Genomic DNA, 144,179 nt, shown 5'->3' with positions numbered 1-144,179 from the left:
GGGAGCAGGACAGGCTGGGGGCAGCCCTAGATCTAGGCTTCAGGCACCTCCCTGGGGATGGGCCAAGGCTAGGTTAGGACATCAGTCCACAGGCCAGGATCAAGAACATCTATGGCCAAGCAAGAGTGTAACAGACTCCTGTATTGCAGCTCAGGCAAGACTGAAGGCCCAGGGCTGAACCGAAATGGAGCTCCTGGGTCATAGGCAGAGGGTGGCCCCAGGTGAAGCTGGTCAAGGCCATTAGGGCTTATTTGTGGCCCCAGGACCCCAATAAGTACTGTCTGTATGGGACAAAACAAGTCTTATGATAAGGGAATCATAATCCTGCAGCCTGGGGCCTATTTCAGAAGTTAAAGCCACATAAAGGCACCTGACGTAAATGTCATATTCAAAGCTCCTTTTGAGCCTCCGGGAGAAAGTTAGTAAGAGCTTTTTCTTCTCCATCTTCATGTGTTCTTATTTCAAGTAAAAGGCCAACCAGATAACATTTACATTATTAAGTTCTGTAACTTACATGGAAATTTCTGTAGGAGAAGGATACATTTGTAATTAAATATGACCCCGGATGGATATATTTCAAACACCTTGGTTTTCACTGGATGGTATAAAGACTGGACAAGCATCTACTCTACTTGCAGTGCTCAATAGCAACTTCTCTGTCTCTGAGAATTAGCACCTTTATGCTGAGTTTCGGGACTTTACTGAGCTTGCAGAGGCCTTAACCCCAATTTCAGCGGTCTAAGCATATTTAGTAGTTCCCTTCCATCAAGATACCAAACCAAATTACTTCTTCTCCTTTTTGTCTATCAAATATATATTTAGCAATACTTTTTGTTCAGCTGTAAGAAGTTCACTAGCCTGTACTTATCTTTCCAAAGAAAAGCTTCCTTCAAAGTCTGGAAGTTTAGGACATGCCAGAGGAAGACAGAAATCATAGCTTCTAAGTTTTATGCCACATTAGCCATAAGGAAAAAAGAATCATTACAGCTATTTCATACAGACCAGCTGGAAAGGCAGCAGCCACAGCACTTACTACCACATGGCTATTTCAGGACTGCGGATGCTTGGCTCTACCAGCCTCAAGAACCAGCTGCAAAAAAAAAAGATCCCTAGGAAAACATTTTCTTTCTCTTCCCAGTGAGAAACCCTGTAATACAAAGACCTGGGAGCAACCAAAAAGTTAGCAGTGATGTTCTGCAGAAAGATACTGTTTTCCCTAAACTTCAAAGGACTCTGGGTTTATACTACACCAGCAACTGGATAGTATTCATTTCACAGAGTCCGGCATTTTAAACAGAAAGTGGTGGGGCAGACTTTCTGTAAGAAAGGGTTAAAGAGCACTGACCCAGCCTAAAGACAATGCACTTGAAAGGCCCAGGTGGTGTGATGGCTGGGGCTATAAAAAGCTTCAGCCACATGGCAGAAGGGTAAAGGAAAAACGTTTAAAAGCTTAATTTTTCCTTTCCTCACTGCTAGAGAGGGTGGGAGGGAACTAAAGAAGTCTCTCCTAGGTTATGAAAGGCTACTGTGTTACTTTGTTATGCAGAAAACCAAATTGTGGGGATACTGTGAGAGAACTTGAATCCAACTGTCTAAAGATGAGGGGTCTACTGGGTTATGGTGGTATTTCAATGCTCTATGTGGAGCGGAAAAATGAAGGAAATAAAAGTAGAAGAAAGGTAGCAATGAGTGTGTACTTAAAGTGTCTAGAAAGTGGGGAAGAGAGGAGGGGAGAGAAACCTCTGGCAGTTTCACTAGAAGGCAATTCCCACCAAAAGTCTCTCTCCTTGAAGGAAGTTGCCATCACCCTAGCAGGATTTATTTTACTGAGACCAATTAAAAACTTGCCCTTCAAGGCTTCAGCACTGCTTTTGACAGCTCATTAGGATCAAAATGCAACCTGTACACTTCGTTCCCTTGATCATGTAAGGTCACAACAATGTTACCTACTGGATTTGAAAATGACAATCCAGCAAGAAATCTAAACTTAAATAAAAGTGACTCAAGACTTTGTTTTACCTGTGCTGGAATCTAGGTAGTTTTGCATAATAATGCAAAACTTGGTTTTGTTAATTATAAAACCTTTTTCATATTCAGAGCTTGTCAAAAATCACATTTGTTTTAATGACAGGGTTTTTCCACTTGCTTCAAATTGCAATGAAGAAAGGAGTTAAGGATTTTTTTAAAGGGAGAAAGAATAAAACACTAGCTATATATTTATGGTATTTAGCTGTGAGACCCAGATTCATTTCAACACAAATTTAATTGATTTAATTTGAGCTCACATGTCCCACATGCTACATAAGTACGTCTCCCTTCTGTGACAGGACTGGAGCGTCTAATATCTTATTCCCCACTGAGGATAAGAAAATCTTCACACCGTACATTTGTAAAATATCTTCTTTACAGGTATAACAAGTTTCTCTAGAAGCAAAAATAATCTGACAAATTCCTTGACCATTTGATGAATACTGAAGCATACTGTATGTGCATTGGTTTTATCTTAATGCCAAGCTACAAAGATTAGTTTGTGCCTGTGTTACTGAGCCACTGGGCTGTAGATTTACATTTGTAAAATATCTTCTTTACAGGTATAACAAGTTTCTCTAGAAGCAAAAATAATCTGACAAATTCCTTGACCATTTGATGAATACTGAAGCATATTGTATGTGCATTGGTTTTATCTTAATGCCAAGCTACAAAGATTAGTTTGTGCCTGTGTTACTGAGCCACTGGGCTGTAGATTATATCTACTGCTGCAGTCTTCAAGGAGGAGTGTTACAGTAGTGCTGAGCTTTGAAGCTGAATACTCACTATTCAGGCAACAGATAGTCTGACATTTAAAATCACAGCTGCTACCAAATATACCTAGGCTGCAGGGTAAAGGACCAGTCTTCACAGATGGGTGCCCCTGTACAGAGATTGCATGAATTTAACTTAGAACCTTACCAAAAATTTTATTACTTAGTGAGCCTGGCTATGCCTGCAAGACAAAGAGGTTGCATTCAAATATGTTAAGCTATTTTCTTGACAGATGAGAAAATGTGAAGTTTTGGAAGGACTCCTTGATTGACATTGTGACTGTGTGGCTCTGTGGGGTTCTGGTAAGTAAGTTGTGTATATATACACATGTATATAATTATATATATACACATTCATATACAGAATTGGGTGGACAGAAAGAGCAGAAACAGGTTATCTAATTGAAGGTAATCCTAGGGGCACACTTGTACACCTTGCCTACTGCAAAGCAGTGGATATTGCTTGGATTACTGAAAGAAGAAAATAATTATCTGTACATCTGCTATGATTATTTGCTTTAAAGGCTGCATTTTAAGTTAAAAGGGAGCTGGCAGGGACAGAGAATGGTGAATTATACCACTCGTTATTTCTCCAACAGGAAGCCAACACAAAATACCTTGTACATGTGCTAATTCAATAGCAGACGTGCCAAATCATCACTTAGGTTTACTGGCGATTGCTCTTACCTGGGGTCTCTAATACATGTCACCCACTTTAGGAAAGACCACCTGACAACACAAGGTTGAGGGGCAGAAGACAGGGAGCGTCCCACTGGCTAAACATGGACCTGTCCTGGTGCCTGCCACTGACAGTGGCCAAAAGCCACACACCCAGGGAAAAGCATACAGCCAGAGCGAATGGGGAGCGATCCTTACCTGTAACACTCATACGCTCTCCAATGAGTTTTAGCTCAGACACACGTCCTCAGCAACAGATAACTAGTATTTAATAACAGAGGATAGACTTCTCTTCCACAAATTTGTCCAATCTCCCCTTGAACCCAAATAAAACACCTAGCTTCAATAACATCCTGTGGCAGGGGTTTATACCTCTTAACAAGCAGTTTTGAACCTGAGCGCTGCCGGTTTCATCCAGTGTCCCCTATTTCTGCTTTGGAGGGATCACTAAGCAATCAAACCCCACTCACATTGTCTGTGACATTTGAAATATTACATGTGAGGTCTGCTTCTTATGAGCTCTCTCGCTTCCAGCCTTAAGTGGTGAAGCCTATTAGACGATTTCTCATATAGAAGTCATTACATACTTCTGACCTTTCTTTCTTCAATTTTATTATCTCTTTTAGAGGTAGACTTGGGGGAGGATTAAGTGGAAAAGAGGAGTATAGAGGGAGAAGCAATACCATAACAGTACACAATGTGCCAGATATAGGCATACTGTGGATTTATGCAGTAGTCCAGTGCTGTCTGTTCTGGATTCTGACCATTATTGTGCATTGAGCTGACAATAACACAGGTGATTACAACTGCATCTATATGCCATCCCTCAGAAATATGGGAAGACAAACACCGCCGTTTGTGCAAGATGGGAGTCGTTTCCTTCACCTGCTCCTTCAGCATCACTTGATAACTTTCTACACGGAATTTCAACAGCTGTTCAGTACTGTGGAGCTCTTCTGCAACTCTTTACAGCCTGCTTCGGTTATTACACCTTGAAGGGTAGCTTTTCTGTAATACTGGTACCAGTGAACAGTCTGGGTGTCAAACTAATTACCGTCAAGTATGCTCGACCCTAGACATATACAAGAAGCCTAATTAAACAGTTCTAGTCTCCTGACCACTTGTAAGTTTTTAAGTACATTGAAGGATAAGAAATGCTGTGCCCACTTCTGCTCATGCTGGAAGTTGAGTGTTCCTATATAAACACAGCAACAAAGAGGCTTTGACTCAAGGCTTTCATTCCTCTTTAAGTGAAAAAGCAGACAGTACTTTACATGCTGAGTAATTTTTTTCCAATCAAAACACCCCCTCTTGTATGTATCACAGAGATCACAGAGGTATGAATAGAGCCATACAGTGATTGTTAATACATTAACTTCTCCAAGTTGAGCTTGTAAGATTGCCGATTTATGGTTATCAGATCATGGCACAATTGTTAAGTTCTGGTTCTGTCTGCCTTAGAAAGCCACAGAGCCAATGAAACCGGATTTTTAAATATGAGTTGTCAACCTGTAATAAAAGATCATTAGTTTAAGATCCTAATGAATGTATGTGACCCCTGCAAATGCAAAACTAACATCCTGCACAGTGGAGTCCTGGTGGGACAGAACCAGCCCTGGAAGCCACTTGAAATGTGCTGCAAAAACTCAAGAATTTTATCTTTACATCACAAAGAGAAATTACAGACGGTAGATATGCACTGTGAGTTAATGAACTGATTTAAAATATCTAATCCTCACACAGGAAACATTCAGTTCTTGTATCTCAGTCCAACATAGTCTTCACTGTTACGTAGTAAGCCTTAAATTGGCAGGTAGTTTTTTGACCACCCCAATGACAGGTTTCAATTTTCACACCTTGATAGCTTCGAAAACATTTTCTTAAACCACTTGATGGCAAATCTCATGCACACTTCTTCAGGTGTAAGACAGGTGTATATTAACATCTCTAGATATACACCAGATGGAATGAACTCTTCTCTGCCTAATCTGTTACAGGTTAATAACAACAAATGTTATGACAATGATGCTGCCTTCCCATGTATTTTCTGAAAAGCACAGTATCACATAGTATCAAAGGCATCTTCATGCATACTCTGACTGTACTTTTGACTCTTGCAAAAGTGCAACTGAAGTTGAGCACAATATTAATGCTCTAACATATTGAAAGGTTTTTGTAAAAATGGGGTATCATCACTTGGGAAAGTCAACAATTACATTGTCATTGCATCATTTACTAACCAGTATGCTGGGGTTTTTACTCCCCCATTTTTAGCAGCCTACTGTTTGGTTTGATTTTATTTCTCTGCACCATTGCAAAAACAAGGGTACAGCAGAATTTTATGCAGAAGATCTTGCTGAACAAATTAAACTGTTCCTTGTAGGCAGGAAGCAGGAGAAAATGGTGCTACCTACCTGAATCAAGACAACTGTAGCCATAGGCGACTTAGGTGACTTTACTGCCATGTGGCACACACTAGAGATGGCTTTACAGATGACCATTAAATAAATTAGCATTGAGTCCTGGGGGCTTCGAACAGCAAATTTTCCAGCCTAAGGAAGCAAAACTGAACATCATCTTAATGAATGTGGACACCAATAGGAAATACCGATTTAACTCTTCTTCATACCTCTTCTTTAAGAGGTCAGATGTAAAGGAGTCAAAGTTACTCCATTCATCAGATATAAGAGAATAACCCACAATCAGAATTTAAGGCAATAGCTTTTGACCATTTAACTGCATGATTAAAGCAGTAGCATTGAAACTGCTGTTTCTTAGATCCTAGCTGCACTGTCACACTCAGATATATTGAACTGAAGCAATTTCTCAGCATTTCTGTCTTCCCAAGTGAGAGCAGCAGAGATGATGCTTATAATTTGATTCCACAGTACAGGTTATTCCTAATACGCAGGTCAAAGATCAACTCACCTAAAGAAATATGGTGAAAATAGGCACTCTTGTCTCTGCAATAGAAGTAGTGTACATCACTTGTCCTCCAAATCAAAAGACAGATAAGCCAAGCACTACCTTTCCCATTACAGTCACCTTCAGAGATTCCTCCTCTTGTGACACAGTTCTGCAGGCAGTTGCCTAAAGAATAAATCACTCAGTCCATAGGACGAGTGAGGGGAAAAGCACTGCTTCCTTATTTCCCTCAGTCTCAGCAACAAAAGGACTGTTTTATCAAGACTTTATCAACTATTTATGTAGCTGCTGTTTCATCTGCTGCTCTTTATTGCCCAGATTCAAATACCTCTCTCTCTGGACCAAACTCCATCTTCATTTATTCATTCAATTGAGAAATTTCTTCCCTTCTTCTTCTTTTATTTTTTTTTTTTTTAATGGCTTGAACTGTTTGAACCGCAGCTATCTGTAGATTAGATATTACTGAATTGGAAGTTAGCCAAGAGCTACAGGTTGACCTACAAAGTAAATCATCCAGACTTGGCAAGTGGGATGGAAAAAAGAATACCGCCATGACTGTCATAGGCTTTGCATCATTTCATAATCATGCTAGCTGGATCCATGTGAGTAGTGGCACTCAAAATAACTGGATAAGTAGCACAACCAATGTACCTGTGCAATTTGCAGATTCATAACTTACAGTGACCTCTGTATATCTGTCGCAGCGTATAAACCCCAGATAACCACACAAGCAAGAAGTGGAACATCCAAATATATGTGCCAGTCAGCTTCCTGGGCTAACTCCAGGCAACACATTTGGCTTATTGTGCAATGGTTAGTTATGGAGGTAACAGTTGTGGCATCATGCCTGAAGCTGAATCAAGTATTTAGCCTCAAAAGTGTGGATTTTTTACACAAAGTTTCTGAAAATTTAATATTTATTTAATTTACAAGCAAGCTTTGCTCACACTGAAAATATAAAGTGGAATCTGTATGGAATTCTCACTGTCTTTCTTAGAATATTTTTTAGTGTTGACTTCTCTCTTGGTGGATAGAGAGCAAAGCACATTTTCTCTGCATCCTGCTCCCTTCTGCATCATCTTACTCTACTAAGCAGAAGTTGTTTTGCCATCAGACAGGCAACAGGGTCCTATGGTAAGGTACTAGAAGAACTTAAACCCTTTCTTATGATGATGAACTGTACCTCTACCTTGGATCCACTGCACCCTGAGAACATGCATTTTCCAATGCTAAACACTTAGATAAATTGGCCAGATAATACTTACTTACTAGCAATACTCAGATGACACACAGCTTCTGTTGACAGAGCATTACTACTACACCCAGTGATTCAACATTTAGAGAAGACCAATGACAAGATGAGAGACGGCTGTTTGAAACCGAACCTGAGGTAAGTAAAATAGTAGTCACACCACAGCTCAGCAGCCTTATTTTAAAAGACCATCTGCAACTTCTGGCTGACAGCTGGAGTAGGTCACTCTTCCTTTCTGACTTTGTGGGTATCTCCTGGGGAGGAGAAGAAGAGGGGCCAGGGAGGAAGAAGTGTTGGCAGTGTAGGAGACAAAAAGTCTCACATTCAGTCCATTAAATGAATATCCGACACAAAACTCATCCCTATTTCTTTGATTTGTCTCTTCCAGAAAACTGCATGTAATAATTAAAAGTAAATGAAAAAAACACCCACAGGGCAATCCACTGCATTTCCGCCTCCACAGGGTGGGAGAAAAAAACATGACAGATGTTAGGTAGCCTTGTAGAAGGTGATGAACAGACTGTAGAAATGTAGGGAGACAAACCAATTCTAATGCTCACTAAGTGGTCCAGATTAAAATAAAAATGATTCAATCATTAATTCTAAAACAAGGCAACATTAGCCAGAAATTAAACACAGAGGGAATTTTAGGTCAGTAACAATCTGTTACAGAGAATGAGTAAAGCCAAAACAGACATGTGTTTTAAATTCAGATCTGTTAAATAACTTCTACTTCACACAGGTTTGGTTCAAATAGACCTGTTTCTAACTTGTACCCCAGACATTGTTTTTTATAAATTTCAAGGTATTATTATTATGTCTGCTACTTCTAAGTTACTTTTGTCATTAATATCACATTTAACTAAAACTAGAAAAAGCCAATGCTTCTACAAAAGATTCAATTGGAGCATCAGAACATACTGAATACTACAGACTAAGTGTACAGCTATCAGCCTTCATCCCCACGTAGCTTAGAGAAGTATTAAAAATACTCCAAATGAAAGTAGGCTCACTTCAAATACTAAAGCTCAGCAGGCCTCTGTACATCTTGAGAGGACGGATGTATTTTCTGACATTCTTTGAGTATAACTTAGACACTAGATTAGTCACTGCAACTTGGACGTTTTTGTTAAGGAGCTCTAAAGGTCTCGTTCATGTAACTATTATAGTATCTTTCGCCCCCAGGCACTTTACCCAGTGGCATAGCTAAAACATCAGCAAAATACAGTCCAGCCTTATTTGATGATAGCAGCACTCAGCTTTCATACATAAGGAGAGAGAAAAAACAGACACAATTTACTCTAAACACTCAGTAAAACAGTGGGTATTTCTGAAACTGCCAGCAAAGGGCTGTGACTGCAGTGCATCTATTTAGTTTCATTTGGTTTGCAGTTCTGTCCTTTCTTCTTGCATAGAGGAAGCGGGAGCTCATGGACTAACTTCTTGGAGATGCTAACTCTAAGGCAGACGAGAATAACAGCTCTGGCTGCTCAGTGTCTCAAGGAAACCGTCTATTTAATTTTGAGACTTACTCCACAAGCAGTCTCGAAGCATGTTGTACAACTGTCAGTACATGTCCCCCTCCCCAAACAGCCAAAGTCACGGCAATTCTACTAGAGCTCAAGAGTAGCTGATTATTTCAAGTCTGCTACTTATGCCAACTTCACAAGACCATGATGATCTGAATTAGGAAGGTCTCGTCTCGTCTCGTCTCGTCTCGTCTCTTCTCTTCTCGTCTCTTCTCTTCTCTTCTCTTCTCTTCTCTTCTCTTCTCTTCTCTTCTCTTCTCTTTTCTCCTCTCCTCTCCTCTCCTCTCCTCTCCTCTCCTCTCCTCTCCTCTCCTCTCCTATTCTCCAGTTTCCCTCTCCCAGTTATTCCTTCCTACAGAGAGAGAAGGGTGTTGGACCAAGCTAGCACGCCCATGAAATCTCACTACAGGAAACACTTCAAGTTCTGCTTGTTCTGAAGTCTACCAATGGACATTCCATCTTGAGGAGAGAATGCTTTGTATTAATTGCATTGCCATCAATTAACCATTACTATGACTTCAGTGGATTTGTGCTCAGGACCTATTTGCCTGTGAGGCCTTTCGGTGCTGTGGCTTCAGCTGTCCATTAGAACACCAGTCCCTTGGGAAACCCTCAAAAAACAGTCTCTTCTTCCCTTTTTAATTTCATTCTGTAAATTTAATTCCAGTTATTATGAGCATTGACAATCGCCTTTCTATGCTGTTTGTTTATAGAAAGTGACATCATTTCCTTTGAAAAAACAAGAGGAGGAATCTGTGGAAATAAATGTGCCATGGTAGGGGACCACTTTGGAGCAAGGCTCCTTCACACAGGGCGAGCAGCTGCACAGGGAATCACTAAGGGACCGAGTCCTTTGCAACTGCAAACCACAAGCAGGAAGCAGCCTCTGTGTAAGGAGGTGATTAGGTATTTATATCCTTCACTGTGGCCAGTAAACAGAATTAGTGTGACTTGGACCAAGTTTTAATTATACAGAGGCTTAATGATCTAAGCTGTTGTGGGAGGAGAGCGTGGGGGAAGAGAATGAAGGGTCAACAAAGTGCATCTGTCTGTTTTCTCTCCTTCTCTCTTCAGAAATGGCATTCACAGAGCTATTTTTATTGGGTTTTTCAAGGTGTTTTTTTCCCCTCTTAGTCCAAGAAATATTAGATTCATGACTGGCTCTTGAAGAAGTGAAAAGCAAGGAGATGCTGGGTCGTATTTCTAACTCCTTACCAGCATGTAAGTCACTAAGCTTAAAACACCAGCGACCTCATTTCTCAGCATATGTCTTCAAACTTGCTAGGCAGGTATGAAAAATCCTCTCTGAATGGCACCCGCTCACACTCCGTCAGCTGAAAAAGTTACTCTGCTGGCTTGACCAACAGCACAACTTGAGGTTCTTCGTGAAGAACCAGCATTGATTCCATAACTGGTTGCTCTAGTTAGAAATCCGGTGAGACTGTGCCAGTTCCTAGTTGTCTGAAAGGAAACTAATCTCCATACTTCAGGAATTGTTGTCAGGTTTGCATTTGACTCCTTATTTTTCCTACAGTCTCCCAAATTGGAATCCACCCTTAGCAAACTGTATTGAATATTACTGCTTCGTTTCAGCTACCAAAAAAGATCTGAAAAACATACGGGTTCAGCCAGTTGTTTTGAACATTTTTATCCTTTCCAATTTTCTTTTGCACAGAGGGAGCGCTCCTTGAAAATGTCCAACACTTATCTTGCCGAGGAATTCTCCTCAGCACAGATGTTGCAGCTAGCATGGCAGGGAAAGAACACTTGCACTATACAACTCATGGTTTGCATTTCTAAATGCACGTTAAGTCACAGCTAAGGCCTTGGCTGGTCTGCCTAGGCAAATGGAGGGTCCATACAGGTTCATGTCTTACTAAAGCCTACTTGCAGGGATTTCATTAACCTCTGCCATTCATTTTTAGGCTGGAAATAAGTATAGAGAAGTGGCATGTATGCTAAAATAGGTAAACTCAGAGACTTCTGGGTTTAGTTCAGAGTACTGCTGTTTCACTTTTTTGTCTTTCAAGTGTTGATTGCTACACCAGCCTCTCAACATGATTCTGAAGTGACTGAATAGACATCACTATCACAAACAAAAAATAGGGTCACTGCCTTAAAAAAATAGGCCCTGGTAGACACTACTTCTACGAAAACAGAAATGTTTTAATGCAAGTAGTTTGCAATTCCCTGGAAAAAAAGGCAAAGGCGATCAGCATTATTATCCTTCTAATGATGCTGAAAAGCACCGTAATAGTAACAGTAATCTGAAATGAAGCTTTCAGACAAAGAACCTATTTCCTTGTGCACATGGACTGAGTATTCAGATGACTTCCAGATAGAAAAGTACAGCACAAGAAATTATGATTTACTGCCATCCTCTTCCTCCAGTGGAGCTCATTATGATTTTGACTAACAAGCCTCCCTAACAGCAGGGGCAAACCACTGCTTCATCAGCTCAAATGCCACTCACCGAACCAGTGCACGATCGGGATCCAATCAATCAACTCCATCAGGACAGAGGCACCAAGTTAACAGATGGAGGGGAATTTGAGTTGTATCAATTTGCCCCATGGATGCTCAATTAGAGAAATCTCAAGCCAGAAGTGAATGAGAGGCTCCTACACTGGTCAGCTGTGCTTGTGCTGAGCAGACACACAGTTAAGTACTTGCAAGCAATATGTAGAGTACAGGTATGTAGGCGAGACATTGATGCATAGCTCAGGCAAAGGTTACGCAGCTTTGAACAGCTGCAGATAACAAAGCAGCTATTCAAGCAATTAAGTGCTTGTCACCCTGTGCTGAGACTGCAGAACACAACTTCATGGTTCCTATACTGATCCTGAAATCAATTTATCAAATGTTTGATTTTCTTTTCAAAATGGCTACTACTAGTTTGCAGCTTAACTAGGACTATCAACCAATGTGGTCAAAGCAATGTCAAAACTGAAGTTACCTTTTTTTAGCACAAAGAGGTTGATAATAAGACAAAATAAGCCATTCATGCTATCAAGCAGATAGTATTAAGTGGATAATTCTGTACTTTCATTTAAAGGATGATCAGCTGGATCCAAGTGCCAAGTGAAGCAAAAATCAAGTTACCACACATAAAATCTCAGTCCGATACATCACCATTTGTGAGCCAGCTACCATAGAAACCCATGTTTTTTTCAGTGTGATAACGTTTGGCACAGCAAAAACCTGTCTGTCTATGCCCAAAGATAAAAACATGAAATATCTAAAATGAATCAGAGAGAAGTTTATTCTGCAAGAAGGTATCTATCGTTTTCAGCCAAACTTCTGCAGTTTCTCATTCTGAACTAGACATCTACTGCAATTAAATTGGCTTTCTTTAGGCTGTACTGTTGATAAATACAATTTGTAAATGTGTCAAGTACTGTTTCTACAGATTCCAATTTCTTCACAGTGACGGTAATTGAAGGGATCATCAATTATTCACCTAGAATAAATGTCACACCAAGAAGTAACTAATCCTTTAGTTTTTCAAGGAAAATAAATTCTTTTAAAAGCACACGATTTACAGGTTACCTCCTTTCATGATGCACAGAAATGTACCTTCTTAAAGATGCTGTTATGTATATTTACAGAGAAGCCACAAAAGAGAAAAGTGTTGTTGATTCCAAATGTCAATTATCCTCTTAACATCACAGTAAAAAATAAAAAAATCCCAAACTGAAATTCTTCACTTCCCAACAAGCTCGTGCAAGACCATGCACTGGCAAATGCACAGGGGTTACGTGCTATCTAACTCTATTGTGCTGTTCAACCACATGCATCTAGGGCAGGGGTTTCAGAGTTTTCATTCTTACACGTAAAGCTGCTATTTCAGATCTTGAGGGCAATGCTTCAACACAAAGCAGTCAGCAATAGGTACATCTGGGTTTTACTGTATTTTGTGACTCCCGTTCGAGTTCAGTGAATGGCAGTTTAAAAGGTTGCAGTCACAGGGTAAAACACTACAATGAGGCAGCTAGAGAGCTACAAAACGGATTGCTCCCCAACATGGAGTTTTTACAAACAGAAAATCCCGAAGTGAGTTATTTAACTCTGCAATAATAAGGAACTGTTGACCAATATTTCCAAAATATCAGAATGAAGCCTTTAACCAAGACATTTGTAAAGTTCTAGTCCTTCATTCAAATGCAAACAACATGCATTGAACATGTGTAAAATAAAACATATTTGTGTGTTCTGTGGCTTCTGGCTAGAATACTTGTACATGTACCTACTTCACAGTCCAGCAGTGTGACTGGAACATAGACAGCTTTACTTTAAATTAAATTTAAAATAATAGTTAGGAGGAGGGGAGAAAGTTTAATCAGTAGAAAACAGCATTTACCTACACATAATTTTTTTAAATATGCAAAGCTTTTCAAGAAGCTTAAAAAATAGCCAAGAGATTCACTCAACTCTGAGTGTTAAATAAGGAAGAAAACCCAAAGGTCATTCCAAGTGAGCACCTCTGCCATTTCCCACTCCAATTATGCTATTTGCAATGAAGTGGAATATTCTGCAGTACATAATAAGATGGGAGACTTAGAAAATGAGTCTCTGCTTTCAGAATCCAAATCAGAATTATTTTAGGCAGCATTTTTAAAACAAGAAATAGAGATTAAAAGTAGGCCATTGTAAAGATTATGAATTTTTTTGACTTCTCATTCTATGTATGTGATTTGCAGAATGAAATAATTTCTCTAGTTTCAAGAGCTTGATTATGACACTTAAAGCAAAAGCTATCACTGCTTTTCAGCAGAACAGATCTGAGAACATTAAGTACTTGACTTCTTTACAGAAACTATTCACCAAGCTGAAAATTCACTCTCCTAAACTGTTTGCTCCCAACAACGTAGAAGAAGATACTTTATCTCTCCGCTAAGACCAGCTGATGTGCAGGGCCAGATGCCCATAGCCAAAAGGAACAAAGGAAGGTGGCACAGATTAAAACACAAAACAGAGAAAGAGGGCAGCATGAAAAACAAGACACCACCAGGAACAGGGCTCGTTTCTGGAGAAGGAGCACCCAGTCAGATCACCTCAAGATAAAAGCCAGTAAAACATTGACACAAGCTACCATTACATTGACACTGTCAATGCCACTGCACTGTTTATCGCATTACGTGGGATTCACAGGATCAGGAAGCTTGCCCTGCACACGAAGCGTTTTACACTGCAGGTTTTTTCCATTACTGTCTCATTAAGCTGAGGGAGATCTGGAAACTACTAGAGTCAAGTCAGGAGGACAGAAATCACCATGAGTACTACCCTCATAACCCAGGCCTTTTGATGTCAATGGAACAGTATTTTCCAAGGAAGGAGTTTCAGACAGTTAGTCATTGGTGATAGTGCAGGATAACAAGCTAATTACAGCACTATTTCTGGACAGCAACTTTCCAGTTCCATTGAACACTAATGAGAAAACTGTCATAATTTTTAAGGTACCCAAGGTGACAGAAGATAGCTGTTATGTGTCGTACAAACAAGCACAACAAATATCACTGAAGCCTTGGAAACCCCAGTTTAAAAAGGAACTGAATAAATTTATGTTCAGATGATAAATTACAATCTCAAAATGTTTTAAAGAGAGTTTAATGATTGGTGATCCATGTTCCCAGCATGAATCCCTGCTTTTGACAATTATGCTTTTGAGAATTTCAGAATATAAGGGAGAAAAAAGGGAAGGTGGAAAAAAAACAAGCACAATAGGCTTTGCAACTCATTGCCAAGTTAGGTACTCATCCAACTGTACAGTAAACTTGCTCAAAGTAATAAACCATCGAAACTTTAGAGATAAAAACATGAATCATTGTATTTTAACACTTAGCAGCATGGAAACAGTGACTTTCATTTGGTTAAAGAATCCAGGAATTCGTGTAGGCTCTCCATTAACCCCAAGAACATTAATTATTATGCAGGATATGCACTGAAGTGCCTCACTGAATCAGAAACGTAACCCCTGATAATGTGCTAAAACTTATTTCTCTTCCCCGGGAGCTGCTCAGTGCTTCTTGGAACCCCTTTTTTGCCAACTCCACGGTGGTTTTTTAAACCAGTTCTCCACCGAGTGCTTACTCACAGGTTTCTATCATGTTCATGATCGTACAGCATCCTGAAGGTAGGGTGTAAACTGAAGTATGTGTTTATCAGTCAAACACCAATGCTATTTAAACACACTGTACAGCTATTACCAAACAAGGATAAGCAGATCAGCCAGCAAAAGATAAAAAAAAAAATGTCACATGGGGTTTCAATTTCAAGCACAAAAAAATTCCATAAAACTGCTTGGCTCACATCTACAGAAATGTGAACCTATTTACAGAAGGCTTGACCTAACTCATGGAGAGCATTCATGCACCAATAAACCCAGGTTTTTCCATTTCAGCTGCTCATGATTCAACTTGAAGCTTCTTATCAAGAGAAAAAAAGAGTTTCTTCTATTCCCTCTATGACACATTTCATCAGCAGCTCAAGGCCATGGCTCATATCTTAGCTTTATAGAATGAAACAGTCTCCCTTTCAGTCTTCTAGGACATCTTCAGATATAGGACTCAAGACTCTTAATTTCCTTCCTCCCACCAACCCACTGTAAGATGGCAGTAATTCTTTTATCCCTCCAGATACATCTCCCTCATGCATTTTAAGAGGCCCTTAAGAAAAAATAAGCATCCAAACTAAATAAAAAGTTTTGTATCTGCTCTGCTGATGTTCTGCAGACTGTAGAAGGTGGCTTTCTGAAGCCATCTTCAACTCATAATGAAACACCTTATCTACATCTGTTTTTTCTGCTTGTGGAGTTTAAGGAATATGTTAGCTGCATGGCAAAAGGAGACTTTAATGAATAAGCACCACAAAGATCTCTAAAATGAAGCAGTTACATGTCTTTGGGGAGCAGGTGCTTTATTAAAAAGTCAGTATATTAAGAGAAGAATGCCTTATCTGTGCTTTTTTCATATACTGGTGGCTCCATTATGGAGCAAGGGGCACACAGGACAAAGCAATTTTATTTAATATTCTGGAGCACATCACAGAATAGTCCCAGTCTGTCAGGGCCTTGGGTGCACTAATCCATCTTTCTAGCTGTGACCAGCCTCATCTGAGGCTGCTCACACAACCTTGGGCCCAGGAGCTCCCCTTCAAGCTTGGCCCTGGGCCTTCACTCATTGCCTGGATTATGTTAGTGGAGTGCTGGTCTCCATGGGCAGATCTGACAATGGAAGCTCCTTTATCTAGGCACTGATCCACAGACTGGCCTCCTGGCTTGACCTCAGCCTAGCCTTACTGCTATGGACCCTGGTGATCACTGTCCCTGATCCTAACCCTGACCTAGCTTGACCTTCAATCTGCCTCATGGCCATGATATTTTCTCATGAACCGAACTCTTGGTAGAACTTGGTCACCACCTCCCAATCTGTGCTGCTTGGTTGATATGGGCACTGCAGGATGGGCCCTGGCCAGTGAGGCCCCTGTCAGTCTGGAGATCCCCCCTTGGCTTCCAGCTCCCTAACCCGTAGGGAACAGCCCTGATCTTGATATAGTCTGTGTGCACAACACAGGCTGATCTGTAGGTGGAAAGCCTACTTTCAGAAAGGCAATCAAAAGATTATTTCCTGCCAGAATACTTTATTTTGGGAGAGAAAAAGACAGGGATTAAGAGGCCTTTGCCTGCACACTTCCATTGATTGTTTCTGCTGTTTTCTTCTTGTGCCTAGAGAGAATATTGTCAAGCTTAGCATTCACCTCATACATCACAGCTAATCTTTGTGTATATCAGACATATTAGGCTTAATGTTTTTAAAACAGCCACCATTTGAAATACTAAGTAAAATAAACTTTAGAAGCTCATGACACTGAAAGTCATACTTGTTCATGTTGAGTTTGATGCCGAAACCCTGGTTCAGTCAGAGACCATTTCCCATGGTGCAATAATGTTAACTCACTATAGATTGTCTAGCATATCCCTGGCTGACCCAGTCCTGGGATTAGGTCTTTCTGCCCTGCACGGGGATTAAAACAAATCATTTTACTAACCACTTCACTGGAACAGAGAGTCAACAGATGATAATTACCCAGAATTTAACTTAATCTGGAGAAGCTGAAGAAAAGTAACAGATATACAGCTGGTTTTAGATGAAGCTATGATAGTAGTTGTTCTGTACTTCTGTTGTTGGAAAAATGTACAAAAAATTAGGGAGAGACATCTCACAAGTGAAGAGGATAGCATCATGAGAATGGAAATAAATAGAAGTCAAATGCAAATAATAGTTTTCTCACTCCAGAGGAGAATTAGTAAACAATTTATTCTAAAGATCACAAAACACTGAAGGGACGATTATTTCGCCACTTCAAGGATCATTTGCTAAAATCAGAAATAAGATTTTTATAATTTTTATAATCATCACTCACTGCCTTATTAGTAAAACTGTCAAATACTTTGACTTGTACAAAACATTATTATGGGAGTTTTATGTAAATGACATATGATAACTAATTTAACCCTAAAATAAGGAAATTTTTTTCATAAATTTAAAGCTCTAATGAAAAACAACAAATCCTTGTCTTTGGAAGTACTTTTCAAGTTGCATTCAAGAAGTTGACTGACTTGTGGTGCAGTCACATGAAAGCAACTCCAACACCTTGAATTTTTTTACCCTTTCCTAAGAGCAGATTGGAATGCCTGCCTGGTTAGGGAGTTTCTAGCGGTCCTTGTTAGACAACTTCAGAAAGTGCTTTCCAGCCCTTGAATGACAGTTGAACAAATATAATTTATTATTCACTACAAACACTATTATTCACTAAAACAAAGGCCTTTTTTGGGGGGTGGGGAAACCCCAAATCTTCTTCCTAGATGAAGTATGCAAACATAGATCTGTTCACAACATACTTTGAACTACACTGCAAGAGAATGAACATTAGTTCGCTAAAAAACGCTATAAGCAGTCATTCTACATACCAAACTATGAATTTTAAGGTAAAGAGACTTCATTTTTCTAAAGCAGTTATGTAGATCGTTTCGCAAATATACTGCCTTTTAGACTGATGACCTCTATTTCTTTTTACCCTTGAGTTATGAAGCTTATTACAGGAATAAAAAAATGTTATTTTGTACAATATTTTCCTGCACTAATTTAAACTTTATTACACAATATGATGAAGTCACAGTCCTGTTTTCCAAAAGGAGGCAGGAAAGGCCTGACCACAGCAGAACGAATCTTGGGACCTAAAGGGGACAGGGGCAGCATAATTACCAATTGCTTAAATACTGCAAGAAAAACAGGAGTAGTGAAGAGCATGCTGAGTGAAAGAAACAAGGCTTGTGTTTACTGATGAAGGAGAGGATCATCTTCTGTTTCTTGTGTAATCTGTCAAGCAAGAAATGTTTGATTTGGGCAAGAACAAGCAGTAAAAGAAAAAATACCACTATTGCTCAGTGTCAAATCACCTTTTAGACCCAGAGTAAACTTAGAAGGAGATTTCTTGCACAAAAAAATATCGGAAAACAAAGGACCATATGTCTCTAAACATCGAAACACTGATGTTTTGTTCATCATACTGCCAAAGGAACTTAAAGTAATTAATCTGCAAGAGGCACACCTTTAGAACATACTTAATGCAATTTATCCTTACTACAAGCCTGGAGCTTTTGTTCAGACTGTATTTTGATCCCTGTAAGTTTTTAGTGTCCTTCTGTTCTCCTATCACTTAATTCTGTTTTTTCATACTGCTGCTGGAGCAGTATGAGAAATATTCTTTGATGTTCTTGGCTTGACTCCACCATTTTCTAGATTCTAAATAGGGACAATGTTTTTTTCTGGTACTGTTAGGCAAATAGCTATACTACATACTTAGTAAATTAGGCAACATCTCTTCCTTTTAACACACTTTTCTCAGTTGTCAAAAGACTTAAGCTACATCTTTCATATTGAGTTCTTCCTCAACCTGCATATTTTTGCAGTTTAGATTGATTCAGAAACAATCTTGTCATTTCTAAGAAGCAATAAGAGTCTTTGTTCCTGATTTAAAAAGAAAAATAAAACTATTCTGTTTCGAAAATCACACTCAGTGCTTTCCAGCAATATTTTAAGTCTGCTGGGATAGGACTACAGTCATAGGGGTAAAAGGAATGCACCTTTTACAATCACTGTGAAATCCAGACAAAATACGAGTCTTTGTATTAGTCATAATCTATGCATTCAGAGCAGACTGCCTAAGTGTAAAACTCCTGTCTCCCCAAAAATGTTATCTGTACTATGTACAATGAACTTTTCACAGATATATCTAGTGATTCTACTTGTTCCCTGGAAATAAGAATGGTGAGCAGTCAGAAGATGAAGTTGAAGGGAAAATCACGCTGAAGTTGAGTGTTCTCGCTTCAGACAACTGAATACTGGTGCTGGAAAAGGAAATAATGTGCCTATCTCTGACACAGCCCCCATGGGATGCAGGACATTCACCCAATAGAAATTTCAAAAGTGTAAATTCTAGGCATTCACAGGAGACCGTTTAGTCTGGCTTTCAAATTCTCAGCACACAGAGCTACACATGAAGTTGTAGGGGGGCACCCATGCTTTAAACATACCACAGAGTATATATGGGCTTTTTAACATCCAAGCTTTAGACACTTCAGGCCAGGTACTCCAAGTCACCAAAGAGCTTTGACTTTAATTTCTCTGTGTTGTGTTTATCACCTTTAAAGTTAGGGCAATGCCCTTTGTACAGCTCATCCAAGTATCTGTGAGAATTAATATTTGTGGAACAGACACTGTTCAAAGTATACAACCGAAATGTTCACAAAGATCCTGCCAACAGATGTGGCACCGTCTGTGTAAATAGGGCCTAGCCTAATGAAGGGAATGGGAATAAGACAAGCTCAGGCAGCTCTGCAACAGCTTCCAACCGCCAAAATGCACCTCATCAACTTGCTGGACACCCAAGACCCTCCTATGTGGTAATGGCCACTGGGAGACACAGCTGTGTCCCCCCCACCTCACAGTGCCAGTTCCCCACTCAGGCCCCATGGGAACGTGGAGAGAGGAGATTGCAAAGTCTGTCAATACACCCAGATACCTTACAGGGTCATGTTCCACAACTTGTCTGGCTATTGAAGAACTCCTTGCCTCAATGAGGGATTTAATTTTTTTGATGAATCACTCACATTTTTCTGGGTGAAAAGTGTTTTACTGTGGACATTATGTATCAATATGTATGAACAAAATATGTGATTCAGTCAGGATAAATGCATGCAGTTTTCATTACTATCTCAGACACTACAGTATTTAACCACTTGGGGATCACGGCAGTCTTGGGAGGGCTGATCCTCAGTCTGTCCTCAGAAAGAAAAATAGGCTCTAGTGGTCTAATTAAAGACTGCATCAATGCACTCAATCAAGGAACCAAGCTAGAACTGTAGACAGGAAAGGAAAAAGAGTGTTTGAACTGTCCCCACACCTCTATTCCTGCCCAAAGGACTTCACTGACTGTAATATTTCAAACAGTTTAACTGCCATACACTTCCACACAAAAAATCATAAGGGTCAGAGGAATCAAAAGTTACAAATAATAGATTAGGCTGGAGGTTTTCACTTTGTTATCGCACAGACTCAAGACTATGAGTCTTCTCTTAGTGACAAATTCATCTTTTAATCCATGGGGCTCAATTTGATTAAATATAAAGCACTGCATTTTCAAACAGTTTTAAACTCATGCTAGGCTGCCTTAACTTCCCCCATCAGTGCTTGCCCCAGCTGGGGACTCTCAAAGAAGTAGGACCCTGTCATTTCTCCTTTGCAGAACTGACATCCCCTCAGACTAATCAGTATCAGGCCTATGGCCAGGGCACGTCACAGAAAGAGCTGAGTCACTGCCAACATGCTCTGAGTAAATATCTTCCCAAGGGATGAAAGTCTGGCCCAGAAAAGGTAACAGGGGGGAACTTTATGTAGTGAAGCTCCAGGTTCAGTCATCTCAGTCTCCCTTTCTAGTAAGGAATCAGTTTTCTTTTGACATATGTCTCCAGGTTTGAGGACTCTCAGATTGCTATTACAACCTGATCATCGGGTTAAAAGCCAAACGCGCACCCCACACAAGTGGAATCACAAGAAAAAGCTTTTCCCAGACAGTGAACAGCTTTCCCTAGCCAGTGTTTTGGTGTACTTTTAGATATAGTTAATAAAAATATTTTAGTACAGTTGCAAAAGTGACACAAAAAAATTCACAGAGTAAAAAAAAAAAGGAAATTGTTGCATGTTTCTAAAGCACAAAGAGCTCAGTGTATTATGTTTCCATAGACTTTATGTGTACTAGTCTTAAAATCTTCCCTTCATACAGGAGATTCCAGTTCCACAGTCTTACCACTACTGTTTGAACGGAAGCCCCAGTCTTACTCAGCATGAGGTGTTTGCTTGTGTTCAGAGGAATAAATCTAACAGGATAACATGCTTGTTGTAGACTGTAGTAACATTACTGTATATAAACATCTGGATTTACTTTGTATTTTTAATAAAATTACACATTTTCTTTCTGATTCATTCGATAGTAAAATACAATGAAAACAGAGCTCATTGCTCCATTTTTAAAATCCTTACTCTAATATGAAATACACTTCATGTCTCTTCCTTTCCTACCAACTACTTTGTTGTAGTTGACATTTCTACAACAAACATAGGCAAAATCAAAGAATTCCAATTTTTTTCATTATAAAGTAATATCAGACTGACAAGTTTTAAGCCTGAAGGCATTTGTTTTTAAGCCAGTGGAAGGGCTCTGTTCATCAAGGTGTATTAGACACGTGTCTCAAGTCAGCAGTAGGGGGTCTGTAACATCTCTTCTGCCTCATAAGCAAACATGGTTTCACTGCAGGCTTGTGTAAAGAAGAGAAAAAAAGCTGTTGAGGGCTTAAATCCCCTTATATAACTCAGGTTCTGACAAGGACTAGCCAGGTAACAATACACAAGAAAGAAACTATAGAACTACAGAATTAATTGTGGACTAGTTTTGGCAGCAAACTATACACGGTGGTACAGCCTCCTCTTCAGCTTTTCTGCCATGTCAGGTGAAACGTCAGGCCTATACTTAAGCTACCTATTCATCTGCAAGGAAACCAAACCCAGCAGCCTAGAATCAATCCTACTTTGAAATTACTCGTAAAGACAGCTATTTTGTGAAATTCTGTAGCTGTAGGTACTCTGCTGTCCATAAATTCTCCTCAGGGCCTAAGATCAGTGTTTCTGGACAATGTCTGCAGAGCACTCAAGTACAGTGTTCCCTATGTCTTGGGTAACACAAGCCTTTCAATTTGATGAAGTTAGCTTTCTTACAGATGGAGACATTTATAATTTGTTATTGTTATTGTTAAAACAACTGAGGTTTGGAAGGCAGGAAAAACCCTTATGGAATGAGGTTTCTGAAACATGACTGAGCCAAAGCCACCAAAAATAAGTCTGGCCTGTCTGCAAAACAAAATTTTTAGTCTGTCTCGGTCCTTTCCCTGTATTGCAGATATGCTTCTGGCAATGAAAACTCACCTTGCCACTTAATCACAAAAGGAAAAACAACCTAGCCAACCCCAGGTCAGTAGTTGAACCCCAAGTCTTAATATCACTCACACAACAGACTGGAAAACATTAGAAGAATGAGTTTTTAATCTCATTGTGTTCCTCTTCAAAGCAAATATAAACAGAAAACAGGATTTAGAATGAATCTAAATGGCACAAACTGCACAAAGATGCACTGACTTAAGTGACCGTACTTCAGGTTTATGTCAGCAGAAGTGGAGGAAATCATGTGGTCATCTGACACTCTCCAGATGTCCTCAGGGGATCAGAACACAAGAGATGACTAAGATAGCCACTCAAAAATTAATGAAAGTTCAGACTATTGTGGATTCTTTCAAATAGTTAAAAGCAATCTTTCATGGAAATGTCTGGATAGAATATCATCAACAAAATAATTGAACTACATAACATAGTAATAATTATGTTAGGGGATCTCAGAGTGGCACCTGAAGGAAAGTCTGAACAAAAAACATTGTTCCCTTTTTCTCTTACATCAAAACCATGGTAAAGAGAAAGAAAAGAAACCATGGTAAAGAGAAAAGGAAGAGATCTTGAGTTTTTCTGTGAAGGATCCCACACAGGATATTTACTCAGCCAGTTGATGACTATGGAGAGAGAATTCCAGACGTGGGTCTCAGCTAGGAAAGCCTTCCCTTCCCCTAGACACCTACACATATCCACTTTGTGCTACTCTTAAGCAAGCTTCAGGATGAAAAAATAAGAATTATGGGTGAAATATTTGACATGAACATACACTCCTTGGCTTGTACCAGCCTCTTGATGGATTGTCTTGAGAGTAAATGTGTACCATACAATTTTCCTTGAATAGAAGGAAATGCCAGACATTTACACAATTATCAAGTTACCACTGAACTTTGCTGCCTCTACTAAAGACAGCTGTGTATTTGATCCTTCTAGAAGAGGTGTGGTTGTCAAAGAGGCCACAGGTTTTGAGCTTAAGTAGATTGTATGATAGTAACCATTAAGAACTCAAGACGTATCAAGCAGATCTTATCAGACATACTGCCCTTATTTCTTCTTCCAAACACTGGGAACTGCTGAAGTACTGTCGCACATGATGGCTTCTTGATGTCTGTTTTATATTGGTATATGAGTGTTGACTATGACCATCTTGTAACATGCATGGATACCAAATTGTCATATCAGGCTTCCTCCATTTTCTTCAAGTTAGCAACCAGAACATAACCAAAAGCACTAAATCATTATCATGTCTATGCTAATAAAAGAAAACTAAATACCTCCATGCTAGTCACAGCAGATAAAATATATTTGCCTTCAAAGTATTGAGAGACCACGTGAGGTATACAGTTGTGCAAAGAGACATGACTGCAATAGTTTTTTACTCTGTATTGAGCTTAAGCATCTTGTGAAGCTAGTGGCCTTTAAGTTGAAAACACTCTGTTTATTCTTTTTGGTCTCAGAATCCAACATTCATAGCAATTCTCAAGCCATATGACCTTCAGGAGAATAAAGAGCTGATATTTGCACTTCATCATAAGTCAGGAAGGATGACTCCACTTCCTGATTGCTAAATTTACCGTAAATCCCAAAAACTGACTTTGAAAGAAGAAGTTCCAGGAGCCCAGGTCTTCCCGAAAATTTATCACAACGGAAAAACAAAGTAGTTTACCCTTCTTCCACGCCTACACCCCAAAGGAAAATAATATTCTACCTACTGATTACAGAGCTCTACCAGCTGCTCCAGCCAGTCTATTGTTCTGGCCTGGGTTGCTTTCCTTGCTGGTTTTTAGTCTCAGAGAAAATTCACCACTGAAAACAATAAAAAAAATAAAATAACACCTCTTTCACTGATTTTCAGAGAACATATATGCTTAAGCCAATAGTAAGTTTAGACCCACGATTATAATTAAAAAAAGGAAAAAAAAAAACCTTCTCAAATGTCAAGCTCAGGAAAGGCTACTCTGTCCCACTTGTTCCCCTGGTTATGCACCTTATACAATTATCCTGTCATCACTATTGCAAGTTATGGAGCTCTTGGATATGGAGCATTCATCCACAGGCACCAAGTATCTCATTTTCTCACAGACTTCATTGGATGGATACCACACTTATTTTTAATTTTAAAAAACCTTTATTGAATATAGCAACAAGACAAAAATCACTTCCTCTGTAAGAAACTAATCAATTTAAGATACAAGCTTTGCTTTTTCAGCTTAAATACTCCAATCCCTGAAAGTCAATGTCATTGAAAATTGCTGTGTCTAGCCACTGTGGGAGAGAAAGTGAAGCATGCATGTTTAGTGCTTGCCTGTTTTATCTGCCATAAGATTTCTACAATTATTTGCATCTTGTAATAGCCACGTATCAATCCAGATTCTGTCCTTGGTTACATGGTTGAAGCTTCTTGAAGCCTGGTTGAAGCCACCCATCAATTCTGATGAAACAAACAACTAATTGCAGCCTTGATGATGAGTGACAGACTTTTAAAGGAAGTTTTTTGTTAAAAAAAAAAAAAAAAAGAAAAAAAAAAGTGGAGAAATAAATGTTCAGATTCACTGAGAAAGCATTCAGTTCTACTGCAAGAGGTTAACCCAGTATTTCAGTGTTGTACATTAATGGCACGTGTAGATAACAATCATAACAAATAAATTGATCTGTTAGGATCTATAAATGCTTTTTTAAAAAAAATATTGAAACAACAAAACAAAATTTGCAGCTTGTTTTGAAAGTGGCCCATTATGTCTTACTGGTTGTTGATCTTCATGACAGTTACTTCACTGACTTGGCTGAGGCAGGAGGACACAGTCGTATTGTGTTTTGAAATGTATCAGTACAGAAACCAAGCTTGTCAAGAGAGTAGCATCTGTCACCCAGATTTTAACCTCTGCCTGCCTGTTTCCTTCCTGAAAAATGTTGTTAGGTAACAACACAAGGACTTCCTGTGTTTTAAAATTAGTATTTGCACAGTCTGATGGAAATATAATGATGGGTCTTTGCTTCTGGTAATTGTGGGTTACACTGTCACAGCAGTTTTGCAAGGGACGAAGGCGGTGGGGGGTAAATGGGGAGGATGTGGCCACCCCATTAAAAAACAAAGCAGTGGGAAGCTGTCTACTTGACTGAGGATGCTTCCCAGAAGCAGCACCAAGCTGCTGAGATTCACCATCGAGCCCAGTTTACTTCCCTCATGGAACCAGCAGGTATGCAGTGGCTTTTTCACCTTCGTCCCAACCAGTATGCCTCCCATGGTAGAGTAAGAACTTGCTGATTAAGAATAGAAATAAAAAGAAAGAAAGTCCCAGTTTTGAATGTAGGTGTAATGCCCTACTACAAACAAAAAGGTGTGACTGTATCCATGATGATCCACAGCTAGACTCCCTTATCTCTAAATAATCATCAGGGTGAAGCACAAACATCAAAAAGTGATTCAGCCCCTCTCAGTCATATCTTGGAACTGCGCCTCTCTTTCCATCACCTGAGGAGAAGGCTAGAACAATTTTCATCTGAACACAGGCATCTCACTTAGGAGGATGGAAGATGATCTACCATGTTGATGCCACAGCCAGGCCCTGGCTCTTAAATGTGCATGCCAGTGATGGCACATATGCCCCCTGGAACAGTGCTGTTCCAAAAAACACCTTGATAATACTGAAGATTTTTGACCAGAGTATTTGAAGGATACTGAGAGCTAAGGACCCAACTTTCAATGACTCCTCCTATGATGTTAGCACGGCATTTAGCTGCCTATGTGTTTCCTGCCACTGGAATAAAGGGAAAGAAGTTAAAACATACAAGACACCCTAAAATCGACATTACCTGCATCAAGGTATTTTGTCAAGGAATAACCCCTTGGGCTTACAGTATCAAAGAGCCTTTGTTGGCAGCATACATAAAATCCAGATTTCACAACTGTAAAATGACATATCTGATTTTAGCTGCAGATAAAAGCACAACACAATTCTTCCACAATTCAGCTAATGGTGATTATTAGTATAAGCTACTTTTCAGACTTCTAAAGAAAATGAATAAATTATCCCATTCAAGCAGATTTGTACTACATCCTCTGTCTATAAAAAAGGCATTTCTACATATTTTTTTATTTTGATGAGAGATAAGTAACATACAGTGTAAACTTTATAATGTTACAACTGCTTTTATAATTACTGCCATGTATTTGCCATCTCTTGTGGTGTTGTTGAGTATTTCAATGAATGCTGTCTTTAGTCAGTATCTGAGGTGGAAAGTGAAAAATTACTCAGCTTCATAGGTGAGAATTTTCCTACAGACATTATCATCCATCTATCTATCTATCTATCTATCTATCTATCTATCTATCTATCATCTCATTCCTTGAGCTGGTGGGATCTCCAGAGAGATGGCGCAAAGCATTGTGAATATGAAGGTGTTTGTCTTGAGCCGCTTGCCAAGCAGTTTGGCAGTTATGAAATAAATGGTCAGCATATTATTTTTGTTAGAAATGGTAACTGGCAGACAGATGAGCACCTTAACTATATTCATTGACACTGCTTCAGCCCAAATTTCATATGTAATTTCATAGAATTAGAGATAAGCACTCTGACATGCTTCATTGATTGTTTTGAAGAACAGGTTTCCTCTGTATCATCAGAAGTGATACAGGAAACGATGTGTGATCATCACAGTTCAATCACATTTCACAGGTCTCCATGCATTCATGGCTTTGCCACAAGAGTAGGAGACATTAAGTAAAGACAGCTGATAGAGTCCTTAAACCTTACAGCTTGGTCAAAATCTTCAAAAGTTTTAAATAGCATCTATATTGTCAGCACCAACTAATAAAGCAAAATCAAATATAAAGCCTTCATATTGCTTTTCCAAAAGTTCATTCTCATGTGTTCATAAAATCCACCAGCTAGAGCACAAACGATTTCTTTTTTGAGCACTTTTTACTACTGGCAGGATGTCATCATGGAGGTGAATTGCGAAACAAAACATAACTAATTAACTTTGACAGCACATTTATTCGATGAAGTATCATCTTGCAAAGCACAGAGTCAGTTACAGACACCTGCTGCCAGACTGAAGAAAAGAAATCACTGTTAATCTGCTTAACTGCAAGGCTTCTCTATTTCCCAGATGCCTCCCGACACAGGCTCATGGGCTCCCAGAGGCGGTATTCCTATGCATAAAGCATGCAGGAAGCAAATCCTTGCTTCTTTCCTAGGTAAACCAGCAAATTGGTGTATTGATTAATAAGAACTGTTTCTCCTTAGAGTGTGGAAGCATAAATAGGATGGATTAACAGCAATCTGCGAAAGATGAAAAATTAGCATCATATTTAAATCTCTGTTCAATTAAATGATGTTCACAGAGCATGTCCAGTAACTAGTGAATCTCAGATTATTCATCTTTGAATAAAGAGGTGTCAAGGGGACAATCCTGTGCTGGGAGTCCTCCTGGAGGGCTGGCTCCCCAGATTCAGGGTCAGCACAGCCACAGGCTGTCCATCACGCATGGACACACTGCACCCAGAAAAAAATGAAGATTTTCACTTATTTGGAGATATGAAATTAAAAAATGACTCTCAGTGGATGCCACATTGCAACAAGGGATCTGCCAAACTACAACTACGTGCCCCTGTGTGTGGTGGGTGACTGGGGGAGGGCTGCCTGGCCACCTGCTCCAACAGGGGTAGCCCCCCTGAAAAAGTTCTCAGGCAGCCTAATATCCTCACAGGTCAAATAAGAAACCTAAAATGCTGCTGCACAAACTACAGCCAGCAGAAAAACGTTACGTCTGACTGGCTGAAGCTCCCTGCATGCAAGAGGGACCTCAGGCTGAAATTAAACTGGCAGCAAAATATGTGGCTGCACTCATCCACTTACCACCTGAATTTAGCTGCTTCAATTCCTTTGCTGTGTATCTGTGGCTCTATTGCACATATTTACATTAAACCCAAGATGAGTATTGCATTTTCTTCCCCAAATCCTGTACCTGTTTGCTCTGGAAGCATGACAAGCTTGCCCTAAGAAACACTGGGTAACCAAACTGATGGACCCTCTTTGTACAGCACAAAATGGTTACAGACCTTGCTTGGACCAAGTTTCCACTAACTCGGCAGTTTTAGGGGCCACTTTTGTGATGATGAAGAAGGATCTCCATTCTCAGAAACTAGAGAGGACCCCACCTTGGGGGAACACTCCTGTGACCTATCCACTGGATTCCACCAACTTTAAGCAAAAAGTATTGCCTGCTCTGCTGCAAAAGTGGCCAAAAGATGCAGCTCTTTCTGGCACTTTGCCAAAAACAACCCCACGGACGAAAAATTAGGAGGAGCTTCAGCACTTCAGGGACAACTCCAGGTCAAATGTCCTCATGGCAGTTTTAAGAGCTCGTGGTGTTTTCTGGTTGAATGAACATTTTCATGGACTAGAAGAACCACACCTCTTGTGTTCACCCATGTCCTGGAAAGATTACCATCTTTGGTCCAGACAGCCACAAGAGGTCTAGTCTCCAGTCGTAGCTGAGGTTGCAACCAAAATTGGAAGATTGCAACCAAGTGAAGTGGGAGAACAGCTATCACAGAATTTCCCATATGCCACATTAGCAAACTGAATCCTTTAAACCAAAGAAGTTTATCCTATTGTAGATGTGATGCAAAAGGAATAATGAAACAAGACATTCATTTTAGAATATTGTGTATCTGATTATGCTGTTAAAACACTGACACAATCAAGGTAACTGCTGATCACAGCAGAATCAAACCTTTACTTAATGTTAATAAAGCCAAAGCATCCCTCAGGGGAAAACATGTAAATATCTTCATCTGTATTTTGTCATTTAAGAACTGAACAAAAAGCAGTTACTCTGTGCTATTGCTTAAATACCAGAAGTACCAGAAGGAATTCAATTCAATACATATGTAATAATAATAAAAAAATATTCTGGGTTTTGCTTGTTTACTCCTGCATGTCAGGGGTGTCTAAATGTGCATGACGAATAAGAAAACATTAAGAAAAAAATACCAAGATTTGTTCAATGAACTGTGGTAGACCTAGAACTGTCAGAAGTATTGAAAAATATACACAAAAGGTTTAGTGAAGTTTCACATGGAACATTAATAAAGAATCTTTCAACACTCCTTCATGAAACCTGGTGACCCTGAATGACCTAACCAGTTCTGTATCCACATCTGGAAGAAGAAGGAATCTCATCAGATGGAGTGGCTTGATACATGTTAATAAACACTTCTGTACTTAAAACAAAATCAAGAATTTACAGTCAGTTAATAGAGAACTGGTTATCAGCTTCAATAGATTTGCTCTTGAAAAGGAAATGTTAAATACATGTTAGTTTTTTACAAAAACAAAAAAAAATGCTTGATAGAATGACAAAATAAAGATCCATTTCTGAAAATTATTTAGTTAGGGTGGTAAGGGAAGCTGTAAGAGGCAAAATCTCATAAAATAGATCTTAACTCTTTTTCTTCAGAGCACTTGTATACCCACATCTCCAGTGACCTCGGTGGTAATCTGTTCTGTTCATAACCAGTTCAGGATCAATCAGTTTAAGTGTCTAATATTTGATCTGTCCTCAAAAGGCAAGTTCCACAATCAAGCAGCAAGTCTGCCTGAGAATTACCTATATGCTCACAAATACAATGCTTCACAACGATGGATTTCTCTCACAATAGCTAAACTAGTCTGCAGTGAACTGTATCATCAGCCAGAATCTGAACGTGCATTCTGGACATGTGACTACTATGAGCATGTGATCAGCCTCATATTTAACATCGCACATAACTGCTTCTCATCAACTTAAAAGCTCAGCACAATGCTATGAGAGGGATTTTTCTGTCACATTAGAGTTATCAAACATAGCAAGGAACTGCTGTTTCATAGTGCAGAACACCCCTTGTCTGGCTTAGTCCTTATTTTCATGCCCAGGAGAAATGCTCGAAGCCTAGAAAATCTGTGCAAAATTGCACCAGAAGAAACACTCACTCTGCTCATCCTGTCTTCCCCTGATGCCACAGAACCCACCAGCAGTGGGACACTAACACACAGGGATAAGAGGAATCTCACAGCACCTCATTTCTTTCCTCCACTCATGCTAATTCGCACACACAGAAGCAACTGGAACATCACAGAATCACAGAATGTTAAGGATTGGAAGGGACCTCAAAAGATCATCCAGTCCAATCCCCCAGCTGGAGCAGGAACACCAAGATGAGGCTACACAGGAATGTGTCCAGGTGGGTCTTGAATGTCTCCAGCGTAGGAGACTCCAGTAAATATTAACTGAAAAAAAGAAGTCGCATGCATTACAAATGCATGACAAAAAGAGTGTTTTTTCTATGTTAAAACTTATGAGTATAAAAACGAAGATACCACCCAGCGGAAACAAGCAGCAATTGCTACCTTGCTGGTGACAGGTTTTCATTTGTCACAGAGACCTACTGACAGCACAATTATGTGATTGCTCTCATAGTACAAAAGTAATTATTTTGGAAAAAAAAAAAAAGAAGCACTTTACATTCAGGAACCATATAAATAATTAAGATTCAACAAAATTTGTCAAGACATATAAGCATGACACTCTAGAACATTAAAGACCGTGCTTTATTCACGCAGTTTCAGTTCAGTGCATGTAACAGAAACTCCTCACCTTGCCCAAAGGGTATGTGAACCTCCAGGAGCTCTGCCCAGAGCTGGAAGATCACACGACAAGAACCCAGGGCTAGCAAATTACTGCACAGAATTTGTAACATCTTCCACAAACAAATCCTCGAGTTAAAAGAAATGGTGTGGGCAGCTGGAATGCTGTGAATCCAACAATGCTTGCACTTAACATGGAGATTAATCTTTAGGCAAATAGCACTGATTCTAACTTTGTATTTCCAGGAATTCATGTCAGCCAAACAATGTTTATGTTTTTTTTTTTCCTACATGCTTTTTATCTGCACTAATACGTCTAAAGGACATGCCTTTTATCTGTACTAATAGGTCATTACACCTTTATAAAAAACTAACCTAAATTTTCCAACGGTTTTTGCATAAGTTAGTAAGTAGGCATAAAGTATCTGATAAAAATGAAAAATAGATCCTTTATATATATGTATATATATATTTCAATTTTATGGACCAATAAAACTTTCAGGCTCAAGAAACAGTTGCTACAGGTCATATTTAGCCTGAACAAGTGTTTCCTAAGCACATAAGCCAGTCTGCAGCTATACTGTTTGCTGGTCCATCCAATTGTCCTTGCCTGACACTCTTTGAGCCATCTGACCACCTTCAACTCGTTTTTGCCAGAGGAGAAAAAGTCTCGGAAAATCTTCTGAGCTCTCCAAGGACAAGCAGTTAGGCACCTGAGGATTGTAAGAGCATCTGATAAGCCAAATTTTATTGTCTGGGCATTCAAGAATGACAAATAGCTTCCTGTTTGCAAGACAATCAAACTTTATTGGGAAAACACAAATATGGAAAAACCTGGAAAAATAACAGCAGGTGAGACTGACATCCTTCAGAGTACATTGGCAAAAGTCCTGAACTAGTCTGCCTCTGTCTGCAGTGAGCAGCTAGAAAGGTATTCCCCCTGAGGGAGATCAGTGGATCTCAGGTGAAGGGGTGGTAAATGTGTTGCCTTTGAGGGATATTTGGTTTTGAGGATTCCACCACCTACTCCATCTGCTTAAGAGAGGCCTCTGTTTGATTCAGGCACTAAATTGCAGTGCCTGGGACGTCTGCTACCTGTATAGCTCAAGAGAATCACAGAATGTTAGGGATTAGAAGGGACCTTGAAAGATCATCTAGTCCAATCCCCCTGCCGGAGCAGGAACACCTAGATGAGGTTACACAGGAATGTGTCCAGGCAGGTTTTGAATGTCTCCAGAGAAGGAGACTCCACAACCTCCCTGGGCAGCCTGTTCCAGTGCTCTGTCACCCTCACTGAGAAGTTTCTTCTCAAATTTAAGTGGAACCTCCTGTGTTCCAGTTTGTACCCATTGCCCCTTGCCCTATCATGGGTTATCACCGAGAAGAGCCTGGCTCCATCCTCCTGACACTCACCCTTTACATATTTATAAACATTAATAAGGTCACCCCTCAGTCTCCTCCAAGCTAAAGAGCCCCAGCTCCCTCAGCCTTTCCTCATATGGGAGATGCTCCACTCCCTTAATCATCTTTGTTGCCCTACGCTGGACCCTCTCCAGCAGTTCCCTGTCCTTCTTGAACTGAGGGGCCCAGAACTGGACACAATATTCCAGATGCGGTCTCAAACAGCCATCCTTGCTGGCTGCATTCACTGCTGGCTGTTCCTTACAGCAACCACTGTGCCGTGCCATACAGCTCTTTCATCAAGAAACTGAGGGCAAATAACATCCTCACAGAATCTGTACTTCCAACCAGGTAACCTTTTACGTGAAGTCTTTTTCTGTCCTTTAACAAACAAGGAAAAATACTTCCCATGACCAACAAACCCCTACCATTTTAAACTGCGGACTACAATAAGCACCGCACCTTTCTCAACAAATTAACATCTATTCTTCTCATATGTAGCGCAGCACAGTCTCAAACCATTGCCCACCACCAAAGCAAGTGTGACCCACTGCACATGCTTTCACATGTTCTTGGACAGATGCCCACAAATTACTGTCTTCCCCTACATCCCTGTTGCTGCTCCCCTGCCCTGTTAGCCTTTCAAGGTCTCATGCCTTAAGCTTCATCACCTACTCAGGTTCAGGTTCAGGCCCTCGAGGGCAGCTCCATTACATCCAGTAAAGGACAGAGCGGACAGAGCCTTCAGGGAAAATCAAAGATTTACCCTGGCGTCATGCCATAAATTCACAGCCCATGAGACCAATACCTCCTAAAGTAGAAGCAAGGAAGCACAGCAAACGCTTCTTTCACCACCGAGCTCCACCCACACAGGCAGAAGTTGAGGTCATCCCTCTATTGTCATTGCCACTGACCCAACAAGTCCTGCTTCAAGTGTGAGGTTCACTTTGACTCCCTCTCTGCTCCCCCTACACCATTTCCAGCAGATTCCAGTTCCCCCATACCCAGAGCAGGGTGCCTGTTCTTGCTGCAGCTCTCTGGTGTTACGGTGTGGGACGCATCTGGTCAGCTTGATCCAGCTCCCAAACTGAAAGAGAGGTCCACCCCCAGCCCCTTTCCATAACCAAAGTTTCCCAAACATGCCAAGCCCACTCCAACATGTGTGGTTTCTCTATAACCTCCTTTCAGATGCTTTTCAAACCGATCCATCATAGGTGTTGGATGGAGGATAGAGAAAAATCCGTGCTTCACTTTCTCAGGTGAAAGCCCTGTCCATTTTCCTAAAAGATGTTGAGATGTCAGAAAGAACGGTGCATGACCAACACAGAACAACAGGTCTCCCCCTCTTTCTTCCGCCCTCATACCAGCCGGAATATGGCAACTTGAAACACGCTCTTCCAGATTGGGCCTCGGCAGCTCAAACTTGTTATTTCTGGTTGGAGGAGCACTGATTCACAGAGTTCACGTCATATTGCGGTACTTTAAACAGCGGCTGTGATGTTCTTTGGATGTCAGGGAGATTGATTACTGCTCTGGGATTTTATTCATCAAACCAGTCTTTGTTCAAGACTGCCCTATGTCTAATGCAGTTCTTCTCTTATTTTTTATTTATTGCTGGAAGGCTCTTCTCTAGGAAAAAAAAAAAAATACAGGAAAATGTGATGATCAGCTGCTGAATACATTGGTGGGTCTGGACCTTGTCTACACCAAACTCCTTGTGGTTCATCAGCAGCTGAGGCAACACCCTTGTTAGACAATTTTAGTAAGGGATCCATTCAGCACATGATTTTTACTTTCAGTGGTAACTGAGTAGATCAATTCTGGTTTATTTCATCAGCTATGACACATCTTTCTTGTAATTTAAGATAATAACATGTTAATCTGAATTCCCACAGGCAGAAAAGACTATGCCATAGTGCTCCTTTTTTAGGCTTATCTTAGCACAATGTGGTTCGGCTAACACAGTCTCATTCTGCCTGCATGAAGGAAACAATTATTTGACTATATCCAGATACAAATACCTCTGGTTTAGACAATGAGTATAAATCTGGAGTCTGAGGGGATTATCAAAGAGATTGCACAGCACCTGAAAACTAAGCAAACTATTGAAACATTTGATAATCTAACTACAAATATGTCCTTGGAAGAATGTAAATCCTGTTAATGCAACCTCCAGAAAGCAGCAGGATTCTGAGAGATTCCCACCTAAGGTACTTGATGTCCACATGCAAAAGGCACCCAGTAATCTCTTCTGTCCCTTCATAATACTGTTTTGAAACTAGAGAAAAAAAATGATGGCAAAAATTTTGGGAGAAGGAAAAATGCCAATAGTTATGTTATTCAACAGCCTTTGTGAAATAAAAGAAGATTTCTATACTCCTTTAACAGGCTTACAGGTGTTCTCAAACTGGATTTGAATTTAAGTGCCAGAAAGTACTTGAGATTTTTTTAAATCTCAAACTCATCTTTATATGTGGGAATGCATTTGATCCAAATAATAAAATTTATCACTGTGAGATCGTCTATTTAAATTTATCAGCTCCCATGTAATTCTAATATTAAAAGGTCATGCAAATTGAATTTTATTTCATCTTTCCATCACTACTTCCTTTTTTGCAGGACCTGACCATTCTGCCTTTTTGGGTAGTTATAAATAGCATAAAAAGAGGAATTTTTCTTTTGCTGGAGTTGAATTGCTTTTAGATTTTTACCACTTATTTTTCATCAGTCTGCCAATGGCCTTCATTTGGATAGGCCAATATTGACTTTGTCTGTTTAACGAGGGAATGAAATTGAACAGACTTTCTTCAATTATCCAGTATCTATCCTTCTCTTATAAAAAGAGATAAACATCTGGCAGGGACAGAGAGAGAGATGAACAAGGGCCAAATAATTTGTCAGGGGTAAGCATTTTGAAAAGTCATGTAACATACTACTTAGGTTGTGAGAGCAGCTTATATTCTTCCATCAATTACACATGCTTTGTTTTTTTTAAGAATTCAAAATATCCAGGCCTTGAAGGAAACATTTTCAACTTTCAGATGAAGCTGATTCTTTTTTTCTTCTTTTAGTTCTTTGTAAGAGAAGACAATGATACAACTTTATCTATAAAAGAACAATAAATGTCTGAGACCTCGGATAAAGATGTTACCCACATACAAATAACAGACTATACTTGGCTTTAATGCTCTGCTTGTTCTCTAAATACTTATAAACTAACTGACCAGATTAAACTCCTTCTCTGTAAATCTGTAAACCAATTATTTTTCTTTTTTGATTTGTTTAGGTTCAGGAGAAAAAATTGAATAAATCAGAAGATGCAAGAGGGTCAGTTACAGGTCTGGGATACACATCCCCCTGCCCAACCTCCACACGCCATCCATCTCCCTCTGTTTTGCCCATCTATAAAAAAGGGGCATTTCTGCAGCATGTATAATGAGAATGACACAGATTTCTACAGCACTTTGGGTCTGGCAGGCAGCAAGGGCAATGAAAGCATTGAAAAGTGGTCTTGTATTGTTTTATAAATTGGCTGCCCTGACATCTTAACATTTCCTTGTATCCTCTTGAATGACTTCCTTATCATAAAAGTACAGAATGCTCACTCCAAAATACAAATATTTCTTAAAAGCTCCCAGTGGGTAAAAAGAAGTTAGGGGCAAAATCTGAATTCTCTAAAATGAGCAAATTTTATCAAATATTATAGCTAGATGGCCAGACAGTAGCAGTGTCTTAAGATGTCAAAGAGAAGTACTGTATGTTTTAAACTTACTACTAAAGTTGTAGAGTACTCTGTGAATACTGGCTTTAGGCATGTATATGCTGTAACATTTTCAGTCATACAAGCACTAATAAATAATGTTTATGTGTTTGCACACTACTATTTTTTCACAAATACATTAGATTTCTCATTACTATAGGTGCTGTGCAGAAGCTATTTTTATGATGGCTTCAGTAACAGAGAAGCCATATTTGGCAACAGATATGGCTGACACCCTTCTAAAGAAAACTAGAGAGAATGAAGTATTGCAAGCTGATAAATGCATATTTCTGAAACATCTAAGCATATTCTCAACAATTAATCTAATTATTATGCTCAACACCATAAAAGGACATAGAATATGAGAGCTTGGAACATAAATTCACCGTCACCTCCCACAGGTTTTAGTGAAATGGTGTTCAACTACGCCCATTATCTCTGCAGACAGTTAAAGCCTAATATTGATCACTGTTTTAATGATACAAAAAGCCATGAAGATAGACCTTTGCAACTTTACGCTATTGGTAAGATTGTGTGCTTTTTGCATTTCACATGTAGCACAGCAAATGATATTACATGTAAATGTTTTAGTAAGAACCAAACAGGCTGCAAAAAGTCCAAATAGGTCCTAATGCTTGGAACAAAGATGCCAAATGTACATAATAATGGATTCTGAATTCCAGACAAATCTGAGCTTCTTAAGACTATAAATGCATTTTAATTTATTAACTGGAAATGAGTTTTGGAAAGCATTTTAAATTATTACTTGCATTTCTTTCAAGATATTTCAATATGTATATCATTAAATAAACTGAAATCTAGAAATCAGGGGGGTAAAACCCTACAGACAATACACAAACCCCCTATGTTTAAAGACTTGATTTCTCCCATGCTGAAGAAATGCAACATGCATATATGATTGCTTTGATGATGAGAAAGCTTCTTTCCCTCTGATCACAAAACAACCCCAGAGCCTCAGGCCTGATGTGAGGACAATGCAATCCTGCCTGAAGTACACAAGGTTCATAAGCACCACAGTCCCTCAGGATGCCACACTACGAGCACTTGAAAGAGAGATCTCATTAACTCGAGCAGAGCCTGGTCCAGTTAGCCTCCTGCAGAACGTTTATGCAACTCCAACACTGAGGAAGGGATTAATCAGCTAAGAAATGGTGCAGCGTTGCAAATGGAGCTGCAGTTGGGCATCACTACGTACCCCCGCCGGCAGCTGCAGCTTCAGACTGGCTGCTCCCACCATCTCCCACATTGTGGAGCTGCTGCAGACTCACGAGCCCCAGGTCACCTCAGAAGAAGAAGATACAGTTTTGGACTCCGGACACAAGCCCAAAAGACACAGAATGCTATTAAGTCCAGAACCACAAATCGCGCATACAGCTGGGATTACCCCAGGCTGTCAGCTTGAGTGAGAAATGGAGCAGACACTGATGTGAAGACGGGAGCGTAAAGAGCCAACAACACTCCCGGGTGCCCTGTGGCAGAAGGCATCTTCTGGACTGGCCCCCTGCTGCGGGTGACCGGAGACAGCACTTTGATTCTCACCTGAAAAATGAGTCAGGCATTTCTGACTCACCCTGGTCTCCTTGCGCCACTGAAATCTGACATTCTTTCTATCTTGGTCTATTAAGCATTAATAGTAAGCTTCTCCTGCTTCATCAGCTGGGAAACAGTTTTGCCTCAAGCTGCCAGTGCACTTGTGCCAGCCAAAAAAGACAGACATGGGCTTCCTGCAGGGGCATCATCCTTATCATCTAACTTGACAAGCCAGCTGCGGCCAGAGCAGACTGGCCTTAGGGAGGGGACACAGGTTGATTGTAAAGACCACTTTTATTCTTCACACAGAGCTGTAGCTAAATTGGAATTGGATTAGTCGGATGCTTGTCTGACTGATAACCCAAATTCCTTTGGCTATTTTCTGATCTTTCAGTTCAGCTCTACCCATTCATGGAATAAAGCATTATATAAATATACAGACTTTTCCTGCAGGATTTCTGTAGTCTTTCCAGTTACGGATTGCAACAACCTAGAAGTCGCAGCCAGGCACACAGCCCCAGAACACAGTGTCCCTGGATCCTAACACTGGTGCATGAGGAGTAAGACAAGAAGAGTTCCAGAACCTTTTGAGTTTAAGGCTTTCTGCATGACTCACAGTAATTGTAATGACATAGGCTTAGTTTACATCTACAAAAAGGATGTGCGTACAGGTGTCCTTTGCCCTGCAGGAAAAGAAGAGGCTAAGCATACATTTTTTCCTAGGGATGGACTTTCTGCAGAACTGGGGTTCCATGAGAAGAAGGGGACCTTCAGCTGGGTCATGAAGATTCCTTAAAACCAAGCTTTGTGTCTGGCCACTCCCCTAAAATAGTGAATAAAAGATTCTTGCTTTTTATTCCTCAGTGCTAAGTAGGAATGGGTATTTTTCCACTAAGTGCACAAGACCCACATTCTGAGCATTCCTGCAGTAACATTCAGTCACAGTTTGACAACATTTCCAAACTACAATCTTATTGTTTTAATTATTGTTGTATAAAGAGCTGGAAATATGCATCAGCCTCAGTTTCAACCCAAAAGTTGTGCCTGCAAGAGGTAGCTGTTGCAGGGAGAGCAATAGCTTAAGACAGAAGCTGAATACCCTGTTTCTCCAAAAATAAGACCTACCCTAAAAATAAGCACTAGCATGATTTTTTTCAAGATTTTTGAAGATGCTTGAAACATAAGCCCTATTCCAAAAAAAGCCGTAGTTACAGTTCGTAAAAAAAAGTCAATTTAAATAGTATCCAGGCAGCTATACGTGTAAAAATGTAATACGTTTTGGAGCAAAAATTAATATAAGACCCTGTCTTATTTTTGGGGAAACAGGGTATGACTGTGGAGAGGTCCTTCCACTTTGTCAGATAACAGACAGGAAAAGACAGTCGTCATTTGCTCTCTCCCAGCCCAAGGCTGTTCAGAGACCAGAATTATTGGCCGTCCTGTGGGCTTGGAAACCCAGTTAACCTGTCCTCTTATGGAATGACTGGCTCACAAATTTTGTTGTCCACTAGTCTGAATTCCTTATACAATGAGTTCTTCTGAATTGATACACTATGGAAAAACAAAACAAAACAAAACAAAAGGTAGAAGATAAGATTTGGAAGAGAGCCAGTAGCTCAAAAAAGCAGTGGTGACAGCTACATAGCCAACTGGGGATGGAAAATTGAAGCACAGTGATTTAAAAAAATAAAATCAGTAGGTAATTAGCAGTAGCCTCAAGAAGTAAATAGAGGCATATTTCCGAAGCAAAACAATACCACAGCAGGGTCTTCTTCTCAAGATTCCCGTTGTGTAGTTGTGGCAAGGGGCCTGTCTCAAGTTCAGCAAAGGACTGGGACTCTAACACATGTTAAAGCTCATGTGCTGATTGGCATGTTGCATTTCTGACTGCATGGGTAAAGCTAATGTGCACTGCTCTGATATGATCTGCTACTGGGAACACCTTCAGACTTCGACCCTGTCACTGAAGCAGCAATTGAAGACACATTTTGTTATCAGGCACAAGGGAGTTTTCTGATATGTTTCATCATTTATACTGTAACACATTACAGCACTGTACTTGATCCACATGGACTTCACCAGTGAGATGCCTCCACTTGAGATACTCCTGGACCCGATCATTTTTCTGTCAAAAGCAGAGAGATTATGTCTAATTATTTCCTGCTGTCCTCTCTGTGTCTTTTTTATTCCATTAAACAAACAGACAGTGTTTGGTATATGAGTAAGAAATGTAGTGTAACAGAAAATATGCTAGAAAGGAAATGATTACTAATCACTGCTTTTTGCCCAAGACAGCTAAAATGACTTATTTCCTCAGCTCATCAGCTGAGCAAACTACTGACTTCAAGATGTGAGAAACCATCCTTGTTCTTTGGTTCCAAGCACAACTTTGTTCCTGTAATGAATTTGAGGAGCAAATAGGACCTGGGCTGAAAGAGAAGCACACAAGAACTACAGTCATCCCATAAACAGAAGACAGGAATGGGAAGCAGAGAAACCTAAAACAGCCTAACATCTATCAAATAAGTTTGATAATTTTAATATGCAGGACTCAAGAGAGCATCAGTTAGGTTAACATTTTTCCAGGACATTCCAGGACATGTCATGAAGTAAAATGTAAACTACTCTTAAAATAAGATTGTACTATTGCTTTGGGCAGCAGGAAGATAAGTCAATGAGAGCTCTCAAGGGACCCTGATCCATTATCTAGTGGAGTAAAAAATGTCAGCTACCTTATGGATATATAACAAACCCCCCAAAGGATGCTTCTCTTATATTCCATCAAGCTGCTTGACTGTCTCAGTATTTCCAGGACTTAACATAATTTTGTGACTAAGTAATTAGTCACTATGTGAGCCACATGTTCAGTGTCTCAATGTTTTGATTTAGGAAGCTTTAATTTCATCGTGGTTTGGTTTTGCCAGGAATGAAAGGAGGTAGTCTTCAAATATCTGCTCACCTGAAAAGTTCAAATGGCAAGTTAAAATCATATATTTACAAGAGGCTTTGGGGCTTCCCTTTCATTTTTCTCTGACTCAAGAACAGCACTAAAGGTTTCTTTTCCCTAAAAAAAAAAAAAAAAGCCCTCTAAACTGAAACAGAATAGGGACACTTTATTGAAAAAATAGGTAAAAATACGGAGCTATAAAGAATATTCTTCCATAATCAGCTTCAGTTCTCAGACCCATGGCAAGGAGGAATAACCTCACTCCCAACAAAATCTAGTGCTATCAGGAAGAAATTAGTTATTGGCAATACGGTTATCTAAAACCAAATCAGCTTCAGGAAGACAGAATTAAATATTAATGCTTTGAAATATATCCAGCCTTGTCTTCAAAAGCCATGAGACTTGCTTCAAAGAAAGGGACCTACTACGCAGATCTTCTACAACTTGCACATAAGCATATGCTCAGGCTATGTCTAATTTGGCAGGTAATCCAACTCGATGCAAGCAAACAAGTAGAACAAGGCAGCTGGTGTAAGGCTCCTGCATCTACATGAGACTTTCAACTTCAGTCCAACTTTAGTCTGGTTGGTTGGAGACTGAATGTTCCCCACTGTGGACACAGTTCGAAGCTGTTAGATGGATCAACAACTGGTGTATGTGGAGACGATTTGATCTTCCTTAGAATGATGATTTGGTGCTGTTAATTCAAAGACACGCCTAGGCAATCACAAACAACTCCCGCTCCCCTTTTCTCAGTTTATTGTCCTCTCCTGCTTCGCACTGCTCCACTCTATCATCCACCCCATTATCCCCAGGACACCATGTTCATGGCATTTTAAGTGATCTGCAGGACAAAGGCAGGGTTGCATTCTCATAAGTGTTTGAGTTTGCTCCTGCATGCCACAGGGAAGGCTGTAACAGCTTAAGGGCTGCTTGGTGAGACAAACTCCAGTTGCAGGGGGAAAAGCCTGCAGCTACAGATGAGGCTGACTTTGCCAAGCCACCCCAGGAACCCCACTACAACTCTACCCTACAGCCTGTCATCTGCATGTCAAGGATTTTCAGAGCTCACCTCCTCTTGACTCTTCAAAATACATGGAATGGCTTCTTGGCTACAGGCACCTTTTAATACAGGAGGGTTTGGGTAAGGAAGGTTGTCCACCACTCCTATGCTGGCCACAGCTCCTCTGAGTACCAGATACAGACACCTGACTCTTCATAGGGGTTCCACCTTCTCAAAATATCTGCCAGCCCTCCTTGAAGGTGGCAAGGTGAAGGTGACACCACAAAGCTAAATGCCCCAGAAAAACTCAGTTACAATGAAACCCTGAAACAACCCTGAGAGTTTGAGAAAATTCCACAATGTGTTAAGAAGAGGTTTTGCTTTTTCTTGTTTCCCCACCCCTTAAGCTCACAGAGCCTCTGCACTTGTCAAGGCTGGGACTCCGAAGGCTGCCTGTGCTCCCAGCCAGCAAGGGCCCTCCTGTGAGCTGCCATGGGGCCACCAACACATTCCCTTGTCCCGGACTTGGGCCGAGGCTTTGAAAAACGAAGTGGTTGCATTGGCAAACGTTCACCGTTTATTTATTTTGGTGTTCGACCAGAGGAAAAGCTGTGGTTCAGACATCTTAGTTAATGCCTCGTTACGGACCCCCACCTTCCTTGCAGCCCCCCAGGTGCCCCTCCACGAGGCCCGAAGCCTGTCACCACAAACACCCTTCCTCTGCCCCCGGCTGCGTGAGGCGGGCGCGGGTCACGCACACGGGGGGAACCCGCTGCGCCCAGCGGGCCCCAGCGTGGGGGGTGTATGTTCGGGCAGGTGCCCGGCGCGGCCGCTGCCCCTCGTCCCCGCGGCGGGCGGGGGGCGCAGCACGGCCGCTCGGGCGGCGGGAGGAGCCGCTCGGTGCCGCTCTTTCCCCCGCCGCCGCCCGGCCCGTCTGCCGAGCGTGTGTCAAACCCACGTGCTCCGGCAGCCCGCGCCGGGGAGCGGCGCTGAGCGCCCGGGCCCCGCCGCACGCCTCGCCCCGCCGCCGGACCCGCACCGCGCCTCGCCCGCCCGCACAGGCACCTCCGCCGGCGGCGGCAGCAGCGCCCGGACCCGCACCGCGGCCCCGCGGCCTGCGCCCACCCCGCGGCGGCGGCGGGGAGGAGGGCGGAGGTTTTCCTGCGCGGCGCCGGCGAGCGTCAGGCTGGGGGGAGGCCCCGGCCCGGCCCTTCCCCTGCACCCCGCGCCCCGAGGATGGCAGCGCTGCCCGCACGAGTGGCTGGCGGCGGTGTCCCTCCTCTTTTTTTTTCCGGCAGCGGCGGCGGCGGCGGCAGCGGCGGCGGCGGATCATTGTTGTGTGGGAGGAGGGCGGCGGGGATGGACTTGATCTCGCGGGTCTCCTGCTAAGGCGGCAGCACAGCGCGCCCCGCCGCCCAGCCAGCACCCACCAGGGCCGAGCCGCGCCGGGCAGGGAGGGACCGGACACCCGCCCGCTCCCCTGGCTGCTTTATTTTTAGGGGGCCCTGCTGCTCCTCTCCCTCGCCCTTGTCCCCCCCCCCCCCCCCACCAGCTCGCACACACGCACAGGGACACGCACGCACCCTCCTCCTTTGCCCTTTCATCCTTTCCCCCCGCCGTCCACCCGCGCCGTCTCCTGCTGCGGCAGATGCGCTGGGGGTCACCGCGCAGCTGGGACTATGGTGAAATTTCCAGCGCTCACTAACTACTGGCCCCTCATCCGGTTCCTCGTCCCCCTCGGCATCACCAACATCGCCATCGACTTCGGGGAGCAGGTAAGGCAGCGCCTCCCCCGGGGGCGACCTTCGCCCGCCCTCAGGGCCTCGGCGGGGAAGGGAAGGGAAGGGATGGCGGGCCGGGCCCTGCCGGTCGTGCCGGGCCCCGCCGTCCTTTCCCGGCGCATCGCGGCGGGCGGGGACAGCGGCCGCTGCGCTGTTGGGGGCGGCGGGCGGGCGGCCGGTGCCGCCGTGCATGCCCCGGCGGCGGCCCGGGAGCGCGGGCTGCTCCGCACCCCCGATAGATGCGCGGGGAAGGACGCCGGCTTTTGAGTGTTGTTGTTTTTGTTGTTTTTAGTTAATTCATTTTTTTTCCCTTGCATTTTAAGATTATATAATCCGAAATTACATAATGCATTCGCCGTGTCTTGGTCTTGGTTTATTCTCCCCGCTGGCAGGGCTCGCTCAGGTGCAGCAGCCCCTAGCGCAGTGCAGCGCAGCTCGGTGGTGGAGCCAGCGAGCCCGGCGGCGGCCGGCTCAGCCCGGGGACCCGGCGTGCTGGAGCGGGGCGCCGGGACGGAGGCCCGGCTGCCGCCGCCCGCTGCCGAGGGGCTCCGCCGTCCCCACCCCGTCCCGCGGAGCTGCCGCAACGGCCCCCGCCCCAGCACCGCCACCGGCAGCCCCGCCGCGGCATCCCGGGAGGAGGGCGGCAGCCCGGCAGGGCTCCGGGCAGGTGAGCCGCTGCCTGCGCCCCTTCCTCCGCCGGCGTGTTGTGAGCCCGGAGTCCGCGGTGTTGGACATCGGGCAGGAGCCTGGGAAGATCAGGTGACAGCTGCAGGAGCTGCTGCCACCGTGCTTCAGCCCTGCTGAAATTCCCTGGCGGTGCTGGTGACCTAAGACTGTCCCCTGTCTTGGTCACCAGGAAAATATCCCGGTGTACCCTGACACACAGTCAGTCTCCCTTTCGTGCAGCCCTCCTGCTTCATCCTCCTAATCCCCGCTTGCTGCATTTGCACTGAAAACGTATTTTGTGCTTGACATACCCACTCGTTCGCCTGAGCTTTCCACGCACGGTGCTTGTTGGCTACGGTACTGTGGTGTGAGGAAATCTCTGCTCTCTTGTTTTGGTATTTATAACAGTTAAGGCCCCAGTCTTGCATCAAGCTGCGCTATATAGGGCCTATCTTTACATTTTTAGTAGGTTGCTATGCACTAATAGTTATTCACAAATATTCATATGGGCAGTCACAGTGAATATTGCATCTCAAATAGCTTTTATCCTTGTCCTAAGTCACTCAGCTTTGCTGAGAAGGTCTTGTTTTCTAAGCAGAATAGGCACTTGTTCCTATGCTTCTTGGGCAAAAATACCAGAAAATTACTGGGTACTTTTACCTGTTTGTAAAGAAGAAAGTGAAAGGAAAAATATTACAGGGGGAAAAATAGCTAACATTAATCATATGTTTGTCATTGCTGTGTTAATCACATTTTGTTTCCTAGTCCTTTAATATTGAATAAGCCATGATATTTAAAAATGCAATTCCATACTTGTCTGACAACTACAGACTTTCCTACCAAGTCAGTCTTCTCTAAATCATAGTCAGGGTTGGGAGGGAAGGGAAAACTAAATGTAGCGATGACAAGGGAAAGGGTGATTTAAGTGCTAATAACTGTGCCACATTAATAACATACAGCAGAAGTTAAATTGAAAGCAGTTCACTCAGCAAACTGAATATGACAGGTGTGTGTATACAGTTTGCTTCATATGAGATGAGCTTGATTCAAAATCTGTGTCAGCCCGTAAAAAACATGCCCTTGGCTTCGGTGTGCTTTGGACCAGGATTTCAAAAACTAGCAATCAAGAGATTACAATTTTATAAGGGAAGGGTCTTCTGTCTGGCCTGTTACCAGTGACACGGGAGGAATGTTAACAGGCAGACAATACATGTAAGCACTTATCTAGCCAACTTTGACAGCGTTAGGGACAAAATATCTCAGAAAATGTGTTTTATTTGACAGCCAAGTCGTAGGATTTGCCCTCCAGGAGAGCTGCAGTTATCCTGTGTCTCAGATGGCAGCCTGGGGAGGCGCTTAATTGAAAAGGGAGAAATCTAGCAAGTGGGGAGACTCCTGCAGAAAACCCCAGCTGAGGAGCAGGAGCTGGGAAGATGCTTTCTGTACCAGTCTAGTGGGAGATTTACCTACATGGAAATCAGGAAAACAAGACAGGGACAAAGTTGCTCTGGGTCTGAAGAGACCCTCTTACAGACAAAAGGACAAGGATTTTATTTTCCTGTACATAATGCATGGAGTTATTTTTTACACTTGTGAGGCACTATTGTTTGACTTAGGTTGCTGAAAATATACTGACTTTCTGAGTCTGTCACCTTTCTGCTCTCTGAAATTGTAATAATTTAATAACAGGCTGAATGAAAGCAACAAAGCAGAATGGGTGTGCCAACAGATAGCTCTGAAAAGGCTGCCGTACCTCCGTCTGTGAATGTATGCTACAGATAAAAAAGATTTCTAAGAACGATAAGGGAAGTAAAATTTGCATGAAGTAATGTTACTCAAAGTAATACATGAAGTAATGTTACATTACTGTAAAAGAGACAGGAGAACTATAGGTCAGAAATAAGAGAGAACTGTAAAAAATTAGGGAGAGAATGGACCTTGCTTGACCAGGGAAGAAGTGTTTAAGAAATCTGTTGGTCATAAACCCTTTTGATGCATCGTATTCATGCATTGCTCTCTCAAGCAGGGAGAGTATTTGGAAGCAGGGTGTTTAAAGCAAAGCCTTTTAAACAAAACCTATTACTTTTAGGTACCTGAGACTGAAAAGTAAGAAATAAAGAGAATGTCACCTTTTTTTCCCCTTCAGAGACTTTTCTGGGTGTTGAATAGTTTTACTGAATAGGAAACATCACTAGGAAATTGCTGGTGCCTTGACATGCAGCTGTTTCTAGATTTCTTGCTAGTTTAGGGGAAATTTACAGTAAGGCTAGAGAATATTTGCAGAATATAGTTTATGTCTGTCACCATGGCCACATATGAAGTATTTGCTATAGCAAGTCTGTTTAGTTTGTAGGAAGTAAAAAAATGCTGGAACAATGCTCATAAGAACTAACAAACTCAGCTCCTCCCGTCACTTCCAGAACCGCCGTGGCCAGTGAAGAGCCTCCTGTTGACCCTTGGACCCTAGTCCAATAACGCTTTTAGGACAAGACTGTATTACGAAGTTGTTCCAATCTGGTCAGCCAGCCTCACCTGTTGACCTCATAAATTCTTCTTAGACAAATACCCGATTTTCCTTTTTCTTTTTCACTGCTACGAAAGGTAGTCTTGATACATGACCAGGTAAATTACCACAAGATTAGAGAAATAAACCTTTTCTAACCTATTTCAATGAATTCCTTCTGCAGCTAATTTCCCTTACAATTTATTTACAGTGCTACATAGCATTCATGAAATTTTCCTCTTCAGGAAAATAGTCCCAAATATTTTGACTCACTGTTCCTTCTTCACACAAATATATCTGTATGTGAGTGTGGGCCTGCATGCATGTATTTGTTTATTTTTTTATCTCTAGGTACACATACACACACAAAATACACACAAGAGAGTGTTTTCATCCCAAGAGCTTAGTACCTGCCACTGGAAGAGAGATTCTCCCTTTCATTCTGCTGCTGAGAGCATTAGACTCTCAACTTCTTATCCTGAGATGCACAGCAATTAGTGTTTTATTTAAAGCTCAGCTATCAGAGAACAGAGTTTGCATTAAAAATCCTGGCTCCGTGAAAAATGTTGTTGGATGTACTTACTTGTAAATAAATAAATGAACTTCTTCCCATAAGATGGAGCACAACACACCCTCAAACAACTCACCCTGTAAATAATGCCACTGTTAGCCTGTGCTCTCAAAAATCCATCACCACTCACATCAGTTTTCTTTTTAACACCGTTTCAGAGCTGCTCACATGTATTATGGCGGCCTAATTTGTAACATGTGTCTACATTTGCATTAGCGTTATTATAAAGAGGGGAAACTGAGGCATTCATTAGTTCACCGACTTTCTCCCAAGTGCAGAATCAGCCCTAGGCAGCCTTAAATACAACTCGCAAATGTGGCTGGTAACTCTCTTTGCTGCTCATGGGGGTGGGAAAGGCCAGGCAGAGAGCAGTATTTTGAACTCAGGGCCTGCCTGCAGTAGTCTTTTAATTATCAACAGGAACAGTAGAAGGTTGGTTTTTTTTTTTCCTTTCTAGCTATCATATGGCCAGGCCCTGAATCATTAGTTTCAATTGCTGTCACTAGCTGTTGGTTGGGCAGTTTTATTTGCCAACATAACTGTTAGGTGTGCACATATGATGATGTTCGGTGGCTTGTGGATCCTGGGAAAGTAACACTGAGGAAGCAGAGTTCTGCTCTCGCCTTCTCAGAGGTCACTCGGGTGCTCCTGTCCTGCAGAGAAATTGCCATACATTGCACACAGTGTAGCGGCTGGAATCAAACAGTCGAAGTAAAAGAGGTGCTAAACGTTTTGGATTCTTAAATATTTTGCAATAATGGATTGAAAATCAAACTGCTTTTTTCTTGTTTTGGAATGTGTTTTGGTTTGTTTGGGTTTTTTTTTCCCTAAGAAAAAAAGTCTTGCCAGAAAAGGAGAACAAGTCATGAATAATGCATCAAAAAGAATTAGTGAGCTTATTGTCTGCCCATGCCATTTGCAAACTTAGTAGGGGGTTAAACATTTTGATTAATGTGTTATGAAGCTCATTTTGGGGGTAAGTGTTATTGTCTGGACGTTCAGAACAAGCAATAGGAGAGTTCCCATTTCCAGCTGTTCCCTGGGGATTTGGGCCAAGTTGTGTAACTTTTCTGTGGCACGGTTCCCTTGCCTTTGAAGTGCGCCTGCATGCCTACCTGTGCGTCACAGGGATGTAATGAAAATTCACATGTCAGAAGCACCCCACAGGATGAAAGGTGCTGGATGAGTGCAGAGTACTCCTGTTATTGCTGTTGTTAGACATTATGGACTCATTTAATCATGTAGGACTTTAGTACCATTTAAACAAAAAAGCTAACAAAGTCTTATAATTGGTGTAAACCATGACTATATGTTATTACCACCACCACGTTATTAGTAGGGTATGCTGACGGAAATGACCTATTTGTTTTAAATTAATGTGAACTGTACAGCATTTTGAATTAAATTTAGATGAAATTGTGTTGAAGAAACAAACATCTTCAGAGTATACTGTCAACAGAAGTTTGTTGTTTGTTTGTTTAATTTTCTGTGGTAATATTTTGAGGAATTAATTTCTCCTGCAAGAGTCACAAGCCAAATAGCCAGGGAAGCAGCCAGGCAAGACTAGTGAAATACATCTGACGTCCCTGTTTGGACTGAGAAAATCCAAGTGAAACCTTATACGGAGGGTCAAAACCCAAACCACACACTTCTGAAGTAGTAATTTTCAGGATTTGTACCTCAGTACTGACTCCAGAGACGTTCTTCTTCTGAGGAACGCAGCTTCTTTTTACTCTCCAGCCTGAACCCTACATACAGCCTCAGCTCCTGAATAGTCGTCTGCCAAGCACTGGGGTTTTTTCAAGCCGGTGCTAAGTGGCCTGTAGACCACATGGGCAATTCTTGAGGCTACACAAATGATTAATTCGGCTTATATGTCTATGTTAGTTGAATTGGGCATTAGATACCAGGCATTGCATTTACCAGTCAGGCAGAGCATTTGCTGAAGTTTCACAGCAAGCGACGCACACTGAGCTCAGGGAAGGAGTCAAAGATCTCATGAAACATTTGTAGATAAAAGCCAAATCTCACCAATGCCTTAATGTTCTTAAAGGTAACAAAGACACATACCCATGGCAGCTAAACCAATATTTATTTCCATTTTATAGAGCATAAGGTACAAGATAAACAGGTTATGAGGAGCAATGGGGCTATCACCACTGAAAATTTCACATGATGCTATAACACAAATTATGAGAATGAACATGCAAATGAGGAGTTCATCCCCCGCAGTGCTCCGTGTTGCCGTAATGTAAAATATGTAATCTAGAGCTAGGATCCGTGCCGTGCCTCATCTGTCAGTACCTTCTCTTTTTTTCATCCTACCCTCTCCTCCCTTCACAAAACCCTCCTGCTCCCCACTCCCATTGCCTCCCACCCCCCACAGTTTTGTACTTGATGATACCCATTAAACATGTCTGAAGTAGTTGGGTAGCTATATAGCTGCAGAGATAACCTATTTCCAGGAAGGGATGGAAAGAGGGAGAAACAATGCCACACAGCACCAACCAACCACTTATTTATTTCTGAAGCAGTTTAATTAATCTCAGAACTGTGAGTTGAGAGGTATTTGCCCACCAGGTTGCTGGAAAATAAAACTTTTAGGTCTGTGGGTTAGAAACAATTCTCCCTACCAGTAGTAACCAATGCGGTGGTAGACCTGGTGCATTTTCCACTTTTCCAAGCAGTTGTGAGTCCCAGTCTCTAGGGCAGGGGGCCCTCTCTGAAGATACTCCAGTCATAATATCACTTGATATTCACTGCAAAAGTGTCGTGGGGTAGCCAAATACCTCTGGTGCTTATTTCAGAGATAGGGGAATTGGCTTCTCCTCCCTACGTCAGTGAAAATCTGGTAGCCTAAGAAAGCATGAGGAAGAAAAGATGAAAATACTCCCAGCCTAATTTTAAAACATGGGCTCAAAACTGAAATTTTGAAAGGGGTTTGAACCACCGTATTCTGTGTCATGGAGAGAAATCTCCAAGGTAGAACTTGTGGTTTTGAGTTGAGCTGACCATTTGATTTGTTTCAGGCATTTTCTTGTGCATTTCTTTGGTTGCATTTTCACAAAACCGAGAAGACTGATTTATCATCTCATATGATTTGGTCTGAACTGATTTCTTTTTAATCGTCACTCATTTTGCTGCTTCATGGAGAACTTGGTTGTGTACAAAGGCTTATATGACATGACCAATCTTATGACTGTTTGAAGATAAGTGGCTTTTTATATGCAAAGAAGGCACATGCACAAGGCTCCTGCTCTGAAAGTGCAGATTCTAGCAATTAATTGACTTCCTATCTTGATCCTAGACAAGACATTTATCTCTCTCTTTGTGTGAGTTTTGTCAGTTCTGAAATAGTGATGTGTTTCACAAGGCAGTTACAAAGTTCATTCTTTCATGTTTGTAAAACATGGATGTAAGTTGCTGTATAAATAGAAAATGTAAATATATCTGCCAGCTCATGCAGAAACCTCCGTGCATAAAACTGAGCAATTCCAAACAGATTTTGCTCTGTAGCTACTTTCAGAAATCTGTGATGTTTTTAAATAACATATATATGACTGATGAGCTCAATTCCAGTTTAAATGGCATATCAGAACATGCATTTCTTAAAAAAATATGTAAAATTTGTAATGATCTTAGATTTCAAGAAGCTAATCTAACTAGCTGTTGATACTTCATCCTATTTGTATTTGGAAACCTGGAGATTTTGCGGGGAGGGAAACAGGAGTGTTAATAAGCAATTAGATCATCAAATTGCACTTCCTTCTGCTTTCTTGATTTGCTACTGACATGATATTGCTGTAGCTATGGTTTTAGATGCCATCACTGCCTTTTCAGATAGGCATTAGCTGGAGAATTAAAATAGAACCACCATAAGAACAAGTGACCTGAGTGACCCATGAACTTCAGTGTCTGCAACAGCAAAGCTCTGCAGTTCTCCTGTCTTCTGTGTCCTGTATGGTGTTGCTTCTCATTCAGAGTTTTGACAGAACTTTGCTACCTTGCTTTAGAGTTTGTCTGCTTATGCATTTTTTTCTGTATTATTTCCTTTCTTATGTAGTGCATAATAAAAGTACCTGCATGAAACACTGACTAAGAATAATTCCAGGTGTAAACATGCATTTGGTTCCAAAGCAGGCTGAAGTACAGTGTAGTTATTTGCAAAAACACAACTGGTTTCTGTAGCTTTTTCAAGAGCATTCTAGGAAAGGACAAATAAAAAAAACTGGAGAGTTAAGAGGGCAGTTTGTAAAAACGTGTTACAACGGCATGAAATCTCAAGTGCCAATTTAATTGTTTTCCCTAAGATGATGCAAAAAAATCTACTGTTTCTGATTTGTCAGGAGTGTTACTGTTGTCATCACTGTTGTCCAGCATACCCAGTTTGCTTTACTGATGTGGTGGTTCAGCAAGAGTGCAGCTTTTAGTACATGAAGCAAATAAACTGCAAGACACAACTTATTTTTAAGCTATTTGCTTCACATAGATTTTTGTATTGCTATGGGATTGATAAGGCAATTGTTTCCAACCTTTTTCAGTTTTCAGAGCCCAGAAAATTTTCCAGTGGAGACGCTGAGAAAGTTCACATCCATACAGTCTGGAGAGCATATTTGTGTTTACATGTTTTTAAGTTGCCCGTCTCTGACTCCTGGCAAACACTCCCTAAGGTACAGGGTTCTGTGAGGCTGAAAACTCACCACACCAAAGCACATGCTGGTCCGTTTGCCGACAAATACATTTGAAAGGCTTTTGGCATGGAGATGATTTGTCTTCATGCCTTCTTACCTGTGTTTCGTACATAAAAGTATTGAACGAAGTCAGATGCAGGTCATACCTGAGCTTTCATGTGCTGCCCTTCCATCAATGCGGCTGCATGACTTTGACCTTCACTGGCCGAAGAAAGCGGTGACATGGACCGGCTGGGACTGATGCTCTTCCTTCATCGAGTCAGATGGGCACTCTGTGTGGGTATAAAGGGACCAACTGCACTGCACCTACTGTTCTTCCCCGTTTTTTTTAATGACAGTGAGAGGTTGTGGAGTCTCCTTTTCTGGAGATACTCAAAACCCACCTGGACTCATTCCTGTGTGATCTGCTCTAGGTGAACCTACTTTAGCAGGTGAGTTGGACTAGATGATCTCCAGAGGTCTCTTCCAACCCTATTCTGTGATCTACTAATACTTCTCTGAAAATATAGGATTTATATTTAGATTTTATGGGGCTCTTTTTCCTGTTCACTTAATACTCACACCGTGTTATCTGTCCTTCATTCTGTTGCATAGCGATGAGCAGGATCTTATTTGTGTAACCTGTCTGTCAGCGAGCAGCAGCTGCTGTTCCCGTGGCCACAGCCAGCTAAGGTAGCTGTGATCACCTCTAGCAGCTCCCTCTTCATTTCGAAGACTTCCCTTGCTGCAGCATACCAGCGTGTTCCAGCCTTTAATCTGGAATCTGCCATCCTGCCGATGAAAGACAGACTCTCACACAAGTCCATCAGTCCCATTTCCTCCATCAGCACCATTTCCTCCAAGAGCATCTTACCAATTAAAAAGCGCTTAGCCCATTTGAGAAGAAAACCAATAGTTAGCATTACTGGGCAGGAAGACACTTCACATTTTTGGTTCTGGTGAGAGGGGAAAAGAAATGTCAGTTACATAAGAGGCAAGTTTATAGAAATGAAGCATTTATAGCTTGGACAAAAGAGGGAATTTGATAACCATCTGCAGTTTTATGAGCTGCAGCGTGGTCACGAAGGAGAGGAGATGGGATGAGCTGGGTCACTGCTGTGGAGGGTTGTGTGGCCAGAAGCAATGAGAGACACTGGGATGCTTAAACACAATTTAGACTGAAAAGATTTCCAGATGATTTTCCAAGGAAAAAGCAGGAATCCTTCACTCGCAGACATTATTTCCTTCTAAAATGCGGCATGAAGAGTGCTGTACTTTAGGCAGCATTACGTGGTGGTGGAGGCATTTTACGTAGGCTCAAATTCAGCGAGTCACCGAAAGCAAAGAGTGTTGTCATCACTGTACAGGGCTGTACATGGTGGGTGTCAGGTGCTATGCATGGTGGGTGTCAAACCTGAAGACCATGTCTTCTGGTGAGGGACACAGACAGCTTGGGAACCCCATATCCTCAGAGACACTCAGAGCAATCTTGAATGGTAATGTAGTTATGGGCTGTTAGCATGGCCTCTTCCTGTTAAATTGTCCACACTAAAGTAGAATATACAGAATCTGCAGCTTGGAGGTGCAGTATTTCTATTATTAATGATTAGTGATCATGATACAGTTTTCTTACAGCACTCTGTTTTTCACACGACAGCTCTCAGGTCTAGTGTAGAGAGAACACTTGCTGGGGAGAGAAACCAGAGTTACCTCACTAATAGAAGTATTGACTGTCTTGTTCATTATAGAAGTGTGTAATGGAAGTGGCGTGCCCTTAGCTTCCTGGGTGAGCAATATGCAGCTCTGGGGTCTTAAAAAAAAGAGTAACAAAATGAGCTTATTAAAGTGCAGGGACCTTTCCAGTCTGAGAGGAATGGAGCGTTGAGATGTCCTCAGTGTGGAAGTGAAGGAGGTTTTAACTCTGCTTTTAAGCTGGAGGCTTGCTGAGTCTTTTAAAGAATGTGAAGACATAGATCCTGTGAGATGAGACACAGCAAGCACGGGGGACATTTCGGGCCCTGCGATGCCATGAAGCATACACCCAGCCCCACACCCTTATTGCCTTTTAGTTCAGTTCTGCGAGTCCTTTGCTTGGGTGTCCCATGGGTGCTGGAGCACCTTAGTTACACAGACACCTGCATGGCTTTGTCACCAGGCTGGGCCTGCACTGCAGCTCCTCACCCTAATTGCTAACAGGGAGCCATCCATTTCGCTCTTGTGCTGTTACCAGCTTTGTTAACTGACTCCATCAGTCCATCCCACTCCCTCTCCCACTGTGGCACTTTGGAGATGACTTTGAATGCTAAGATTTTTTGCAACCCACAGAGCTCAGGAGACCAGCTGAGGAGATGAGTTCAAACTGGCCACCAGCTCTGCTCGGCAGAAGTGAACATGCCAGCTCATGTACGTGGAACGGTAGCTGGTTTTCCCCATTTGCATAGCCTGTGGTGGTGGGGAATGAATCTTCCAATCTGAATATTTGGATCATCTTCTTCATTAAATTTTAATTTTTGCCCTCTCTTGCTGATAGATTTTTGAAGCCTGTCAAAAAAAACCCAGTTGTCCTTGGTTTTGCACATTCACGGGGACATCCCTTGTCATTTTTCTCTGCACTTCCATAGTATAAAACAACTGGTAATGTGGGGCTCCAAATTTAGTATGACAGAACTGTCAGCTTCCCTTGTGTTTATGTTGGGGTGTAACGATTTCGCAATCTTAAGCCTTTACATTAAAAGAAAAAGGAAGTCCAAACCACAAAACATGTTTCGCAAACTTAAGACATAGAAGTTGGCCATCCATAAAAAGCTTTCTGTTTGCCACAGGTAAATACATTTTTCAAGTACTTGCGTAATGCAAATGTGCACATACACACATGCACGTGTACGTAGTGTGTTGTGAGCAGGAGCCTGCCTTTACAGGAGAATAATACATTGAGTGGTGCTAAAGTACTGTCTTGATTAATTACTGACTTATACACAATGCAAAATGGTTAAGGAAATAAGGACAAGAGCTGTGCATGGGGCTGCTTAGGTAATTGCACATGCACCTGATGTGTCCTTTGTATTAATAGTCTGAGCTGCCTCTGGTTACATGTAATTATGGCGGTTGCGTATGCGAATGCTTTTTAAATTTTGAGTCAATAGTTTTGTACATGGATTTCATCTTTTCAAAATGTGACCTTGAGAGCACTCCTGACCACTGCACCACTGTTCTTTATATACTTGTGGGCAGTCACTTTGCTTCGAAGTGTTCTATTTCAAAGCATGAAAGCATGACGACCTTTCAGCATTCACCGTCTTGTTCTTATATGAGCTTTCTGAGATGCAGTCAACGGTCTACTGGTTAGGACATGCTCCAGCATTGTAGTAGTCTTGGGAAGAGCTTTCGTCAGCAGTGCCTTCTGGATCTAATATATAAGTAGCGTGCTTTTTTCTGCTGTTACTGTGCAGAGGCCAATGTTTCTCTCTTTAATAAATTTATGAGAGATCACAGCAGGTAGCCTGCTTGTCATTTTCTTACTGAAGGCTTGACCTGTTGGTGGGCTTTGAATTGCTGTCCAGAAAAGGCTGGTATAGTTGGGGACTAGCTTTTGCAAATCATGGCATGCCTGTTTTTGTCAGCTGCAAGCTCCTTCCGCCTTGTGGGTGATTGCATCACTGAGGAGAAAATAGCTACCAAAGGGACAATCCTTGCCTCGGGACTTCAGCAAGGAAACCTCATATTCAGTTGCATATTTGTGACTTGAGCTCCAAGGGTTGGGTTGTGCTTGCAGCAATCTGCAGATGTGGATGGAGCCTGTTGTATTCTGTGTGCGTCCACTGATTTGAAAGGGGAAATGAGTGATAAGAGAGAAAAGGTTTAGATCAAGGGGGAAGCTGCCTGAAAGAAAAAAGCCTGACAATTTTGGCTTCGGAAGGACTGGCACATCCCAGAGGTCCCAATGTCCAACAAATGCCTGTCATGAAAGCTTTCCACCACACCAGGAAGGCTGAGATACTTACAGATGAAGCAGCTGTGGGGCCGTAATTTCCTCGCTGATACCTTGTTGAATAATGAACTAGATATTTTTTCCTCCCTCATCCTACTGGAAGTCTCAAGTAGACAAAGGAGGCATGCCAGTGTAAATTTAGCTTAACAAGAAGGCAATCAGGTTCTCTATGACCAGCACCAAGAAGAATGTCAAAGCAATACTCGTCCAGCTGGCGATACAGGATGACCTGCACTGAACTGTAGAAATAAATGGAGAAAAAACATGACTCATTATTATCCCCAACCTTTTTTCAAGAGCAAATAGGAATAGTAGCAGCACCTGAAATCATTAGATATGAATGCAGTGATTTCTAGATGAGTTTGCCTTATCTCTTGAGAACATTGAGTATGGAGTGTTATGGCAAGAAATAATCAAATTGGCTGGACAGGGAAGTGGTTATGTCCACAATCAGAAGAACAAAGGGTATTTTATTTTTTTTTAACTCTTAACACACTTAACAGCATTAGGGACCCTAAGTACTGTTTCACTTTGCTGTTGACACAGTGTAGAGGGTGAGGGATGCATAGACAGCTTGGAAGGGTTCCAAAAAAGGATTAGAAGCTGTATTGCAAAAGGTTATTATTGCAGCTTCTAGGAGTTGGTTTCAAAGGCAACTACAAGCATGAGCATCTCTCATTTGCTCTCTGTAAAGAATAGTGCCTCTATAGTCTCATGACATTTAGCATCAAATATCTCTACACTTTTCTTTCTGTTTTGGCCAGATAAGATTCTATAACCTCAAATCTTCTGTGTATATGCCTTTGTTTCGTGATCCTTTTGTGAAAGAAATAAAACATCCCATTCAGAAAGACAGAAACAGGATATAAAAATAGGGCACTGTGCACAATTCGATCCTTTTTTTTTCCCTTGCACTGGATCCCTGCATGGCAGCGCATTGGTGCAGCACCATAACTATCAGCCTGGCATCTGCAGCCTGCCAAGACAAACCCAAAAGGAGCGAGTGTCATCAGTCTCATCTTTTACTGCGTTTTTTTGGGCTTTTTGTGTATACTTGTTTATTTAAAACTGGGGAGTTTTTGGTTTCAGCCCTGGGTTGGGGCCTCCCATGCGCTGCTGTGGTTTGTGGCCCTGGACAGCTCCTGACCCTCCTCCCTGCATATCCTCCTTGTCCCCCTGCCACCCATTTGCCATCCTTTTTTCTCCAGAGTAGTCTGTAATCTACAAATATCTACTTTCCTCTGTCCTCCTTACTTTTCCTTTTCTTTGCCTGCCCAGGTGCAGGCTCCAGAGCACATTGCCATTGCCATTTGCAGGCAAGCAGCCCACTGTAATCATGACAGCAAGGTTCCCTCCGCCTGCCCCCGGCAAATTTATCCACTGTAAACAAGAGGCCCAGTTCAGCAAGAGAAATGCTTGACATCTTTTTGATGTTTGTGGGCTTTAAGTTTAGGCATGAGTTAAGCTCATGCACAGGTATTTATCTCATAGGAAGCAGCCAGACTTCAGGTGAAGAATGTGAGCTTTGTGAAGCTGCAGGACTTTATCTATCAAGGGGCCTGTGCCTGCCTCTTCTTCTTCCTCCAGACATGCAGCTGCGGTACCAGGGAACGTGCTGCCCAGCTATCCGTACTCCTCACATCCCACTGTGTCAGGACCAGCTCCAGTTCAATCTGGTTCAGATACTTTTGCTCTAGGAGCAGGCATGTGGCAGCACTGGCAAGACATGGCTGTGACTGCTCTGCCACGGCTGGTGACCTGTGGCTCCCTCTTGTCCTCACTCCAGTGGCTTGTTTTGAATTCCTGCTCAGCACCACGCTGTGGAGGAGAAGCAGTGAAATTTTTCTCCCTGCTGGTTGGTGTCTGGTGGCACATGGCACATGCCTGCTGTCCTCGCTGGTGGTTCTTTTTAAAGACGTTGCAAACGAAGATCAGGGTGATTATTCTCTCACTAAGTCTTAAAGCCAATTTCTGGATCAGAGACGAGAATAACATTGCCTGCATTCCTCACATGCCTGTTCGTCCTGCCACAGAGGTCTCATTGCTGTAGCTGACCAGTGATGTTTTCTTCCCTGCAGGGTCAGAGATGAAGATATTGAAGTGCTGAGAAAATCTAATCTCAGCAAAGCCTCTTTTGGATCGGAGAGTACTTCTGCTCTTTGGTGTATTCTTTCAAAGGCAATCCTTTGAGGAAATCTGGGAGAATCATGTCAAGCTCAGTCATCTGTACATGGGCATGAATGCATGGTGCAGAATGGGCCAGGTGTTGTGAAGAAGGTGTTCAGTGTAGGCTTCTGATAGAAACGTGTCCCTGGTGAACCTGTGCATCACCATTTCATCTGGAGGGATTTTGGAGATGTTTATAATCATTCTTAACATTATAAATATTTTTAAAGCTATATGTAATTTGGCTTCAGACATTTTCAGGTCATACCTAAACTAGCAGGCTTGTTGCAGATCAGGGTTGGATGGCATGAATAGCACTGTGTGAGTCAGACTCATCACATGTTCTAAATTAAACTTACGCTGAGCCAACATTGATCTCCTTGAAAATCTCCCCACCTTACAAAAATTGCTGATAGCATTTCTACAGAGGTTGATAATGAAGAAAAAATATAAAGCAGAAGAGTGGATGAGAGTAAAGAGGCAACAAGCATACTGGTATAATGGAAAGAATCAAAACGTGCACCTGGGAGAAAGTAGTGAAATAACAGTTTCAGTAGCTGATAGCTTTTGGCTTGCCTGACACTCTCAAGAGTTCAGATTGTTCATTTCTAAGTTTATCAAAGCAGGGTCATCTCCTAAGGAATACCAGTGGGTCTTTCCCTACCCAGGCACTGCAAGCAGCCTGAAGTATTATCACCAAGGGCTCCTGTTCTCTTGGGAAAAAAAGAAGATATGAAATGTGTGAGGATGACATAAAGATGAGAAGATTGGAGATCTTGGGGGATTTATCTGATGACCTGTCTCCCAGTAGAGATAAGGCGTTTCTCAAGTGAGATTTCACCTGGGATACTTTGCACATTTTTGGCCACACATACTTACGGCAGGTCAGTTCAAGCTTGCGCAAAAGATTAGGCAAAAGATACCCCAGCTGCTAGTTTCTCCATTTTTCATTCTGTTTGGGAAGGAGAAGCTGAAAGGCCTTGATGTCTGTGTCCCAGCAAAGACAGGTAGAGCGTGAGTAAGTTTGCTGTCTGTAGATAAGATGTTAGCCTACCCACAAACAAGAGCTAACTGGGTAGCAATATCTGACTGCAAACAGACTGTGAATACTTTTAAGCTGGAAGTGAAGAAGGCTCCAGGCTACCAGAAGAATGAGGCTCTGGAAAGAGCAGGGGCAGAATAGCTGAATTACCTGTTTTTGAGTTAATGAAAATCATTCTATTGCGTGTGTGCCTGGAGCACAGCCAAGACCACAGCCTATACCCATGGAAGTTGTTTCCATTTTCTGTGTTTGGAAGAGAGAAGTCAGAACTTGGTACAGACAACTATTATTTTGTGTATATATATCGAATATATAATCCATTTACACACAAAAAGGAATAGGAGGCCCCAAGTGGAGCTGCAAGAAAGCAGATGCCCTGGCTTCAGCTTATGCTGTCAAGTGATTACCTAAGAGAGCCTGCTATTGCAAATTAAACCCTAACTTTAAATGCTTTTCTCACCAATTTTTTAAATCTCTCTGAATATGTGATCGTTCTAAAGTACTAACTTTCAAATCTCTCTTCCTTTAAAAAGAAAAAAAAATTGCTTGCTTGAGACCTCGACAAACCCTGTTCCCAAACCTCAGAGGAATTGGGATGCACGACTCCAAAAAATGCGAGGTGTCCCCTCAGCCAGGGCCACAGAGTTGAGGGCAGCTGCTTCTATGGGGCTGACATTGCTGCTGCTGCTGGCACCAGCGAACAAACAATGCTCTGTTCATTTTCTGCTCCAGCAGAATGAGCAGTGGGGGAGAACGGGACAGAAGAGGGATGAGCTTGGGGATGGAGGTCACTCAGTCAAATGAGGGAAAATACAATGAGAGAAGACAATGTATATTCAGGTTTATAAAGGAGTGCTTTCAGTGATAACATGTTAAACAAAATTGGGAAGGGTTTGGCAATGCCCTTTTATCGTTGTCCACAGGACGGCTTATCTCTTCATGTTTTCTGTTTTTCATGCTAATGATAAATCAAAGCTGAGCATCAGTGTTTGCTTTGTCGCTGCCATTGACCCTGATTTAGGACAAGCTCCAAACATGTTATACCTTCTCATTTTTTCATTGCTTGTGTGTTCTCCCAGCATTCCAAATAGCAGGCTGGCACTATGATCTGAAAATTCTTTTAAACATTGCCACTGTAGCATATTCTTAGTAAAAGACAAGAGTACCAAAAGTACGCTGGAGAGGGCAGCATCCAGACTGTGCTGAGAGCACTGGGAGAGAAATGCTTAACTCCCATCGGCCACTTTGAAAATCACAGTCTGTATGTCTCCATCCATTTGAATTAGGCTACTTTGGTCCTTCTGAAAGCCACTGTTGGAATAATGAGATACTAAAAGAAAAAAATCTGTCTCGAGTTTTATAAGATGCAGTACTTGCAGAAATGTGGCGTTTAAATTTCTTGGCCTCTGCATAACAGCAGTGACCAATAAGCCATATTTGTGTTGCTTTTGTTAATGAAAAACATGATTCTGGAATGATTTAATGATGTGACTAGAGCAATGCATCCTGTAAGGAGAGTAGATGATGAAGCATTAGAGGCTTACTTGTGCATTTCAGAGACTGAGCATTTTCATCTGGCTGCATCAAAGTTGAGGGAAAAGCGAGTTTTATTAGACCCAAGGGCTTCTGTATTCTCTTTAGTTAGTTACACCATGTACCTGCGAGTGTCCATGCTCTGATTGAGCATGGTCTAATTACTTTGCTGACAGCAGATGGAAGCAAACAGCCAGACCATCAGGTGTGTCACACCTGCTTTGATTTGCAGATATCATCTGGTCCTACTCCTTGTTCAACTGTGCCCGTGAGATGAGGCAGCAAAAGTTTTAGCATCATAGAATCATTTATGTTGGAAAAGACCTTTAACATCATAGAGTCAAACAGTTTTGTCTCGCTCTCCCCACTGCTGTATGCACAGAGAGGTGAATCCTCCCACCACCCTTCTTCTCAAGGACCATTTTGCAATCCTGTGATTTTGCTGGAATGAAGGGACTTTTGGATGGTGGAACTGTGTGCAAGGGAGCTGGGTGCACAAAGCAAAGAGAGGATTCCTGTCCCCTGAATACCTGGGGGTTAAATTACTGTTGGCACTTGGAAGATTTTTGCAAAGCAGTTGTTGTCATTTCCACTGTCCCCATCCCTGGGTGCCGCAGGAGTGAGCAGGAACTCCCGTGGTGCACCCGGTTGTGCAGAGTCTCCCCCACGGGCTGAAGTACCTGCATCCAGCTGCTTTCAGCTTGCATCCTCATGACACATAGTGGCTGTTGACCTTTATATTTTTTTTTTAATCAGAGTTCATTCTTCCACAAATAAAGTGGCAGATCTATTGACTTACATCTTAGGCTCAGAAAGGTTGAAATCTTTCTGCAGTGTAGATTTTCCCTTTTCACCTCTAATGCTCACTTTGCATTGCTAGACTAAGGCATAGGAGAATGGGTGCAGATTTGGCATTAACCTGAATATGTTTGCTTCTTGAATAGTCATTATGCTCCCCATAGCCTTAGGTAGGTGGCAGTGTCCTTAGAAAGTGGAAAACTGCTTCTCCCCTCTCGCCTCAGTCTTTTAAAATGACTGATCCCTTTCATTCACTGTTGGTAGTGAATTAGAAAATTGCTGTATCATTGTTAACTAAGCAGAATGAAGGCAGTCTGGAAATAGAAATTGCTGAAGCCTGTGCAGAGAGATGTCAGCTGTTGCTCAATGTCATTGTGAAACTGTGAAGTCATCAGAAATAATCCTCACTGGGAACGTGAATATTGGGCACAGTAGTGGGTTTCCAAACCGAAAATGAACAGACGGATGTCTGGGAAAAAGAAAAGAGAAGAATATCACATGGCATAAAGGCGGCTTCAGTTCTTTTTGGCTCACTGGAAATTTTTGGCTGTCTGTAGTATCTGATATGCGCAGAAGAGATACCCGAAGATCCCTGACCAATAAGCACACTCTTAATCCAAGACAGTCTGTAGAGTTTCCATGTGCTCAGTGGGAACTTTCTGCACATTAACATTGAAGCTATGCAATAACATGACCCTTGAAAGTGCAAAGGAGGGGGAGATTTAGGAAAGGGTAACCTATCTTGTTAATGACACCGAAGAATAAGATGCTCGGGAGAAACCCAATAGCGTCAGCAGCAAAGGTCCTGTTACCAGTGTCAAGGATGAGAAGAAAAGCCTTTAAGAAAGAGAGGCAATAAATTTGCTTTCCTACTCCTTTATCACCCATTACATAAAAAGCCTCAGGGAATGAGATCTTACAATTGGAAAGAGTCTTAACGGCCCAAAACTCAGCCCAGATCTTGGAACAAAAGCTATAGTCATCACATTTCTTTGCTTTCTGGACAAAGAACTTACTATGTAAAAAGCAGAATAAAACTCAAGAGGCTGGGATATGCCAATAAGCAAATCTCTCTTTACTGAGACAAGAAAAGAGAAGATCAGGAGAAAGGAACAAATGCTGTTAACCCGCCAGACCAATGTGGATTTCAGATGAAGGTCTACCAGTTTTTCACCTAAAGGGAATGACACGGCCTGTGCCCTTGCAGTTCCTCTTGTGACATCAAAGCCAGTGGCTCTAACAATTCCACAACTTCTGTCAGAAGTAGTGGAGAGTGTCTGGAAGAAAGAGGACATGGGCTGTGTGCTGTGAACAAGCCAGAGCTTGAAGTGACTGAGGTGCACTAGGACTGCATGGAAGTAAACAGGAGCTGGTGTGTCCTCGACCCAGGCTGCAGGAGGGGCCGTCATCGCTGTGGACAGTGCCCTGCAGCCAATCACCATCGTGGGGGGTGAAGAGTGACTGCAAGTGTAACCAATCGTAGCCTGTGCTGGCCGCATGGCCTTTGGGTATAGCGTATATAAGGGTTATATAAGTATAAACGTGGTCTGGTGGACATTGATATTCAGTGTTGTTAAGAGTTCATTAAAGGGTATTGATGTTAAGTTCATATTGAATTAGACTCATTACTCTCGCCAGCCCGCCCGTCCATGCTCAAAGAGGTCCTGCCGGCAATTTTGCATTCTCCACATCATACGCCAAGAAGTTAGTGCTCTCATAAAAGTGGGGGGAATGTGCTTCTTCATACAGCACCACTCAGCTTCTTTTGCCTCCAATAACATAGAGCTGAAATCATTGCTGAGTGCTTATTGTGTATTAGTGGTGTTTCAGACGACAAAGAGAGGAAAGAATAGAGAAGCTGGGAGTTCAAACACTCATTATTGTCTTACTGCCTAAAAAATAATACCTTTTTTTTTTTTTGGACTAACTGTATCACCAAGACTTGTTTGCCATAGACTGAGAAGTCAGCAGTGAAGGAGAAGGTAGCTGGCACTCATCATGGACAAAAAAAGAGACAGCAGCAGTGTGTGAAAAGGCATCTTTACTTATGAACTATTACCAGATAATCCTAATGAAGCTGCAGAGTGTCAGTTGTAGAAAGCAGTAGCCAAATCTCACAGATTTTAATGAAACTAACAAAAAGAGTCAAAGGATGTTCTTTCTTTATACTGCTCCAGTTGCCTGCTCTTTATTTGTAACTCAGTGGTACTTGTTTGAAGAAATCGGGGTTATCGTTACAGTAGGATGCAGAGCTCCCAGAAGGGATGGGGAAACCACTACATCTGCCTTCACTGGGTACCCGAGGAGTCTTGCCCGCAATGCCTCCCTCAGAACAGGTTGGTTTTGCCCACTGGCAGAGTTGGATGGCGGCCGCTGGGAAGAACAAGCTCAGACCTGAACAAGCAAAAGGTTGATTTGCACTATACCGAAGTGTGAGATGTTTTCTGGGAATAAAGCTCAGATAAAGTTGATCTCTCATAACGCAAATTCTGTGAAAATGGAGTTTAAGGCAGTGATTCAGGCAGGTGCATAGTCTCTGTTTGAAACTCTAAGTTGGGAACTACTGTACATAGTTCTATTTTCCACATTTTTCTATACAGATGAGTGCTTATATTACTTAAGAAGAGCAACAAAACATAGAGCTGAGTATACCCAGTCTTAATGCAGGTAAACAAAGGAGAAAGGCCAGTAAGAACATGAAACAGGCTGCTCTGAAGATATACCTAACACATTTCACTCATTTTTTGAAGATGGATAAAGAACCAATGTTTCAATATTGTATTGTCTCAATTGTATTTATAAAACTAACAGCAGAAACAGGAAACAGCATTAATCTAGCCAAATTCACTAACAGGTAGTGAACAAACCACAGACAGCTCAAAACCAGAAAGGCTCTAGACAGCTGGGGAGAGCAGACAGCATCAGTTGCAATTATTATGTTTCAGAAAAAAAGATTAAAGAAAAATGTTGCAGATGATGAGATGATACAACCCTGCACAAATGTACAGTCCTTCTCCAAAAAACAACTATCCCCATAATGAAATTCAAGTGATTTACTTGATTCAACTACATTTGGAAAATCTGTGTCTCAGTTTTTTCTTTTTAGTGTAGAATTTCACTGTTTATTAGGTAGTGAAAATGCATGCTCAAAGATACTAAAGCAAAGCTTAACATAAAAATTCAGTGTGCTTATGCAGAGGAAGGTGTTTTTTCATTATGATGTCTTGGGTGACTTACTGCGTCTGTGTCCAAGGAATTTAGACTCTGAAGACAGGACAGTTTCTGTGTTTAAGTAAGCACTGCTATAGTGCAGTTGTACTGTTCTGTTTTTTAGCGTCTTATTTCATTGTAGATCACCTAGACTGTAGTTTCTTAGTATCTGAACACCTGTTTAAAAAGAACCACAGAAAATACTAATTGTTTTCTTCTGAACACCCACCTTTTCCATGGAGCTCGTTGTTTCTAAAGTTTGCACTTTGCCTGCTAGCAAACATCTGCCTCCGGTTTCTATTTGGGTGTTCTTGATCACGTGTATCTGAGTCATGCTTCTGGAAACATATGTAGTGAATTCTCTAAATGTTGAGCTGACCTGATGTTATACTGAACAGCCGCCTATTCACTGCTCCCTTCACTGGGGTATCACTGATCTCAGCGCTGCTGCTGTAGTCTCAGCAGTCAGTGTCATTTAGGATGAAAAGTTAATGAAATGCATAGAATTATAGAGGAGTTCGGGTCAGAAGGGACCTTCAAAGCTCATCTCATCCAGCTTCCTGCAATGAGCAGGGGCATCTTCACCCAGATGAGGTTGCTCAGAGCCCTGTCCAGCCTGGCCTGGAATGTCTCCAGGGATGGGGCATCTACCACCTCTCTGGGCAACCTGGGACAGTGTTTCACCACCATCATTGTAAAAAATTTCTTCCTCATGTCTAGCCTGAATCTCCCCTCCTTTAGTTTAAAACCGTTATCCCTTGTCCTATCTTAACAGGCCCTGATAAAATATCTGTGCCCATCTTTCTTATAGGCCACTTTTAAGCACTGAAAGGCCACAATAAGGTCTCCTCGGAGCTTCTCTTCTCCAGGCTCAGCAACCCCAAATCTCTCAGCCTGTTCTCACAGGAGAGCTGTTCCAGCCCTCTGATCAGAGAACCTCACAATCCAAAGGAAATTCCCTCTCTTCCACAGAGAACACTCCACCTGCCCAGATCTCAGGACTTCTTACTCAGGTGGCATCTCATTGTCCTTCCTTCCCTTCCGCAGCCATCACCGGGAGCCCCTAGGGGATGTTTACATTGCTCATACTCTTGCTCTCCCATGGTTCCCATAGCTGTCTATGGCATCTTCAGCATAAGTGTGCAGCTGACCAAGCCAGGACTTAGATTATCTGTGAACTGGGGAGTAGTGACAAACAAAAGAGGACTTAGTAACAGCACAGTCCCCTGCAGCTACTTCTGTGTAGAAAGAAGCTTATTAGTCTTAGAATTAATTTCTGCTTAAATAACTTAGGTCATCAGCTGAAAAATTAAAAGTTAGGGATAGGATTACTGTAAATAAATAAAATTATTATTATAATTAACTGCTGAACATTCATCACAAGTAAGAACTCTGCTTTCAGATATTTCTTCATTTAGTGGCTTGTCACCATTTCACCTGTCCTATCTAATGTGTAGAGTTGTATGATGCAAGTCGCTTGCTACTTTGCTCAATTTCTTCCTCCTCATTACCTGATCTAAAAATAAATGCGACTTATTATGTAAATACTATCCTTGGGCTGCAGGCTGTTAGGCAGAAGTGAGTTTAGCCAATCGCTGTGTATATGTGATAAAATGAAATCTGTGCATCAATTTTTTTCTGCTTTGAACTTTAGGCCATTTCATATTTCTGGCTGCTGCTAGCAGAAGGAGACTGTATCTGACAACAGAAGTGGACTTTAAAAGGCAGAATATAAATAAGACATTTGGAATGTGCCCAAGGAGATGAGTCTTGCTTCCTCCTTTTTCCCTTCAATTTTCACATTATGGTCAGTGACAGCCAGTCTCCTGCTCTTCGCTGAAACAGTGAGAACTGGCCTTTGCCAAAATTCAAGTCGATGTTTTTGAACTGAAGAAACAAAGCAAATTGAGAAAATGTGTCATGCTGAAAATAGGTCTCCTGCTGTGGAAATGGCAGTTCGGTGGCGGACACTTGGTCCTCACTGTCCTGTGGTGGGCAGAGGTTGTGCAGCCTCCTGCAGAGTCTCTGAGCTGTGCATCTGATGCTGTGGATCACCACAAATGTGCCATACCAGACCTGGTACAATGTGGCAGCTCCGAAGCCGTCATCTAGCACTCCGTGTTACTGCCGAGGGACTCACCTCCCTTCCTTTCCCCACAACACCAAAAAGAAAGATGGACATTTGCATTGCTGAGGCTGACTGTGGCAGATGAACGTGGTGTTGCACTATTGCTCTTTCTCTGCTTTCCTAATAGAATAGACTCATAGAACAGTTTGGGTCAGAAGGGACCTCCAAAGTTCACCTAGTCGAATCCCCCTGCAAAAAGCAGGGACATCTTCATCCAGATGAGGTTGCTCAGAGCCCCGTCCAGCCTGGCCTGGAATGTCTCCAGGGATGGGGCATCTACCACCTCTCTGGACAACATGGGACAGTGTTTCACCACCCTCATTATAGAATAAATTATTAATGACAAACATGAGTGCTGGCGACTGCAGGGTGGTGAAGGGATTTTTCACTTGTGGCTTTTTGGGGACAGTGCAACTTGTGAGCTGTGTTTTGGAGACTATGAACTCTGTGTAATTACCTTTATCATACAGCAAGCTCATGGTTTTTTATAAGCCCGGTCTCTCCTTCTGCTACCTTAATTATCTCCACAGTCCACATGTGGATGCAGTTGCAAGCAGTGATGTGGTAAGGGTGTATATGGAAGGTCACTAAACCTCAGCGACCCTTAGTTATCAGGACAAGCTTATCTTGCTAGCCGTTTTCAAGACAAGAGATGCAAAATGCAAAGCTATGTCAGTGAAGGTCCCTGAATACTTTAAAGGCCCCCAAAGTCCCTAGCAAACAATGATCAAAAGGAAAAATTCCCAAAGCTGGGAAATGTAAACAGTGATTTTTGTTTTGTTTAATTTAGTTTATTTCTTGTGCAACTATAACAGAAACTTTTGCAAAATCTCTGTGTTATATCTCAGCTATATCTGCTTTCACACTTACAAACCAGCAGCTGGCAAATGTACAGAAAATGGAAAGTCTAGTTCTTCAGCAAATGAGGATGGTTGTGTATGTGTGTGTATGTAAAGGCAGGCATATGAGGTTGGACGGGGACAGCAATAGCTCTGACTGGATGCTTTGACCATGAAGTTCTACTTTCTTATAGGTTAACAGGCTGAATTTATATGAAATAAATATATCTTGGGACTACTGGGGAGAGGGAAAAATTTTCACCCCTAGAGCTAACCCAGGCCAAGGGAAAATAAAGATATACACACCCATGTCCAAACTCAGTTTTCTGGCAAGCGTAAAACTCTGGAAACTTCCTAAGTCTGCACAATCATCTAATAAAAAAATTGTAACACACTGAGGTTGACTGGACACACAGGAGCTCTGGGGTAGCAGAAAGCACATCCACATTTGAAAGCCTGTTTTTCCATTTGTTCTCTCTTTCACATGCTGGTGTTATCAGTAATGGCTGATACTTCAGAATCAGATTTTAGGTTAATATTTGTTAATATGTAAACCTACACGTTCAAATAACAAGTCATTCTCAACAGTTGACAAACTATTAGTATCGCATGACTTACGCAGTGTTAACATCACTTAAGGATGATCTCTTCTCCTCCCTCTTGTGAAACTTGGTTTCGGGAGATAGAGGTGTTATTTACAATAGTTCTTCCATTTAACCTTAATTGCCATTCCATTTCAGCCTAAGCTGTTTTTCATAAGGCTCTGATTTGTCTTTGCCTCTTTGGACAACCTACAGCTGAATTAGTGTCTGTCAGGTAACGCTGTGCAATTGTACGTATTTTGTTAGGGCTCTGAAAACATGGTCTTTCAGCATAATGTAAGAGTTTCAGCTCCAAGAATCTTATTTGTGAGGTGTTTTGGTTCCTGCCTCAAAGCCACCACCATATTTGGTACCATTGGACATCTCCAAGTAGGGAAAAACACTTGCAACAGTAGAACAGTATTCAGCTAGAACCTCCTAATTTTGGCAAGTTTAAGCTGCTAAATGATGTGTCATTTCTCTCCTTAACTCCCAAGTATCAAGTCCATCCTACTCCATGTCTCCTGGAGTGTTTTTTCCTGCCTTTCTCTTGGACGGTTTCCTGTGGCCTCACCTATTTCTTGACAATTCGGTCTCCTTTCAGAAGAACTTGTGGATTTTCAGTTTACAAGCAGGAGAAAGCTCTCTCTTCCATGCTACCCCCTAAGTTGCTACCTCATAGTAGCTTAATTTGTAGACATTGTTGTCATATGCCACATCCCCATCTAAAGCTCTGAGGAAGACAGGAAAAGTGGTAAAGAAATAATGTGTTCCTTGCCTTGCTTCATTTCTGGGATGAGACAGACATTATTACGCTTTTGAGGGCCACCACGTTCTCGTTATTGGTACTTTAAAGGGAAATGTGCATAGAAATGGTTATGTGAGTAGCACGCTTGGAAGTATGTACTGAGATAAAAGTGTCTTCCTAGTGCTACCAATTATTTGGTATCTCTTCAGTGATCTCAGTGAACAGTGGATTAGAAAAATATGTTGAGTTGTGTAACAGAGCAAGGGAAAGACAAAGATCTTTTGCTTGTATGATTGCTATACTGTTTGTGAGTGACAGCACAAGCTGCATTAAACATGCAGACTTCATCATTTGTAAGCATGGATGTTTTACAGGTAACTTTTTAACTTCCATAGTAGTTTAGCAGGGCGTGGGAATAGCTTCACTCAGCTTTACTGCTTTTTGTATGGAGGAAAAGAGGAAAGCAAGGTTCATAATTTCACAATGCAGGAATAAGCATTCTCTGCAGACTTACTATTTATTTTTTGTTGTTGTTTAAAAGACAGCAGTTGGAGCCAGTTATTTCTCTTTTACCAAACCACTGTTGATTTCAGCAGCATCCGTGAGGTGAAAATGATACCATAAATACATCTAAAAGGAGAACCAAGTCCTTCAAGTCCACAGCTTTCTCCACACAATGCAATAACCGTAAACTTCTCAAATTATTTAGATTTGCTATATATTCATTCAGAAATAGCCAAAATGCACCGTGTGCTTCAGCACTGTCTCACAAGGAATCTGCAGGCAATACTGTCATAGTGTCAGTCTGGTGCTGGCACATGATGCCTGTGACCAGATGCTCTTAGTGCTCCACTGACTTCAAAGCAGCTTTGTGCACGCCTCAAGAGATTATTTCATGGTCAGGCTTCAAGGCACTCAGTACTGATCAAGTGTGGTTGAATGTGGCGCAGAGGCAGAGTAGCAAAAGGCACTGAGTATGGTTTATGGATCCAGTCTCAGGTGAGTGTGTTCTTGGGTCACAGCCCAGGATACCAAAATTCATATTTTGTCCAGCATGATCCAAAGTGAGTCATTTCTCTTTTTACCATGCAGCCTTTCCCATGGTACTTCCTGCTCATCTGTGCTTCTGTGCACCTTCCTCCAGCACCTTCACCTACCTCTGTTCCACTTCCCTGATGTCCCTTGTGTATCAACTGTTTGAGAAGCTGCTGGCCTGCCAGTGCTCTGGACTGCTCATTTGCAAGAGCTGACCAGTCTCATGTTTTCAGTTAACGAATAATCTCCTGAATTCACTGTGGACATCCATTTCATTTCAGTGAAATTAATTTCATAATCTACAGTGACTGCTCCCTGGCAAAGTCATAAGGCCTTTGCTTTCCTCTTCCCTTTTTCTTTCCTTTAGTCTGTGTCACAGTTCACCGCTCTTTACTGCATATACTGTCCCTTGTTAGTATCCTTGCCAAGTTTCTTTTATTCGTTTTCTGGTTTGTTGTAACTATCTGGACTCCTCTTGTAACATTTTGTAGTCATACCTGTTTTCACAGCTTTCTTATTGGTACTGCCTGTTGACTGTACATCTGACTTCTCAGCCTGCAGGACACAAAGCATCTGCTCAATACACTGATGCTCTATTTATTACCCCCTCCAAAAAACAAATTATTTCCTTGAAACAAATATTATCAAAGGAGAGTAGAGACTGAGTGGGACAGTCAGTAGGAAAAACACATCCAAATGAACATACGTTACTTTGCAGCATGTCTCGTATATCGTTCAAATACTTTTTGGCATATGCAAAACCTGCCCAGAACACATGGCTCTGCTACCTTGCCTGCTGTCCAGCTGACTGCCCCTCCAGCCCCACTGGCTCTTCTCCTTCCCCTAGCTACAGTATTTGTGTTGACGTTGCAGTGGCAATGACTAGTAACAGGATCCTGTATTTACATGTACAGCAGTACACGGCTCCTGCCCTGGCCCTGCTCTCAGTGTAGGGTCTCTTGCTCCATACGCTGATCCTCTGCAATTATTTATATGATTGATAAAGAGATTCAAAACCTTGTTGGAAACAGGGTAGGCCACTGTTGATTTTAATTTTATTGAGTTAATATTATTCCCAAGTTTCTTTTTGTCAGTAAAAAAACATTCACTCTATTAGTCTGGGTAGAATTCATGGGGATAATCAGCAATTACAAGCAGATCACAATTACTAATTCACTACAGCATTCTTGGAACATACTGTTTCCGTTCCTGGATTGTTACATTGGCATTTAAATTATTAAAGCTGCATAATAACAGGTCATAAATTTCCCCTGGAGGACCTGAAGCATTCTGACATTTCTATTAATGAAAATACTTAAAAAAGATTTTAAAATAATAATAATAATAATGATGTACTGTAGGAGCATGTTGACCATGTGACCATGCTAATAGGTTAACTACATGTCCACTCAATTTAGGAAAAGATTAGCAAATTTAAAGAGAGCTTGTTGGAATGCCTTTGAGAGCATTTTTCATTTCTTCATTCAGATATGTATGTACTTATGTAAGCATCTCAAGCCAAATTCAGCCCTCTTGAGTTACTATTTTTAAGGAGTGTGTTAGGATTGATTTAGTACCAATTCTTTTGCGGCATAGCTCCAGCTTTTTAGGAGAGACCAAAACGAAGGCCTGCCTGCTGAAAGAGAACAACCCACCATGCCTGGGCTCATCAGCACAGGGATAAGGAGAAGGTTGGGAAGGTAATAAATACTCTAACCCGGCATCAGCTGAGTGATTTAGGCTGCCTGATGCTGCTGCTAAGAGCCTGTAGCAGCTGGGTGCCTCACTCTCTGGAGGATTCTTGGAGAAAGAAAAGACTTGCTCTCCTAATTGCACTGAGGGAAAAAGGAGTGGAGTGTCAGTTTGAGTATACATTGAAAACACAGATCAATCTGTGTGATTTGTTTGATGTCAATTTATTAATTTCTGTATGCATATCGTAGACATTATTTGGTTGGACACCTCAGAAAGTATCTGAAGATTTACAGATTTAAGAGTGTGACTTGATGTCATTTTTCCAAAAAAATTAACCCTGCAAATGCTGAATCATCTGGGCTTGTCTTTATTCTTGTCACCATTTTTTTTAAGCAGACCAGCATTCTACACATAGTTTTTCTTCTTTTAAGTACCTTCACAGCACAGAAAGCAGATTATTTCCTGTAAACATAGGGGCATGTTTTGTGCATATGACTCTTACCTCAAAGAACACCTCAAATATCCTTAAATACCTCTGAGGTAAGTTAGTAGTTTTTCAAGTGGTGTGAAGAAGGAGTGCATTTATATTATTAACACCAGAGCAGCCTTCTAGTTGTCTGTCAGTGTCCACTCAGTTGTCTGTCTAGTCTAGCAACTCCTTCTGACAGTTATTAACATTTGTTAGAAGGTGGTGCTGAGGGTTTTTGTGGAATAATTTGTCCGCTGGGGAGGTTTTGTTCTGTTTTCATTAGTGCCACAGCAGTGGACATGGGGACTCACATTCCCTCATATTGACAAGGAGGATCATCATATTTGTGTAAAAGCTCTCATACTGCTTAGCATCAATTTCCTTTTATTCTGTAAAATTAAAAAAAAAAAAAAAAAATTAGGATTCGGATCTGAATTTGATTAACTCCAGTTTTGTTAAACTTGTATTATGTAGAGGCTTGCACAGACCTTTTCTTTTGTAAACTGCACTCAGTTATCTTTCCTTATGAAGGTGTCTTTTTCCTCCTGACCGGGTGCAAAGCCTCCTATAATTCTCTGAAAATCACAGTTTTTGCATATAGAAATCGAATAGTCGAATCTACACAGTGGAAGTCAGCATGGGGTGTTCTTTATTTCTATACTACTGTTGCATTTTCTACTGTGTGGTTTATACACGCTTAAATTCCCAATGCACATTGCAAAGATGCTATTATAATGAAGGTCATGTAAGTCCATGGCTGGACAAAAGAGAGAACCCACTTTCTTCAGGTCAGATCATGTCCTTAAAACCCCAGGTGATGTTTTTTCTCCATTAAACAGCTCATCCTTCAGCAAGATGCTCTCACTTGCTGATCTTTCTTTTAAATACAGTCTGTGCTTCTTTCCACTGCTGACTGAATGTGCACATTCCTTCAAAGAGGCACATCTCTGTCTATTACGCTGGTATTATCTATGGGACTCTATTTGAGACCTGTGTTTTTCTCAGCACTGAAAGCACTACAAATTGTTTTACCTTTAAAAACAGTATTTAAATTAAATTTAAGAGAAGCAGATGTCACTTTCTGGTGGGGAACAGTCCTTTTCTTTTGCACATGTGGCCTTATTCAGTTTATGTGATGGTTCCCCTTATGGTGTTTGGGATTTGGATCAGTAACCTGGGAACACGTCATAATAAAGGTTTTAGTTGTGACAAGCACCACTAGCATCTTACTTTGTGCCTTTCCTATAAGGTTATGCTTCCAAGCTGTTGTGGCATATGCAGAAGTGATTTAAGATGCCTGGCTGAAAGGTGCAGCTTTATCCTCCAGGCCAGCTGTGTCACACTGCTTGTCATTTATTTTCTCTCTTCCTTTGTCATGTCCCCGGTAACGAGGCTTAGTTATCCAGCAGCCCCGATCTGACTGAACAGAAATGCTCGACCAAGGAAAATCGATTCTTACCTTTGCTATTGTCAAAGGATGTTTCTATTAAGCTAGGTGTAATGTAATAAATTACAATGGTAGATATTTCTAGGCAGAGCTACCTTTAGGTATCGACCCCATACCCTGAGCAGTTTGCATGGAAGGTGCTGTTGTTTTTTTCCATTGTAATTTGTATTTCAGCTGCGGGTGCAGAAAGATCAATTTTGGCTCCTGATTTTCCTTTTTTTTTTTCTTTTTTTGCTGTGTCATTGCACTGCTCTCTATTTTTCAGACATCGTGCCAAACTCATTATTAATGTGGTGTCAGAGGAGAGCAGTAAGAATTACCAACAAGAGAGACTAAAGCAAGGTACGGTTTGCGAATACTGCCAGCAAAGGAAGGAAATTCAGTTCTTCTCCCACTTCAATCCATCCAGTCTCCAGGCAGAGTAATTCATGCCATTTCCCCTCCCCAGCTGTGTTAGAAAAGGTGTAGCAGCAGCACAGCCTTGCCTGCGAGTCGCTTTCTTCCCGTAGCTTTTTGCATGCACTCCACAGGATGGCTTCTTAGGAATGACCCTTTTTTAATACCATGGCCTCCCTTCATGCAGTTCAGCTCCTGCAGCTGCAACACGCATATGGCAGAATAACCACCATAATGAATGTAACTCCATCTCTGTTGCGTGCAGTATTCCCTCCTTTTGCCCCCTCCCCCCTGCCTTTTTTTTTTTTTCCAGAAGGAAAGCAAAGCATAAAGACCAGCTGGGAACCTTCTCATGATTTCATGTCATTTTTCTAATTAGCTCTTAGGATCCTTCCAGGAGTCTCCACAGGGCTGAACCTAATCAAAGGCTGGAGATGCTGTGGGGAAGCAGTGCGTTCATTCAGAGAGTGTGCTTCCCTCCTGACACTGCTGGCGCTTCCTTTCAGGTCCTTTTAAGTAGCCTTTTAAATCTCTCTCAAGTATTGCTGCTCTTTTAGCCTCTCTTTTTTTCCTGCTGCTATCAAGCAGCAAATGAATAGGAAGTCTTAGCAGTTTCTTCAGAAATAGCAATACCAAGGGGGAAAGACTGAGAAGCAGCGAGACTTGTAAAGAATATCCTTCAGCCCAAGGATGAAATATCTGCCTACTCAGCTTTAGAAGGAAACTCCAAAATGAAAGCCAAGTCACCAGCAGGTTCCATACATTTACATTCAAGCTGTATCTTTTGAAGCACATATGTTTAGTGGAATGCAGGTGGTACGTAGATTTGGGTCATTTTGTATGACTTTAAATAGATATTTTTGAACAGTCAGTCACTGGTAGGAAACAGAAAAAAAGGGAGAAAAGTCTCATATTTTGAACAACAGACAGTAAGATTAGGGCTCAGGAATACAATAAAGGACAAGAATCCTATGTGGACATAAATAGTAATAGCCTTTTTTGTTAGTTAGTAAGAGGCTCCAGCGTTTAGTTAGGGCCAGTTCCCTGTTCCCTGTACTGTTAGCTTGCTGCAGGAGCCCTGTTTAACCTGTCAGCTTGCATAAGATGCAGTTTTTATGCTGCTGAAAGACAGATTTGGTGTTAACTACAGTTACATTTTAAACACGAGAATTCCCGAAATAAATTCTGACTTTATTCTTATATAGCCCTGCTGTGCTTTTTCACAAAGAATACAGGCTATATGCTTTCAAACTTCTTCTAGATTAACATGAATCAGCAAAGCCACATATGCTTTCAATGAGACAGAAAGTTGTTGACAATATTTTTCTTTTTTTTTTTTAATCAAAAAAAGGCCCAAACCCAAGTTTTGGCAGGCACAGCGAGAGAGTTTTTTAAATTAGCGTTTTAAGGCATCCTGCCATCTTTCTCAGTGTACGCTGCCTTCCTGTTTATGCCCTTCACTCCCCCAGAACCCACAGCGGGGAAAAAGGGCTACAACTAATTTCAAGCCAGCCTACGGAGAAAGGTGGGAGATTGAAAGTAATTTTGTGGTAAGTACACACGTCCTGCTTAAAAATAAATAATTTCTCTCAGCAAGGCCTTTTTGGCTTGCTGAGCTTCCAGAGAGCGTTCGGGGCTATGACAAGTTGGCATTGCTGCTGCGGTATCGTAGCAACTCCAGCAAATCAAGACTGCGCCCTCCAACAATGAATCATTCATTTAGAAACCATATCTTCTCTTTCCCTTACTTGTGAAAGATTTATTCCTTTCAGGAAGAAAATTTATAGCTACCATACAGACACAGGCTGTGCGATACCTCGTGGGGTGCATACAGGAGCTTTGGAGGGATTGCTCAGGGCATCGCTTTCTGCCAAGGCAGGAGTCTAAAGAAGTCTGGAAAAGGCAGCAGGGGTAGCTGTTGAGATAGCTGCTGCTTCCCAAAGCTGCTCACCTTCAACCTCTGTGTTCTACCTGTCTCGCTGAAGGGAGTTAAGATCACATCATTATATCCCTTGGTTTGTCTTCATCTGGTAAGGTGCATGTGAGCCAACACAATGTACCTAGTGAGCCAACAGCAGAAAGTAATGATACTGCCAAGTTAGTTATTAATGATCTGCCTCTAACAAGCATCTAAGCTATAAGCAGGGGGGAAAAAAAAAAAGTAATTATTTTCTTACGAGGAAATCCCAGCTGAGCACATTGCTAAGAAACGTATCAAGAGAGTCAGCTTAAAACACACTAAGTCAGATTTCCTAAAAACTACAAGATACCTTTGAAATCAGTTAGATGGCTGAGAACCTTCATAAGAAGCCATCTGAACAAGAAAGCTGTGAAGAAGAAAAGTGCCTTTCCAGACCAGTGTCCAGTTGATGGAGTTAGTAACAGCATCAGAGTGCATGCTTTGTTTTTCATTTGATATACAGATTGCAAGAGAGGACTTGGCTTAGGACAAGTAAGCCAATTCAGATAAATATAAATAAAGAAGTGAAATGTTTTTGAACAGTAAGAAGGTATAAAGTTATTCCAGCCCTTCAGAGAAGTAATATGGTGATTTGATTAAATTAATAAATACAGGGATATGTCATACTTAGGCCTGTTGACAACAAAGTAAATAATAAAAAAATGGCTTGCGCATTCACCGTAATAAAATTTTATTACATTTGGCATTTTCTAAAATTGAGTTTTACCAACTCAGCTTTTCAAATTTGGCAGCACTTCAGATTCAAAAATTGAAAACATGCACTTCAAAGGGTTAAAAAAAAAAAACCCAAAGTTTAAAGTTTTAACAAATCAACAGATATTTCTGTCATGGAATCATAGTATGTGCTGGGTTGGAAGGGCCCTTAAAGATCATCTAGTTGCAACCTCCTTGCCATGGGCAGGGACACCTCCCACTAGACCAGGTTGCTCAAAGCCCTGTACCAGCCTGGCCTTGAACACCGCCAGGGATGAGGCATCCACAGCTTCTCTGGGCAACCTGCTCCAGTGCCTCACCACCCTCTTGGGGAAGAATTTCTTCCTTGTATCTAATCTGAATCTACCCTCTTTCAGTTTAAAACCATTACCCGTTGTCCTATCACTACATGCCTGTGTATAAAGTCCCTCTCCAGCCTTCTTGTAGGTCTTCCTTGCTTCAGTGCTTCTGAAGCACTAAGGATGTTATGTTTTGGTTTTTTACTTTTAACTCAGCTGTGGCAAGTTTTTAGGTAATGCTCGTTTAAAAAATTTACTGGATTTGAAAGAGAAAGTGAAAAAAAAAAAACTTGGCAAAACCATTTCCTCCATATATGGCTGAATTTATCAATTAAAAAAAAAAACCAAAACAAAACAAAAGAAAGCCCTCATTTCCCCTTTCTCTGCCTCCAACTTTCCTACCAGAGCTGCACAGGAGAGCAGCAATGGGTGCATTTAAAGGGTGGTTTCATTGGCAAGTACCCTCTCTTTTTCATTGGGCCTGATCGTTTAATTAAGGTACTTTACGTGGAAGGGCTTGATTTCTGCTTAATCACAGTGCGCTAAACTTTAGACATAGCAACTATTTGTGCTTTGTTTTAACCATGCAGTAATGAAGAAATAAAATGAGCTCAATTGCTCATTGTTGCCTTAAAGAAGCTTCAGGTTCTCTGTTACACTTCACCGTGGAATAGGATAATAGACAAGTGACAGATAAGCTTTTTTGAAAAGTACATGGAGATACCTCTCAAAGCTATAGTGTCCCAGTTTTTTTTATCTGAGGGCTTTTTGTTCCTATTTCAAGGTGGGAGAAATAATAAATGCTGAAAAAGTCATGGTCGGGGTTGAGCCTATAAAAACCTTTATAGCAGTTGAAAAGGACTTACACTACGTGCAGAACTACTCAGATATATCTCTGGTTATAGGATCATCACAGTCACAAATCCAAATTTCAGCCCTTAGTTTATTTTCTCTCCTTGCCATCATCAGGAAAGACTGGGAACAACATTTTCAGTTATCACGATGTCTTCATTGAAAATATATATGTGCAGTGGTGCTAAGCAGTGTTCAAATATAGAAGAGGCATTCCCTATCCTAACAGATCGGGTCTTTGAGGAGCAAGGAGATTAGAAGAAAACACTGCAGTGTTCATATAATAAATAAATCTGTGGTCTGGCATCCAGTTCCTTAGAGTTACAAGGTGTATGTGCATTATTTTCTAGTCACCGTCATGAAAAAAAAATACATACTTTCTAGGGAATTGCTTGTATCCTCACTCTTCTTTGGCAAAAAAAGGGAGAGAGGTTTGGGAGGTTAACCTTTAACAGAAGAGTCTGTAAAGGTATGAGTGTTCACTAGGGAAGGAGGCAAACCACCTCATTTTCCATTTCAGATCTGCTCAAATTGTTCAGCTGAGTTTCAGCCTTAGTTAAACAAAACTTCAGAGCAGTGGTTTAAGCCCCACTGTTTGGCTTGGCTCCCAGATTTGGACTTTGAAATTGTTGTTAGAATTCATAGTATAATTCTGTTCGCGAGTTTTTACTTGAATGTGGAAGGGTGTTTTGTTTTTTTTTTTTTCTTTTAATTAATGTAATCCTTTATCTCTTGGCTTTTACGACATCACAGTCCTGAACAGAAGACATGTAACACTGAATTTGTCTAGCCAAAAGGGGGATGCAATTTCTTTCTGTAGAGCTCATGGGACTGCCTTAGATCATTGTATTGTCTTCACTTAGAAGAAGTGAATACTCTGTTCTCTCTGTCAGATACCATTTGAAGCTATTGAGGCTTAACATCTCTGGGGAGTAGAATGGGAAGTTTTCATTCACCCTCTGCCAAATTGGCTCTATCATAATTTCATTTTGCCATTTGAAGTCATGCCTGCCCTCATGCCCATGAAAAAAATGAAGACACTTTCATAGGCTAAACGAAATCTTAGTCTTAATGACCTTTTCCTTGTTATAGCAGTGCTTGGACTATGGCCTCTGGCCTTCAAGTGTAGTATCAGATTTTTCCACTCGTGTGCTGTGAGTACTTAGTCATCAGGAAGTACGCTGCCAGATAAATCATAGTTCTGCCTTTCTTTTCCTCTTGTCACTTTTTAGTACCATTCTTTGAACTGTTCCTGTGCTGATGAGTTTTTGAGCAACGAATGTTGGGGAATAAAGTTCATGATTGCCCAGTGAACTGCTCACCGCTCATCGTATTTCTTCAAAGGACTGAAAAAACTGAGGAGATACACTCAGTTTTTATTACTGGCAAGATGTCCAACTTTGCTCCTCCTTCCTCCAGACGTTCACAGGATGTTTATGACATTCACTCTCTCAGATACCCAGATGTACAGTGCTCCCAAAGAGGCAAAGTAAATAAACTTTGGTTCATTGACTGGCCTGTGGCAGGAAGAAGGGAAAACTGTGAGGAACCTTTCCACCTAGGTCTGTTTGACAAGAAAGAAAAAGGAAAAAAATACAGGAGTTGCTATCTTCAGGAATTCAAGCCTTCTCCCCTGGAGTATATTAAATTTAGAAAACATATTAACGTACCACAAAACCCACAGGACAGATTTCAATTGACTCCACCTAGATTTTGGTGGCAAAACATCCTGGCCACATAAACCAACAGAGCATTTTGTGTGGAAATGTTGGCTTCAGCAGTTATTACTCACACATCAAAACAGAAAGATTTATTTCATTTTCCATTTCAGTCCTCCTCCATCTTATAACCTCAGGAGGAGACCTTCCTTCTTTTCAGTTTATCCAGATGCAAATACCTATGGAAAGTACAAGGCACTGAAGAATCCTCCCTGAAGCTTCCTTATTCTGTGTTCTTCACACGGAAGCTTGTTGGAAGGGATTTCTGAAGCCAGAGAGGACGCTTGGGGTTCACCTCTGAAGCCTCTGCAGCTGCTCCAGAAAACAAATTCAGGCACTTTAATGATCGGGCATTTTCTCTAAGCTTGTCCCAGTATACATGTTTTCTAAAAGTAATAGTTTAGAGCAGGTAAGTATATTGGAAGGGACTGTGGCTTTAGCTAACCATGCTCTGTTGCCCTTGAAGATAAAAAAATATTATGCAAACAACAGAAAGTCAAGCAAAACTGAATTGTGGGGGGAAAAAAAAAGGAGGGCAGCGAGTGTTTGGGAATAGAAGTATTTCTTTACAGTGGGCTGAGGTACCAAAATAAGCAGGGTCTTTTTAGTTCCTAGATAGCCTAGATAGCAATTTTGAGCAAACCTCACATCATTTTGAGGCACAGTAGTTGGCTCCTATACCTAGCTGGTATTGGAGGTGTCATGCCTTTACCCATCTTGTACCCACTTAAGTATTTCTGGGATTTAAGCAGAGGAAGAAGGACACAGATCCTGTCACACTGAAATAAGCTTCAGAGCCTGTACTCTTCCAAGCTTTATTGAATGCAGAGTCCTCATATGATGTTTCACTTCTAAAAAATACAACAAAAAGTCCTTAATAACATTTCTCATTATCTTGGCTTGCAGTGCACATAGAGTTATCTCCATTATATCTTTTAATATATATTCATCTGTTCTGTTTGCACATGTAGTCGAATAAAAACAGTTAGGCTGATAAAGTATCTCCTTCAACTGATGCTAAAGGAGATGACTTAGGGCAAGGCTAATAAAAGCTGAAGCCAGCATGATGAAAGAAAAAGGGAAGCAATACCTCTAAGTATAACAGTATTGAACGGTGCTGGCAGGCTGGTTTGACGTGAACGCCTTGTACAGGGAAAGAGGAGCCGGGTGCTGTGGTGGCTGAGAGCTCAGGGAAGATGGGCTGATGCAGTTGTCACCCATCCCTCCCTTACAGGCTGCTTTCGAATGGCTATGAATTTGCCCTGTTACTTGTTGAGGAGAAAGAGAAAATGGGGAGGCAAAGAAAGAGAAAGCTGTATCCAAAGCGTGGGGTGACAGGCAGGAAAAAGCAAGACTGTCAAAAAGCAGCCCCCTATCAACCTCCTCCTACATAATAGAGCTGTTGCACATACACACCAGGCTTTCAGCAGCACTGAAACATGCTGCCTCAGAGGCTGGCACAGCTGTTCTGTGTTAGAAAACAGCTGGAGAAGGAGGGGAAAACGCTTCTGGGGTGGGACCTGGAGCAGCTAAGTCAGAGCCAGAGGCAGAGCTGAAGTTGTCCTTGGGAGCATCCTCCACAAAAAGAGGCGAGGCCCCCTCAGTTGAAAGCTGGATTTTGGGAGTGTTTTTTCATGCTATGTGTTGTACTGAAAGAGGGGGTGAAAGGGGAGAAGAGATCCAAGCAACATTAATGCCCATGGAAATGATTAAAAAATAAGATGCAGCCACCCCTTTGGTTTTCCAGGTCATGTTTACCTACCTTCAAGTGCACAAGTTACATATTGCTGTAGGGGATTATGCCACATATCTATTTGCCCTCGTTACCTCTGGAGGAAAAGCAATTTTCTGTTTCAGTGGTCAGAGAGCTGCCTCCTAAACTACAGCCAAAATGTATCCAAGTCCTGTTAATACCCATTTGTTCTAACGCCAGCACCGTCTTCTGAGTTAAATGGTTCTTGTCTGTTTTTTCCATCATGGTTATGTTGAAACAGAGCAGCCTCTCATCCTTCCCTTTGCTGTGGAAAACAAGCTCTTCTGGTTTCCTCTCACTTGATCAGGTTTCTCTGTACCCCTGGATCAGCTTAGTAACCTTCCACTGAACTGGGGATGCTCTGAAAGCCTCCTTGATCTGGGGCAGAGTTATTCCTGCTGTTGTCTTAACAAGGCCTTAAAAGAGCAAAAATATTTCGCAGTCTCTACCAGAAATGCCTCACCAGACCCATTCTCCAACTGCTTTTGCCTTTTTCCATGGCTGCATCACACTGCTGGTCAGACATTTGGCAATGTGTTAGTACACCCAGTCTAACTGATGAGTTCCTGGCTCATGGCAGAAATTCTTATTTGTCCCCAGTATTTGGCTTGGTGTTTTCTACTTCTTTTCATCCCCTTTTTTTAATTACACAAGTCTCAAAGTCATCTGTGCTGGTAATGCTTACCAGATTTGCATCCTTAGCATATGTAATCTGCATATTCACAGTCTTTGTGATGTGGTGAATGAAAATTAATGAAAATGCTAAAGAATATCAGCCTAATCTTTAGGAGTGCTACCAGTAAATTCCTTAGAGGCCGGTGCGCCTCCTTTCAGCTTTGCTGATTGCATTTCTCTTTGAGCCAGCCCCATAAGCATTTCAGACGTCCTCTTCTAATCCATGTAATTATTCAGTCTGATGAATTCTGCCCTATGTGATACCATATCAGATGCTGTTACCTAATCAGATTGTACAAACATCAGCATGACAAATTAATTAAACCCCCTGCAATTTCATGCACTGGTTCTTTCAAAGGTTTGCAGTGTAGACTGTCTAGCTGTTGTTGTCTGGACCCTGCATTAAGCTTAGGAAGCATGGCTTCAATCCGCAGCTTTGCCTATCTTCAACATCACTGTATTTGGCAATTGATTTTGGAATGATTTTTATTATAGTTTGAACCGTTTCAAGTGATAATAGGAGGAGAATGCTCTGCCTCATTGACCATTTTCTGAAGCATTCATCATTACTTTTTCTCCCATGTAAGCACTGCTTGAAGATTCCTTCCCATTTTTTTTGTTTTCGCTGCTGCGATACGTAAGCCTAGTTGTTTACTTGATGTGGGCAAAGTATTTAACGTGGTCAGAATGCACTGGAGTTCCAGAGCCAGCAACACTCCCACAGACCCGTGCAAAGGCGTCCATGGCAGACTGGGATTTTTTGCAAGCTGAAACTGGCAGTCCTGCTTCCCACTGACTTGGTCGTGTTCCACCATGAGATCCACCGTTGCCTCGAAAATGAATTGTACGTGTACAGCCAAATAAACTTGTCAATGGAGCATTTGCGATAGTCATGCATCTTTGTTTCCCCCTCTGTTATTACTGCTCTTGGTAGAGATGCAGAGGTAGAAATGTCTGCTGCGGTGGAAAAGGGAAAGATAACGTCTCTGCCAAACAAAAGATAATGACTCTCTGCAAATATTTTTTGGTCTGAAGTCTTCAAGTCTCTTCTTCTGTAAGCGTAATAGGCCTTTCCTCACAGCATCTTCCAAACCTGTCCTCACCCTCTCTTCCACATCTACCGGTACTAGCAACAAATTGGTTTCCTATCACAGGCTTCTTGGTGAACAGGCAGGCTTGGTAAGCATGCAGAGTCCATGTTGCTGAGCATCCCAAAGAACTCACTGACTTGTTACCAAATCAATAAACCATAGTGTCCAAAAATATTTTACATGTCATGAAGCACAAGGACTTAGACTGTATGTACAGCTTCAAAACAGATAATCCATCCCTGCACTGTCCTGGATTTCACTTTCCTCTTTTGAAATCTATTTATCCCAAACTACTTCATCTTGATGGGAAATCATAATCTTCTATGGCATGACATAGTGCTGGCACTGAAATAATTAAGAAATGTATGATATTGTTAACATTAGGTTCTCTAGGAGCAGGAAAAAGAAAAAAACTTCTGGTTAAACGCAAATTATTGAAATCCCCTCTAGTACCAACATGATTAAGGTACTCTGGTCTAGGTCCGCTGTAGCATGCTTTGCAGTTTATTAATTTACTGTAGGCAGACAATCCAGCCTGCTATCAGAAGGCTGGAAAGCCCCCTGGCGAGGGCATCCAGAGTGACAGGGACAGCGGTTCACTCAGCAGCCCACCTGGATCCCCCACCATAGCTGTGTCACATGGGTTTGCTTCACGCAGCCTGCAGTCATGCAGTACAAGGCCTTGTTAAGTTTGTGAGTGCTTTAAGCCACTTTAGTTCTGCCGGTCTCCAGAGAAGAACGATAATCCTAGTCTGAAACAGTATTTTTAAATTAATCATAGAATCATTTTGGTTGGAAGAGACCCTCAGGATCATTGAGTCCAGCCATAACCTAACTCTAGCACTAAACCATGTCCCTAAGAATCTCGACTAAACACCTTTTAAACACCTCCAGGGATGGTGACTCAACCACGTCCCTGGGCAGCCTGAAGTAAATAAATAAATGGCATTTATACAATTCTTTCATCATAGCACAATGTAAACTGTGAAATACTCCAAATAAACATTGCTCTGAAATATAATATTTCCTGGAAGATTATAGCACTTTTGTGAATAACCTTTGAATATCCATCATAGGAATTTGGGACAGAAAGCAAAGTCTTTTACTTACTTAACTGAAACTTCAAGACTGTTTCACCTATCAGCTGTAAAAGAAGCATGTCCAAATCATACAGAACAAGATATGTTCTTTTCTCATGATCACAGGTAGCAGGATTGAGAGGCTATAGCACCCTTTCAAATATACTGCCTTGAGACTATAAAAATATTAAATTCAGCAAAGTCAAGCTTAGCATCACCACTTCATGTAGAAGTGTACCGTTCCTTCTTCCTATTGCTGATATAATTTCATCTGCTTAAGTTTGTGATGGTGGGCAGGATGAGAGGGGGAGGTCTCAACACTTGTTATGTCCTTCCATGTCTTCTGGTAAGACACCTGGGGAAGCAAAAGCACTTAAGGGAAGTTATTCCTCAAGGAAATAAAACACATTTTGAGTTGCACTGAGCTCAGAGGCTACGGGATGAGGTCCTACCACTTGCATAAAGTAGCATTTTAAGTACATTTACTTATCATTCATGAAACATCAGTTGGGAAAAAAAGCTGATGTTTCAGGTTATTATCATGCTACTTGTTGGAGCCCTGTATCAAGAAGCCACAGAATCACAGAATTGGCTGGGTTGGAAAAGACCTCAGAGATCATCAAGTCCAACCCTTGGTCCAACTCCAGTCCATTTACTAGATCATGGCACTAAGTGCCATGTCCAATCTCAGTTTAAAAACCTCCAGGGATGGTGAGTCCACCACGTCCCTGGGCAGGCCATTCCAATGCCTGATCACTCTCTCTGTAAAGAATTCCTTTCTAATATCCAGCCTAAATTTCCCCTGGCAGAGTTTAAGCCCATGCCCCCTTGTCCTATTGCTGACTGCCTGGGAGAAGAGACCAATCCCCACCTAGCTGTAACTTCCCTTCAGGTAGTTATAGAGAGTGATGAGGTCACCTCTAAGCCTCCTCTTCTCCAGACTAAACAACCCCAGCTCCCTCAGCCTCTCCCCAAAGGTCTTGTGTTCAAGTCCCTTCACCAGTCTTGTTGCTCTTCTCTGGACCCGCTCCAGCACCTCAATGTCTTTCCTGAGCTGAGGGGCCCAGAACTGAACACAATACTCCAGGTGTGGCCTCACCAATGCAGAGTACAGGGGAAGGATCACCTCCCTTGTCCTGCTGACCATGCTAGTTTGGATACAGGACAGGATACCATTGGCCTTCTTGGCCACCTGGGCACAGTGTTGGCTCATGTTGAGCTTCCTGTCAATTAGTACCCCCAGGTCTCTTTCTGCCTCCAGCCACTCCAGCCACTGCTCTCCAGCCACTCTGCGCCCAGCCTGTAGCGCTGCAAGTTCTATTATAAAATTCTAATGAAAAAATATATATTTTTTTTTAAAATTTATATCCTTGTTTCTTTCCCAGAGATGCTTCTGACAGCACCATTGACTCCTCCGACTCCTCCAGAACCCTTCCAGCCCATCAGCTGGCCCCTGCCTACGCTGGCTGCAAGGGAGAGTGCTTCCCCACTGCAGGCAGCAAGGCCGATGCTTGCTGACCGACTGTCCTGGTGCTTCCCATTCCCAAGAAATGAATGCTGATCAGAGGGGGTCGGCAGGCTGGGGTGTACCTCCCCGTACCCTCAGCTTCACAGCTAACTTCACTAGCTAACTAAAGGCTGTCACTCTGCCAGGCCCTCTGTCACTGAAATGCCTGGTGTAGGGCTGGGACGTGGACTAGGCCGAGTGTTTGCATGGTGGGTCTCATTACACGGGCATGAGGAGCGTCCAATTCATCCCCCCCACAGCTACCCGGCCTTTAGTAGAAAACTTTGGGTTTTACCATCATCAACAGTATATCCACTAGTGCTGTAGATGTTTCTCCAGAAGTCTGAGAGTAGAGGGGGAACACAGCTGTGCTAGCCCAAACTGGGGCTCAAGAGGTGATCCCCAAACTTCAGATCAAATAAATATCACGACTCAAAGGAGTTCAGACTGTTCTTCCTTGTCTTTCCTAGTTGGGTTTCAGTATAAGCATGCAACAGAGCTTCAGAGTAGAATTGCCTTTTAATTTTGCAGTGCCTATAATTCAGGGCTCTTTGGTTATAAATCCCCCCAGTTTCAGAGGGAAAAGGCTTAATCTACTAGATACCACTGTGACAAGCATCTTCTTCCTCAAAGGCATCTTTATTAAAAGGAATCAAGATAGTCTTGTGAGGGAAAGACACCACAAAAGCTCTGTAATAAAAAGAAATACCTTATTCTTCTTAAAACCTTTTTATCAACTGCAGCAGCTTTGTTATTGACTGCAAAAAAGAATTTATAGTATTTGAATAGGTAATCGAGTGGTTCTGTCTTTTGTTCAGAGTGAAATAAGTCATATAGGTAAAAAAAAAAATCTTCCCACAGGTTTTAACTGTATTTCTTTAAGAGATTGTTAATTGAGTTACAGAATTATTGCAGCTCTGTTCCTACTATAAAATAAGATTTTGGCGCTCTTGACTGGAATTGACAAATTGGTCACACTGGTAGCTTAAATTTGCAGTGACAGCAACAGTTCTTCTCCACCGTAACTTTAAGAAAGGAGTTTCTGCAATATCAAACACTAAAATGAGGTTGAAACAGGAAGTCAGGTCTTCCAAAAAGATAACACAGAAATAGTAAGGGAGTTCCCTCATAGACAATGAAATAGGCATGAATAGATTATTTCCTCTACTTCTAAGTTTATGAAAATACAGTCCTTTTCTTATGTTTAATACAATTTGGTCTTATACCATGGCAGGGCAGGAGGCAATTTGCAGTGCTTGTAAAGCTAGTTAAGCTGTCTGTCATGAGACTGGAGACGTAAGAACGGCTGGAACCCACCTAGGTCTGGCCTGACTGGCCGGCAGGGGAGCAAGCGCATAGCGGCCCCTTGCCTGGGTGAGGGCTGCCGGGGATGCGGCCCAGCAGGGAGAGGATGAGAGGAGGAAAGCGTGAAGAAGGTCTCACAGCAGCGAGAAGCTGTTTTCTGTCTGCCTACTGCTCTTTGGTCGAATGCACGTTGACCTTAAAGAAAGCTGAACATGGGACAAAGGACAAACCCATTGGGGTTTGCATGTTACCCACTAGCAACAGGCATTGAGGTTTATTTTCATGGGGATCGGGCTCCAGAGCTCACTGGGGGTTAAGAGTCCTGCCCAACACTGTGATCATGGTGAAGTAACCAATTTTGGGAAATTCACTGCCTGCAGGAAATGTGGGGTGACCTAAGCGAAAGGCTCTTTTTGGATCATCTAACCTTGAGGTTAGACTATTCAAGAGAGGTATCATGTCACCTGCCTTCACTTTGTACTTACCACAGTCACATTTTTGATTCTTTGGAGGCAAAGGGTTTCAAATAGAGAGATTGGAAATGTGCAGTATTGCTGAAGTCTAAATACCTGGAGTAGAGAACTATGGTTTTCCAATTCTAGTAAGCTAGTTTTCAACATCCATCTCTTTAGGATCACCACTTCCAAATGACAGTGCTTTGGAGGATGATCCCACAATATTCCTACAGCTCTTAGACTGCAGTTCCTAAGCTAGAGCACTTCTTGCATTCCAGCAGAATATAACCTGTTTTTACCTCCAGTTATAAATTCCTCCTTTGAGACGTCTGAGCAGTAGGAACAATTTTCTTATTCTAGCTTTCTCAGAACAAACATATTAGATTATCAGCAGGAACATGACCAGAGGAAACAGCGATTAAAACCATCACACTGCATTATCTCAAATAAATTTTTGTTTTCTTTGCAAGCATACTTTCCAGCTTCGGTTGCAAAATATCAACCAGCATCGACTGCTTCAAAATATTTCAGATGCTTGCTCCCACAACCACTCTACAAGGTCTGTTCCAGGACATAATTTCCCTGATGTCCAAAAGAATTTATTTGTCAAGACCAACATAGACTAATTTGTTCCTGACTTGCACCTGGAGGCTCGGTAGTCTTGGTGCCTTCCTGGCGCGTACTTCCCAGATGTGTTCCACAGTGGCTGTGGATATCCTCATTTCAGTTTTTGTACCACCCAAGTCGAAACCCAGAATTCTGTCAGGATCACCGTGTGCTGTTGGCAGTGTGCATGCTTCTGCAGTATTTGTATTCTGGTATTACGTGCCACTCCTACAAGAGCTTCAGCACTATATTTACCCAAAGATGGTGTGCCCATTTGCAGTCCAGCTGGTGTCCTTAGCATCAGCACATTTCAGAAGCTGTTTTGGGAGCAGTTAATGCCTTTGCCTGACTGCCCTTTAAGCCCAAACAAAGAAAGCCCAGCAGCCTCTAAGAGCTAGAATTTCACCAGCACAGAAGCTGGAGCCCTTAGAAGAGTGATGATAAGCAGAGCATCCACTGCTTTCTATCGTTCCATCTCATCATGGTTTAAAAATGAACCCCATTTTAAACTGTGTTGTTGAGCCCCAAGAATGAAGCCAGTAGAGTTTCTCATGCTGCACTTTACCAAGGACATGCAAACACAACATAAGCTATTTACACCCACGGTTTCAGAAACTGAAGCTGAGCTGAAATGTGTCCTTTGTTTCCACTTTATTTCTGGGCCCTACCAGGGTTCTCAGTCAAGTCAGACAGAATGCAGGCAGTTTGGGTAGATTATTGTAGAAATATACCATGTTTGAGTTTGTATCCTGCTCTGCAAGTTTTCAAGATTTGTTAAGGCAAAATACAGCTAGTTAGAGAGACCATCAACTTACGCATGGTAGTGTTGGTGCTTTTATTATATTTTTTTCTTATTTTTCTTGTACCTTGTATTGTATTTTATCCTCTGGCATTGAAGATTTCATCAAAGGGTAAATTTTAATCCATTGTTCTTTCCGACAGAGAACTGTAGTGAAGAATTCACTGAGTAAAACTAGCTACACTAGGAAAGCAAGCCAGCTCAGTTTTTCGATCCCCACAACAACAGTGTGACACTCAACTTGACTCTCTCCCCCTCAGTGAAGATCTTGGCAGGATGCCCATCCAAAGCCAGTTTTGTATTTCATATTACAGCAGCTCAGAGGTGAATTTTAGCTGTGCTGAATTAAATTTTTTACATCCTGCACACTTCCCTGTATATCAGCAAGAGGACAAAAACCCAGGTATGGAGAAGATAGACAAGAAATTGCATCTTCGCCGACTATATGAAAGTGGGGTGTTAAATGACTTAGAAAGCAGAACAAAACTGGAGTCAGGGCAGGGCGACTGTGAAGGGGGGTTGTTCTCTAGGTGAAACCTCTGCACTGTGTAGCATACTAGCATGAAAGAACGGTAGATAGTCTGTCTTCATTGTGTTTTCTTACCTCTTTTTGAAATCCAGAGTAAGGAAACCCATTATTTAGAACCAGCGACTCAGAGAAACTACTAGGCAAAATTACCTGTTGTGCTATGATGTATCAGCATCAGTTTCAGTTAAGCTTCTGGTAATCTGTCAGTGCTTTGCTGAACTTAACAAGTCAAGGTCTTGAGATAATAACTTTTAACTATGCAATTCAAATTGAGGAGTTAGAGGGAGGGGGCTAGTAAAAGAATGTTCATTACTATGGAAGGAATCACTTTTAATAATGGATCATCGCATCAGGTCATAAGGAATGTAAGAATGAGAAAGGATGTCAATAAAGATAGTTTTAAGGTTGGAGTTAAGTTTTCTGTGGGCACAGAGCTAGGTGAGCATTGAGCCTATATATCAAATGTCTCATGATGGCAGGTGCTCTGTTGCTGAAGTTGCCTGTAGAACTATTGTTAGACAGCAGAAACCATTTAAGAATTACTGCGATACCATGTACAGTTTTAGTGCAGGAACCCATCCACTGTGTGTTTGATCACCTCTTCAACTGGGAGAGATTTAAATATATATATTTCTTTTAATTTGGATTTTAGGAACCCAGGAGTAGACACCTCTGAAGTTAGACAAAACATCAGATTATACCACACATTTGGCATAATCAAGAACACTCCTGGTTAAGGCTCACCCCTGCCAGATACATAGAAATAAAAGTTACAAGGCTTGCTGCAACTCCATGGGTGTTTCCAAATCTCCTCTTCCCTGAGGAGAAGGCTGCCTAGGTACTGCCTAAGGAATTCTTAGCAGAAGCATTAGCCAAGGACTTGGTGAAGATGTAACAGGATTCATTATTGCCAGCCATTTAGAGGTTATTCCAGCGGACTGCTGGCTCTAAGATCTGTCTGTCCCAGAATATTCAGAATTAATGCTTTTTTTGTCTCCCTCTGTGACTTAGATGTTCCCAAGAGGTACAGAGGAAAAGCTTGAAATATCAATACATTTTCTAGTTCTCCTTTTTATTATTGAAACCAGTAAGGACAGAATGTATCTAGACTGATTGCATTTCAGATTAATTGGTATTTTACATGTATTTCCATTACCATAAAAAGCCATTTATTATAACAGCAGCAATTGGGCTCCCAGCTGTCATGACACCACATAAGCAACAGTAATCAGGTTCTCCCATGGCCTCCTGTTCTTCTTCTAGGTCAGAGAGGGGATTTTCAGCCGTGGTCGTGTAGAAATATTACTGTGCTTCCCTTTGTGAAATAAAGGGGATTTCAAAAAGAGTGCATGATTTTAAGAGAAGCCTCTTAGGTATCTGTGCTCCATACAGCCACCACCTGGAAAAAAACATGTGCAATCATTTCATTGTGAGTTGACTTGTTGACTTCATGTCAGTGGATACCGAGAGAACCAGTTGAGCTATTTATAAAAGGAAATGTTAGCGAGTCCTGTCAACACCACCTGCAGGAACCAGGAGAGGAGTTCAAGGTTCTCAAAATTTAGGCTGAGGGAATAGAAGATTTGATTTTCTGAGAGAAAAAAAATCACTTTAAAGAAAGTCTGCCTTTTCTCCTCTCTGTCTCCCTCCACTCCCACATCTTTACCACCCACTTCCCATTTATTTCAAACAGCTACAACAGGTCAAAATCTAGAGGCAGAATTACCCGTTTAGTGAGCCTGTTGGTTTCTGCAGGTATTGGAGTATTGGAAAGTGCTGTAATAACTGGAAGTACTTCAAAGTGTATTTTGTAATAATTTCACCAGCCCTTGAGAAAGGAAATCACTGTTCCTCTCCACAGTTTATTTCCAATTCAACTCAATAACTTTAATCTCATCCTAAGAAAGCTGGTAAAAGAATAAGAATGGAAAGGAAAGAAAAACAGGTAAAAATGAAAGGTTTTCTGACTGACATTATGGACTTCATTTACAGTGGGTGTTTCCAGCAGCAGAAACACCAAGTTTATATTTAGGCTGGTGATCTAGGTGCCCTCTATTTGTCTCTTCTAAGCAATTAAGACATGAGCTAATCTGGCAGCTCTACACTTGCAGTCGCAGGCACTCACACCTAACAAACTCTGCTTTGTGTAGCCCGGACTGTGCTTTGCCCAGCTGGCAGCATGCTGGAGGGAGCAGCTGCTTAATGATGGACCTTAACCAGCCGTGTGCCCCGCTCCTGACACAACAGCTGATGGAAATCACAGGCCTCAAATATGTTCTGCTCGGCTGAAGTTGGGCAAAGCCCTAGAACATAAGTAATGAGTCTGTGTCAGGCCTCGTGGGGAGGTGAAAGCTAATGGACAGCAGATAATGGCACGGTGCACTAAGTACACATCAAGGTAGGGCTGTACTACACGTTCAGGGACAGCTGGACAAGCTCCCACCTCTCAAGTCAGGCACAAAAGCCTTGTTTGATGGTTATATGTATTTTTTGTAATCATAGTAGCTTTGGCATATATTTTATAGATTGTTCTCTTTTTTTTTTCTCTTTTCTTTTGAACATGGTGCAGTACTGAGGAGGATGAAAGACTGAACTGCAATTGTTTGCCTTTCTTCCTAAGCCCTGCCATGTGACAAATCAAGAATTTTGTGCATTTGCTCAGCGGGGTTCTTACCTATCCCTGTCTGCAGTGAGAGAGAGAGAACATTTAGCCAAGCTGAATGAACAAAACCTGCAGACACTTGCTTCAGTTTGCCTTTCAGTTAGCCTTTCATCATGTACAAGTAATGTTCATTAAATGGCAGAAACTCGGTTGCTTTACGTATTTTGCCTGGCAGAGAGATGTCATGACACTTCCAGGGAGCTCCAAATGACCATGGGAGCTCCACCAACAACAGAGGGCTTGCAGTTTGCAAGCAACGCTTAACGCTGGTCTGCTGTGGACTACTGATAAATGTGAACTACACTGGGGAGGGGAGTGAAGGGAAGACACCAAAAGTAGCCCCCCCTTAATTCCAACATTTCCACCTTTTGAGCAATTAACTTGTGCTGTAGTCACATCTGAAAGTGATTATAGGAAAAAAAAATCTATTTTTGCACAGTGTCTTCCCTTACAGCCCCATTATCTGAAACTATTTTGGTCCCATCTTGTACATTTTCACTGAGGCTGAACTTCACCACCTTCTGCAACCAAAAGAGATTGAACAGCTACCACTGAACTAAGTATATCAAGGGATTATTTCCAAAAGCGATCAGCTGCTGATTTAACAGGAGGTTCCCCTCACAGGACATCCATCTTGTGAGGCTTCTACTTCTCTGTTACACCAAACCCCGAAATACCTGTTTGCACAGCCATACGCCAATGAATTAACCCACCCTTCCCAGTTGACTACCAGTTCTGACTGTGGCAAAATTAGTATTTCTAAATAACAGCAGCAGTCAGGTAATCTCTAGAGCAGCCATAAAGTGGTAGGATAGTATGTGTGATGATACTAGAATATTTTGCTGCAGTATTGACAGCCTCAGATTTGATTGTTGGCTCTTGCAGAGTTTGCTGGTTATAATTATTACATCCCTTAAATTCCTCATGGAAAGAGAACTGAGAGGAAGTGCCAATTATTAGTGTTCCAAGTAAGAGGACATGGGATCTTAGTCACTAACAAAGGGTGGAAATGTACAGAAATAAGAGAGCTGAAGCAATAAAAGCAAATTGTACAGATCTGGCCCCCAGGGTACTTTCCACAAGAGCCAAGACAGGAGAATAAACGACCTCACAATTCCTGGGAGAAGGAAGCCTTTGTAGGGTACTGCATCTTCAGTCAACAGAAAGATAAATGCTCTCCCTTTTTCTTTGAGCTAATGACACAGGTGGTGTTCCCTTGTCTCCTGGTACATTAAGGTCTTGCACCTACTCAGTATCTGCCGTGTGGTGCTCGACCTTCACTGCTCTAAGCTCAATGCCCAGGAGCACACTCAGCAGCTGAAATACAGACAAGATTTCTGTGCGGTTAAAAGTAGTTTAACGAGTTCTTCTGTGCAGCTCAAGAGTTTGCAGGTGGTTGCCCAAGGTTTGGTGGTCTGTTTTAAACGCACTTTTGATGGCCTTTGCCAGATTTCAGAATTTTTCACCAAATTCTGCATGCCTTAAGATTTTTTTAATGTGAAAAGTTTAAGGAAAATTATTAAAAATCTACAAATCCAGGGACAAACCTCATTGATTTTCCTTATTCCTGCAATTGGCAAACGTATTTTTGCAGGTATATTAAGGTATTTGCTTGGATTTTTTTTTTTCAGCTTGGGTCTTTGCCAGGACTGATTTTTTTTTAAGAGGAAAAACTTGTCTTGCACTAAATGCAAGATCTTATAATTGGGAGTGTCAGCTAACCTTATGCGAAAAAATACCCTACTTGTTATATGTGAAACAATGAGAAAGCAAAAGCCTAGCTTCATATGTAATGCATGAACTTAGAAATACAAAAGAAATTAATACAACACTAAATTACTGAAAAATACTGTTCTGCTGTAAGGTAAGTTTTATCTATGACAGAGCCAGTGGCAGCAGAAAAGGTGAAAATTGGAAGGCAAGTGGAGCTAATTAATTTCCTGCCATGAGGTGAAGATATAGGTGTTATTTTCAAGGACAAGGTCTTTGGTGAAAGACAGCAGCAAGGAGAAGTATGGAGTGATGAAGCAAAGAGGTTTCAGGAAAGGAAGGGGAAATGTGGGAAATGGAAGTTCAGGCCCATGCAAGGAGCATGGCCTTCGCTGGCAGGAAAGTGTGTTCTAATGTGAAAGGGAGATGGCCATGTATTTTTGGATGCCAGTTGTGGTTACACAATAAGACTCAGAGTGAGGGTGGCCTCTCAGGGTGGCTGCCCAGGGAAGGTGTGGGGTCTTCTTCACACCATCTCCCAGACGTTCAGCCCGGGGCAGGGCTCACAGCTGGCCCCCAAGGGCCCCTTCCAACCCAAACCTCTCTGTGCCCTCTGGAGCCTATGAGAAGGTGTGATCATGGAGAAAATGGCCATCTCCATTTTAAGAGGAGAGAGATGTGAGGAGTATTTCAGCAAAAGATGAGTTAATGCTAATAAAAAGGCAATATGCCAGAGTCGTGAGAGGCTGACAGGCATGGGACCTGTGTAGATTAAATTCACTGTGCACATACAAACAAGTCTTATAACAGTCCTTGCAGAGATTTAATTTATAAACATGAGAAAATGTGATTTTATGAAATATGCAACTGATAGTAAATCAGCTTACTTTTTACTTTGGGGTATAATGCGAGGAAGAGAACAGAGCCTGTTTCTGTGAGAAATTAAAAACAAAAGAAGGAGCGCTACTGTAGATACCGTATCACTTGTGATTAAGGCAGATATTCTTTGTCTGCAGATACATGTGATATGCATTTGTATCCTCCACGGTGTTTTCTAGCACTTAAAAGTAATCAAAATGGAATTTGGTGAAGAAACGATAGCTATTCCACGGGGCATTTTGAAGAGACAGGGAGCCGACCTTCTCCTAGTTTTATGTGACTCAATTTATGTCTCAATTTTATTTGTCTGTACTTATAGACTTAGAAACAGAAATAGCTTTTGAGGGAAAAAGAGTCTCTGGCCTCCATGTGAAGAAGATCTGATGACAAATAACCTCAGCCTAGAGTTAGCCGTGCTTCTGGAATTTAATCACAGATGCATCTCACCTTTGTGGGTGAGCTCCCATGAAACCTGAATGAAAAGCTCAGATATTGCTCTAAGAGCAGAGCATTCCCTTTTGAGTTTCACTTTAAATACGTTTTGGACAACTGATTGGCATCAGCCAGAGGACACCAGGGAAGTCATAATGCAGGGGAATATCTCTGCCATGTTGATTTTGCTTCTGTCCGGTGCCACTGCAAGCACTGCTTGCCTAAAAAAGGCCAGGAGAAGTTTATGGTGATGGTCTCACCTCAGGGGACAGGTTTCTCCACACCTGTCAGTGGAAGCGGCAGTGGTTTAGGTCTCCTTCGTGCAGGTGTCAGCCATCCCCATTCAGTGAACACCACTTGGGGAATACATCCTGAAGGGCTTCCCACCATCATGGCTCGTAGCTCTCTTGGCTTCAGGATCACTGTTCTCCACATCCCATGGGGAGGCCACCGTCTGCAGCAGCTGATTCACCCCTCCACGATTGCTCCCTGTCGTAAATATTCTGGCTCTTGTCAATGACAATTTTAAATGAGGCACATTTTGGCTTCATTATTCTGTTTTTTTTTCCCGTGGTCCTGCACCATTATCTTCTGCAGCCATCTGCGTTTTTTTGTATTATTCTCAGTCTTGTTGTGCATGAATCTACTCACAAGCAGTAAGTGCCCAGGGGTAGTGTGCTCTAATTACTCTTCTAGCTCCCCAGCGTGTCCTCCTTGTCTTGGTTCTTGCAGTGGGAAGGATTTCCCATTTTCACTGACTTCACTCTTGCCACTTCTGCGCTGTTTATTCCGGTGCCTCCTGGCTGTGGCTGTAAGAAGTGCTGTTCCCTGATGTACCCCCGGTCAAGTGCAAGCTGTGAATGCTCTAAAATTATGTTATTTTTGATTTAGAGTCTTTCTTTAAACTTCTCTAGGACACATTTTTGTACAGCCTTTATATTGATAGTGAGTGAATAGCATCAAAAAGTAGAACAGAGCGCCTGATAGTAGTCACAGAGTAGCAGGCATGGCAGATAGGAGTAGGAATCTTGCAGAAATGTTCATTCTTGCTTTCTGTTGCTGCTCAGGAAGGTGAAAATGTGGAAAAAAATTGTTACTGATTGCATTTGAGTCTTCATGGATTGGGTTTTGTTTCACAGGGTCTATTGGCTTTCTTCTAGGCCATGTTCTCTTTACTAAAGCAGACAGAGTAAATTCAGTTGAAATTTTTGTACCCTAACATGTTTTTGAGATGAAGCCATGACACCTGCCCTGCATTTCCAGTTTCTTTCGAATTAGGAAGCAGCAAGAGACAGAAGGACTTCAGCTCTTATTTTCAGGGCAGTCCTAATGCTCTTCCAAGGACGGCCTCTCTAGAGACAGGCCACACATCAAGGGGGTGCCTGAGTGTCCCTCTCTCAGGACAGGTATCTCTTATTCCTTCAGGCTGGGGGTCAGGGCTACGGTCCCTTTCTGGGGACTGGGATTATTTCAGTGGGTTGAACTGATGTCAGCACTTTCAGTGCTGTAGACAGACGTGAGTAGCTGTTTTCTTACAGCCAGCTTTAGTAAAGGAGCAGGGAGGGAGTCGATTATTTTAATAGTGGGCTAATAGGAACTGACCTCAGATGGCATTTGACACGTGATCTACGAAAAATGCCAATTCAAAATTAGAGATATTGAATTAGAGGAAAAATTGATACAGAACAAAACAAAACAAACAAAAGAGATGCAAAACAATAAACACTCCTCAGTCATCATTTCCAAGCTACAAGGTCTGGATCCCTCTACCCCTTCAGAGCTCAATCTGTATGTTTGTTTGGGCAGTCTTCTTGAGCTAGAATAAATGTGCACATACTGTTTTTACCCCGTTTTCTCCCACTTCTGTGTCTGCGTCCACGGAAGTCTTACACAGATCACTAGCTCTTTCCCTCAAGTTGCCGACTGCGGCTCCTGCCTCTACGAGAAACCCTGGCAGAAGCAGAGATGCAGATGGGATAATGCTTAGGTAGCACCGACGCAGGGATTCGATTGTGCCATGCTTGATAGAGCATCAGGTCGCCCAGGTGTCCTTCTGGCAGTGCAGCTCCTGCAGTGGTGATGGGGGGAGGCAGAACAGCCAGAGCCAGCTGGTACATTTGATACTGAAGATTTCAGTGTGACAGGATTTAGTAGATGAAAACTCAGCCAGCAATCCTCAGGACAGAGATTATTTGACACAGGAGAGGGGCTGTCCCTTATATCAGCTTGATTTTTAGTTGGATATTTTGTCTTTCTTCCATTTTCTTAGGGGAGGACAGGTAAGAAGAAAGAAGGAGGGGGAGGGGGAACATCTCACAAATCTTTTCTGAACTGAGCATATATTTGGCCAAGTTACTGCCAAACTGAGCAGGTTTTCGGTGTCACCCTTAGGCAGATAACTAGCTGGAACAGACTTGAAAACAGCTCAGGCAGAATCCCAGCTTCGAACTGAAGAAGCTGTAGGAGGGTGCCACCTTCCACTAAGTCACGGTCTCCTTTTCCAGGATAAGCAAAACGGAGGACTAAAAGGAGTTACATTTCTTGAATTTTACCTGCTCTTATTTGAAACACATGCAGTAATCAAGTATTGACTTCATAGTCAATAGTTAACTTCAAATAAAGTAGAAAATGTGCCCCTCCAGTTAGATACAGACTATTGAAATTCTATGCAGTACATAGGTAATATTTTTAAAAGCAGAAGTAAGCACATACAATAGGTTTGGCTTTCACAGTGAATTTTTTTATGCTTTTATATGTCATCCAATAGTCTCTGTGAGGGGAGGATCATGTGGGAAGTGGTCAAGCTCTATGGAACCAGCTAAAGAGACGGACTTCGAATTTTTGGCAACAGAGGTGTGTAGCTGTAGATCGGAACCAAACCTTTTCTGCCAACATTAGTGAATAGTGTTGAAAGCTCATGCAAAATAGGACAAGCTAGACCCTTGACATTTTTCTCCCAATTGTTGCTTTTAAAATCACTGCCTTTGCATGCAACACTTTGTGGGATTCATCCATTATGCATGTCCTAGAAATTTCATAGAGGTCTCTTATGTTCCTTCTAAGAGGATAAAGCCAGCTGTGGTACCCAACTGTAAAGATGTGGTTACTAGACTGAAAAGTCATTAAGTGCATTATATGGTTTTTGTCTTACTTGAATCTTTTAGGTGGGAATTTCAAAATGCTAGGCCTCTCCAGTTTTAGTAAACATTGAAGAAAGCACACAATTATTAATGAAAAAAGACTCAAGGGGTTCTTACTGAGTCCAGTAGTAAAGATTTAATCTTTCCAGTGATAACATAATGTGTTATAGAAGACATTGCATACCTGTAGCTGTACCTGTAGCTGTAGCTACAGTACCTGTAGCTATCGGAGCCTGCCTTTTTGAGAAGTGTTTTAGGAATATGATTTACTTCAACTAACCTCTTCATGTACCTACCAGATCATGCTCAACCTGGAAGTATTATGTGCTTCTTTCTGGTATTTCTAAAATAAGGGTCAGCAATGTCAGTGCCTTTATTTTAGTCAAAGTTGATTAATATCAATTTACTGTGACATTCTAGCCTACTACCGTATTAGGTTAGCTGTTCATTAAGAACTCAGGAGAAGGTGCCATCACAAATAGTCTTCCTTCCAGCATCTGGATTTCCTGGTTCTCCCTTTAAGTTTGGTGTGAACAAGCCAGCTGAAAATAGGATGACATCTGAAATACATATGATCAAGCTAACTTCTCCTATTAAGTATTGTCATTATTATTAATATTGTTACTACCTAGTTTTGTGTAATTTCTTTGACAAGCTACACAAATCTCACTAGAGATATGTTCTGTTGCATGCAAAATGGACAAGGAATACAGATGCTGCTGATGCAGTTCTGTTATTGATTTTTGTTCACACAAGAAGTGCACGAGATAGATAGTGTCAGATAAAAAAAATAGAGACCTTGACGTGGTTTATATTTTTCTTTCTTTATAAGATACTGAATTGGAAATCTATCGAATTGGAAATCTATCAGGAAATTAGACTGGAAGATTACTACCTGCATGGCTGGCATCTTTAGGAAGTTTAAATGAAAATATTATAGTTCTGTATACAACTTGATATTGATTGTAACATCATCACAAGCATCATCACAAAAGACAGCTAAACTTGACTGTTCATTTCAGAGGCCACAGTCTTTTCCACAAATTGTTTGAGTACAGTTTTTATACATCCACTACTGGTTTGGGCATCTGCAGAATAAATATAATTTGAATTCTTATTGATGCAATAGATGGAATTATCTATACCTGAGGAAAGGTTGCATATAGCAGCTGTGGATATTCCATATCTAACACGTGGTATTTTCAGGAAGGGGCAAACTGGAGCAAGACAGATGAAAACATTTGGAGTCTCAGGTGTTCAGGCCAGAGCACATGGCTAGAGAGATTTGGCAGATATCAAGGATGGAGAAGTTGGTATTTTCTATAGCTTTTCACTATGTTGACAGTGCAGCTTTAGATTCAAAAACTAAGCACATCTCACAGAAAGAGTGGAAGAGAACAGTAAGAAAAATACTCATTTCTGCTACAAGGATGTGGTTTCTTTTGAAGTCAATGGGAGTTGCTTGCTTGTATGGTCTTTGGAAGGGAAAAAAGAAGTCAAAAGACTGCAGCAAAAAGATTATGTTTACATTTGAAATGAAAGAACTTTCACCCCAGTTACCTGATGATACTTTGCCTGTTTTGTTCATTCAGAAAAAGCAGTGTAAGAACTGCTGTGGAAGTAGATAGACTGAGATTTGGAGGATGGGGTGGCAAGATGTTCCTGGTTGACCTCATTGCCGCGGCCCTGTCAGAACACATCAGCTGTAACCCATAGGAACTAAATACTCGTGAAAACAAGTCATATTTCATCCTTCATGTTTTTTGAATCTAATCTTGTTGTAACCTTTTTTTTGGGTGTACCAGATGATTGATGCTGTCACACTGCAGATAAAGTTGGATCATTCTGTCATTTTTATTCAATGTTTTAGAAGCATTTTGTTGCAAGCTGGAATCTGAATCAATTTTACACATTTTTTTCTATGGTTCACCTCAATTGTAAAAATAATCTATCTAATTCTTACTGATTCATTGGCAGACATTTCCTAAATACAGACCTAGAATGAATTAGTAGGTACGTTGAACCTGAATATGTTTTGAAATACGTGTGCTCTATTTATTTTTAGATGCACCACTAGGAAATATAAATTAATATAGGATCAGAATCTTGTGAAATACATGAAAGGAGAACACTTATGTTTGGTCATGTACATATTTGGCATAGTTCTATAATAAACATCATAGGATAATATCAGCCATTCACAACAGTTACATAGGATGTAGTGAAAAGTTCATAATGCTGAAAAAAGGTTTCAGCTCCTGAAATTGCAGCATATAATAATGTCAGACTTTTTACATGTAAAGATGACCTGCAAGGACTGTGCTTTGTTCAGTTCAGGGCTGAGACCTCAAAGCAGCATTTAAGTGGTCTTGTATTATCTGTGATTATTAGCAGGTCTTAAAATTATCCTAAAAAGCAAAGAGACAGACTTGTGCTATACTAGGAGTTCCATTATATACTTTAGAAGCAGATATTTGCTTTATCTTCGAGTCTACTTAACTTGAATTTACTGTCCGTATGAAATTATGAGGTTTCCTGTGTTTCAAGTCACAGGTTGCTGCTGCTGAACCCAGAGAAATAAGGTCAACTTGAGGTGAAAACAATGAGAGCTGAACTTTCTCGTTCCTTCAGAAGTCAGCTGCAGAGGATCATTTTTGGTACACTTCCACATGTGCTACATTATTTTCTCTTTCTGTGTTCCAACAGGCCTTGAACAGGGGCATCGCTGCTGTTAAGGAAGATGCTGTGGAAATGCTGGCCAGCTATGGGCTGGCGTACTCCCTCATGAAGTTTTTCACGGGTCCCATGAGTGACTTCAAAAATGTAGGTCTGGTGTTTGTGAACAGCAAACGAGACAGGACCAAAGCAGTTTTGTGCATGGTTGTGGCTGGCGCTGTAGCTGCTATATTTCATACCTTAATAGGTAAGGTCCCTTCACGTCTAGTTAATATGTCTTTTAATTTGCTTCCCTTGCCTGTTCTCCAAACTGATTAATCTGTGTGCTTAAGATTTCATTTGGAAGTGCAACAGGAGATGCAAAAGAGATTAAATCTCTTGGGCTGGTATCATACCCATCCACGCAACTTTTATTACTTTTTAAATAGGTTGTTAAGTGGCAGATTCCACCTCCAGGGCTCTCCTGCCTGGCAGCAAGACGTGCTGCTGATCTCTTTCAGTCCGGTGTGGGAGCAAAACTCTGGCAAAGATGACAGATCGCACGAAGCTGATAGCTCAGTCTCACTGTTAGGCAGTGATTATCAAACTAGCAGTATCTGCCCAAATGAGTTTAGCAGGGCTCCAGGGTGTGCTTGGTAGGGCTCTTTGTCAGAATTTGATGGTATTGCCGGTGCACTCCCTCTGTATCTATCCCTTTGCTACTTATCTCACAGTATAAAACTCTAAGCAAGTAGGTGCCAGCATCCTTATTAAAATATCAGGTATTACTCTCTTCTAGCACTAGTAATCATCTATTTCATTTGAATAATTAATCTATAAGAGAAGAAGTAGTTACTGAGAGCACTTTATGTCAAACTGAGACCGGTTCCATGAGTGTCCTCTGAAGCAGAGACAACACACAAGCAAATATAAACTGGACATAAAAAGTAAGGCAGCCACAGGATGTGCCAGTTCCTGAGAGCCCGGAGAAATGTGATACCAACCCAAGCATCAACCAGTACCACAACAATAAAAAGGCATGTGACCTGGAAGACACTAACTTCGTCCTCTCCCAGAACTGCACCAGATTCTCTGCATCTTCTGGCTCGTTCCACAGAGCTGAAGCCTCTGGACCTCAGCAAGGAGGAACCGGAGACACTGGAGGAAGAAGCGGAGAGTGCGTTGCATTCAGCAGGTACAATCTTGAAAGCTGGGAGGTCGAAGGGATGGGAGGAGGGCTGGTTGACAGGTAGGAGGGTTGAGTTGGGTGACGAGAAGTAGGGGGTCATTCCATCACAGAAAGATGGGACATGTGAGTCTGATGTCAGTATTCAGAATTGCCGTGAAATTGCAGTCGCCTGGAAGCTTGGCACCATTCATTATCAGGCTTTAGCATCTCAAGAGCAGCATGTGCTGCTGGTTGGCATATAGTTCCTGCCCAAGCAGGTACAAGAGCCCTCTGGTAAATATAAATGCCCCCTGCTCTTGTCCTTTAACAGGCTGCCAGCTATATTCACCACCTTTATGTGCCTCCCAAGCACTCCAGTTTGTTTGACCATCATGTCTCTTATTCTACCACTGATACAGCAGCTATATGCTGTTTACTTTTGCTCTGTGTTACAGTCATAATAAATGCTTACGGTAACGGCTCACTAGCCACGGCAACTCTGTGCCAGGGATAAGCTGTTGCTGATTTTATAAGCTGGATCCATGCATTCAAGTTAATTTAATTCACTGGTATTGATTAGTCACTTCTTCAATATGTTTACAGTTGAGGCTGCTTTATTGAGTCAATATTATAAATTTTGGGCCATTTGTATGTTTGGCTCTCATATTTCTTTGCTTGGAATGTTTCTTCAGCTCCCAGAGCTGCTCTTCTAGTTGCTCACTTGTTTTCCTGCCAGTGCTGGTCAAAGTTTTTGGCTTTGCCAACTGGATAAAGAAATATTTTCTAGTCATCCAACATTTTATTTTAAGCTGTGTTAGATTTTAAGAAAATTTGAAGTATAACTATCAGATTTCCAGGTGAAAGATGTAGCTGGATTTTCCATACGGGACTTTTTATTGAAGGGGAGGTGTTTGGAGCAGCCATTTGAAAAATGGGCCAGATGAGTTTCTTGCCTGAAATAGAGCCCTGCTGAGTTCAGAATGTCTGAAATGCCCTCTCTGTAGATATTGGGCAAAAACGAAAAAAGAAAGCTGTACTTACCATGTTTTAAAGTCCTGAATTGAAGGGCTTCACACAATCTTTCAGCTGCTTATGGTGGCAAACTGCAAAATATTTTTTAGTATTTTAACTTGTCTATGCCTCAAAATATGCAAAGGCCACAGCAGAGGCTGGCAGAGCGCCTGAGAGAATGGAGTTAGTCACATTCTAACACCAATTGCCTGGGTGATGTTGCCAAGTTTTATGTTCCAAGTTTCCTTTGAACACGTTTCAAATCCTGATTGTTCTTCTCTGACCCACAGATGCACAACCCGCCCAGCAGGAGGAAGAGAAGGAGTCCAGTGATAGAGAGGCAGCCTCCTAGGACCTACAACTACTCTCCAGCAGCTGCAAGCCTATCACAGACTATCTACATGAGACAAAAATTCACAGTACTGATGTTCAGGAGATGAAAAACAGAAACAACGAACAACGCTCAGGGGACTAAATTTCTTCCACATGCCTTGTGTATGGGGCTAAGGAAGATGACACGACTGTCTGCTATGGACTGTCAAAGCCCAGGAAGGAACGGGGAAACAGAAGCCCAATGAAATAAGGAGGAGTACCAAAATGTCAGAAGAAAACAAGTGGTGCTAGAAACACAGTGACCACAATGAATCACCATATTTCCAACTGTGATAGAAACTATTTGCAGTCTGCACACACAGCTCCTCACAAACAGCAGCCTCTACATATTTATAATACCAAAACAGGCCATTTCACCCAGCTGACTGATGCTTCGTTGCTTCAGCAGCAGTGCTCCCCACTATGGCTTCCCCACTGGAGCTAACGCAGCCTCTGTGGGAGTGACTGGCTGAGCCAAACCACTCAAACTCACAGCTGCAAGCTCTGGGTCCTTAAGTCCTCACCCCACCATGTTCCCATGAGCATCTGCAAAGTCCTCAACAACAGTTCCTATCACTCTCCTGGGCAGGTAGCAGTCAGAACCAAAAACTAGTTGACTTAATCAAAGGGAATTAAAACCATATTCTCATCCCATTCGTAATGCTGCTGCAAACCTTGACCAGTACAGTATTCCTGCACTTGCTGTTTCACTTGCGATCTGGGAATTGAAGATAGTGTGCTGCCTTCCTTCCTTTGTGTTATTTTGGGGGCAGCTACTGCCACCAATTAGGGTTTCCTGGTGGGAAGTTTGCTATGTAGTCAGATAAAGCACCTCGTTGTTTCAGAGATTGGCTTTTGGTGGGGATATTGGATTGCGAGAGAAAGGATTCAAGGTGCTAAGCCTGTGTGTGCATATTTCTGACATCTTACTAAATTGCCAGCTTGACAGAAGAGAGAAATCATTTATATAACATTATGCTAATGTAACGTATTTCATGTTGTTGCTGGTAAGCCTTCCACACTAAGTGGGTCCTTTTAACACCAATGTCATGTAGGGCATGGACATTTTCTTTGGCAATACAGCAACATTGTTCAGCCTTTCACTAATTTACTGAGAAATAGTATACTGAGAAAGTTTATTTCCTTTTGCATATTAATAATACTTTCAACAGCTCTCTGAGGTTCTGGAAATGACAAGGCAGATGTTACTTTGGGGAAACATTCTCTTTGCTTAGGTAGACGTCCTTAACTGGTGCCTACAATGCCTGATTAAAAACTACATGAGGGATCATTTGTTATTACCAGGGAAAAGAAGGTTGGAACTTTAGTAATCACGCAAACTTAGAGCAGATGGGATGGTCCAGATGTGCAACTGATTTGTTTTATGCCAGTTTATTAAGTGACAGGCCAGCAGGCTTGGGCCATTCCCGGCACAGATTGCACAGGGGAAAACTTCAGCAGCTTCAAGTAATTCCACTGATTCTTTTGAACTTCCCGTATACATGGTCACTGCCTGGGCCTGAAAGGTCTGCAAAAGAAGCAAGATACAGGTGTAATCCCACCACTTCCACTGTAACATTACTGGAATTTTCTAGAGACTAGGACTTACAGAGTGGCTTATGACAACCTGAGCTATTTTTTCCAGTCAGTCTTGTTCTAATGTGCCCACTTTACTGACTCGCACTAAACATTTTGACCTGGGAAAACATGATAGCACAGGAACACAAATTATAATATATTCCAGGCTGCTCTAACCCTTCTCCCAGTACAGGAGCAGTTTCTTGTGAGCAAGGTATTCACGGCAAAGGAAGAAGGAAGAAAGCCTGTGACCAAAGCATTTGTGGAATTTAGGATAGCAGTGATTGTTTTTCAGTTAAAACAGGCTCATGTGATGTTGGCCTACCTAAAGATATTTCAGAGACCAACAGTCATTGATAGATTTGAGAAAAAATCAACTAATGCAATGTTAGAAACAGAGCTGAGCACAGAAAAGGATGATTGCAGTAATCAGGCTGCATTGAGATGCTTGTAAGCTGTTTGGGTTTTTTCCTTCAGTAAAGCTAATATTGACATATGTAGCTCTGTGTCTGAAAGTAAATGGTATCACTTCATATGAGGGTTTGGTTTTGTTTTCTTGATGATGTCAGTATAACATACTTGGTAGTAGACAGCTCCAGAATGACTATAGTATGACTATTTGTTTGAGACTATGAGCATCATTAAGAGGGTGTTCAGTTGTTTTAAGAATGTCTGAAGTGCATGTGGTAGTAATTGGCTTGTTAGAGGCTTGAATCAGTGTAGGGAAGAGGAGATCCAATTAGGTATGTGGTTTTCAGTGTCATTTCTTAAGCTTCTGGGTCTTAACTGGAAAAGCCAAAAGCAAGAATTCCTCCTTAAATTCTGTAGCAAAACTAATCCATAGACGTATCAAAATAAATGAGGTATTAAGGGAGAGCAAACAGGCAGCTTGTCTTGGAGTTGGATTTCTCTGTTTTGGTTGAAATGATGTAAGGAATGGGAAGAGCCATCTGTTTTAGATTCGTGTAATACTCTTCAGTTCTGTTGTCTGTGTTATTAATTTTGTGTCATGCTTCATAATAAGTTTGTAAGGCTGGCCAAGGTTAACTTGTAATTGCATCAGCAATTGCTTTATTCACGGCTCTGAGACACATGCCTGTATATTACTCAGTAAATCTCGGCTTGCCTGAGTCCTTCTTTCTGAGGATGGAAACATTCATGGACATCAGCAAAAGTGACTGTGTGCTTTCAGTGACATGTGGAATAGTGACTATTTTAAAACTATCTTTTAAGCTTAGCCATTATGATTTTAAAATCGAAATAACATTAAAAAATGCAGTTAGATTTTTGATGGCGGAAAGAAAAAACCAAAAGTCTTAAAGCTTACAGAGCACAGTGCTTATATCCCTAGAAATCTTAAAAATGTGGTGCTGTGGGCTGTGGTGGTATGAGTCCTTTGAGAAGGCCCTGCCAATAAACTACAGCCCTCTGGTGAACTCTGTTCCTAGAAATGAGAGTAGATCAGCCTCTGATCCTGCTGATTCTGTGAACTTTTCTGTGATAGTAAACTTAAAAAATAATAATGTAAACATCCCAATGGCTTTTATAGCCAAAAAAGAAGTTACTTATTAATCACTTTCTGAACACTTTTAAAGTCTCATTTAAAGCAGGTGAAGTGCATGGAGAGCACGGAGGGCGACTGCTGCAGCATGCTGACTTGCCAGCACTGCACTGCTCGTGGGGACCCCTCTGCAGAAGCAAGTTCCTCAGCTCCTGGACTCTGATTCTGTCAGTGCCCATGTAGAGAATAAGGCTGGTGTGTTTCCTGCAGCAGTTTTTAAGTTGTTGTGCAGGAAAAATGTAAAGCAACTTCAACAGAACCTAAGAGACAGCTCAATGAATCCGACCTTCCTGTGTGGCTTGTCTCAGGTGCCTTCCGAACTTCTCCTCATTCATTCAAATAAGTTGACTCAGAAACATCCCTGTACTGCCGTGCTGTAAAAGCAGCTTTCTGCAAGGACTTACCACGCAAAACTCCGTAAAAGAGAGTTCTCAAAATACTGCGCAAAAATTGATATATGGGTGTTCACACAAAAATGAGGTTGTGCTTGATGTGTGACTGGACTGCAACAAGCACATGAACACTTGAAGAACTCATCTGGCCTCCCTGAACTCAGGAAAGGTCGGAGTACTGGTTTAAAGTTCTTCCCCAACCCCCTTCAAAATGAAATGAGGCTGGGAGTGCCTCAGGAGGGTGGCACTTCTATTTTACTACCTTGTTTACACTGTCTTGTCCAGACTGAAAAATCTTTTCAGTCCTGTTAACCATTTAACTACTGTATCTCTAAGCCATCACAAAACAATGATGAGCTAAACTCCTCTTCAGTTGCTTCCAAACACTGTTAATGAGTTATGAAAGATAGTTTTAGGCTAAAAAGATTGAATTGAATGCCTAGCATTAGCGTTTGTCAATCTGATTAAGTGACCTGCATGCATGCAAAGGATATCTTTTCCTGAAATACTTTTTGTGAAGGTATATACAATGATAATAGAGTTGTTATAAATGGAAAATCTGATAGGTGTTCACATTTGAAATAATTACCTTAGAAAAGACACAAGTGGAAGAGAACTGAGGTAATTCTGCTGTTACTTGTGTTGGGAGATTGACTTTACAACATAATCATTCTTTTAACAGCTATTACAACTGTATAGTGGAAACCAAGTGATAATATGCAGATCTAGAACATAGTTTGTAGAAGGTTAAAAACTGTTTGAGCTATTTAACTGTGCATGTTATCCAAGTCCCCATAGTTCAGAGATTCCGTGGTCATGGGGAGGACTCTGGGGTTATTAAAACAACTGGATGACATGGGTACTAACAGAGACACAAGCAGTTCTTCAGGGGGCTGTGTGGTGAGTCCCCGCATCTGTGTTGTCTTCAGCCCGGCGCTTTGGGCAGAGAGACCTGGCAAGAAGCTTTTTGCCTTACACTAAAAATTCTTGTCTCAGGCTGAAACAGGATGGTGAAATAACATCCTGGCGATCAGAAGTGGCAACCCCCTGGTTTACAGCAGTGCCCTTTTCTGACTTGTGACTCCTGAGATGTTTGCTCTAGATAAAGAAGGAAGCTAAGATTGGTAGAGGCTGCCCAGGGACCATACAGGGAAGGGCGCAGTGCCCTGTCTCAGCAGACGTGATCATTAGGCAGGGTAAGGGAGAGGCATAATGAGGGTGATGTGTTGCATGCCTTCGCAATTCACAGTATCCTTTCACAACTTTGGGAAGGTTTACAGGTAGTGTCATGAGAATGCAGTGACAATAGATGGTTTCAGTGTTTATATGGTACTGCATCCCATGAAATACATAATGCCTGGTGAAAACAGCTTTTCTAACAAAGAGCCTTGAGTTAATAAAAGAGCAATAGATTTTCTGGAGTACCAGTGCGTTCATTTAGCAAACAGATGTGCCACTTAGTATACCCATCTCCCAACCTGGCCATTTATTATCGCTTCTCTGCCAAAGGTTACTTGAAAAAGAACTGTGAGAGCACTCTTCTGTCATAAACACCAGCTGGTGAGGCTGTAATATCCTGAAGCCCCTGCAGCTGTTTGCTAAGTGGATGCATGTCTGAGCTCCTGGGTGTTGCAGTCTTTCAGGTACTTCTGCATATCTCACCCAGAGTCCATATGTAACCTTTATCATTCATTCCTATTCTTGTGTCTCTACAGCATATAGTGATTTGGGGTATTACATTATTAATAAGCTGCACCATGTGGATGAATCAGTGGGGAGTAAAACTCGGAGGGCCTTCCTTTATCTTGCTGCCTTCCCTTTTATGGATGCAATGGTAAGTGCCTGATTCAGAACTGATTTTTAATATTATTGTCATTTTTTTCTTTGATGACCTTAGTTCACAAGGTCTGTTACCTGATGGGAAACTGGAAGTGTGCAGAAGGAAATTGTGTCCTTTGCAAGAAATAGCTCTGGATATACCCAGACACATAATCTCCTGCTACCTGGAGAAAGCATCTGGGTGGATTTTGAACATTCAGAGATCATGGCAAACATAAAAAACCTCATCTGCCTTGTTATAGTTGCTGTATGTGCATGCTGGAAAGCATTGGTCATCTTGTGACAAGCTGCACCGTTTGTCTGTATGTGTCCTCTCATTCCAACTTGTGTTGAAAGAGTTGTATTTGCCATTGCCTTCACCGGTTACTTGCAGAGCTCACAAGGAATAAGCTCAATATTTTCTCAATGCAAATTTGTTGAAAGGGTATTTCTTACAGTCTATTTTTGCAAGCACAGCTAAGTCCAGTGTATCTTAAATGGTTGGGCAAGAGAGTCAGACATGGGTTCAGCTCCACTTCCCAGATCACCAAGCTTACTGCTTGTGGCATGCACAACATAAAAATAGGGCAGCTCTCTTTAATGCCTCTACTGCTGTGTAAAGCTGGTAAAGGATAACCTTCTCATGGTGTGTCTCCACCACTTTCCATACCACTCAGTCTGCTTGAAACAGTAGCTGACAATAAAAAGAAGTTGGATCATTAGTTTTCTTTTCCAGACAGGACACAGTCTAACTCAGTGGACCAATGGATGTTACACTTCAGAGGTGCATCCAGCTGATGAATGAAAATAAACATTTTTTCCCTTGGATTATTTTGTCTGATAATCCATCCTGTGCATCTGTTTTACAAAGAAGGGGCAGTTTCTTATTGTATCTGCTCTCTATAGTGTCTAAAATCATTGCCATTCTGCCTGTCATCCCTGACAGTGAGGAGCTGAATGCAGCAGTGCTTTCTCTACATTACCGGCTTAACATTTGCCCAGGTTCACACCAGGTATCGCTGGTTGAAAAGTGCTTTATGAATTTTGTGTACAACATAACAACCAGAAAATGGCATTCCAGGACCTCTAATCATTCACAAATACCATGATCACTTCCCAAACTCCTCTTTGCTTTTTTTTCAGGCATGGACCCATGCTGGAATTCTGCTGAAACACAAGTACAGTTTCCTAGTGGGATGTGCATCCATCTCAGATGTCATAGCTCAGGTAATGGGCTCCTCTTAGCAGTCACTGTTCCTGTTGTGTTACGGACTGGATGCTTTACTCAGCAGGAGCTCTCTTGCACAGAGGTTGCCTTCTCTCTCTACCATGAAGAGCACACCAGAGGAAGTAATCTTGTGTGCTGTTCTCTGCCTGTTTCCCCATCACGTGGAGGCTATTTGCTGACATTTGTGGCTTAGGCTGGTCTCACTTGACAGGAACAAGTCAGTCCCAAACCACTATCAGGGGAAGGGAACCAGGATTGTTTGGGCCGAGGCCATGTCTTTCAGCACTTACACAACCCTGTTTCAGAATGGCTGAGAAATAAGTTGTATATATGTGGGTACATCTGGGAAAAAGAAAGGCCAGGCAATTAAACCAATGGCTGCTACCAGTCCTGAGGCTGACGGCGTGCTTTGAAAGACACTTTTCTCCCCCTGTGCGTTCTCTTCTGCACTCCACACAGTTGCACTGAAATCCTGAGTAAGGCTTGTAGGTGGGGAAGTGAAGGCTTGATTCTCCAGTTCACCTGTCAGTTTTGCATGTGCTGTCTGCTACAGTGAAATGCAGTAGTGTAAACCATCTTCTGAGTGCCAGTATGGCACTGTTCTTGTTACTGGTCGAAAAGGTGAAGGCTCAGAATGGCAGCACAAGGGATCTGTGGTGATAGCCCCACGTGATGCAAGGAAGACCAAATGTTGTTTGAACTTTCATTTGTGAGGGATGTGTTAACTACCCTGTTGCTTTGTGCTAGACACACTTAGAAAGCAACATTCATACACATTGCTCATGGCCAGTGTTGTAGCACTTGAGAACCAACATACCACCCTCTTTTTAAAGCATATATAAAAATATTACGAAGTGGAGAGTCTCAGCACCTATAAAACAGTTGCTATACTGCCCTATTAGCAGCTGAATGGTGTAATGACTGGATAAGAAAGAGGGTAATAACAGTACAACATCAAAGGAAGTATGAAGTCAACAGCACTTGGTTCAATTTTCCACAGTATTTTCCTCCCACTAAATATAAGCAAACTATAAACCAGGTTGAACCATTCAGTCAGCTGCTATTCTCTGTTTGGCAGGTGTGCCCCTCTGCAGTACTGCACTAAATCCCTGAAGATAGTACCAATTGCTGTAAATGACTTTTACTTTCAAGATCTACTCTTATTCTGATGTGACCTACAAAGTTTGCTGACCCTAGATGCATGTCAGGTCATATACAGCTAAATACAGAAACAAATTCTTTTGCACATGGTATAATACACATGCCCTTTCCACAATGGTGGGTGAGTGGGGTGCCAGGGTTGTGAAGACTAAGACACCTGTCATCTTCTCTCAACAAAATACTCCACAGAGTATTGTCCACAGAGAAAGAGCAAATCCAGAAGACAAAAAGTTGTGAGTCTACATACCCCAGAACTCTCTACACCTCTGTCTGCTCCCTACACAAGCAATAGGTGTGCAGGCAGTACCTAATTCTCCTTGAGTAGCTTCATACACACAGTTTTTGTGACTGGCTTTGCTTCTGTTTACTGAAAAACGTTTCTGTTGTCAGGTTCGAAAGAACAGTCTTGCAAACCCTCATAAACAGCATGGCCTGCCTAATAACTTTTGCACAGAGTGATTTTTCTTAAGTGTTTCTCAGGCTCTAGCAATGAAGGAGAGAGCCTGTCCCTGAACAATGTGTTTTGTGTTCCTTGTAATTCACTTGATACCAGCATGTCCCGGCAGTGTTGTCCTTGATTCTGCTGTTTCCAACACCAAACACAGTTGACTTTCCAGGGGTGCCCTCCATCCAGAGATGTTTGGAATTTAACAGGCACGCCATCAGCTCTGTACTTAACAAAGAGAGTAATATCATATTAATCAATTCCTTTGCATTTTCTGCATTGAGCATTTAATTGTGCGAGACTCAATTATGAGCTGTTCATTAGCCCAAAAGTTTCCATTTCATTTACGTCCATGTAGCACTCAGCTGAAGAGAGAATAATGAAATACTGAAATTTCACTCAGAAAAGCAGAAAATTAGGATGACATAAGATTTCCTCCTTCTAAATGCTGAAGTGAATACTTTAAAACATCTGTCTTTTTAACTGCCACTGCCTGCTGCCCTCCCCCCCGCAAAACAAAAAAAGTATGGCTTAGAAGCTGACCCTAGAAACACGTATCCAGCCTCAGCTTGTATCAGAATAGCACATTCTCCTGGGAAGGGTGGCACTCGGGCCCGTGCTTGCTGCCAGTCCCTGGCAGGCTTGCATGTCAACCTTCTCCTATTTATGGCTCCTAGTCTTGACACCTGTCCATACCTTCAAGTACTGTTTAATGGAGCTTCTGGATAGTGTTAACTCTTGTTCTTCTCATTTGTATGACTGAATGCAGGGGTGGTCCTGACTAAAGTTTCAAATGCCACAAGCTCGAAGTGAGATATATACTGTAGTCATGCGTGGTTGTTGGTTCAGATGGACTGGCTTGGAGTCAAGCAGGCGATCTGTTGGCCCTAAAGAAACACACAGACAAGTTACTAATCGTGTATTTGTTTGCCCTGCAGGTTGTTTTTGTAGCCATTTTGCTTCACAGTCACTTGGAGTGCAGGGAGCCTCTCTTGATCCCAATCTTGTCCTTATACATGGGAGCACTTGTCCGATGTACCACTTTATGCCTCGGATACTACAGGAACATACATGATGTCATTCCTGACAGAAGCGGGCCTGAAATGGGGGTATGTTTTAATATTTTGTGCTTTTTCAAATTCACTGACTTTAAACTTGCTTTTTTGTGTTATAATACTGTATTAAACCACTGTGCGTGAAGGGCCTCCTCTCTCCATCCTGCAGAAAAAAAGACATTTTCACTTAAAGAGACATAGTAGAAACTATTCCAGCAAGCTAAACTGAGGAAGTGTGGTCTGGACAATCGGGTAGTGAGGTGGACTGCGAACTGGCTGAAGGAAAGAAGCCAGAGAGTCGTTGTCAATGCGGCAGAGTCCAGTTGAGGCCTGTATCTAGTGGAGTGCCTCAGGGGTCAGTACTGAGGCCACTACTATTCAATATATTCATCAACGATTTGGACAAGGGAATAGAGTGCACTGTCAGCAAGTTTGTTGATGACACCAGGGTGGGAGGAGTGGCTGACACGCCAGAGGACTGTGCTGCCATCCAGTGAGACCTGGACAGGCTGGAGAGTGTTGGGCAGGGAAAAATTTAATGAATTATAACAATGGAAAGTGTAGAGTCTTGCATCTGGGTAGGAACCCCAACTTCCATTATAAATTGGGGAATGACCTATTAGAGAGTAGCGTAGGGGAAAGGGACCTGGGGGCCCTGGTGGACAGAAGGATGACCATGAGCCAGCACTGTGCCCTTGTGGCCAGGAAGGCCAATGGCATCCTGGCGTGTATTAGAAGAGGGGTGGTTAGCAGGTCGAGAGAGGTTCTCCTTCCTCTCTACTCTGCGCTGGTGAGATGACATCTGAAATATTGTGTCCAGTTCTGGGCCCCTCAGTTCAAGAAGGACAGGGAACTGCTGGAGAGAGTCCAATGCAGGGCAACAAAGGGAGTGGAGCATCTCCCTGATGAGGAAAGGCTGAGGGAGCTGGGTCTCTTTAGCTTGGAGAAGAGGAAACTGAGGGGTGACCTCATTAGTGTTTAGAAATATATAAAGGGTGAGTGTCACAGGGATGGAGCCAGGCTCGTCTCAGCGACAGCCAACAGTAGGACAAGGGGTAGTGGGTTCAAATTGGAACACAAGAGGTTCTACTTAAATATGAGAAGAAACTTCTTCACAGTGAGGGTGACAGAGCACTGGAACAGGCTGCCCAGGGGAGTTGTGGAGTCTCCTTCTCTGGAGACATTCAAAACCCACCTGGACACATGTGTAACCTCATCTAGGTGTTTCTGCTCCGGCAGCGGGATTGGACTAGATGATCTTTTGAGGTCCCTTCCAATCCCTTACATTCTGTGATTCTGTGTTCTGTGAAGTGTGCACATGAAGCAATGTTTCCCATGTTATGGATGTGCTGTCTGCTGAGCACCTCCACACTGAGCTCTGTACTGAGCTGCAAGACAGCACAGAGTGAACTAAGCATACACCTTATTTCACAGGGAAAAAGGTCTCAAAATTCTTTTTTTTCCCTGAATGTCATATTGTTTTTCACATATCTTTGTCTGGTAGCCAGCCACCTTATGCATTATTTATTGAGATCCATGACACAGCTTCTTTTGAGTCAGTATTACCAACATCAGTGAAAATATTTTAGGCTCCTCATCTTGAAAACTATGGAAATGAATGTACCAAACTGACAATGTGTGGGAAAAGCAAAAATCCTTTCTCTGTGCTTTTGGTCCAGTTCTGCACGTTTTCTTCCAAACCCACTTCTTTTTTTTCATTTTTTCCTATGTGTTGTAGGGAGAGGCTACAATAAGGAAGATGCTGAGTTTCTGGTGGCCTTTGGCATTGATTTTGGCAACTCAGCGAATAAGTAGACCCATTGTCAACCTTTTCGTCTCCCGGGACCTAGGTGGTAGCTCTTCAGCCACAGAGGTAAGAAGGGCAGTGCTCTCCATTACTACACACCATCATTTGCATGAAATTACCTCTGTGTTTCTGTTCTCAGCCATGCTGACAAGAAAAAATTGTCTTAAGTACATTTCTGTTTAGTGCTCTCTGTATCCTTGAGAAGACGACTGTTTACCATGAGCATTTCTGACGGGCCTAGTGGGACCTCACCTACAACAGGACCAGTAGAATCTTTTTCACTGAACAGTTCCTGTGTCCCAGGTTTTCGTGCTCTCCATATAGCTACCAATGCCCCGAAGCATTCAGATCACAGAGATTTTAGGACAGTCATCAGCAGTCGTGTGTTCTGCTGTTTCCTGTCATGGAGATTTATGGCTGTACAAACTGATGCAAAACTACTGTTAGCAGTCAGTGCCTCACACCAAATAGGGGTAGAGACATAGGGAAGCACATTAAAAAAAAAATCTGTCTCCTGGTTGGGATATTTGCTGCCAATTTCAGTGTTTGGATGTCTAGATCCATGTGGTCATTGGCAAATCTCTCGCAGTTTTTTTCCATTGGAAGAAGAGGGCGGTAAGGTACTGAATGGAAAATTCAAACAGGTGATACCTAACAAACGTTCTCGTAGCGCTGCTAATTTCCCATACATGATACTGTGTATTTCACCCACTCAGGAGTTGCCAGTGACTGCAAATAAACAGTTGCGGAGAGAGAATCTGGGAAATGTCATGCTTTTACATGTGTAAATCAGGGATCAGTCTATACATGAATAGCATTCTCAGTACAAGGGCAGCCAGAGTGGGTTAGCAGAGATCAGTTTTGCATTTTTTGGTGGCTTTTGATTTTAAATGCAGAAAGCTTCATGGCTAGCCAATGGCATTTTATTGCTATTAGGATGACTCCAAATATGTGACATAGCTGATGGTTTCGTGGTGTGTTCACACTAACAGTAATGGTCATGTTTCAGCTTCCTCTGATTTCTGAAATATTTACCTTTGGAAAGGGAGGTGCAGGCAATGCAGATAACATCAGTGTCTGGAGCACCAGTATACAGAAGGGTTTTACAAATTTGATATCCAAAGTCAGTCAGCCACTGAGGCCTACTGTTTTGTAGCCTGTCTTACTTAAAACTATGTTACTTCTGAATAACCAAATAAAATTTATATAAATTAAAATTATGAAACATGGTCCAAAGCTACTGTGAGCTGTAAAGCATTCTGCTACTCAGGTATCTGTAGGTAAAATGACTCAGGAGCAATGTGGGAGGAAGATATTTGGCTGGCTGAGGGGCACACACCAGCTCAAATTAACTATTATCCCAAAGCATCAGAGTGATGGTGAAATCACAAAGTTGAGTAACATAGCTTCATGGCACCAAAGATTTCATAAGCTTAAAATGACGGGCCAAATGATGGCTGCTCTGTTGGCTTTCCTGAAACAGAGTTTCCAGTCACCTGCCTGATTTCCCACTGTGTCAATGCGGTGATATTGGCGGGAAATGGCCCCCTATGTTAGTGTAGCTGTTCTGTTCAAAGATTTGAAGTTCGTATATATTTCCCTGCCTCTTTTCATAGGCGGTGGCCATTCTGACAGCTACGTATCCTGTGGGACACATGCCCTATGGCTGGCTGACAGAGATCAGAGCTGTATACCCTGCTTTTGACAAGGTGAGTGCCCGTCTTAGTGTTTCACATGCGTGGTCCTCCTCTTGCTCTCTGTTACAACATTTTAATTTGGGGTGGCTTCAGTGATGTCAAAGGAATTTATGCTAAACAAATACGAAGAAAGATAGTTAATGGCTCCATAGTCAAGTGTAACAGATTCTTTAAAAATGAACCAACCAAACATTAAATAGGGCTATATTAATGGCCATCTATTGTCTTGCTTTTCTTTACATTTGCTTTTGATGCCTGTTGTTCCTTGCCCCACTGAGAAGGATTTCTTAAAATGCTAGTTAAAATGGATTGGATTTTGGTGGCTTCAAGCTGTTGTCCAATTTATAATTTTAACCTTAGCTCTGTGTTACAAGGTGTTTAGCCTACCTTTTGAATAGATAGGTGCTAAATTTGAAGGATCAAAAAAAGCCCTCACTCACTATGATGTAGCTGCTTAGCTAATGAAGTGATTTCTCACAAAGTGTCTATCAGTGAGTGAGTAAGCTCACATCTCTACTTTCTTCAGAAATGCAAGAAATAAGAATAGATCCGTGGAAAAAAAGAGTTTACAGAGGATTTTCAGAACCTTTTCTCAAAAAGGGCAAACACGGGAGCAGCTTCCTGCTTTAGGGTCTGGGTTACCTACGTGCATCTTCACACACCCAAACTTCCAAGCAGATATTTAGGCAAGAGCGTGGGGCTATCCAGGTGCTGTCACTGCACTGATCACCACAAAAGCTTTAAACTGCAAAATTCCGTCAACTGCTTAAATGAGTGTGAAATGGTGTACCCTTCACAGAGCTCATGTTTGGTTTGTCCATTCCCAAGATGTGTTTGCATAAGTTCCTATTTCTCTTACAAGTCACGTCAGTAAAGCAGGCTGACCCTGTGACAGGTCCTGCTGTTCTACCTGAGTTACATTGAGGGTGAATAAATGTTGAACTGCCTCTCATGGCACAGGTTTATCAGTGTGGGCGCACACTTCTGTACCTCAAACAGCCCCAGGGTAAATGGAATGGATGACCCAGCAGCCTATTGCTACAGGGCTCCTAATAATGCCCTGTTTTTCATATCCCATCCTCTCCTTTCACAGACCATTTAGTTTGTTTTTATGTGTTCCCTGAGGGCAATTTAAAATCTTCAGCTTCATTTGCTACATTAGACATTTCGAAGAGGGCTTTTGTTGTTGTTTTAAATAAAACTTCGCTGCCATGTGAGCACAGAGCCCATGTTCAAGGTGGAACGTCTAATAGTCCTAATTATGTTCTGTTCCTTAAACTGCACTAAGGGAGCCAGCTGTTACAGGAGCTTTGTTTATATTACCTGCTTGTCTAATTGGATCAGTAAGGGTGCTTGCATTGGCATACAGATTCAGTACCACTCTGTGGTAAAAAATAATGGAATCCTATTTTTCCTGTCTGAACATGTTACAAACTTTAAATTAAGGTAAAAACAAATCATGTGGAGTTTCCTTAGAAAGAGCTACCACCCTTTTTCAAAGCTAAATTTGTGAAATACAGCTTATTCCTTAGAAAAGTAGGGAGATCACTCAGCCCTCAGTCGCCACAGGAGCAGTGGCTGTCATTTTAAGCGTAAAATATTCTGTGGTGGTACAAAGTACTCAGAAAGCTCTTGGTTAAAAAACAAACAAGCAAAGATGGACGTGCAAGCACACAGTCAGGTCCAGCACGACCCTGGTGCCGTCAGCCTCCTGCTAGTCTGGAGCCAAGCTAATGCTCTTTATCTCTTTCTCTTACCCTAGAATAACCCCAGCAATAAATTGGTGAACACCAACAGCACCGTCACAGCAACACATATCAAGAAGTTCACTTTTGTTTGCATGGCATTGTCCTTAACGGTAAGAAACATTTGTTGAACTCTCTGTCTTTCATCTCAACTAGAAAATTATCCTCTCCACCTAATGCTAAAAGCAGGAGCAGTTCAATAAAGGTGAGTTGTCGTTTCTTATGAAGCTCTGTTGCTTTTATCTGGAGGAGAGAGTGTGATCATAGTACTGGAGTACAAAGAAAATCAGCTATCATTAACCGAGGCTAGACATCTTACGGGCTAGAGTTATTTTATGTAATTGCTCTCACTACTTCTAATTTCAAGTCGGCTTCAACATGCAGAGAGATATCAGAGATCTGCCTTTCTTTTCTCTCTTCTTTTTAATGAATAAAACCTTGGTAACCCATGTGTCAGGAAAACAAAAACCCACATTTGTCTCATGTGCAGTGGGATAACAGCCTGTCCCCGGGCATCATTTACCGTGACCGGTGGGAAAGGCAGCACGTGTCAGAACTGCAGTCGCTGTTCCCTGCCACGTCACATGGCACTGGTCTTCCATCCTGGGGGTACTTTTATGCATGTTGGTTTTGCTTACTCTCAAAGTGAACTAAATAGGGCAATCTCAGAGACGGTGCTGACACTGACATAGGATCTATAGCTTGACTGTGCTGGGAAGCATTGCAAGGGGCTGACTTTCAGGGAGATATTTTACTGAGCCTGACGTGTTTCAAAATGACCAGCTTGCACACATACGTACAGTGCACCTTCCCCCAAAAAAACTGTTTCTTCACAAGTCTTTTTAGCAACAAACAGGCAGTTTTGTAAGAAAACTCACACAGGTGGTAGGGGTCACAGCAAATATTGAAGCAGATGACCAAAGTAAATGCAACTTCTGTTTCTGTATTCTCAAACTAGTAAAGTGGGAAATGCTGCAATTGTGTTAGGATATGATGCTCAGAGTCCTTTAATTGGATCTGTTGATACCCCAGGCAGGTTTTCTCTTTATCCCTAGTGTTGCATACCTTCCTTGCAGGAGCTGTCTGCTTTATAACTCTCCCCACGTTCACAAATTTACTGTTGAGTAATGGAGGGCTGACATCATTTCTCTCTCCCCTTATTTTTAGTGTAGGGCCTTTTGACTGAGTCACATGTGGCCTTTGCATGTAGGGAAACTAATTTACATCAAGGAAACCATACAGTACACAAGCCAGCAGCATTTGTAACCGTCCCCACTCCCTTGTCCCAGTCTGAGAAAGTGGTATGTAGTGCTCTCTGTCTTATTTCACAGTTGAAAATGAAGCAGCTCAGTCCACGAGTAGCTGAGTTAGGAGATTTCTTCTGCTGTTTGTTTCCTATACTTTTTACCTGAACAGCTAAAACTTTCCACAGCTCTCATGTCATCTACGATCACACACCTTGAGGTTTTCTCTTGTGTGCTGTGCCAAGCCAAGGCTGTTCCATACAGCTGGAGCCTCCCTTCAAGTCTATCGGTGGTGTTACAGACTCACAAAGGGGATAGCTTTCCCCTTTATAAATTGTTGTGAGAATGCTGTTTCAGTCTCAAAACTTTCTCTGAACTGAGTATTTTCTTAACCCTTCTGGGCATTTGTCACATTACTCAAGTTCTGATCGATCATGAACTTCTCGCATTACCATCACCATTCCCTGCGGAGTAATTTTTAATTACTGCAATAATAACAGGATTATTTTTTCCCAAAAGTTCTCCAGAGTACTTTCAAGGTCAGATCTTTCATAAGCTCATCAGGAGAGATTTGTCCTCACTGAAATTCCAGAAACACTTTTGAGGTTCATAGCTTTTCCTGTCCTGTTTCTATTTTTGCCTGCTAGTGACAGATTCTTAGGATTGCTTGTCAACGGACAGAGCGGAAAATAAGACACATGAGCTCTAAAGACTCGGTTTGATTCGAGGACCTGAGCTTTCAAATGCTTCAGCACACAAGCTCAGTAGACGTTGATATGACTCAAGTTATTATGTACCACAAGATGAAGGAACTGGACTTCAAATTTGCCTCTGTTGCAGCCATGTTAGATGGCCACTGTAGCTGATCTCCCATGGCCACCCATGGTTGCTGTGTTTTTCTGGAGAGGATCCACTGCAGTGAATGGCAGTCAGACGAGTGGCATCACCATTGGCAACATCTTGTTCTTCAGGATCAGAGGGAAAGTGGGAAAGAGGCTCCCAGGCTGACCAACAGATCAAATTGAGTCAAATATTTAGGCATGCCATGTGAATTCATTCTTCAGGGGATGATCTATAGGAAGATTCCATAAGATTGGAAGATAAAGGAAGTCTATTAACCACTGGAAAGAAATAACAGTGAAACTTTCAGTATGTGTAGCAACCATGCAGGAAAGTACCCTCCCAGTGTAAAACCCTGGGAAACCTCCCAATCATTGAAGACACTCTATCTCATAGAGTTGGAAGAAAAATATCCTACCTCCTTCCACAGACCAGTCATGCCTGCACAAGTAGTACTGTAAACCTGCTGCTACAGCAGAAGCACTTTTTCACCCTTGTTGATAGTGGCAGTATTGTGTCAGAGTAGAGAAAAAAGGCATCGTTCTGTTAAGAAACATAAGCTCTTGGTTTTGGTTTGGTGTGTTGTAGGTTTTTTTTAAATCTTCGTGTGATCTGAAAGGCTGCACTTGAGCCTTCCCAGGCTGTCTGGGCAGCATGGAAATGTGTTCTGCCAAGTGTGATCTTAAGTACTGTCTCAAGGCTTTGAAGCATCAGGCTGGTATTAAAGCTGCTTCTTCAAAACATGGGAATTAGTTGTATTGATTACTGAAAAAATTGTAGACAAGCTGCAAGGCTTTAAATAGAAGCCATTAGAGTCCCAGTATGTAAGAGAGCTGATGCGATTAGTCACACCGATGTGACTGTGGTTGTAAGTTAGCAGTGACTCCTTCCAGCAGCCCTGTTTTGTGGCTGTGTAGCTGAATGTAAAATTTATATACCAGCAGGGAAGGACTCAGCTGAAGAATTTCACCCACACAGTTGAGAGAGTGATTCCGATTTTAGAAAATAAGGCATGCTTGGTAACTTGCTCTCAGCTTAAAGAGTGTGTATAATGCTGCTTGCCATTATTTGTTACTTCATTGCCATTAGGGACTTCAGGAAAAAATGCTTCTTTCTAAATAAAAGTAGAGATTCTACTCTAAACACCAGTCTTGCTGCCATTGCCAGATAAGGCTGTTGAAGAACTAGATGTTTTGGTCCAGTGCTAGACCTGTTTAGATTACACTACAAATCAGCCCTGAGGTCATGGCACAGTTGTAAACTAAATGAAGACACAGACTTCCCTGAAAGAAAACTGGTGGACTTGTAGCACATGTCCCTTTGGCTGTGGGATGTGTCAACCTCAGTACAGTGCAGAAGTCCCAAAATAATTTGTCCAGGTGCTAAATTCCTGCATTTCTCCATTGCAGCAGGGGTTTGCTATGTCAGGGGAGAGCATTCCCTCACTCGTGAGCTGTGCGTAGAGGCGCAGGCTGTGTGAGGCGTCAGCTACTCAAGGGAACCCTGCCGTACCCAGCAGGAGTAACTAAAAACAGGCTGCTCATCAGCAAGGGCTTTTTCTCAGGATAGTGGCAATGTCTCTGAGCTCGGCCACCACACTGCAGAATGCAGGGGTTTTCCAAGGCAGCCTGAAGGGCAAACCTACTGCCAAATTACCTTCTTTTTTTTTAATTCTGTCCCAATTTCCCAGTTGAGCTCTTCCTTAAGTCTTCTGTGATGACACAGAAGTTGCAATCAGTTAAGATCCTTTACCATGGCTAATGTCAGCTGCTGGCAGCCATGGGATTAGCGTTTGGTCATCTGCCTCTGAGCTGCAAGGCTTTCCAGGCTGATTTCGTGTTAGTTAGTGCCCGCTATATGAAAGTGATGAGCAGAGGGCTCCTTTGGGAGGCCACAAGTTTCTTCACTGCAGCTGCTGCTGTCCACTCCAGTGACACTCATAGCTGTGCCCTCACACACACGTCTGCCTGCAAACCCTGCGCAAGTTGGTAAAGTTGCGTGCACTGAGCTGAAAGCAGGCCATCAATCATGCAAGCAGCTCTTGGAAAGCAGGACATTTAACTCTCTGAGGGGACTGGGATTGGTGGCATCTGTTCATGGCTTGGACTCAGCTTGGAAGGCCAGTGATGTCTTAATGATTGCTGCAAGCACCTTGATTTATATTGCTGCCATTGGGGTAAAAGCATGTCTGAATCTGTGAGGCTGCAGCAAGATCACTGCTTGAGGATCATACCAGGTGCTGATCAGAAAAAGCAGTTTCTCACAGACCACTGTGAAAGCTCCCTAGCTCCCCGTCACTAAAAATGACCCAGAATAGTCTGTACTTCCTTGTTTGTTTATACCAAGGAAGGAGCAATTGCTTCTTAACAGCAGTATTATACATTTCCAAACACCAACTCCAGCTGTCTGCATGGTTCCTGTTAACTAAAGCGTCAGCAAGACACGTGGCCAGCTGTATCTTCATATTCCTGAGTGCTTGATGTGTTACAACAGGTTTTCCCTTAGCAACAGAGCAGGCTCAAGGTGCCAAGGGTGTCGCGCTGTGCGCACCGCGCCACGTTCATCTGTCTGTCTCTAAGTTAATGTCCAGCAGAAGAGCTGCGCAGTACTCCTCGGTTATTATACATGTTCTATAAGAAACAGCTAAAATCTCTTTCCAGCTTTAAGTATAATAGCACCGATGCTCTTCTAAATGCAATTTCAGTGCTGCTTTGCCTTTTTTTTAATAGACATGTAGTTACAGACGGACGGGAAAAGTAGCAGTTTTCATGAAATCAACAGACTGATGAAGGGAAGAAGCTAGTTGTGTAGAATGCTATCTTATATTTAATCAGTGGACACCGCTTAAGAAACAAAATCCAGATGTTCAAGCTTACCCTGTCATTTTTCATTCCATTCCAAAAGAAGACTGAGAGATAGACTGGAGGGAAACCTTTCGCATTTACACTTGCGTGTGTGTGTGGTTTGTGTAGGGTTTACAGATTTGAGATTTACTTGTTACAAACCACAGACAGACTAGTAAAAATTGTAGAAGTGCCATGAAGTTTCAACTAAAGTGAAGGCTCAGGCACTTAGCTAAACAAATTGTTATGCATCAGTTGTGGTAACCAAATTCAAATGCCAGGTAACCTGTGTCTAATGGTAGCTTTAAAATGTTTCTAATACTTACAGTACTACTTTCTGTATTATATATTAGGCCATTTTTAATGTTCTATAATAAAATACAATTTTTTAAATAGAATGTAATATTTAGATTCATATCTGGACTTACTCTTTTGACAGGGGAAAAGACACATTGATTTTCTAAGGGCTTCTGCTGATGAGCATCTGTAGTTTAAGGAGTTACTATTGGCAACTGTCTTGTTTCTTTCATTTGTTGGGAGTTATCAGCCCCTGAGAAAGAGCAGCACACAGGCATCGTGTCAGCTCTCTATTGCTCGCATCTTGTAGCACAGCAGCATAAGGTGCCATCAGTTGGCAGTTATATTCATCTTACATGTTAATGTATAGCCTATGTAATTATAAATGTGTATCTGATAAGTACATAATCATATAGTGTGCTCAGGTGGCCAAAAAGGCCAACAGCATCCTGACGTATCAGCTACAATTTGGCCAGCAGGACTAGAGAAGTGATCATGCCACTGTACTCAGCACTGGTGAGGCCACACCTTGAATCCTGTGCTCAGTTTTGGGCCCCTCACTATGAGAAAGACATTGAGGTGCTGGAGAGAGCACAGAGAAAAGTGACAAGGCTGGTGAGGGGCCTGGAGCACAAGTCTGATGAGGAGCAGCTGGGGGAACTGGGGCTGTTTAGCCTGGAGAAAAGGAAACTGAGGAGAGACCTTGTAGTTGTCTACAACTACCTGAAAGGAGGTTGTAGCATGGAGGGTGTTGGTCTCTCCTCCCAAGTAGCAAGTGATAGGACAAGAGGAAATGGCCTCAAGTTGCACGAGGGGAGGTTTAGATTGGATATTAGGAAACATTTCTTCACGGAAGGGGTTGTCAGGCATTGGATCAGGCTGCCCAGGGAAGCGGTGCAGATGTTTAAAAGACGTGTAGGTGGGGTTTTTAGGGACATGGTTTAGTGCTAGTGTTAGGTGAATGGTTGGACTTGATGATCTTGAGGGTCTCTTCCAACCAAAATGATTCTATGATATATGCAGATTGCAGTTATATACAATTATAAGTGGGGTTTTTTTAGTATTATAATCATCAGAAGTTTTAAACTGCATCATTTAACATGTTTGCCTGTATATCTCTTATTACCCCCGCAAGCACAGGCAGAAAAGTGGGACAGACTGCTGGGGACTGGAGGCTCTTTAACTGACGTTGTAAGATTCAATAGAGGGACCCCATCACAGTCTTAAACAGCAGAGAGGGCTCCAGAGTCACAGAGTTTCTTTTGCTGGTTCCCTGTGATGGGATAATTCAGTTTCAGCCTGAAGAGGGGAGGAGGAAAGTCTTTGTTCCATTTGGTGACCGTTTACTGCCAGCTATCCCATCACTTGCTTTATCTCCAGGCATCATCTGCTTGGTTATCTTTTATAATTAATCATCCAGCACCCAGGAGATAAGAAGAAAGCTTTGATCAAGAACAGGGAAGCCAGCATAACAGGGAAAATTCCCTATATGAAAGAGTTAAAGTACAGAATACAGAACTCAGTCATTGCTGCCTTCTGCTTAGTTCTTAGTTCTGTGAGAGCTGGAACCAGTCACTGTGGAAGAGAAGCAACCGTGTTTCACCCAGGCTGAGAAGCTTTGTCTGTTTAAAAGGCAACTCCAGATGCCCAAGCGTTTGTACTCTGCTTTCGATTTGGTTGTGCCAAACTAGGAACTGCCAAGTGGATGCCACATGCTGACTGACTCTCCTGCCTTGTTCATCACAAAGGCTTCACCAGGCAGTGCAATGTGGGCACTGGCAGATAAAATTGGAGCCTGCGTGAGTGAAAACAGAATATTCATACCAGCTTAGTATATTACTGCAATAGCATTGCTTTATCAACATATTCCCTGATGCTATGGAAACATTTTATGCTCAACAGTTGTTTAATTTCTAGTTGAACTCAGCAAATCTTATTTCCCAGCCATCAGTCCAGCAACTGATTTTTCCCATGAGGGGCACCAAAGACTATCCAATTTTCAGTAGACCCATTTGCTCTCAGATTTTCAATCTCTAGTCTAATAAATATGCCGTTTTCTGTCATTTTCTGCGTTTACCAGTAAGTTCGTTTTCCACATGATAAAGTATCCTAAGTAAAGCTTTTGCATACATAAGACACTGATGTATTTGATATTTTCAGCTATGCTGTCCTGCTAAACAATGAGACATAAAGCAACTGTTGGTGAAGGACAGAGGTGAAAGAATTCTTTGCATCTCTGCAGCAAGATTGACTGCTGTCTTACTAGGTATCCTTAGCTTGCATTCAGGGTGATAGGAATCAGGTTTGCATATTCAGAAACACCAAGGAATGTGTTCCTGTTTCACTGATGAAACCTTTTGAAGGCAGAAGAGGAATGTCCATAGGATGAAAGAACCGCACAGCAGTTCCCTGCAGTATGTGGTTCTCACTGGGTGTCAGCTGGATGGTATCTGACATTTAGCCACCATGAATGCACTTAATGAGTTGTGACAGAATCATGGAATCGTTTTGGTTGCAAAAGACCTTTAAGATCGTCAGTCCAACCATTAACCTAGCACTGCCAGGTCTACCTCTAAACCATGTCCCTAAGAACCTCATCTACCTACAGAAGCACCATGCACTTTGCTTTGTTTCATTCTTTAGGGATAAAACACCAGCAGAGTCTTATTTCAAGGCTGAAAGACAGTAAATTGCATTCAGGACCTGACAGGAGATTAGCTTTAATTTTTAAATGCCTTAAGCAGCTTCACTGTAGCCAGAGGGTGTGCGAAAAAATCTTTTAAAATAGAATTTGCCACAAACAGTAGGTGTGAACATACTTTGACAAAAATGTAGTTCATTTTTTCCCCTTTCCTAAAGAAAATAAGGTCAGTTACCAGTAATATTGTGAAATTAGTATTAGATTGTCAGGTACCAAGAAAATATAGGAATAATAGAATTTATGCCCTCCATACATTGAGCAAACAGTGAGAAGGTGTCCATGTACAATGTTGATTAAGTTTGGTAAAGATCAGCCTAGGGTAGAGCAAAGCAGTGTGCAAATTCTGACCAATACAAGAGACCATGAGGGATTTGACTCCATTATTCCTCCTTCACTCTCATTTAAAAGGCCTTTAACCAAGGATCTGCTGCCTCTTCATCCCCATCATTTCAAGTTATTAAGATGCTGGAAAGGGGAACAAGAAAAAATACTGTTTCTATTTCCTTGTGAGTGATGCCACAGTTTTCCTCTGTGTATTGAGTGAGGATTGCTCCCAGAAAATATCACCCAGTTATTACAACTTGCTTAGCTTTGATACCTATATAAATTCCAGGCTGCTAATGCTTGGTTCTTAGTTCAGAAAGCTGAGGAACAGCTTAGTTAGCTTAGTTCAGCTGAGGAAAGTGTATTCAAAACAAAGTGGTGATTTCTGACATACTTAATGTAGGTGTTCCTCTCTGTGCTTTACAGCTAACCTTCATGCAATGCCAAAACCTTCCCACTTGCCCATCTCAGCTCTTCCACAGATAGCAGACATTTATAAGATGGACCACCAGGGCCAAGTTGGGAACTGGGAAATGCGGGGGCATTGAAGGGGGATGTGCTGAAATATGAGAGTATTTATGCTAAAGAGAGGGCCAAAGATGTGGTCTTTGTGCAGTGATGGTGCAGGAGGGCCCAGCAGCTGAATGAGTTGTTACAAATGGACTGAAGTTAACAAAGCCTCATTTTTCCATGAATCCATGTCTCATGGTTGAGGGAATAACATTAGGGGCTGAAAAGGACAAGCTGCGCTTTAACTACCGTGGCCTTCAGATACTCTACATCTTTACTGCAAAAGGGAAGTGCAATATGACACCCAGTTATAAACCTCATTAATCTCTTCTATCTTGAGCATTTGGCTACCACAGCATTTTTACCTTACTAGAAGAAACAGCTTAGCCACAACATGGAAAACAGGATTTGTCATGATGATTTATTTTGTGTAAACAATGAAAACTCTGAGTTTATCGCTGTTCGTGTGCTCAAAACTATAACATAGCACAGACTAAGTTACTCCATAGAAATCAAAAATTTGAATTCTGGATCAGAAAGGTAACATGACTTCTGATGGCAAGAATGCCTTTAAGTTTGTGAGGTGCTTGTGTTTTAATAAACATGGCTGGGGGCATGAGGTAGGGTTTTGCAGCATTGTAGTTCAAGCACATTGGTCATCAGGCACTGCACTAGAATTTATAAATGGAAGATTACTTGAAGAGCCAACTTTCTTGAAGTGTTACTACATTAACTAGGCCAAGCCTTTGTTGTTTTCTAAAGCTGACCAAGTTTATATCATTTCTGTGTGGTTTTTTGTTTGTTTTTTTTAAGGAAGTTAAGCCTGAGTGTGGAACTTCAGAGTTTGGATAATAATTGAATTTTTTCAATGCATCACACAATATCAAACTGTAGATTAATGTTGCCTATCCTCATTCCCTTTCCACCAAATTTAAAGCAAGCGTACTTTATAGTACATTGTCCAGTTCATACAAATCAAAGCAGTAGTTCATCTTCCCCTGTCCAAGATCATGCTTACAGCTCTCCTCAATAGGAGATTTTCTCTAAATATCTCCTTTTCTTCTTCTGAGAACAATTAATTCCCCCTATGTAGTGTGGAAGAGCTTCAGACTCAGCATAGCTACTGCAGCATATCTCTCCATTCCTGGTATTTTTTCATTGCTTTTAGGAATACCTTTTTATAACAAATAAGAGCTTCGGCATGGCTAGCAACCGGCTTTAAGAAACAGTGCGAACTGCACTTTCTTCAGAACCAAAGTAGTGTATAGCATTATTTAGCCTTCCATGGAGTTTGTAGATAAATGAAGGGAAACATGCATAAAGCCATGTTTTGTTGCCACTGTATATATCTGTGACATTCAGAGCCACAGATCAAAAAGCAACCAAAAGTTTAAGCCACTGCAGAGGCCACTGGATTTGTGTTCAAGGTTCAGTCATTTTTTCCTGTCTTTTATTGACTGCCTTTATTTTACATCTCTGCATTGCTTTATTATCAAAGGTTACAACTGGGCTTTATTAGAGTCATGCGATAACAGGACTGAGAGGCAGTAAAATCCACAGGAAGAAATGTCATGGCAAGAAACCAGTCCCTCTCAGAGGACACAACCCCAGCTGCTGACAGTGCCGATATCTGGAATTCCCTGGGTGACTGAGTTCAGTGTCGTTACCTCTCTTGAGCATACAAAGAAAGGAAATTAAAAAAAAGAGGTACAGATTTCCCCCACACTCTCCAGTCTTATTTCATCTGCGGCTTCATTACAGGAGATTTCCCAAGTCCTATCTAGGATATTCCACTTTCTTTCAACTTTACTGTCATACACTATATGGATGCCAAGGGCAGCGTTTAGAATAATACCACCCATCCAGTGGATGGGTTTGCTTTCACCACTTTGATCTTGCCCGTCTGAACTCCAAGATCTGTGCCAGGCTGCCGGCACAAAAATAACAATTGGAAAGTGACATATTGGCAGACAGTCGCTCGAGAAGCTTTTTACCTTTTCAAAGTCAGATCTTGTTCCCACTTCAGTAAAAATTATTTCAGACGTGGGTGGATGTGTTCCTGCCTGCTTGGGAAGATACTGGACCACCAGAGGCTGACTTTATAAAATCCTCACGAGGGCCTTGTCCCATCCATGGTACCGCACTGAGCCTTTGTCCCGGAACAAAGGATTTCTGTTTGCTCCACTGAGGTGGAGACTAATGACTCCTTCATGATTGTTCAGGTTTCACACAAAGGGTCTATTCTGCATGAGTGGCTGGAGCAAGCAAAATAGGAAGGGCCGAAAATTGTCACTGCAGCATGTTTCTGCTCAAACTCCATCATGGCAATAGGAAGCAGCAAGGGCTGCAGGAAACTTGGGACAGAAGAAAATGTCTGACTGGTGAAGTTGACAATTTTGAAAGAGAGCCTAGGAGTCTGCCAGCTTTGCTTTATTCAAGCTTTTTAAAAGTGAAGCTGTAAAACACTCAGTAAAATATTCCACTTTCTGTAAAAAGTAAAGCAGTATATAATTCAATGGGGAGATGTAATTAATTCCTACCTTAAACAATTTAGTGGCCAAACCCAGCCTGAAAAATACTACCTAAGTACTTTGAGCAGCAGCTGAGCGGAAAGCAGATGTGGCATCACGTTAATGCTATCAGGGAGTAAGTGCACTGTGCAGCTGCTGGACCTAGCTTTATTTCCAAAGAATGTCATGCTTCGACACTCTGAACTATAAGGAAGGCTGGGGGAGGCAGTGGGAGACATAGCTCTGTAGAAACCAGTTATTTCAGAAGATATGAAATTTGGGAGTTTTCCCACAAGCAGGCTCTGGTTTTTTTTGCTCCCCCTGCTGCTTGACAAATTTTATGACAGCTGTTTTCAGCTTTACACCACCCTTCGCAGAACACAAAGTTCACAGAAATCTATACTGACTTGTGTGCGCCTGAGGGATAATTGCTATAAGAGAATGTCCTTGTGATCCAAGTCATCAGCATTATGATAAAATGCTTTCAAATACGACTGCGGTCTGACATTTTTATTGCACACAGGTCCAGAGCTTTTTGCTTTAAAGGACTGCAGGATTGTGCGGGTCAGAAGGGCCTCAGGAGTTCATCAGGCCCGGCCTCTGGCTCAGAGCAGGGGCAGCGGTGAGGTCAGGGCAGGTTCCCTGGGGCTTTGGCCAGTCTGGTCTTGAAAACCTTCCATTTCTCACACAAGAAAAGGACTCGCTTTCTGCCCACTTCAGAATAATGGGACACATAAGCACATCATCGTGATATATCCCAACAGAGTATCGGACTGCAGGAACATTCAACGTCTCCATTTGGGCCGATCAGTTTTTTTTTTGGTTTTCGTTTTAAACACTGTGTATCAAAGACTCCTCAAAATTGCCAAAACTGGGGTGGCTGTGCAAAGACTGCTCTCAGACATGATTTACAGCAAAGAAAGCATAAGATTCTGCAGGTCCGCTGGTGTGGGCCAGGCTGTGGTATGCAGCAAGTTTCCATAGCAAGCCAGTGATTCTGGTCTCCAGTATCGTACCATACCCAGCAATTCCTCCATGGCTTCCCAAGAACTTTATGATTCTTTATAGCAGTGTGCCTAAAATAAAAAACTACCAAACAAAACCAACAACATCAACAAAACAAAAAACCCCACACCTGAGTCTTTAAAGGCAACAAGTTTTTCACTTGGCTAGTTTCATGTTAAACTCACGTGATTTCCCATCAACAGGGAATAACGTCTTTATGATGAAACCTAGACTTTTTGGTTTCTTGGTCCACAATAAAACACACAGTCCTTTATTTTTTTAAAACGATGACTAGTTGGATCTCCTTCCTTCGTAAGAACCCTGTTGGACATTCTCCATGTTGTTCAACTACTTGAGAGGCTGCGTAGTGGAATGAGTGCTTCAGGAGGTATTAGGAATTTGTATCCAGTTGCACAGCTATATTCAACACAGAAAAACAGTCTGACTATAGTCTGAAAAGGTGTGTAACTAATTGCTGTTTCTATAGTTCCAGTATTAGTAGTTAATAGTGCAAAACTGTTGTTAACTTTTATTCTTCTACATAAAAGTACAGAAGAGAAATTCAGTTTCCTTTAACATTAAAATTCTACAATAAGTTTTTGAGTGGCAAGCCCCCAGTACTACACAGTCATTTAGAGAACTGAATTTTCAAGGTCAGTGAAAGTATGGATTTGGACTACATATAAGAACAGCACTAACAAATTCAACCATTATTTTTTCCAGCATCTTGCAGAATAGATTGTTGAATAGGGTCAAATACAGATTTTCACACTGATGCAAGTTAGAACAAGATGGTTTTTGACTTACAAACCTATCTGTGAGATCAGCTGATCTCGTGTGATACAAGCTCTGAAAGGAGAAAGAATTATGGAAGTTGTGTTTATGAGAGAAACAGGGAGGCCACAGAGATGTTCAGCAAATCAGGAGATTAGACCACGTAAGACTCTTTTTGATCTGTTTGTTGCACACTTCAAAAGGCAAAATCATATGACTTATATTCTTCTATGTTAATAGAAGTGATAAACTTAAGTGATACTATCCCAAATATGTGAGGTGCAATTCAAAGCTGATACATGTAATAAGATGTCAAGTAAATTTCCTCTGCCCTCACCAGGCACCATGTAGCATAAACAGGAACAGAAAGGTCATGGACAAGGCGTGGGTTAAATTAGTTAAGATGCAGTCCTCAATACATACATAGAACAGTATTTTGAGAGTAAAACACCTCACTTGGACAGGCATACTTCTGCAAATATAGCAAGTTCAACAAACAAAAGGAAACAGCTGCTGAGAGCTGTTTTGCAAGAGAAAAACATGAACTGTATTTCATCACAGGACAACCTTTAACAGGTTAAGGGTACCCTTCCCCATGGTAAAATATGTTCCCTGGTCTCATTTCAGGTTGGTATATGTCTAACCTATTTTTAAAAACATCTATTTTGGATTTCATTGCTTTCTTCTGAGGAATATATAGCCATGTTGTGTCTTTGTCACCAAGCAGTGCTTCTTTTAACTGGAGACTGCACTGAAGTCTAGAAATGCTATACTGTTGTTCATATTTCACTGGAACACTCTTTTGTGCCTTATATGTATCAATGAATGTCCCAAAACACAGGCAGCTTTCTACAAATGTCAAAAGGCAAATCAGTCTAGCACCCTGCAGATTACTGTACACATGACAATTGCCTTTGTTAGCATAATGTGTTATAATGCATTATGTAGTGGGTCTCTGAGGTTTAGTAATCCCTGTCAGCAACCACAATAAATGGAAATAGCTTCCAGGCGATGCAGGGCCTATGAAAAGATGTGTTAGTTTTCAAGAACTACCAGCATTCAAACCCACACATGCAGCATCCAAAACAAAACCTCGTGAACAGTCTTTTGTCACAATCATTTGTGAAAGTGAAATGCATGAATTGTATTTAAGAGATTAAAAAGAAGTTGGACTGAGCACCAGCAGTTTGGTACTTTCCCTACTGAAACAAAGATTGGGTGTATTCTCTCCGGCTTGCCCACAGCAGAAGCTTTTGATATATAACCTTTTAATATGCCTAGACACTGCATGTGCTCACGAAGAATAGCAAGATTCCACATGAAAGGAAGCACAACAAGTTACGCAGAGTGTCTAAGCCACAAGTGAGAGGGGGTTTGATCTTTTTAATGCACAACTGAATTGAAAAACAAACAAACAAACAAACAAATCACTGATACCAGCTGTGTTGAATGCACAACATAATGCTGCATGGGGTGGAGGTGCACCGCAGATATAGAACTTCTGAAGCTGCAACTACCAGCAGCTCGGACCACGCAGCCATGAAACGGCATCCCTTATTCTGCACTTGCCTTGCTCCTTGTGCCCTTTCCTTAGGCAACCCCAGTTACCTTTAGCAGGGAGACGGTACTAATCTATAACAGCCAGAGCTGTGAGCTGATCTGCCGCAGCTGTACTGATTTTCTTATGGTGCTGTAAATTATTGACATACTTAGTAAAGTCTATCAAATTTTACTACTGTAGATCAGTTAAAGGCACATTACCTAATAGCACAACATGTCAGATCAGTTCAAATGATTAAAACACTTCCAGAAACATTCAGGCTACTGCTGTTTATACAGAGATAACACCACCATAATAAGTACTACTGTCTTTACTCAGGTCTGTATATTCTCTGTAGCATTCCACTCCCCTTTTTCTTGTATTTTTAAAGCACTCATTACTGTTCAGTTGAAGTTCTGTTTAAATGATCAAAGGCTTTAACAAAACTATCCTTTAGTATCATGCTGCACTCATACCATACAATAAGAGAAAAGCAAATCAACTCTGTTGCTAGAATTCTGCAAACAAAACCCTTAGTCCCAAAGCATTAAAATGCTTCAGCCTCAGCAGAGCTGCCAAGTCCAATATTCATTACTGTATAAAGCCTTTGCAGCCAACTGCAATTGCAACCTGAAGCTGCAGTGCTGTTGTGCATGCGCATTGCTGGCCTGTGCAGAAGCTTTTACTGTTTTGTCTTTGCCTCTTGATTAGATTAAATGAAAGTATAACTGTAACCCTACCCAAGCCTATTTATTCTATTTTTAACCTTGCAGACAGGCAGAAAGATGTAAGGGGGAGGAGAAAACTAACAGTGTTTAACTAAAAGAAAGATAGAAGATGTATTATAGGTAAATCTATTTCCTAAAGTCTTTCCTGATCTGAATCCCTGAAATTAGCACTGGTTACTCCACTCCAGTGTGCCACACTCCCTGTTTCATTGAACCACTTGCATCATTTCACGTTACCTTCTTCTCCAGTCTCCTTTCTGATCAGTCTTCACCCTTTACCAAGGCAATCACAAACATCATACAGACCACTCAGCATCACAAAAAGAGCTAAGACTTCATGCTATTTTCAATACCCCTCACCTGTAATAAAATCAGTAGCTGAAATACCTTCCCTGCTTTGCATGTTTAGTGTTACTATCATCCTGAAGTAGAGCCTCATTTTTTCCACTACATTTTGAATTTGTCTTCGAAATAATACGGAAGCTTCTCAAGTTGCAAGCACTGTAGAATTGTAATGCTTTAGATCATGCAAGCCCTGTGCAATTTATTTCTTTTCCTGAGGCTTTGTTCGCCATGGGCAATGAGAATATCCTCTACTCATAAGATGACAGAGAGGAATCTCATAGCAAAATGAAACCAGTTCTCAATATTGCAACCAAAAAGATGGAAGCATGCTGAGACTGAAACAGAAGATCCGTCTGCTGCCATACCTGACCTCCTCAAACTGCTTAGTCTTGAGCTTAGCAAACACTGCTGCCTTTACCCACTGACTGCTATATAGGAATTGCTCTTTGAAGCCATCTATCAGCACCAACTCTCTGCTGATCAGCGGGACAGGGAGTGAGGAAGACTGTGGTTGGCAAGAGTTGAGGAGGAATGACTGCATACCACCTGTGTGTAAAGCATTACCCTAATTCGCAAACTGACCTTCCTCCCGCAGGAGCTGGATGGAGATCGAGTCTGTTCTTATTAAGGCCAGAAGCAAACTTTTAACTTCAAAGAGAACAGGATTGAGAGCAATGCCTTTGGTCTCTTATTTGCTTGCCTGTCTAACCACGTTAGAATACTCTTTCAAACAGCTGTTGAACAAGGAAAGGCTACTCTATTTGCCTTTTGCTAGGGGTGGGCAGATTCTGTTGTTAGCAGAAACATATGGAATCTTGCAGCAGCAGTAACTATATTGCTCAGTAGGATGCTAATGGCATTGTGCAGCACAAGCAGCATAAAGGTCTCCGCTTTCATGAAAACAGTGGATTATACTTGAAAAGTGGATGTCTTTGCATCTTATATTGTTTAATGGACTTCGAAGAAAGATTTGACAAATTATGCCCTGTATGGTTGCTTTACCTGTCATTCATAATAAGAGTAGAAATCACTGCAGTCTGCCTAATGGTGTCTGTGACAATGAAAGAATTTGCTCTGTCCCTGTAGAGTTACATTTTAATAACCACACAACCTTCTCTGCTCTAGAGTGCCACCTCTGCTTCAGTTGTACCCTGTATGAGTAGTTTGACAGGGAGAGACAAGTGTCTGCTAAAGCAGAAAATATCCATGCGCAGTTTGTCTTCTGCTCTTACCTTCCTCCACTTATTTCTGTTCTCTGTATAGGTGATGGAGATACACTGTAAGACAGCATCAAATTCGTCAAGTAAAACATTCAGTTGTGAAAAACAGTAGTGGTTCCTACCCTATGAAGTAGAGAAGAAAGCTGAAGTTGAGCCTTTTTGCAGGAAGGTGAAATGTTTTGTTCACCGCACGGGCGGTCAGAACGTGAGACCTCCCACAGGCCACTTGTTCACAGGCCTTGGGAAACTTCTGTGCTCTGGGCACTTGTAGGCTGAACAGAAAGGACAATCGCTGGCACACAACCAAAGAATGAGTGTGAAGTCCCATCTGTCTTGGAGGTGGTGGGACTTCAAAGACTAGCTTTAAAAGCCATCTGAACAAGTAGGGATGTGACAACTGGATCAAAAGAGAAGAGCTAGATACTATAATACTATCTTGTAGGCTAAATTATAAGAGGGGAGTTACAGAGTCTTACAGAGCCATCGGCTTGTACAGTCAATGTGCATAATTTAGCTGGTGTACTGGTTTGCAACCTGACAAGAGGAGTGCCAGAGCATTTAAGGTCCCAAATTTTGCCCTGTTCAGTCAGCTGGCTCCCCTACCATCTGCTTTACTGCGAGAATAACAGGAAGAAATAACTTTTTTAGTCACAGAATCAAGTGAAATAGCAAACTAGTTATACTTGAAAGGGTGTCAGGTACCCCTTCTTGTGGGAATATTCCTGCAAGGGCTGTCAGCACTGTTCTTCAGAGAGTGCCATGAACAAAAGCTGGACCTGCCAAAAGCCCCCTCAGTTCAAACTGAAGCCCTGCCTCAGTATTGACCAAAAAATTAAGCTTCATGTACTACCACTATACCATTTGTTCCGGGGTTTTTATGGAAGTTTTCCTTTTGTGTATGGACTAAACAGCGCACTCTTTAAAATAACAAGACTTAGTAGATTTGTGGCCTGAGGGCACCATGTCTGTAGGATTATGCTGAACACGTTTGCCTTGCTATCAGGCATATTACTTACCAACAGTACCAGTATCAGCAGCGTGTTTAACTCCCTAGTCTTAGATTTAGGTCAGATCTCTGGGTCTTGGAGTACTTCATATCCTTAGTTACTAATACGTTCGATAATCTGTTTACGAATAAGGGTGTGTTAACCAGAGTAAGTACTGTGAAAATCAAGTTTCTTATTGTTTTTCTACCAATTAGACCATTCAAGTAGAACCATTTGCAGGCACCATAAAAATTGTTTCTATATGTGTCAGTCTTGATATGTGAGGAACATGAGGAGTAGGAATTGATTCTTACATTAACATGCCTCTCTTTTTACACTTGTGTACTCTGTGTTTTTGAATGCAAGCTAAGTATAAATATACTGTATGTATATTTATTATCAGTAGAATTATCTACCCATCAGTAGAGTAAATACACATTATAGACCAGGAGGGCCTATCTTTTTTTTATGCATCCTTTCTGAAATATAAACCTTCCTTAATTTTGTTCTTCCTAGCTCTGTTTTGTGATGTTTTGGACGCCAAACGTGTCAGAGAAGATTTTAGTTGACATAATTGGAGTAGACTTCGCTTTTGCAGAGCTGTGTGTTGTTCCCTTGCGCATCTTCTCCTTCTTTCCAATTCCAGGTAAAAACCAAAAATATAATGATCTGTAACCTCAAAACCAAACCAACCCTGAGGTGTGGTCATAGAGCCTGAAGTGGCTGTGTATGCAATAGTGACTAAATGCAGGCCTCACATAGGTAACATGTTTTTTTATTGAAGCTGGTGTAAACCAGGACTATTTACATCAGTAGTTAAGATACAAATGTTGCAGTAAGAGCAGTCTGTCATTAAGCAGACTTCTGGCTGTCAAAAGTCTGAATTCCGTCTGTTGTAGCTGACCAAGAGCACACACATGGATGGCAGTAGTGAGACATGCTTGCCAAGACTGAAATTAGCTGTTTGGAAGAGCATCTAAGACCAGCTCCACAGTAACATCACCTTCATCAGTCTCCTCTTCTGCTGCCAGACTCAGTGGCACTTTCAGATATCATCAGAGCATAATGATATAGAGTAAAAGTTAATGCCCCTATTCAAGGGAGAGACAGCAATAATCAGAATGTTTCCCTTCAAAAAACTTCTAACTTCTTTAATCAAATCATGTAGTGTTTTCTGCTTATGTGACAAGGTGTTTTTGTAAGAAAAGTAAACTCCAAATACAAGAATAGGTACCTGTAGATATCTCTTTTTGTGCCTAGCTGTTACACTATGTACTACACGGGAGATGATGGAGGGAAAATTTGCCATGGTATGATTTTTCTTTAGGGAAGGGGATTTTTTACTGAAGGCGGAATGCACCGTCTAATAAGCTGGTTGTCAGAGAACAGCTCTTAGGAAGGATTGCTCTCTGTAACTGGCCTTTTATTTTTTCCAAGATCAGTATAGTTAAAACAATTTGGATTCAAGATCTACTTCATTTCTAGTAGGATTTCCTAGTGTGCAAAGTTACCAGAAACAAGTTTCACTGTGATTATTTCTGAACAGTGGTCTCTGCATGAAAAAGCTTCTCATGTGAGGAGACTAATTCTTTTTTTCCTACTACTTTCTCCTCCCTCTCTCCCCATCCCCTCCCCTTCCCCTGTTTATGAACAGTGACGGTCAGAGCGCACTTGACCGGTTGGCTGATGACTCTGAAGAAGACATTTGTGTTGGCACCCAGCTCAGTGCTGCGCATTATCGTCCTCATCACTAGTCTCATTGTGCTGCCTTACTTGGGGTAAATCATTCTTCTCTCCACAGAGCTCATGCATTTGCATTCCTCTTCATTCCTGTTTCTTGTCACTTTATAGCTGAATTTGGGTAGCTCAGAGTGTTTTCCCTAAATACTAACCATAATAGAAAGCTTAAATAGTGTCAATATCTGAAAAAGAAACATTTATAAATTTACAAGTGTGACTTTGTTCTAGGTAGTCACGATATTGATGACCCTTTTGAAAAAACATGCAAATGCCAGAGAGGCTAAAACATGTCCTAAGGGGAATTTCTTTCCATTCTATTAAATGCATTGTTAAGCAAGCTAATGGAAGAATATCTTGTTTATAAGTTAAATGATCTATTCTACATCACTTTGTGTGAGACTTGATATTCTTAGTCCATAATTTGATTCAGAATGTGTTTCTTTTACTTAACAGTGAAGTCATTCAGAAACAAAAAAAGTCCTTTAAAATATCAGCTATTTTCTTTGCCAGTGCATTATGTCTTTGAAGGAAATATTTCTAACAACAGATTGATTCTGTAAGTATACTTATGAATCAGGCATTCTCACACAGCCATGACTACTGTCTCTCTATGCTGCCCACAGAGTTCATGGAGCCACTCTTGGAGTAGGATCCCTTCTCGCTGGTTTTGTAGGAGAATCCACCATGGTTGCAATAGCAGCCTGTTACGTCTATCGGAAACAGGTAAGAATTAGGCTCTGCAGGATCAGAGTTAGGCTCTCCGGGATCTGGTGAAAACATTTGTTGGATATAGCGGATTTTAGTTCAGATTAAGAATATACTTTTGTAATGTAACTCCCCGGCATCCCCACTTACTGAATTTGGTTCGCTTCCCTGTGCAGTCTCAAGAGTGTGCAACTTGGGCATTCTTTGGGTGGAAATAAAACCAAAAGGTGCCTTCCAGCTGCTAGTGGGCATTCAGGTCATGGGACATGCTGGTCTGAAGTAAGCTTCTTGCTCCTCAAAATATGTGTACCATGGGTATTATGTCCTTACCACCACCTGCTTTGCACTGTAGATGTGCTACTACAGTACAATATAGCTTCTTTATGCAGACATAGGAACTACTCATCCAAGCTTATTATATGTATATGTGTATGTTTCTTTATAAAACCAATTCACTGAAATAGACAAAAAGTAGAGTTGCTTAATTTTTTTTTACCATCTAAAGAAGTAGCTTAAAAGAGGATATACTCCTACCGCAGTAGAGAATAAGAGCTTACAAATACTTAAACAGGCAAGGGTTTCTCACAGGCATACTTTTACATACTTGACCACACTACAGTCCTGCATGTATGGAGTAGTATTGGTACATGGATTTCAAAGAATATTCCACTAAATGAAGTTAAACATACATTAAATATTGGCTCGGTGACTGGGTACGTCACAGTACCTGCATGTTGTACCCTTCCAGTTACGTGCTCAAGGCCCTGGGTAGGCACCAGGCGCAACTCCAAGCAGAAACAGCAGCGTGTGTGCATCACCCCATGGTGCAGAAGGATTCTGTGGATGGGAGAAGAAAATATAATCTATGCATTTACTTTTCCTTTTTTTTAATTAGATTTCTTACTAAAGACCAACCAAAGATGCCTACTACTTCTGTTGGAATATCTAAAAACCTTATGTTGGAACAAACTAAAACCACTTTTGATAGGTCATAACAGTGCAGGCCACAGCAATAGACCAAAGTGTTCAAGTTTCATAAGGAAACAGAAGACTTTGATCACAGTCATGATTAGCCCGTCATGTTTTTCTTAAGCATCAATGAGTGAAACCTGTAGATTCTGAAATGGCTGTTCTTGACCTGTGGTTTAACAACATATATGTTTGGACTAACCTCCTTATCACTTGTTCTTTACAGTAGTATCTAACAGAGTCTTTCTGGCCAGGGACATGGTGCTTAATTTTTTGCAGTGATGAGTGCAGGTAGTAGTAGAAATAACTGTGCCAACCTAATTTTTTCCCTTGCCAGAATTAGTATGTAGCTGACAGCATCATCTCAGCAGCCAGTGTGACAGTGGCAGAGCCAACCAGTAGCACCAACTAGTTTTCACCTACGGTGGCATTTGAGAGCTGCAAATCAAATGTTGTAGACACTTCTGAAATTTTGAAACTCCAATACGCCCAACTCAGCTGGATCAATAATACCTGTGGGGGATTTTTTGTCAGCTGTACAAGTGTTTTCTGTAAAACTAGTCAGCCTGCTGAGAAAGGGATAATAAGGAACAGATGCTTCAACTTGTTTTGTAGTGGGGCCGAATGCTTCTTAGCTTTACTAATCCAGGACATCCTGGATGAATCATAGGCCTCTTGAATGCCCTCCTGCTTCTGCTAGCCAAAAATACTCTATAACTTGGCCTTGGTGTGGTGGGGGATCACAGTGGATCAGCAATACCAAGAAAAGCCAGAATGTTGACATCTTGCAAAATTCCTGAAGTTTGACATTTGAGAAGTTAGGTTGCTACCTTTATCTTTGCTCCTAGAACAGCTTATTCTCTCTCATATTTTGTTTGCTTTTCTGTATTTTGTTTTGGGTATTTTTTTTTTTAATAAAAAAGTCTGTGATGTAAAAGATTCCAGAAGCTCTCTTCCCTCCAGTCATGCTGAAACCTGTTTTGGATGTTGCTTAGCATAAGAAATGCCTCTGTTGCTGCATTTATGTTAGAAAGGAGAAGGCTGAGCTCCAGGAAGGTTATGAAAACCTTCTAAATTAAGGCAACTTATTAGTGACAAGCCACAAATATGACACAAATACTCTAGCTTTTCATAACATACTAAAAAAAATAACCATTATTCACACCTCACTTCTCCTTGTGCCCAGAGTTTGTAGGACTGCGTTGATGCACAACTTACTGATAGGTTTCCAAATGCTTGTTTCAATCTAGAAAAAGAAGCGGAATGAGAATGAAGCAGCTACAGAAGGTGAAGACTCTGCAATGACCGACATGCCTCACACAGAGGAAATGGCAGACATCGTAGAAATGAGAGAAGAGAATGAATAATGAAGGGGATGCAATTGTTCTCTGCAGGGACGATTGGAGTGACACTTCAGCATCTTGTCGTCTCTCATACTTTTTTGTTTGTTCGTTTTTATTTTTGTAATAAAGAGGCCTTGATTTAAAAGGTTTCAGATAAATTCTCTAGCATACTGAGTATGCTCTCACTGATGAGGGACCTAAAAAGAGGTCTTTGCTTTTTTTTTTTTTTTCCCAATTGAATTTATTTTCTCACTCCATGCAAACACAAAAGATACAATTGCATCACTGTAGAGTCTTCCTTACTTATGCATCCACCTTCTCTGGACAATCTGCATTTGTCAACCAAAGCCCTGCTCTCTGTGCATGTGTGTGTGTGTGTGTATGCGTGTGCTTGCACATTTGCACACACACATGCACGTGTGCCACTGGCTTAGTGCTACTGCCATAATCCTACTCCCTCCCCTCTTTCCTTTTCCTTCCTTTTCTTTATGAGAAATGTAAAGGAAAAGAAGTTTGGAATACAGAGCTTTATTTTACTTGCTGGAAAATGACTTTGCTACATAAACTAATATACTATGGTGAACTATATCTTTTTGTTTGGCCTCGTCACTAGAGCTGATACTGCGCAGGGTACAACACAGGGAGGAACGTGTAAGTCTCCACATAGACAGTGGAGAAAAACAGGTTCCTCTCTCCAGTTACAAGTGTGTGGATGTATATGCACACACACAGGTACATAAACAGAGACATACATATATATATACTTATATATATATATGCATACAATAAATAAAATACACACAGGACAAGAACTCTATTTAGCTTTCATTCCATCAGAAAGATAGTAACCTTTTGAAAAATGTAAACATTTAATTCAGAATTTTCCTGAATCATTAAGCCCCACCGTATGTATAATTTTTTTTTAGGGAAAAGGAAAAGAGAAACATGCACTTTCCTCTTGTGAAGAGGGTGATGGCAACTGATAAACTTTGACTGTATTTGAATAAAAAAATAATAAATATTGACAAGCTTTACCAAAGTTCTTGTCCACTGACTTAACTTTAAAGGTTGATTCGCTCTGTATCTTATTTCTGGTGCCTATATATTTAAAAACAAAAATTAGATGATGTATGCAGGAAGCCGTGGTATATCACATTAGTACACGTAGCTCCATGGATTTTTTTTTTAATGTAGAGATGTACACATACTCACACACACGCATGTGTATATGTATATATGATTCTATATACATATATACACGCACATATGTATGTATGTTTTGCTGTACTATATTTACCTATGCAGTAGATCAAAATCCATATGGTGAAGCTCAAGTACTGATGGTCCTCCAAGTGGTTAGTTAGAGATGCAGGTCACACGTTGGCTCTCAAGGCAGGAATTGCGCAGGAGCAGGGAGCGGGCTTTGCAAAGACAGCGGCTCTGGTTGGAACGGGCCTTAAATCACAAAGTGACTTGCATCAGGTGGCAATGAAGCTGATATAAGAGGTGGCCGAACCGAAGAGGATTTGGGTGCCACCGATGACGGCTGCAGCAGCAGCTGGTATTTCTGTGCTCCTCTGTGTTTGGCTGCCGGGCAGCGTTCATTACCAGTTCGTGGTAGCTTGGGTTCTTTCAGATCTAATCGTGCCAGAGCCTGGAAACCGTTATCCTCCGTGCTATATCCATATCAGTTAATTTAAACCTTATTTAGTAAAAGTATATTTTTCTAAGTTGTGGAAATCGTTATTTAAAAGTGTGGACAAATTCCGGTTCTAGATTTATTTGCCAGGTAGTCCCAGCACTCAGAGAACTGATCAAAATTAAACATTACTTTAAATGTTATATCAATATATGTGTATGTAGACATAGACATACACGTGTATAAATATATATACTGTGTATTATGTACATTTATTTTAAGCTATAATACATTTCCTATTTTTCCAAGTTCAGCTAAAAAAGTCTCTAAAATACTACAGAGTTGGCTAGTAACCAGTTATGGCTGCCATCAAAGGCATTGTATCAATGAACTTTACGTTTTATTGTAAACATTTGTACCAATTTGTTACATGTACAAATGCAATAAGAAAAAAGTGTAGAAAATATTGTGCTGAATGACAGCTTTGCAGAATCAGTTCATGGTTAATGAGCTGTGGAACTAGGAGGGTTAGACTAAATGCAGTAACCACGTTTTCTGTGCCGCCACATGGTTGTTCTCCTTGTTTCTGACAGTAGTTTTAAAAAATAAAATGAAACCATAGATAAATGAACGATTTGCATTATGTAGACTGTATACATTCATGAATACAGGCTCTCAAACAGTCATATGTATATAACATGTATATAGACTGTTACAGATCACAGTGGCCATTTAAGGTCTCTCTGTTTTAGTTTCTCCAGTATGTTTGTATCCAAGTCCACAAGACACAGTTTTTCAGGAACTGTAGAGATAAAGCAACAAAATATTTTTGTGTAATATTTCTTTTGGTACATGGCTAAAATTCAAACCAGTATTATTGAAGAATTCCGAGCATCACCTATCTAGATTCCAAGATAATTGCACTAAAAGGTAAAAATTTGAAAACGAATTAAATGAAACACTGAAGCTTTTGCTTTGGATGAGAAAATATTTTTAAAAGGAATTATTGGTCATAGAGAGCTAAACTAATGGTATTGTAAAAGATGAATTTTCAGTTGTGTGGGTAGTATTTAATAGGCCTTTACTTTGCAAGATACTGAATGAGAGCAGGAATGTTGAGATTTGGGTAGGAATTCAAGCAGTGACATAAAGGACTCATGCCTTGCATTTATTCCTGCTTCCTGCAGGTCACATATTTCTTTACATCGCTCTGCTGGATTAACAAAATGTGCCAGCGTTTTGGCAATGATTGAGTCCGAACCATCCCCTGGTGCCAGCCCGGGCTCTTGCTGAGAGGCCCGGCAGCTGTGGGGCGGGAATGGCCGGGCCCAAGGAGTGCCCTGTGCCCCACGGCTTCCAGTGCTGCTGCTGGGAAATGTTGTCAGGAGCCTCAGGGACCAACTGAAGCAAAAGCATCCGGGCAGGGAAGGCAGCTGGACAGGTTACCGGCTGGGAGCGGGCAGCCGTCCTCCTCGGCTGGAGCCCCAGTCAGAGCGCTGCTGGTTCCAGTGTCTATCAGCTGGTGCATGCTGTGCTCTGCACCTCTTGCTTCCCACAAGGACTTTCCTGAGTTCTAGTACAAAGGCTTAGCTGTCTCTTTTCCGTTACTGCTTATGGAACTGCTAGCTATCTTCTGTGATAAATATTTTGCGATAGAAACCTGTTTGGTTTCTGCTTCGGAGAGCCAGAGTGCAGTCATCTTGGTGAATTCATGTGGAGATTGGCCTTCCCAGGCTTTCTTGAGAATTACTGAATTACA

General features: G+C 41.7%; 1 protein-coding gene across 1 annotated transcript; it reads left to right on the top strand.

The window, feature by feature from the left end:
• Positions 1–43,682: 43,682 nt before the first annotated feature.
• ANKH (ANKH inorganic pyrophosphate transport regulator) lies at positions 43,683–141,359 on the top strand. The gene is made up of 12 exons (XM_080339297.1): positions 43,683–43,808; positions 101,171–101,387; positions 108,917–109,035; positions 110,163–110,246; positions 112,792–112,962; positions 114,647–114,781; positions 116,332–116,424; positions 118,175–118,270; positions 136,541–136,670; positions 137,679–137,802; positions 138,388–138,487; positions 140,689–141,359. The coding sequence occupies exons 1-12, from the start codon at positions 43,713–43,715 to the stop codon at positions 140,803–140,805; spliced, it is 1,482 nt and encodes a 493-aa protein (XP_080195423.1). The 5' UTR covers positions 43,683–43,712; the 3' UTR covers positions 140,806–141,359.
• Positions 141,360–144,179: the final 2,820 nt, after the last annotated feature.

Source organism: Nesoenas mayeri, assembly GCF_963082525.1.
Source record: "Nesoenas mayeri genome assembly, chromosome: 2".
NCBI lineage: Eukaryota > Metazoa > Chordata > Aves > Columbiformes > Columbidae > Nesoenas > Nesoenas mayeri.
This window is presented reverse-complemented; position numbering and strand designations above follow the sequence as displayed.

Coding starts and splice junctions, on each gene's coding strand:
- ANKH (XM_080339297.1), top strand. CDS start 43,713: ATGGTGAAATTTCCAGCGCTCACTAACTACTGGCCCCTCATCCGGTTC. Junction 101,388..108,916: donor TATATTTCATACCTTAATAG/GTAAGGTCCCTT, acceptor GTGTCTCTACAG/CATATAGTGATTTGGGGTAT. Junction 110,247..112,791: donor TCTCAGATGTCATAGCTCAG/GTAATGGGCTCC, acceptor TTTGCCCTGCAG/GTTGTTTTTGTAGCCATTTT.